General features: G+C 47.3%; 9 protein-coding genes across 17 annotated transcripts; 7 read left to right on the top strand and 2 right to left on the bottom strand.

Annotated features, from left to right (window-relative positions):
* Positions 1-4098: 4098 nt before the first annotated feature.
* Positions 4099-12627, bottom strand: OVOL2 (ovo like zinc finger 2). Its single transcript, XM_061367145.1, has 5 exons — positions 12455-12627; positions 12085-12289; positions 11277-11467; positions 8976-9165; positions 4099-4883 (listed from the first exon to the last, which is right to left on the bottom strand). The coding sequence occupies exons 2-5, from the start codon at positions 12182-12184 to the stop codon at positions 4573-4575; spliced, it is 792 nt and encodes a 263-aa protein (XP_061223129.1). The 5' UTR covers positions 12185-12289; positions 12455-12627; the 3' UTR covers positions 4099-4572.
* A 9708-nt stretch (positions 12628-22335) lies between these two features.
* Positions 22336-24064, top strand: LOC133219642 (protein PET117 homolog, mitochondrial). The gene is made up of 2 exons (XM_061367093.1): positions 22336-22506; positions 23915-24064. The coding sequence occupies exons 1-2, from the start codon at positions 22411-22413 to the stop codon at positions 24062-24064; spliced, it is 246 nt and encodes an 81-aa protein (XP_061223077.1). The 5' UTR covers positions 22336-22410.
* Positions 24065-24335: 271 nt separating this feature from the next.
* On the top strand, positions 24336-42338 carry KAT14 (lysine acetyltransferase 14). Of its 2 annotated transcripts, none has more exons than XM_061367081.1 (10): positions 24336-24591; positions 27254-27372; positions 29432-29553; positions 31518-31699; positions 32532-32948; positions 33878-34449; positions 34974-35110; positions 35615-35790; positions 38720-38910; positions 41863-42338. In XM_061367081.1, exons 1-10 carry the CDS (start codon positions 24336-24338, stop codon positions 42034-42036), a joined length of 2346 nt encoding a protein of 781 aa, XP_061223065.1. In that variant the 3' UTR covers positions 42037-42338. The 2 variants fall into 2 exon arrangements, with proteins under 2 accessions (XP_061223065.1, XP_061223064.1); XM_061367080.1 differs by having other exon boundaries at positions 32529-32948.
* Positions 42339-44090: 1752 nt separating this feature from the next.
* Positions 44091-48131, top strand: LOC133219731 (baculoviral IAP repeat-containing protein 3-like). The gene is made up of 5 exons (XM_061367246.1): positions 44091-44231; positions 46412-46750; positions 46851-46960; positions 47114-47231; positions 47925-48131. The coding sequence occupies exons 1-5, from the start codon at positions 44091-44093 to the stop codon at positions 48006-48008; spliced, it is 792 nt and encodes a 263-aa protein (XP_061223230.1). The 3' UTR covers positions 48009-48131.
* A 2625-nt stretch (positions 48132-50756) lies between these two features.
* Positions 50757-71028, bottom strand: DZANK1 (double zinc ribbon and ankyrin repeat domains 1). Of its 6 annotated transcripts, XM_061367084.1 has the most exons (19): positions 70972-71028; positions 69901-70025; positions 69117-69270; positions 68194-68311; positions 67702-67798; positions 66806-66930; positions 66174-66259; positions 65396-65513; positions 63904-64017; positions 62756-62848; positions 61078-61197; positions 60114-60278; positions 59246-59474; positions 58072-58175; positions 55935-56009; positions 54931-55027; positions 52916-53004; positions 51613-51693; positions 50757-50915 (listed from the first exon to the last, which is right to left on the bottom strand). In XM_061367084.1, the coding sequence occupies exons 2-19, from the start codon at positions 70007-70009 to the stop codon at positions 50784-50786; spliced, it is 2106 nt and encodes a 701-aa protein (XP_061223068.1). In that variant the 5' UTR covers positions 70010-70025; positions 70972-71028; the 3' UTR covers positions 50757-50783. The 6 variants fall into 6 exon arrangements, with proteins under 6 accessions (XP_061223068.1, XP_061223072.1, XP_061223070.1 ...); XM_061367086.1 differs by lacking the exon at positions 52916-53004 and having other exon boundaries at positions 50814-50915; XM_061367088.1 differs by lacking the exons at positions 51613-51693; positions 52916-53004 and having other exon boundaries at positions 50789-50915.
* A 1021-nt stretch (positions 71029-72049) lies between these two features.
* POLR3F (RNA polymerase III subunit F) lies at positions 72050-81126 on the top strand. 2 transcript variants are annotated; one of them, XM_061367090.1, is made up of 9 exons: positions 72050-72132; positions 72999-73116; positions 73610-73677; positions 74647-74714; positions 75793-75905; positions 77886-78029; positions 78769-78876; positions 79618-79809; positions 80453-81126. In XM_061367090.1, exons 1-9 carry the CDS (start codon positions 72077-72079, stop codon positions 80528-80530), a joined length of 945 nt encoding a protein of 314 aa, XP_061223074.1. In that variant the 5' UTR covers positions 72050-72076; the 3' UTR covers positions 80531-81126. The 2 variants fall into 2 exon arrangements, with proteins under 2 accessions (XP_061223074.1, XP_061223076.1); XM_061367092.1 differs by lacking the exon at positions 74647-74714.
* A 3811-nt stretch (positions 81127-84937) lies between these two features.
* Positions 84938-101899, top strand: SEC23B (SEC23 homolog B, COPII coat complex component). Its single transcript, XM_061367083.1, has 20 exons — positions 84938-85226; positions 86128-86363; positions 87843-87900; positions 88516-88602; positions 88812-89048; positions 89351-89436; positions 90206-90350; positions 90843-91001; positions 92053-92168; positions 93320-93443; positions 93542-93622; positions 93950-94039; positions 94859-94965; positions 95150-95303; positions 96658-96735; positions 97012-97173; positions 98607-98693; positions 99606-99761; positions 100563-100628; positions 101424-101899. The coding sequence occupies exons 2-20, from the start codon at positions 86143-86145 to the stop codon at positions 101511-101513; spliced, it is 2304 nt and encodes a 767-aa protein (XP_061223067.1). The 5' UTR covers positions 84938-85226; positions 86128-86142; the 3' UTR covers positions 101514-101899.
* A 216-nt stretch (positions 101900-102115) lies between these two features.
* LOC133219737 (small integral membrane protein 26-like) lies at positions 102116-103744 on the top strand. 2 transcript variants are annotated; one of them, XM_061367249.1, is made up of 2 exons: positions 102116-102283; positions 103369-103744. In XM_061367249.1, exons 1-2 carry the CDS (start codon positions 102145-102147, stop codon positions 103551-103553), a joined length of 324 nt encoding a protein of 107 aa, XP_061223233.1. In that variant the 5' UTR covers positions 102116-102144; the 3' UTR covers positions 103554-103744. The 2 variants fall into 2 exon arrangements, 1 of the variants encoding a protein (XP_061223233.1); XR_009727504.1 differs by lacking the exon at positions 102116-102283 and adding an exon at positions 102843-103143 and having other exon boundaries at positions 103369-103468.
* Positions 103745-104712: 968 nt separating this feature from the next.
* DTD1 (D-aminoacyl-tRNA deacylase 1) lies at positions 104713-114444 on the top strand. Its single transcript, XM_061367079.1, has 6 exons — positions 104713-104868; positions 106367-106457; positions 108867-109102; positions 110620-110717; positions 111883-112059; positions 113837-114444. The coding sequence occupies exons 1-5, from the start codon at positions 104826-104828 to the stop codon at positions 112036-112038; spliced, it is 624 nt and encodes a 207-aa protein (XP_061223063.1). The 5' UTR covers positions 104713-104825; the 3' UTR covers positions 112039-112059; positions 113837-114444.
* The last annotated feature ends 2012 nt before the right edge of the window (positions 114445-116456 follow it).

Here is a 116456-nt window from a genome sequence, read left to right as displayed (position 1 = left end):
GCTTACAATGGCTCCTTCTGCAGAACTGTCAGAGAGTAGACAGGCTTTGTACATCAGGATGTGAGGCTTTGTGCAGGCCAAGGCTGCAACTGCCTTGAGTTCTCCTGACATCACTGTGGATCTGAGCTGACGAGGGACCCACCGGTGTGGAACGATCTCCAGTGTGAAGTTACAGTGTTTGCTACTGTGACTAAGCTCCTTTATAAAAGCGGGCTGATGACTTTGAAGCTGGGCCTTTTGAGGAACCAGCTGCTGCTGGTTGGGTTTTGGGGGGTTGTGTTTTTGAGGCTTTTGTGTTGGTTGGGGTTTTTCTCCAAATAAGTTTTTGAATAAGTGTTCTGGAAACAGAAGTCTCTTTTGAAGCTTGTTTCATAAAATCGAATCTCTAAGACACAGATTAAGCCTTGGTAATGTCAGGCAGTACTGCTTTGTGTGCTGCACACCTGGAAAGTTTTTTCCTCCTTCTTTTTATTTTCTCTGAATGCTGTGTGTGAGTTTTCACCACTGCAGATTACAAATAATATGACCAACCCATCAGCTTCAAGGAAATCAGCCAAAACCATATCTGAAAACCTCAGTGGCCAGGCTTGCTGCTGAAGAAATACAGATCTCCATAGTGCTTAAACCGCTGCTGCTCCAGAGTAATGAACTATGGAAACCTATGGAATGAAACTTACTGGTGCTTGCTTATTCAAACCCAGTCTGGTGATGTTATGATTACTCTGAGCTTAATTAGATTTCTGTCTAAAAAGACTAGCCATGGAGACTGAGACACTGGGTTCGGAGGTGACTAACCACAGCAATGCTGCGTTGCATGCTGAGTTCTACCTGTTCTGCAAGTCTCTTCCCACATCACAGAATTGTAGCGAGTGGGTGTTTCAACATCACTGAACATGGTCAATTTTCTGTGAGAGACAGCTCCATGGATGCAAAGAGTGTGGACATAAGCAAGAGGTGAGATGGCCTGTGCAGAAGCAGGAGGTAATAAAACATGCTGTATTCCCTGGGTTGATTGGGATTGGATAAGTGGAGGGGAGAGTGTGGAACAGTTGGGCAATATTTGGGTGGGGGTTACCTTCAGCATCAGTGCGTTGTTTACTCTGCAGAAATGAAGGCTCAGGGGGGACCTTATCACTCTACAACTACCTGAAAAAGAGGATGGAGCTGGTCGGTAGGTGGCTGGGCCCTTCTCCCAAGGAACATGGAACACAACAAGAGTAAACAGCCTCAAGCTGCACCAGGGGAGGTTTAGACTCGATATTAGGAACAATTCCTTCCCCAAAGGGTAGTCAGGCATTGGAACAGGCTGCCCAGGGCAGTGCTGGATTCACTGTCCCTGGAAGTGTTCACAAACCGTGTAGACAAGGCCCCAGTGACATCTTGTAGTGGTGGCCTTGGCAGTGCTGGGGGCGGTTGGACTGAATGATCTTGAGGGTCTTTTTCCAACCTAGTTGATTCTGTGAGCATACAGCCATTAGGTGTCTCTGATCCACACAAGATTTCAGCCTCATCCTGCCTCCTAGGAAAGAAGGACAAGTCTGGAGCCTGGGTAGTGTGGATTCCTGTAGGTTTCACCTGTGTTAATTTGTTTAACAAAAGCCTTGTCTGAGGAAGGCTTCCAGCTTCACTGGCAATGTCACCCTGTAAACCTGTCTTTAAGTCCTGGATGAGTCTGTACCATCAGAGAGCCTAGAGAAGGCAGACAGGCTTCAAAGACACCAGTGGATGTTACTTAGGTCTGGCACTTCTGAAAGTGTCTGCCTTGGGCGTCCCTGTGTGAGCTCTGGAGCATCTCTCTGGAGTCACACGCTTGTGCCAGTTTTGCCCCATAACAGCACTGGCAGATGGCTGTCGCCAGCATCATGCAAAACCAAACCACTTTGTGACCAGTTTAAACTAACTTGCCAGACTGTTAAATTGACATGCCCAAGGCATCTGCTACAGGCAGTAACTGTCTTCTGCAGAAAAAAACAGCCCATCAGGGCAGTTAGTCCAGCTACAGCACCCTGCTTGTCAGAGCTCTGCTCTCTATCTAGTGTGGCTTTAATTCTGTGTGCTTTTACCTGCTGCTTTCTCTGCTGCTGTGAATGTTTCCTTTGGCTGAGATCACATAGATGGGCCACCTCATGGTGGCTGTAGTTCTTTTAGCAGGGACATGCTTTGGCAGTGACACTGGAGGGAAATCAGAAGCAATGTCTGCTACAGGAGGAAAAAACCACACACGCATATAAATGCATCTCCAGTTAGACAGGGAGGGCTTCAGCTGCACCTCCACTGCTCCAGTGAAAAAGCTGAGGTTTCAGCAGAGCTAAGTACATGCATCCTTTGCAGTCAGGTGAATCATAGAATCCCAGACTGGTTTGGGTTGGAAGGGACCTTAAAGCTCATCCAGCTCCAACCCCCTGCCACGCGCAGGGACACCTTCCACTAGACCAGGTTGCTCCAAGCCCCGTCTAACCTGGCCTTGAACACTGCCAGGGATGGGGCAGCCACAGCTTCTCTGGGCACCCTGTGCCAGGGCCTCAGCACACTCACAGAGAAGAATTTCTCCCTAATGTCTCATCTCAGTCTCCCCTCTGTCAGGTTAAAGCCATTCCCCCTTGTCCTGTCCCTACAGGCCCTTGTCAAAAGCCCCTCTCCAGATTTCTTGTTCACCCTTTTAGGCACTGGAAGCTGCTCTAAGGTCTCCCCAGAGCCTTCTCTTCTCCAGGCTGAACAATTTAGCTCAGATGCTTTTTTAACATGGACTTCCCATTTATTAAAATAGCCTGCTGATTTTCCCATGACACAGGATGACAAGTTTGTTTGTTACAAAGTAGCATTACTTTACCATCCTAGCTTTCAAGGTCCCAAGCACCAGCAGTTGTGCTGGATAAAATACTGGTATCATTAGAAATGCTTTAAAAACACTAGACACTTTGTCCCCACAAAACCCCAAGCAGATGCCTGTACAAAACTGAGGCAGTTGAGAGATCTTTATGGTTCTTGCAGAGATGTTCATAATCATTTTAGTAGCAAGGACTACAAAGGTCCTGGCTATGACTCTTGTTTTAGGTGGGTTGCTTTTTAGCTCTTGTTTCAACATCTATAGAATACAGCATATCCTCTCCCAATGTACAGCTTTATTTTGAGCACAAAATGGATTTGAGGACTTTACAAATGAAATTCATTCATTGATAGGCATTTAAATTGATGTAAAACGTTTTTAGCAGCTGTGTCCATTAAGAGACAGATGCATAATGTGCTTGGACCAGAGAACCCTGTGGTGGGTTCACCCAAGTGCTCAGTAAAGGCTGCAGCAGCTTCTGAAGAGCTTTAAAGTGTCAGGCAACATAAGGTATACGGACATCCCTCTCCTCTGTTTTTAAATCCATAATTTCACACTTGATAGTCCCTATAGGCTACCTGCTTGGTTGTCCTGGAGCAGCTGGGGCAGGACCATAGGGGAACTCTAAAAGCGCAGAGATATAATACAGGTCCCTCATCACCCCCACCATCTCCATCCCTTGTAGCATCCACCTCTCTAGGAGCCTTCTAAACTGGTGGTGGTTACAGGTGAGAGGCCAGATTCCTGCCTACAGCTGATCTTATGAGGCAGAGACAGGCCAAGCTGCCCTTTTCACTACATTGCACTGCTCCTGTTAGTGAACAGGCACTTGGTCAGAGAAAAGACACACACACATGCACATATACACCATAAAATACACGCAAAACTGCGTTTCATCCCAACAGAAAATACAAATATTCAAGTCATTAAAACGTTCTCTTTGGGTTTCTGGGTAGTATTGATGTATGTTAAAAGGATGTGGGAATAGCCCCCCAGAGTGAGCGTGAGAAGTCCAGGAACATCAGAGTTATGGTTACACTTAAATCTAAACATGATAAAAGTAAGTTCACAGCTTCAGGTACCTAAAGCATGACCGTAAGTCTGCCCTAGGATAATGTCATTTGCCAGTGGAGAAAGTTTGGGAGGAAAAAGCTCTGCATCCTTTCAAAGAAGTTTCAGCTTACCTTGGATCACCCATTCCATAAATCATTAGTGTTCTGCACAGGGCAGCGTTATGGTTATTTGCACATTTTAACTATTTACCCATACAATGCACTCCTTAAGACCATTTTAATTAACTTTGCATAGAACAATGCATGAGTAGCTGCACTTACACGGCACTTTTCACTCAAAACTCAGAAGTCATTTGCACAGGAGGTAATGGTTATTATCTTTACAAAATACACTGGGTAAAGGCAAATTATTTGTCAGTGGCCTCTTGGATGTGTGGTAGAGTCGAAACAGAAGACAGGTTGCCTGGTTCAGTTCAGAAAATACTCCATCCAAGAGGTGACAACCTCTTCCAAGCTTTCCATTTCCTTTGGCCAGATAAAAACGTCCGATGCTCGCATTGTATAGGAGAGTATTTCTTTCAAGTTGAGGTTCTACCAACATCAAGAGAGCCCCGTTAGCAAAAGCATCCCTTTCATCTCAGGGGTTCCTTTCCAAATTGCTTTAAAAAAATAATATATATATAAAGTCCTACATGTAAACTTCATTCCTTTAGACCACTGTAATCCATTGTGTTACTCATCTTTGTCATCATCTTTGGAGTTCCTCTGCAAGACGGGGCTCAGTTTGTTTTGCAACACGGCCGCCAGTTTTTTTGAGGTCTTTTTCAGGAAGGCGCTTCCAGGATGCACGTTGCTAACGTGCAGGTACAGGTCCTCCTGCGTGGGGCCCGTGTAGCCGCAGTCTTCACACACATAAAGTTTATCTCGCCTCTGTTTGTAGGCATATTGCTGCTGCACGCCGTGGATCTTCTTCAGGTGGGACTCCAGGGAGCAGCGCTGGGTGAAGGCTTTGTTGCAAACCTCACACTTGTAAGGACGAATCCCTGCAATGTTAAGAGACAGAGGTTAGCATTCTGATTTATGTTTCTTAAAACCAAGTGAGCAACCAGCTGAGAGCAAGGCTCTGGCATTGAACCAATTGAACTCAATACTCATTGAACCTATTGGCTCACTCACCATATTGAGCCAATATTTACTCTCTACAACTACCTGAAAGGACAATGGAGCCAGGAGGTGACTGGTCTCTTCTCCCAAGGAACGAGGGATAGGACAAGAGGAAACAGCCTCAAGCTGCACCAGGGGAGGTTTAGACTCGATATGAGGATATTAGAAACAATTTCTTCCCCAAAAGGGCAGTCAAGCATCGGAGCAGGCTGCCCAGGGCAGTGGTGGAATCACTGTCCATAGAAGCATTCACAAACCGTGTAGATGAGCCCCTTAGTGACACGGTTTAGTGGTGGCCTTGGCAGTGCTGAGGAATGCTTGATCTTAAAGGTCTTTCTAACCTTGATTCTATGATATTGAGCAAATACCTACCAGCAGGGAGCTACTAGCCTGAGGAACTCTGTCCAAATAAAATATGTTACTTTCAGGCTAAAACTGTAAGGAATGGGTTGATGTGTTTAGGCACAGGAAACCTCAAGAAGTTTGGAGCAGGTATAGGCAAACACTGAGGACAGCAGGTGCCCATCAGCACTTGCTCCTAAAGAAGAAATTGTTATCAACTTCTGCAAAACTGGCTCCTTTAGACTCGACTTTTTGAAGTCATCAGGTAAAACCATCGGTTTCAGCCAGCCTTTGTTTGGCTTTTATAATGAACACAGTATCTCAGTCAGATGTTTATCTTCCTCTTTTAGTGACCAAGCCTCAGTGAAGGGCAGCCCAACGCGAACACACAGCAATCTTAGTACTTAAAATGAGTGAGAGTGTTTTCGTAACGTATGGATTTGATGACTGAGATGACAAGCTCGAGTTCCAGATGAGAAGTGCATTGAGACAGAAGTACATGTCTGTTTCCAGAAGAGAGAGAAGGGGCTGGCTTGCAGTTTGAGTGTCCAAGGAGTTTTGCTGAGTACAGACAACCAACATTACAAAAAGACTTAGCAGTACCCATTTACCACCAACCAACATGACTTAAGAGCAACCCCCAGTACTTGAATGACAAACAACTGAGGGCTTAGCAATGCTTTAAAAAACAAAACCAGTTGTGATTTGACTTACTGGACTAGCCCAGTGAGTTTTCAAGCTAAGGCCAGCCTTAAAACTGATGCAAGGAGTTACCTGAACTCTTTTCTCAATAAAAGGTGAGACGAGCATGTGGAAGATCAGCCCTACAATGAGCCAGGCAAGAAAGGGCAAAGCACACACACCCATGCTGACAGATGTAACGTTCTAATCACACTGTGTTAAGGTCACCACTCTGTCGTTGAGCTTCCAACCAGAAATCCAAACTAGAGGTTCCAACAAGCAGCATCTCAACTGCAGTTATCCCATTGCACCAGCTTAAAATATCAGGATTAAAGTTTTATAACGCTTACTGCTGTGAGACTGCTTCAGTCACAGCAAAATGCAGTTGGAAAGAAACTCCAAGTCTTCATTAGAATTCACACACAAAGATGCCTCTTTCACAAACAGTATTTTGGGAGCAGTTTCATGCTCATCCGAAGGCAAATTGAACCACTGTCCTTGGTTCCTGCTGCCAACAGAGCTCCACAGGCATGAATACAAGCACAAGAGGGCTGTGGGAACCTTGTCATTACTTTTATCATTTTGAACCTTTATTTTACTGTGTATATTAGTTAGTTCTTAATGTTTAAGTCTGCTTTTACCATCAGGCTAGACTGGGACGCTTGGCTTCCACTCTCTGATGCTGTTGCACAGTCTGGTTACAAACTGCATAATAATTTCCCCTGGAATTCAGCAGAGCACACGTAGATGAGCGCCTGTAGCTACAAAATAAAGCCTGCCCTACCACTTCCAGCCTGTCTGCTTTTTCATGTTCAAATACTGCCCAGCTTTCCTGAACAGCGATCAACTTTGAAATAAAAGGAGCCACACCACTTTAAGAGGTGCCATATTTCACCCTGGGAAAGATGCATCCAATCCATCACTGGTACTGCTGCAGTAGCCAAGCCTTTACCCCTCCATGACCCAACGAACCAGGCAAATTCTCTGGGATTCAGTTTCTGAATTGCAAAGGATGAGGGAACAGGTTGAAAACTCACTTTAGAAGCACCAACTCCACATTTCAAGTGTACCACAGCAGCAGCTCCCTGCTGCAACAGCAGCTTTCCTTTGGACATGACAGACTTGCAAACAAACCAAACCAGCACAAAACATGTGCTGCAGCCAGTGCTTTCCCATCGAAACCAGTGGCATTGTCTTCATGAGCTCTACTGCTAAGAATCAGTTCCTGCCAACCAACACAGGCCAAGCGTGTGATGGGCTGCATCCCCAGAGCGTGACCAGCAGGCCAAGGGTGGGGATTCTCCCCCTTTACTCCGCTCTGGTGAGACCTCCCCCTGCAGTCTTGTGTCCAGCTCCAGGGCCCCAACACAAGAGGGACATGGAGCTCTTGGAACAAGTCCAGAGGAGGCCCATGGAGATACTCTGAGGGCTGGAGCAGCTCTGCTCTGCAGACAGGCTGAGAGAGCTGGGCTGGTTCAGCCTGGGGAAGAGAAGGCTTCAGGGAGACCTTAGAGCAGCTTCCAGTGCCTAAAGAGGTCAACAAGAAATCTGGAGAGGGGCTTTTGACAAGGGCCTGTAGGGATGGGACAAGGGGGAATGGCTTTAACCTGACAGAGGGGAGATTGAGATGAGACATTAGGAAGAAATTCTTCCCTGTGAGGGTGCTGAGGCCCTGGCACAGGGTGCCCAGAGAAGCTGTGGCTGCCCCATCCCTGGCAGTGTTCAAGGCCAGGTTGGACACAGGGGCTTGGAGCAACCTGCTCTAGTGGAAGGTGTCCCTGCCCATGGCAATGGGATTGGAACTGGATGAGCTTTAAGGTCCCTTCCAACCCAAACCAGTCTGGGATTCTATGACAAAATACTTGTGTCATCTCCAGCAGTTTGCCTGGTTGATGGTGCCTAAGCCAAAATACAGGCATTGCAGAGCGAGCCCAAGTAACCAGCAGGTAACCACAGATCTGGCAAGTTGTAACCTGCCCAGGAAATGTGGTGGAGATGGTTTAGGCCAGTGGTCAAACAAACCTGGATGGCTAGATCTGCAGAGGGAAACAGCTCAGGGAAAGGACTGGAGGAGCTGTTAGCCCAAAGCATGGAGGATGCACAAGTCAGATGTGCCTGCTTGCCCTAAAGAAGCTGGAGGTACAGCATGAGCCACACTCCGGTTCCTTCAGCTGGTACCAAGATCAAGCCATAACCCCATCCCGGTGGCCAGCCAGCAGGGAAGCTTCCCAAGAGCAAAACCCCAAGAAACTGCTGCTCATTGCCTCTAGAGGGCAAAGCATTTTCATGCACCGCCCGCCTCTGCTCAGCGCTGCAGGCTGGACTTGCAGTAACACACGGTGAGTTAACCCAGTGGGTTATATCGGGAGGCTTAACCTGGTCTCGCTGACCAGCACAGCAGCAGCATACAGCTGCATCTACAGCATATCTGGATGGCAGCTCAGGCACCCACCCTGCCTCACATGGATTTCATGCATGGCTTTAAACTGACAGAAGGGAGATTGAGATGAGACATTAGGAAGAAATTCTTCCCTGTGAGGGTGCTGAGGCCCTGGCACAGGGTGCCCAGAGAAGCTGTGGCTGCCCCATCCCTGGCAGTGTTCAAGGCCAGGTTGGACACAGGGGCTCGGAGCAACCTGGTCTAGTGGAAGGTGTCCCTGCTTGTGGCAGGGAGTTAGAACTGGATGAGCTTTAAGGTCTCTTCCAACCCACATCAATCTGGGATTGTATGATTCAGAGAAGTCATCAGACTTTATTAGTCCCAGGACTTATATCTGTCCACACTCATATCTTTCCCTTTCCTCCACTACATCCCCTCTATTCTTTGCTAATGTATTTGTATTATTGTCTTGCTGGGTTACCCTCACCTTCTCCTCATCCCATCTCACCCTTCTCCCACCTCCCGCTACCCAGAGCCGCCCAGAACCCCCCCGGGAATGCGTTCTCACCAGTGTGGGTCCGGACATGTCTTTTCAGATCGAAGGTGTCGTTGAAGCCTTTCCCACAGAAGGTGCACAAGTGCCTCTTCACCTGGCTGTGACACTTGATGTGACGGTTGAGCATCCGCTGCAGGCGAAAGCCTTTGCCACACAGCTCGCAGCTATGCACCATAGCATCGTTACAGGTGCCGGTGGTGAACTAAGGAATGGGAGAGGACGGGGTGAGTGGGCATCGAGGTGGCAAAGACCAGCAGGCAACAAGCAAAACAAGGAGGGATGACTTATTGTGGCATTAAGATATTCTTGGGATGTATTCAGAATGAAAAGTGAAAGCATTTGGAGACTCTTGCTGGGTGAACCCTTCATGCTTCCCTTGAGGTCAAGTGGGTGACTTACAGTGCACGGTTTGGGACTAATGCTAAAGCTAAGACTATGTAGTGGCTACCTCCTAGGAGCAGGCACCCTTGTCCAACTGCATCCATAAGCTTTAAGGTCCCTTCCACCCCAAACCATTCCATGATTCGATGATTACCCTCCTCCCGTTGGTCTCATTGATTAACAGCAGTGTCATTAGGGGTTACTCTCCTCATTCCCGCTCCTGACACCAAAATACATTGCACATACACCATGACCTAACTTGACTAAGGGAGACACTGATGATTCAGCTCTTGGGAAGAGCGTTCCTCAGAGGGAAGGCTTAATGTCTCCACGATGCAAATACTTGGCTATTAGTCTAATTACTCGAGGAGGAGCAGACACGCTCAGGACATGGGCAGCCACCAGAGCACAGCATCATGCACACGCACCCATTGGCCCTCGTGGTGTGTTTGGGGAGTTTCTGTGGCACGCTGAGAAAACCCAACTCTGCCAAAAGGAGGTTTCGCTGTGACAGTTAATAGCCCAGGTTAAATTATAGGTTAAGGCTCTTCCCAAAGGAATACGTTTGGGGTTTCTGTTTCCTGAAGAGCCAGTTATTTTTCCTGATCCTCCTCCTCCGCTTACTACCAAAGCAACACTACTTGAAGTTGTAGAGGTTAGAGAAAGAAGCCAGCCATGAAACCACCAGGTGTGAAACCAGAGGGGGAGCAGCTGGGAAGTATCTGTTAGGCAACAGGTAGGGCTCCATCTCAAGTGGCCACATACAACTAGGGTGAAAACCTAGTTTTAACCATTAGATTAATAACAGGGTGGCTATGGGGCTGTCATCCCAGCAGAGACAGTGGGAGTTTTTGCAGCTCCATCCAGCAAAGCAACAGCCAGGGTTTTAACGAGGTGTTAACTAGCCACAGGTAAACATGTCTCCTTCCCAGCACAGGGGTGGCCTCTGCTGAGGATGTTCAAGAGAAGGACAGTGGTCCTTCCACCCTACCTGCATCACTACCGCGCTTTGGGAGCTCGGTCTTGGGTATCAGGAGGGATTTGAGTCTGGAGAGGGGCTTTTGACAAGGGCCTGTAGGGACAGGACAAGGGGGAATGGCTTTAACCTGACAGAGGGGAGATTGAGATGAGACATTAGGAAGAAATTCTTCCCTGTGAGGGTGCTGAGGCCCTGGCACAGGGTGCCCAGAGAAGCTGTGGCTGCCCCATCCCTGGCAGTGTTCAAGGCCAGGTTGGGCACAGGGGCTTGGAGCAACCTGGTCTAGTGGAAGGTGTCCCTGCCCGTGGCAGGTGGTTGGAACTGGATGAGCTGTAAGGTCCCTTCAACCCAAACCAGGTTATGATTTGCCTTCCCAGCCTGGGAAGGGAAATCACCGCTCTGCTGGCTGTGCCCAGGGGACCCCCAGACAGCAAGAACTCCTGCCCATGCAGTAGGGAGGTTCTGCAGCAGTTAATGGACAGCTAATTGCTTCAATTCACCCAGCCTGTGGGCCCACCTCAAGGTGGCAATGGCCTTTCCCAGCTCCAGGGCAGGACCTTTTCCTAGCTGCTATCTTGACAAGCCAAGAGGGTAGGGGGGCAGCGGGAAGATTAAGGCCTGACTACAACCTCGCAGGCGGCCGTTTAAGGAGGCCCCACTTGAAGGAGTGCAATCCACCCAGGCGCCGTGGGGCAGGACTCCCAGCTGCCAGGGCTGGTCCTTCCTGGATGGGTTCAGAGCTCCTGCGGGACCCAAGCCAAGCAGGTCAGGGGCAACATGTCCCAGGCAGGGATATAAGGAAAGGCAAAGGGCACTGGAAGATGACGGTACATCGCTTATGAGGCTTGTGTGTGGGATGGGTGCTGTCACCTCTAGAGCAGAGGGACCCCAAGGGACTGTTGCCACGCAGCGTCCCCAGCCCTTGAAGCGGGGAGGAGATGGTGCCTGGTTACCTTGATTTTCGACCTGGCCACGGGGCGCTTGACGGCCAGGTCCAGCAGCATCCCCCCGGCCGTGCCCAGGTCGCCGGGGACGGGCTGTGGCGTCGGGGGATCGCTGGGCTCCGCGTCCCGGGTGCCGCTGCTCCCGCTGCTCTCCAGGCTGCAGCTGTCCTCGTAGCCCAGCAGCACGCAGCCGATCCCGCCTGCAGCGGGGGGATGCGGTGAGGACATGGGGGGGGGAGACGGGGGGGGGGACGGGACCACGGAGCCGCCGGGCACCGGTGTTTAACCTGCGGGCGGGCCCGGGCGGCGGGGGAGGATCCCCGGCTCCCGCTGCAATCGGAAACTCAAACACGAACGGTCCCAAAGTTCAAACAAGCCAGCTCCGCCGCCTTCCCGTTATACCCCAGGCAAGGGCAAGAGGAGGAGGAGAAGGAGGAGGGGGAAACCATCACCCCCCTACACCAGGACCTTTCTTCTGCTCCTCTCCCCCCGCCACCTTTCTCATGCAAACGAGGTTTCCCACCTTCCCGGACACACACAGACACCCCCAATGCCCGGGGGGCTCCCCGGGTGGGAGATGATAGCGGGAATGGAGCCGGCCCCCGTCACCCATCACCCCTGCGCCTGGGCACGGAGGGTCCCCCCGGACCTTCCCCACAACCCCCCTCGGGGCTCCCCCAGCCCCTTCCCACCCCGCAGGGGAGCGGGGCTAGGGCTGGGGTCTGGCGGGGACCCCCCCATCCCTCCCCTCCGTGTGTTCCGTCCCCCCATCCTCCAGGCGGTGCGGTGCCGGCTCCGGGCCCCTCCGGTGCCGTACCTGGGATGTAGGTGTCGGCTCTCTCCTCGTCGGGCAGCCCATCCCAACTGCGCACCGCCGGCTGCGGGCTCCGGCGCTTCACCAGGAAGGCTCTGGGCATGGCGAGGGCAGGGGGGGGGGTCGGCTCGGAGCGGAACGGAGCGGAGCGGCTCCCACCGCCCGCCCGTCCGCGGGGAGCGGGACCGCACGCACCGGGGCAGAGCCGCTGAGGAGCGGGGAGGGGAAGGGGAGGGGAAGGGGGAAGAGAAAGGGGGGGTGAAGGAGGGGGGGGGGGGGGCAAGTTTCATAAGGTGGAATAGAAAAATGCACCAGGAAACTTGGGCAGGAGCATGCGTGCTGCCAACATAACGGTGTCAACAAGTCTGCTTACCTGTCGGACCGGTTGGAGCAGCTGAGCTTTGTTCCAGCCCTTCCTAAGGCATGAATGTTTGCAGAAGAATTCAACGTCTGGAAATTAAAAAGAGGGAAGCGAGGAGGGCAGCGCCGCTGCTGCCGGGGTGCACCGGGGGACCCCCCCCCCCCCCAGCACGGGAAAGGATCCCCGAGGCACATGGGAGAAGACGAAGCTGTCGGGCAGAGAAAGTTGGTCGATTCATGACAAGGCTTTCTGCTGTTAGAAACCCAGCGCTTTATTCTGCTTCGGTCATTGGTTTGAAATGAAAACCGTGCCTCAGCCATCACCACCCCCAATCCCCCCCCCCCCCTTTTTTTGTCCTTCTAATTTGCTTCTTGTCCTCTCCCCTCTTCCCCAAGTGGAAATGAAACAAAAGACGAGAGGATGGACGGGGTGGAGGGGAAGGAAGCAAGAGAAACAGAAGAAAACCCACAAAAGTGCACTGCAAGCCTCTGAGCACAGCACATGGCGCGTCCCCACGGCTTAAACAGCACCCGAGGTCCATTCTCCTGTCTCACACCTACTCTTCTGTCTGCTTTTATCACTAAATGCAGTGGAAATGCGCTCAGTGCCTTCATCCCCAGCACATCCTCACTGTAGCAGCTGTGCACAGCGCTGGGACTGAGCACCAAGAGCTGTCACCCCACATGAAAGGGTTGTAAGGCGCAGGGGAGACCTTATGACAGTCTTCAGTGCTTAAAGGGGCTACAAGAAACCTGGAGAGGGGCTTTTGACAATGGCCTGTAGGGACAGGACAAGGGGGAATGGCTTTAACCTGACAGAGGGGAGATTGAGGTGAGACATTAGGGAGAAATTCTTCACCATGAAGGTGCTCAGGCACTGGCACAGGGTGCCCAGAGAAGCTGTGGCTGCCCCATCCCGGACTGGTTTGGGTTGGAAGGGACTTTAAAGCTCATCCAGTTCGAACCCCTTCCACAGGCAGGGACACCTTCCACTAGAGCAGGTTGCTCCAAGCCCCTGTGTCCAACCTGGCCTTGAACACTGCCAGGGATGGGGCAGCCACAGCTTCTCTGGGCAGCCTCTCATCAGGTACCAGGTGAGAAGCCACCTCAGCTGCCTCTGGGCAATACCTCAGCAGTATCACACGTAAAACCTTCTCTGTCTTTCTCCCTTTTTAAGGCTATGCAATTTCTCTGTTATGTCTGAGATTTTGCTCCAGGTCAAAATGCAGCTACATGGGGTTTAATTGATTCCTTTTTTTTTTGCAATGCTTTCAACTTGAGGTTTCTTTCATTTTAACCACTCCTTGTCTTTTAAGCCAAAAGAGGTAGCAAACGACATCAATCACAACTCTCCTGAACCCAGAGCTTGCTGTGACCACTTTAATGTCGTCTGGGCTTTTGCAAACCCTGCTTTGAGGTTCCCATTTAGCGAGGTCCTGGAGCACACACTTCACTCTGAGTGCTCCAACCCAGACATGCACTTACAAGCACGGCTGAATCAGGAACTAGATGATCACTGTTATTATCACCTCTGAGCCTTGACACGAGTGGTCAGGGCTGTGGTGTGCCCAGCGCCATCAGAGGCACAGCGTGGAGAGCAAGACCCGAAGCACCCCCAGCAGCATGAAGTAGAGCATCCCATCGGCAGCGGGCTGCCTTCCCCTTGAGCTAGAGGGTGGAAATGCAGACCAGTGACCAGGTCTTGCTGTTGCTTCACCATAGCCCAGGAGAAAACCATAACACCTCACCTAAGAGTACCACTCCTTGGTGTTTGCAACCAGGAAGAGCATGCTCACAGCATGGCCCCACATGCAGCACCTCGTCGTCTTCAGCCCATGGACACATCACTGGGGCAGCCGTCAGCCTTCTCCATACACCCACAGAGCCTGAGCACCATCATTGCTCAATAAATAACAACACTAAGGAGATAATAGCACCCGACCTTGCTGTAGGATCTTGTTTAATTCTCAGCATTAGTTGGGTGTGGGAGAGCATCCCAGTACGTTTTGGGTGTAAATCAAATTAAATGTACAAAATGCCCTGTAGGGTCAGAGCACAATGGGACCCACCCTTACAGATTGGGCTACTAAAATGTGTTTCATTTGACTCGAATCATTTGGGAATGAGGAGGGAGAGATTGGATCAAACAATGAATCAGCCATGTGTTGCTGTCGCAATCGCACCCAGCTCCTTCCCAAAACTAACCCCGCAGGGGAGCAGATCGATGGGGCCGGGGGGACTTGTCCCTTTGGGAGGGAGGACACTCTCTCACTGCCAGCCTCTTCCTGGTCCATATAGCACATAGAAGGTGCTTAGGGGCAAGGACATGGGTGTAGGGATGAGGAAAGGAACTGGAGAAGAGGGAAGATTAGAGGAGAGGAGGGGAGAAGAGAGAAGAAGAGAAAGAGAAGAGAAGAGAAGAGAAGAGAGAGAAGAGAAGAGAAGAGAAGAGAAGAGAAGAGAAGAGAAGAGAAGAGAAGAGAAGAGAAGAGAAGAGAAGAGAAGAGAAGAGAAGAGGAGAACAGAGCCTGTGTAGACAAGGCCTTCAGTGACCTGGTTTAGTGGCGCCTTTGGCAGTGCTGGGGAACAGTTGGACCAGATGATCCTAAAGGTCTTTTCCAACCTCACTGATTCTACGGTTCTGTGGTTCCTTCACCCTGCCCTGTGCCCCATCGCACACCTGAAGCACTGTGTGTTGCTGGAAGGGGTGCCGTTGCCTCCGAGGCCAGATTCCCACTGGAAGCATGGCATCTCCAGTGGCAATGTTTGGGTGAACACTGGCCCACGGTGCTACAGAGATCGGGGGAGTGGGTAGGTGAGCATCACTGGGGTGGCAGAGCTACTGCCCTGCTCACTCCTGCAACACCCCCCTGTGCGATCAGCTATGGGGTCAAGCCCGGCCACCAGAGAGCTCTGCTTCAAGCCAGGTTTTGGCAGCTCGCAGGTCCGATGAGGAACTACCTGAGTGCAGCGGATGCAGCCAGCGTGGCTCCACGCCAGCTTTATCCCATCAGGAGCGAGCAGCGGCTCCGCAAGCAGCCCTGGTGAGGAGCGCGGTCCTGCTTTCCTCGGCCGCGCAGGGGAGGAGGGATGGAGAAGGTGCCGGTCGGGGGACGACGAGGGCTCCGCAGGCTGCGGCAGAACCTGCCCTGCCTGTGCTTCACAGCACCCACCGCGCTGACTCACCGGGCTCTGTCTCCCTGCCTCCCACGGCCCCTGCCACTCCCAGCGTCTCCCTGTCTTTCCCCACCGATACCTCCGCTCCCCCCCCGGCTCCGCTCCGCTCCGCTCCGCCGGCTCGGCGCTGTCTCTGCAGCCACCCACTCGCTGCGGCTCCGCTCCCTCGGGGCGCCCGGCGTCACCCCGGGGCTGCCCGGCCGCTCCCCATGGAAAGGGCTCCCAGGCACCCCCATGGAGCCCGTGCCGCGTGTCTGAGCCCAGCAGCATCCCCAAAGCATCCCTCTCGGTGGCACCCGCAGCCCTGAGGCTTGGGGGAAGAGGCTGCCCAAGGACCTGTGCACCCCACGCCCACCGCACATGGGCGTACAGGGTGATCCCTTTGGAGAGGGGTCCTGTCCTCCCTCATGAGGTGTCAGCAGAGCCCTGGACTCGCAGAGTCTGCCATAGAAACGCAACCACAAGAGCACTTGGCTCTGGGGGCCACTGGAGCCCTTTCCATAGCTCTGCCTGCACCGCCCAGCTTTTCCGTGTCACTCGGTTTCCCGTGATCCCGTTGTCTGCCCCAGTGATTCCTCCCTGGGAAGTTGGGTGTGTTCCTGCCAAGCCTGATACAGCAGCAGAGGTTGCAAAGGTGGTGAAATCCTAGGGTTTTCCTGCAAATCAGCAGCTAAATAGAAGACAGAAAGCTACTCCCTCTTAATGCTCCTGCTGTGCTTAAAAATACACCATGCACACAACCTTTATTAGGCACCGGTAAATCCACGTAGGCTCTGACGGCAGATCCGAAATCATGGAATGATAGGGTGGTTTGGGTTGGAAAAAGCTCACCCAGTTCCAGCCCCCTGCCACAGGCAGGGACACCTTCCACTGGACCAGGTTGCTCCAAGCCCCTGTATCCATCCTGGCCTTGAGCACTGCCAGGGATGGGGCAGCCACAGCTTCTCTGGGCACCCTGTGCCAGGGCCTCAGCACCCTCACAGGGCAGAAAAAGCCACATCGCCTCCAGCAGCCACTCACTGGCGGTGGTCCTGGGTCCCCAGGGTTCCTCTGATGTTATCCCAAGGGACACCTCTCTCCGCACCAAACCCAGCAGCTGTGTGGGCAGTGAAGGAACAGGACAGGAGCCACTCGCCCTTTTTGACCGGTGGTTTGGATCTGAGGCTCTCTCTGGCAGGAACTCATGGAAGGCTTTGGCCAGGCAGGTGCTGATACCTGTGAAGATGAGCACCTTCCCTGTCTGAGCCCGACTCCATCTCCCAAGAGGGCCCCAGGTACTGCTGGGATGCAGTGGGAAGGCCAGAACCTCATGCCCTATTTCATCCCTGAGAGGTGTCTGCCCTCTATGTCATGATGCTCTGCTTCCAGCATCGTGTTCCCATTTCACTGCCCAGCTGGTGCCTGCTTCAGTGGCACAATCCATGCAAACAGAGCCCTGGAAAAGGCACATTTTCCTTGCCATCATGATGCACTGCATGTCAGGATGTGCTGCCATTAGGATGCATTGCAATTGGGGTGCACTGCTATCAGGGTGCATTGCTGTCAGGAGGCACTGTGCTGCCATCAGGATGCACTGCCGCCGAGATGCACTGCTTTCAGGATGCACACTGCCCATCAGGATGCATTGCTATTGGGATGTGCTGCACGTAAGGATGCGCTGCCATTGGGATGCCCCGCAACCGGGATGCGCTGCACATCAGGACGCACCGCTATTGGGATGTGCCGCTGTCAGGATGCACATCACATCAGGGTGTGCTGCACATGCTCACAGAGGCTGGGAGCTCAAGCAGGGAATGGGAAGCCTGGCTGCTGTCCTGTTAGCTGGGACCACAGCCTTGTGCTGGGGGAAAGCTCTCCCTGGCAAGGCAGGCACCGCTGCTGTGTGTGAGCCTCAGCTGGGCCCTGACCCAGGCACTCACTTCCCAGGCTCCTAAAAATAACGAGGGTGCTTTCGAAACGCCTTTAAACCCCCCTGCACCGCAGCTGGCAGAGGCTGATAAGGCACCGGGGGCTGCGCTCCCCCTGCCACAAGCCCCACCAGCCCTGACACCCCCCCCTCCAAGCTCCAGCTTTGGTGGTAGAAAGTCCTTTGTCCCCTCCCCAAGGACCTGTGGGGCCCTCCAGGCTTCCTCATTCCTGGCAGATGACTGCTGCCATAAACCCATTGTATGCAGAAGGGGTTCATGCATTTCTTTACCATTTCAAAAACCTCCCGGCTGGGTGGTGGGTGCTGTCCCGGCCATCCCTCTCCTCTCTGGGGGATTAACAGCCTGATGGAGCAGTGATAAGGCATAGAGGATCAGTGATGAGCTAGAGGAAGGAATAACTGTCTTGGGTTGGGTGCTTGGGGATGGTCCCACCACTGCCACCCGTGGCCAAGCAGCCTTGGAGCGGGGTTCCATGGGGATTTTGGCAACAGTAAAAAGGGAAGGTGAGGTCCATCTGGATCCCTCACAGCTCCTGTCCAACAGAGAGGACCACCAGGACAGCCTTGGCCATAGGCACCAACCTGAGCACAAGCCTGCTCCAAGCCAGGCCAGGGGATGGGTCAGGATGTCCTGGCCCCTGTTCAAACACTGCTGTGTTAAAGATGGACCTTTCCTGCTGCCCATCCTGATGCCACGGGTGCATGAGGGCAGGCTCCCAGTGGGATCCAGTGCTGCTGCCTGTCCCTGCTGTGCTACGGCACACCATGTGCTCCAACATGCCCCAGGGTGAGTTAAGCATCAGGATACGCGCCCGCTGCCTATGGAACTGCCCAGGGAGCTCAGTGGTGCCGCTTCCAGACAGGATCCTTTCCCTACAGCTCCGGATTGACAGCTGGGGGGGGCTCAGTGTCTGCTGCAGCACCCATGGGTGCCTCTGCCCGCTCCACACCCCCCCAGCTGAACCCTGCTCCCTCTTTCCCCTGAACTCTTGCAGCACAGCAATCCCAGACTGGTTTGGGTTGGAAGGGACCTTAAAGCTCATCCAGTTCCAACCCCCTGCCACAGGCAGGGACACCTTCCACTGGACCAGGCTGCTCCCAGCCCCTGTGTCCAACCTGGCCTTGAACACTGCCAGGGATGGGGCAGCCACAGCTTCTCTGGGCACCCTCTACCACAGCCTCAGCACCCAGACTCCCTCCTCCTCCCCAGGGAGCCCTAGGAATGTGGGAGCCAGGGGTGCACCCCACGGGGCTCACCCCACTTTGTGGCTGGGAACCCACGCACATCCTTGCAGGCACCGGGGCAGGGTTACCCTTGCCATGCAAGCTGCAGGGACCCTGCTTGCAGAGTTACTTGGCCAGTGTTCTGGGGGGTGCTCAGCACACAGGTTTTTATCTCCCAGTGCCTTTTACAATGTTTGCCAGAGGAAAAGAAACACCCGCCCCATGTGAGCACTCCTGCCCTCCACTCCTGCTCTGCGGGCAAGGGTCTGTGCGATTGCCGTCAATATAATGATCAAGGGCTGCGTGCATGTCCTGTGCTCACCGCGTGCAGGTAGACTTTGGCCTCCACCTGCCTTTCAACCGCCCATCCCTGCTTGGGTGACAGCAAGGGCAGCAGGGCTGCAGCTCCCTGCATTGGGAACCCGCTGTAGCACCCCGAAAGAAAGGGCACGGACAAGGGAACAGTGGGGTGAGACGTCGGAAGCGGAGGCAGCATCTAGATGTCCCGCCTCACTTCCCACCATCCCGGGGTGCTGGGGAAGGATCCCAATCCTCCATTCGGGGTGAAACGAGGCCACAGCAGAGCCCACACCTTGGTTTATTCACCTGGAGGTGACTCGCTGGTGTGGGGCTGGCTGAGCTGTAACCACACATCACCCTGCTGTAAAACCAGCAGCTCTCATGTAGCGGCTGCCTCCGGGTTCTGCACCCTCCCCGCTGGAAGGAGGAAATGCAGATCCAAACTAACTGTTTTGCTGGCTGCCCTGCCAAAGAGAAGGGAAGTTTCCCTTTTCCCTTGCTTGCAAGGGAATAAAAGGTCTCTCCCTCCAGGTTTTCTCTTTGCTCCATCTCAGGATGATGCTGCCCTCCAGTCAAAAGAGGGCATTTGTAACACATATATTTCATTAATCACATTATTTTTTGAGTCCCTGCACACAAGGAAGCCCCCAGTGACCCTACCTTGTAATTATACAGGAGGCATACAGAAACTTTAACTCATTTTCCATTTTTCTCTCTGCATTTTCCAATGTTTTGAATACCAATAACATGACACACACCCTCTGCCACCAAATCTGATAGAGACGTTCACTGCGGGGCCAGGGCAGCTGCATCAGGATGACCAGTGCCTGCACTGCCAAAACCAGCTCTGCCACTGTGGGACTCACCATGAGCTGGCAGCTGGAGGGAAGAACTTCCAAACGTCTCATCTCTATCAGCTTAAACCCATTCCCCTTTGTCCTGTCCCTACAGGCCCTTGTCAAAAGCCCCTCTGCAGATTTCTCATCACCCCTTTAGGCACTGGAAGCTGCTCTAAGGTTTCCCTGGAGCCTTCTCCAGGCTGAACCAGCCCAGCACTCTCAGCCTGGCTCCAGAGCAGCCCTTGGAGCATCTCCATGGCCTCCTCCAGACTTGCTCCAAGAGTTTAATGTCCCTCCTGTGCTGAGGGTGCTTCAGCAAGACCTAACCCTCGTGAGGGAAGGGGGACGAGTGGGAGCACCTCAACTCCCATGGGAAAAACTGCAGAGTGTGGAAGCACAGCATGAATGTTCCACAGAGGAGCTTTTAGTCCTTCAGTGATTGATGCCAGGCTTGGGTAGAGGCTCTCAGCTTCCAGCCGGGGGGAGCTGCGCCCTTCCACGGAGCCACGGGGGCTGCGCTGGCTCACATCTGCCTGCCTCCGGCTCAACTCTGTTCTTGGCACTCCGGTAGCCTTGGATGTGTTACAAGCACTTATGCAGAAGTCTTAATAACAGTAAACACACCGATGTGAGCGGAACTATTAGACGCAATTGAAATACTATCATTCCCACTAATTTTGCCTTTCATTTTAATCACGTTTATTCAGCAGGAAGATGAAAAAGATTACAATGAGGAGGGACAAGCTTTACACGATTGGTTTTCCTCTTCCAGTCGGGGCTGGGGACACAAACCCCACCATCCCCTCGACAGCACCCACTGCTCTGTAACTCCTCTGGAAACATCCAAGCCTGGTTTTGAGACAGGGTCTGTGGTTGAGGCTCCTCGTGCCCCACCATCCTGCCTAGCAGCAAGCTGTGGCAGATGCTTGGAGGGAAAAAACGTATAGGAAGGTATCAGGAACCAGCCTACCCCTTTCACAGTAAACCTTCCACCTCATCTTCACTTGTGGTTTGAGGAGCTCATGAGACACGAGCAGCATCCCAACATCCAGGGCGCTCCAGGAATCTGAGCAGCTCCCTTCTGTATCCGCAGGTTACATTCAGCTTCTGTAGCACCAGGGGCAAGGACTTCTACAAACCCACTCCAGACTGTGGGAAATGGAGAATGAGTCTTGCCTGACCTCCTTCAAGGCTTTACAGACCTCGTGGCACATCCCACTGCCCCAGCAGCCATCCTTTTGTCTGATCCATTCACAAGAGTCGCTCTCCTGCACCGCTGATGTGCTCATTCGGGTGGTACAGAGCACAGCGACTGCTGACAAGCTCCCTGCTTCTCGGGAGCGTGACCCGAGCCTCTGTCACAGTAGCCAAGGGGAAGTTTGATGTGTTAGAGGGTAAGAGCGCTCTGAAAGGCTGAAGTCCTGCATCCAAGGCCTGAAGCGCATCTGCACATGGTGGATCAAAGTCATTCACGATAGCCATCTGTTGCCCTCACACAGGAGCACAAGGAACATAAATCCTCTCTGTCTGTGAAGCACTCGGATGCTTCAGTGAGGAGGTGCCAGGGAACGGCCCCCGGGGACAGGAATAATTCTGTCTTCAGAGCACGAAAAACTGCCAAGCACGAGGCCTAAGGCCACACACTGAACAATGCGCAGAAACCAGACAATTGAAGAGCTGCTTTCTCCAGCTGCTTCGCCTGTGCAATGCGGGTTTTCTGGGCAAGGAAAGTGCAGAACTGGAGGTCTCCGCTCAATTAAAGCGAAGAAAACAAATAACCGGAATCTTTCTTGAACTCAGAAGAAATCTTTCCCCTTTTGTTTGGTTTTCGGATCTGCAGCCGCGCTGGAAATGCAAGCGCACGCCGGCAGGAAGCTCCACAAACACCCCCTGAGGAAAGGCACCGGGAGCCGCCGCCGCTCTCCTCCCTCCCTCATGCCCTCGGGGGCTCTTCCCCCTAGCAGTGTCGATGGGGCAAAGGCCCGGTGAGGAGGGTACCGGCCTCTGCCGGGACCCGACCCGCCCGCAGCGCAGGGGTCCGTCAGTGAGGGCTGGGTGTGCTTACACCACAGAGCCACGGGCTGGTTTGGGTTGGAAGCGCTCTTCCAAGCCCATCCAGATCCAACCCCTGCTATGAGCAGGCACATCTCCAACGATGGACCCCCGACCCGGAGCCACCTCAGCCCTACGGCAGCAGGCCGCGACCTGCTTCCACCATGGGCCTGGGGGTGGCCAGCGACAGCCCCACAGCCCCAACCGGGAGGCCGCGGACCGCAGGGCCCTCTCCACGTGCGACGCAACCGCTCGGTTCTGCCACCTCCCACCAACCCCGCCCCGGGGCGCGGCTCCGGCGCCCCCGCCCGTCCCAGCCGCTCAGCGGCGGTCGATTGCTCTGGCCTGGCTCGGCGCTCGGCTGGGGCGCCTCCTCTCACCCCCCCTCAGTGCTCCGCGCCGGGCCTTCCCGCCGCGGCGAGTAGCAGGCAGCGGGGCGGTTCGCCCGCGATGTCGCGGAGGTCCCGAGCGGTGCTGGCCGTCTCCGTGCTGCTCTCCGCCGGCACCGTGGTGGCCGTGCACATCCAGCAGCGGCGGGAGCAGGAGGTGAGTGCGCGGCCCGGTGGGGGGGGGGGACAAGAAGCGGGGACACCTCCGCGTCCACCCGCAGGCCAGGCCACGCCCCTTTGGGGCTAACCACGCCCCCTCACCTGGCACCCGGACCTGAGGTGTGTGACGGAGCCACGCCCCATTGCGCAAGCCACGCCTCCTTCTGCGTTAAGCCACGCCCCGGCCCCTCACGTGCATGTGCCCCTGCTCGCGCCTGAACGCGGTGGGGGTTAGGCCCTTCCTGAGGCGCTGCTCACACTGGGACCTGCTCGGCCTTTACCTCAGCGCGGGGCCCTGCCGGAGCTCGCCCCCGGCGTTTCGCTGTCCACGAACTGCTCCTTCCCCGCCATTTCCTGCGTTGGCATTTGCCCTTTCCACGCTCTCTCGTTGTGGCAAGCGGTCCCTTGGGAGGTTGGGAACGCCAGGGTGAGGCTGATGGGCTTGGTGGGGCGGCTTCATAGAACCATAGACTGGTTTAGGAGGGACCTTAAAGCTCATCCAGTTCCAGCCCCTTACCACAGGCAGGGACATCTTCCACTGGACCAGCTTGCTCCAAGCCCCATCCAACCTGGCCTTGAACACTGCCAGGGATGGGGCAGCCACATCTTCTCTGGGCACCCTGTGGATAAAGCAAAGAGCAGCTGGGATTTTAGAGCTTTCAACACTCATTGGGGCGCTTACCCACTGGTTTGAATATTGATGGTCTGTATTGCACAGGTCATTTTTAATCAGCACTTTGGGTAAAGGGGATATTTTTTTATTGCAGTGCTTTGTTTTCTCACGAGCTTGGCGTAAGCAGGTTGTGGGACTTTTATCAGCCGTGCAGCAAGAGTTTACGAGGCATTTGGAAGGTACTGGGGGTTGGAACTTGATGATGTTAAGGTCCCTTCCAACCCTAACTATTCTGTGCTTTTGTTAAGACTGAGGCATGTGCAGGAAGAAGCAGATGAAGCCACATGGCAGTTTTTCTTAAGGTAGTTTCCACTTTGCCACAGAATCGTCTCCAGGCAGAGGAGAAGCTCTGAGGAGATCAGCTTGAGTTGGTGAAGATTTAGGGCAGAGGTAACAGGGGTTTATAGAACATGTCCATCCTGCATGGCATGGGGATTACAGGTGCATAGCATCTATTTACTCGATAGCTTTACCACTTGGTATACCCACCCATCTGAAATGAGGACAATAAAGCACTCTTTGGTCTAATACCATTAGCTGATAGGTATTGGGTATCGCCTCCTGTAGTTTCACATTCAAACACTGTTAAGTGGCTGTGGCTACAGGTGGTGGCAGAGGACTTGCAAAGGCAGTATAGCATGGTGAACCTGAAGGAGGGGTTAGAGCCTGCGTGGGGGTTAATCGCATTCAGCATCCAACAGGCTGTGATAAACCCTGTCCCTTGTGTTTGCAGAGGCTGCACCGCGGAGTTCTCCAAGATCTTGAGCGTCAACACCAGAAAAAGGAGAATATTCGCCTCCTAGAAGAGCAGATTGCTTTGACAAAGCAGCTTATGGAAGAAAGAGACAAGGCCCTGGTTGAAAAAGGGTCCCGGCAGTCATAGGCGCAGCCCTGAGTCCTTAGGGGTTTGATTAAAGATGTTTGGGGATCACTGCAATATAAGTACTTGCAAGTATTTCAGCAAGGAGAGGTAATCTGTGGAAGACTGGGTTTTTTTGTATAGGTTATAATTTACTCCCAGAAGCTATAGTGTGGTCACAGAACTTTTCCTTTGTCATTGGCACTTTGACTGTGGAGACTGCTGGCGCATCCAGTGTGGGTGTACTTGTCAACGCATAACAAGAAGTTATTCCTCCCCACAAACACCATCTAGGATGGCTAATAATGTCCACATGAGTGGGCTGCTGAGCCGTCATGATGATGAAGCCACCAGGACCTCCACCTCAGAGGGCCTGGAGGAAGGTGAGGTGGAAGGGGAGACTCTCCTGATTGTTGAGTCTGAGGACCAGGCCTCAGTGGATTTATCACACGACCAGAGTGGGGATTCCTTGAACAGCGATGAAGGTGACACGTCCTGGATGGAGGAGATGTCCTATTACTGTGAGAAGTGCCAGAAGTGGATACCAGCAAGTAAGCTTGCCCATTGTTTTGTGTCGCGTTGCTTTCATTGCTGTGTTGGTTGTTTGCACGGTGTCCTGCATACCTGTTTTATGGGGCATCCTTTGTTTAGCTGTATTTCATCTGATGTTGAAGGAAAACAGTGTTCTGCAGTGTACCCTTGCAGCCCAGAAACCAACCGTATCCTGGGCTGCATCTGGAGAGCATGACCAGCAGGTTAAGGGAGGGGGTTCTCCCCCTGTGCTCTGCTCTGGTGAGACCTCCCCTGCTGTCCTGTGTCCAGCTCTGGGGCAACAACACAAGAGGGATGTGGAGCTGATGAAGCAAATCCAGAGGAGGCCATGGAGATGCTCTGAGGGCTGGAGCACCTCTGCTCTGCAGACAGGCTGAGAGAGCTGGGCTGGTTCAGCCTGGAAAAGGGAAGGCTCCAGGGACACCTTACAGCAGCTTTCAGTGCCTAAAGGGGGCAACAAGACAGCTATTATTCTGAGAAAGGCTCTCTTGGCATTGCATGGAGCCCTTCCAGCCTGATGCCAGCCAAGCCATGTGTGTTAGGCACTTCAACCCATTAACTGCATGCATGTCAAGAGCTGGCATTCCATGTAAAGAAATGGGATTGTCTTTAATTACTAAAGAACAAGTGTAGGGCTTCAGAAACATGCACGCCCTCCACAGACTTCCCAATGGTGTGTTTAGGGAACTTTAGCCCAGGAACTTGGCCTCTGCTTACTCAGATAGTGAGCCCTGCTGTGAAGCTCTGTAGGGGAAAAGGGCTTTAAAAGGGCTTTGGGATGGGGTTAGTTGTTTTTTGTTTGTTTGCTTGTTTGTTTTGTATGCTTTTTCTGGTCAGTTTGTCACATCTGTGGAGCATATGGCTAAATCTCAACCTTAACGGTTTCCTGATATTGTGAATTTAAGCTAGCTTTCACAGAAGTGTGTCCAGCCTGTAGCAGGTCACTCTGGGAGGCACTTGGAGCAAACTGCAGAACTTGATCCCTCTGCTGCTGCTGCTTGACATAAGATACATGCTGTTAGGAACTAGGAACGTGACAGACCTGACTTGACTTTGTAAATTCTGGATTATCAGGTCTATTATTAGCTGCAAAAGTGGGATATGGGTATGTGCTGGCTGGGGTTTGTGGTGGTTTGGGGTTGGTTTCATTGTTTTTTGGTTGTTGGTTGGCTTATTTGTGGCTAGAAATAGCAAACTCTTCAGGAGGTACCTGCCTTGCAGTTAAGTCAGAGCTGTCCTGTTTGTCACCTTAGAGTTTGCCAACAGTCACAGTTGTAAAAGTCTCCTCTCAAGGGGTGTTAGTGAATGTTTAGAAGTTAATGTAGTGAAACCAGCATTGTACTATTAAGATAGTATGCAGTTAAAGGGAGATACTAACTTGAAATGTATTAATAAAAGGAGCATTAAAAGTGGCATTGGAGCACTTGATTTGACACTCATTTTGTTTTATTTTGCAAAAGCGTTCCTCTCTCTTGTTGCTGTGGAACAAATCCAAAGAGCAGAAAATGCCAATCGCAGAGCAGGGGTAACTAGATACAAATGTGCCAAGTAAAGGAGCTGGAGAAGGGAAATACTGTTCTCTTTGCTAATTGTTCAGGTGTCAGTTGTCACTTGTGAGCATCACCACCATGCTCAGACAAATAATCGCTTTTATGTTTAATTGCCATGTGGAACTTTTGTTAATCTACTCAGTGAGGGCTTCCCCCCACCCCCCCCATCAGACATAGGCGCAACTCTGGTTGTCAGGTTCTGCAATTCACTATGAAAGCAGAGCATCTGTGTATTACAAATGCTCTGTCTGATGCCGTTGTACAGTAAAGGAGTTTTTCATCCTGTTAGAGAAAGTCCTGATTGAGATGGTGGTTTTTGCTCTACTGCAGAAACACTGAATTAATACCTGTACCTTTGGGTGTGTGGGGTTGGCAGGGTTAGCTTTACACAGCAAGGCATGTGCTGAAGTTCTCTGCTGATTTGGGATCTCACATATCAACTGCAGTAAAGAGAAAATGTTTCCTGATAAAGTTGGGCTGTTCTTTTGGCTCTCAGTCTGAGAGAGCTGTGAAGACGCATAGCAGTGACTGGAAAGATGACATGGAAGATAATGCTTGTATGTTCTGATAGCCTTTGTGCTCACATACTGTTTTTAACAGGTCAGCTTTTATTTTTTTTAAAGCAAAGGGGAAAAACAGTTATTTATTGACATATGTAGAATCATAGAATGGTTTGTGTTGGAAGGGACCTTCAAAACTCCTCTAGTCCAGCCCCCCTGCAATGACCAGGGACATCTTCAACTAGATCAGGTTGCTCAGAAACACATCCAGCCTGCCCTTCAATGTCTTCAGGGATGGCACATCTAGGCTATCTTGGGGAAGCAGGAAAAAGAAATGCATCAGAAACAAGGAGATCCTTGGCTTTGTACCTGCATTGAGATGTTAAGTAGAATGCCCCTTTTTTGATGCCTGTGTTTTTCAGTTGGTTGCTGCTGGCTGCTGTGGCTGTGAAATGAATCCATCATAGTGAGTTCTGATGCTTCCTGTGAACAGTCTGGGTCTCTGGAAGAAAAAAGTTCTTTTCTGCCTGATGTAGGCAATCCAGATCTCCTTTGGAGCACTTCTTTCTGTAAAAGGGCCGAGAAACTGATTTTTTGCCTGTTCATTTTAGGTCAACTGAGAGAACAGCTCAGCTACCTCAAAGGAGATAACTTTTTCAGATTCACTTGCTCCGATTGCTCAGAAGATGGGAAGGAGCAATTTGAACGGCTGAGGTTAACGTGGCAACAAGTGAGTAAAACATTTGTGCCGGCAGAACAACCACAGGACATTGTAAAATTGATGTTTGTTGTGTATGTGCTACCTAGAAAAAGAGGCTCCAGGTATAGGTAATAGTGAGACATGTGAATGAACTTCAGCAATGAATTAGCTAAGGATTGTCTGCGTATTAGAACTTGGGCATTTGGCAGGTAAATGGCAGGATAATCATACAAGCCGCATGCCTTGTTCTTATTTTCCTTCCTCCTTATGTTATTCATGAATTCATGGCTTCAGGCAGGTTTGGGAAAGCAAAGTGAATGCAGTTTGGCTGCAGGGCATGAACAGCTTTTTGTGTATATGAGCAAATGTAAAACTAGTGAGGTAGCAATGTACAAACAGAAAGCTTGCCAGCTCCCTCAACACAAATCCCCAACTGGGCTGCTTACTAGCAACAGTCCTCACTGAAATTTGGTGTTTCAGTCACTTAAATACCTGAGCAATCAAATTTGCATTATCAGCAGCCGCCCTTTGGGTACGCTGATGCAGGTCATGGGGCTCTAAGCAGGGCACTGGAGGAGCAGTCTCTTTGGAGTGGCATGGGGAGGAAGGGTTGGACAAAATCAAAATGGGTGAAGAAGAACATTGACTAGTGAAGCAACTGTCTCTTTAGGCTTCCAGCAGCCAGAGCTGCTGCTGCTTCCAAGTATGTTAAATTGAGGGAAGTCACCAAATCAATTTACCTGAAGTAATGGGGACAGTGATTTCTGGATTTATTTGGTTTTCATAGTATGTGGCCTCTACAGAACCTTATTTTTGGCCATTTGGAGAGAGTGGTTTGTGAAGTCCTTAGAACGTGTCCCACCTGAATTAAGAAGAAAAAACAAAAAAGAAACTCCAAAATCCTAGGTAAACAGTTATCAAACTAAAAGGGGTTACAAGGCAGAACTAGAGTACAGGGGACATTAAAGCTGTCTGTATTTCCTCATTTTGGCATCTTCAGCAATGCATTCCAGAAGGCTATGGCCCACTGTGGGAAAACCCATTTCCTTGAGAAAACACATTCAGGCTTCTTTGACAGCGAGGATTAAGTCCCTGCTGGAAAAAGTGTCCACTATAGCTGTGTAATGGTTGAAAGACCATATAATCCCAGACTGGTTTGGGTTGAAAGGGACCTTAGAGCTCATCCAATTCCAACCCCCTGCCACAGGCAGGGACACCTTCCACTAGACCTGGTTGCTCCAAGCCCCTGTGTCCAACCCAGCCTTGAACACTGCCAGGGATGGGGCAGCCACAGCTTCTCTGGGCACCCTGTGCCAGGGCCTCAGCACCCTCACAGGGAAGAATTTCTTCCTAATGTCTCATCTAAACCTCCCCTCTGTCAGCTTAAATCCTAGCTGATTTTATTTGTATTCAAATAAATTGGGTAAGTTGGGTAATTTTAAATTGGCCCTCATGAATTTACGTAAAAAGATGTGATACTTTTTAGACCTGCCCTGTAGTTTAGGTGTTCAATAGTTCTGGCTAAATTTGGTTGTGAAGCACACGAACTGAGGTGTAAATGGATTGTGTTCAATGAAGATCACCTGGAGACAAACCAAATTCTTTCAATACCCTGAAAAATAAGCAGATATGTAATTTTACAGAGAGTTTAAAGTCTGTCCAGTTTGAAATGTAATAGTTAGTATCTAGAGAGAGCACTGTCACTGTGTTCCTGATGGATTAGGTAGTGGGATTACTTGTGACCCTTTTTTGGAAGGACTTTTCCGTACAGGCCCCAGTTGTGATATAATTCATTTATACAACCACTGCAAAAGCTTGGATCTCAGTATAAACCTGCATAACTGGGCAGCTTGTTATTCCCTTGGGATGCAGAAATCTCGGGGGGGAATGTGCATCTAACAATAGAAAGACGAGAATGGGCAACATGAAAGCGGGAGGAAGATGAATTGCAGGAGTTGCTTGTGAGATGTTGCAAAAGTCATTTATAAATGAGGGAGCAGAGATCTGTGTGTGTGTGGCGGCTCCGGGGGGCCATTCAGAATGCAAAGCAGGGACGATTTTCACTTGTGTCCAACGCTTTCTGTTCCAGGTTGTCATGCTGGCGATGTACAATCTGTCACTGGAAGGAACGGGCCGTCAGGGGTACTTCAGATGGAAAGAAGATATTTGTGCTTTTATTGAGAAACACTGGACTTTCTTACTAGGGAACAGGTAAAGATGTGGTGTTTCCTGAAGGTCTGGTTGGTGAGCCAAAGGAATTAAAACATGTTATGCAGATAGACAAGTATCGTGGTGAATTTGGTGATGTCTCTGTTGAGCCTCACTGGTGGGGAGACTGGAGGATTTAACACTGAGAACCTGAATGTAGGCATAAGGGGTACTCTTGAGAAAGAATAAGCATAGTGTAGTGAGGCAAAACAACACCAAGAATGTCATATAAAAACAATGTAAGTACATATATTCTTATCTTCATTCAGGTAGCTTATGGGGAATGGCTTTAACCTGCCACAGGGGAGATTTAGATGAGACATTAGGCGGAAATTCTTCCCTGTGAGGGTGCTGAGGCCCTGGCACAGGGTGCCCAGAGAAGCTGTGGCTGCCCCATCCCTGGCAGTGTTCAAGGCCAGGTTGGATGGGTCTTGGAGCAGCCTGGTCTAGCGGAAGGTGTACCTGGCTGTGGCACGGGGTTGGAATCGGATGAACTAGTGGTCTGTGACTGACTTCACAGCTTCTTTTCCTCCCCAGGGATTTCTCTTTTGTAAGTTCTGGCCTTTGTCCTTAACTGGATTGGCTCATTGGCTTGCTTTCATTGCTTGTCTGTGCCTCCTTGCTCTGTTCTCATAAATGTTAGTACTTGTCCCTGCTGGAAGCCAGGGGGACCCTGGCAGGAAGGCAGCTGAAGGCCCCTTGTCCCTCACCTAGGGAGTTATCCCCTCGCAGGGTTTGCTGCAGCCTTTTGAGACCTGCCCTGGTGACTGAGCACTCCTTGCTCTGATTAAAGTTCAGACGAAGCGATTATTGGCCTCAGCCATAGTTTTCCCACTTTCCTGGACAAGCCACTGGTGGAACAGGGACAGCTGAACCATGTGTAGAGGTTCGAGGCATTCAATGCTTCGCTTTTTTGGCATGTTTAACACATGCTTATCCAGAACAGCTTATCCAGACTTACTGGAACAGTTCAGACAGTTATCTGGGGCACCTGAGTTTAATCTCCCACATTTTAAGGTTGGTACCCCAAGATGTGTAATTGCAATGCTCACAGCAGTGAATACTTGCTCAGCTCAGCCTAGCCTGGTACTGATGGTTTCCCCAGTGGTGATGTGCAAAGACAAGAAGGAATCCCAAGACCCTATGCAAATATGGGTTTAGACTGTACACCATGAACGCAGCTCTCCAGTATCTGAGAGGTTACCTCTGTTATTGGCTATAGGGGCAATTTTTTAATGTTTCTTTTCACTTCCTCCCTAAACAACATCTTCGTCAGCACTTAGAGGAACAAAAGGTGCTCAGATACCCAGTAGAGTATGTGGTCCTGCAGAGTGAAAGGCTTAGAAAGCTGGGCTTGTTCAGCCTGGGGAAGAGAAGGCTCTGAGGACACCTTAAAGCAGCTTCCAGTGCCTAAAGGGGCTGGTAAGAAATCTGGAGAGGGGTTTTTGACAAGGGCCTGTAGGGACAGGACAAGGGGGAATGGGTTTAACCTGACAGAGGGGAGACTGAGATGAGACATCAGGAATAAGATCTCCCCTGTGAGGGTGGTGAGACCCTGGCACAGGTTGCACAAACTGTGGCTGCCAGTCACATAGATTGTTTATAGGATGGTTTGGGTTGGAAGGGACCTTAAAGCTCATCCAGTTCCAATCCCCTGCCATGGGCAAGGACACCTTCCACTAGACCAGGTTGCTCCAAGTCCCATCCAACCTGGCCTTGAACACTGCCAGGGATGTGTCCCACCAACCACAGGGTTTTTTTTGGGAGGGATAAGTGAGGGTGTAATCAGCTTTGGCTGCTGGGGCTCTGGTGGCAGCGTGGATCTCTCTTCTGTAGGCTTGGCGCATGGCAGCTCATTCACAAAACAATAATTGCACTGTTACCATCTTGGTGAAGGAGGAGGCTTCAGGATGAAAGCAGAGTGACAAGTGGGGACCTAACGCTTGTTTTCCTCTCTCCCACCATAGGAAAAAGACCTCAACATGGTGGAGCACAGTTGCTGGCTGTCTCTCTGTTGGGAGCCCCTTGTTTTTCCGCTCAGGGGCACAGGAATTTGGAGAACCTGGATGGTGGAAACTGGTTCATAATAAACCCCCGACAATGAAACCTGAAGGAGAGAAGCTGTCTGCATCTGCGCTGAAGGCAAAAGGTAACATCTTGCCCTGATGGTGTGTAGGGTCCTGTCTGAGCCAGAGCTGACAGAGCTGGAAGGCATGAGAAAAGCTTACTTAAACCCATGTGTCTGTGTGCATGGTCAGTTTCTTAATTTCACTGTGCTCTAACAGTAGACTTAAGGAGACTATGGTGCATATACTGTAGTGTGAGAAGGCTGTTAAATTTGATTAGCCTTCTGCATTGTAATAGGTGATTTACAGGGTTTGGAGATCTGTGCAGGGTTTTTGTTTTAGAATCATAGAATCATAGAATAGGAAAGGACCTCAAGATCATCAAGCTCCAACCCCCCTGCCATGGGCAGGGACACCTCGCTCTGAACCATATCACCCAAGGCCTCGTCCAACCTGGCCTCGAACACTGCCAGGGATGAAGCATTCACAGCTTCCTTGGGCAACACATTCCAGTGCCTCACCACCCTAACAGGAAAGAATTTCCTCCTTATATCCAATCTAAACTTCCCCTGTTTAAGTTTGAACCCATTACCCCTTGTCCTGTCACTACAGTCCCTAGTGAAGAGGTTTAGCTGACATCTCCAACTTCTCTGCTCCCCTTTACCTGGGGAGGGTTTTTTATCTTAGTCACTAGGTGCAAATCCCCTTCTGTGCAGAGGAGCAAGATGGGGGCTTTAATGAGGCTTTAGTGGTGCATTGGTTTTATCTTGTGTGTCCCAGAGCGAATTTCTTGGATACACTGAAAATGCATCCTCTAAGATTTGTAGTGATTGTGTTTTTCTGACCGTGTAGAATGCATGCAGTGGCTTCAGGAGCTCAGTGTCTGCTATAATAAGCAAACTACTTCTTTAGCAGCTTCCAAGCCACCTCTGGATCCCATCATTACGGTGGAAGGACTCAGGAAGCGGGTAAGCCGCAATCCAGTTGAGTCAGCCATGGAGCTGAAGGAGAAGAGATCCCGCACTCAGGAAGCCAAGGAAATTCGGAGAGCCCAGAAGGAGGCAGCTGGCTTCTTGGACCGGAGTACCTCTTCCACTCCGGTTAAATTCTCTAGTAGAGGCCGTCGTCCCGATATCGTCCTGGAGAAAGGAGAAGTGATTGACTTCTCCTCCTTGAGCTCCTCTGATCGCACTCCTCTGACAAGCCCTTCTCCTTCCCCATCTCTGGACTTCTCTGCTCCTGGCACCCCGGCCTCACATTCAGCAACTCCCAGCCTTCTCTCGGAAGCAGATCTGATCCCAGATGTCATGCCACCACAGGCTCTGTTTCACGGTAAGAGATGCCTTGGGTTTAGTTTAATAATCACAGAATCCCAGACTGGTTTGGATTGGAAGGGACCTTAAAGCTCACCCAGTTCCAATCCCCTGACACAAGCAGGGACACCTTCCACTAGACCAGGTTGCTCCAAGCCCCTGTGTCCAACCTGGCCTTGAACGCTGCCAGGGATGGGGCAGCCACAGCTTCTCTGGGCAAGCTGCCTCCCTGTCCATCCCTGCTGTGACTGTTATTCTCATGGCAGTAGTTCCAGTAATGTTATAAGTTCGAGCATCCCAATTAACAGATGTTGGATTCTAGATGGGTTGCAAAGCAGTGATGCAGGCTGAATGCTGTTTGCTCCTTAAGGATCCAGACCTCAATCCAGTTGGTAGAGAATAAAGCACTTCTTTGTGGAAGTGATGGATGGAAGGATGAATGGAAGGAAGAATAGTCAGGCTCTGTAGTGGGACAAATCCTGTGCTTCAGTAGCTTTGGATTGTTCCTTCAGATTAAGCAGAACTTGTCCAGGTTATGCTTGCTGAAGATACATCTCACCAGCTGGACCATTTGATCCCCAGTCTTCAGGAATTGTCAACAGGTCAATGTTTGTCTGAGAGCCTTGCCTTGCAGCTCAGAAGTGCTGTTTTCAGATGCCAAACTGCAAGACACCTTAGGAGGAGGTGACCTGAAATCGGCCTCCCAGTGGTGTCTCCTGTCCAAAATCAGGAGGGCCAGAAGTCTGTAGACCACCATATACTTGTACATACACTACTACATATGGAGTGTGTTGTGTAAACCTGCATTGTTTCTCCTTAGTAGAGAGGAAATAGATGCTCTTTAAGGTCCAGCCCTAACCATTCCGTGGAATGTCTTGTAACAGCCTTTTTGAAATGGGGCTTTGATATTTACATTTTTAACCTGGGTTGTTTTTCTCTGTTGAACAGATGATGAGGAGATGGAAGGAGATGGGGTCATAGACCCAGGAATAGAGTACGTGCCCCCTCCCAGTGGGACAGGCGGCGCTGGCACTGTGCTAGCAAGTAGGAAAAAAGTGAAGACAGTTGAACAAATCAAGCAAGAGGTGGAGAGTGAGGAAGAGAAAACAGAGAGGATGGAAGGCGACAGTGAAGATCCTGAAGAGTCAAACTCATCGCTGCAGGTGAGGGGACGAGACAAGAGGAAGCCGCAGCTGGAGAAGGATGCTAAACCCAGAGCTCCCAAGCATACCTCTGTTAGCATCTATGAGGAAAAGCTGCTGCTGAAGAGACTGGAAGCCTGCCCCAATGCCATGAGCATGACCCCGGAGGCCCGGAGACTGAGGCGCAAGCTGTTAGTCAGGCAGGCCAAGAGGGAAAGAGGGCTGCCACTCTTTGACTTGGACCAGGTTGTGAATGCTGCGTTGCTCTTGGTTGACGGGATTTATGGAGCCAAAGAAGGAGGTCTTTCCAGGTCCCCAGTAGGGCAAGCAACGTACAGAACTACTAGCCAGGACTTCAGGATCTTGGACAGATACCAGGTGAGCTTTTCCAAATCTAAGTGAGCTTTTGGCACTGACAGGTAACAGTGTCGCCTTGAGGTTATCTGACTCCCAAAGTGAAAAGGGTTATGAACAAGACTCATTTTGACCTGAGGCTGTGTCCCCACCAATGCTGTCACAAGCCCTTTTCTTCTTGGGACATGCTCGTACAGCACAACCGTCTGTCAGTGTCAGCACCACAAATGTCTATGTCTTTGTACTCCAGCCCTGCCCAAACACTGATGGTGGAGGCCTGGAAGCACTCAAAGAAGCAGTTGATCTTTCATGTGATACAGGAGGAAGATCACTTGCAGTGCCTTTCTGAGTGATGTGTGTGGCTCATAGGTTTGGGTGCTGAATCCAAGAGTACCAAGCGTAATCTTCTGAGGTGGGACCATCATGCTGTGGCTCCAGTCCATCCGGTCACATTGAGAGGCCCTTATACCCCCTCTGTTGATGTGTCTCCTATGTTAAGTCATTGACTGATGTTCCTGAGATGTTCTGCATTGTTTTTGTACATACAGACAATGCTGCCTGCCATGAAGGGCTATCGACAGCAGACCACAAAGTTCCTGTATCGACTGGTAGGCTCGGAGGACCTGCTGACAGACCACAGCATCGTCAGTCCTTACACATCCCGTGTGCTGAAACCTTACATCAGGTACAGGTGGTCAGAGGTTGAGTCTGAATTTGCTCTTGGCTTGTGAACCAGCAGCCCACAGAGGGGGACACCTTGGCCAGTGCTCCTTGCTCATCCATATACAGCCAGTCATAACCCTGAAGGGGCAGTGGTTGGTTTAGCTGAGGATTCGAGCTGGCTCTGCACTGGGAAGGGGAATCTCCAAAAGAGAACAGATGCAGGGCAGAGAGGGAGTCACAGAAGTCTTGCAGTGCAAGTTGCACCTGCTTTTGGGTCAGAACCACGATTTCCTTGCTCCTGCCTGTTAGGGGAGGCTGGCTTGGCTTGCTGCAATCCAAAACATGTCCTGGCCTCTGACACAAGGGTGGTTTTGCTGAGCTGGGTGCTGTTTTCCCAGTTGAACGAAGAATCTATTCTTTTGTTCCTAGTTGAGCGTGTCAGGAAGTATTTCATGGGCAGAACCCATTCAACGGCAGTTTCTGTTGCTCACTCATGTTTTGTGTTTGCTTTTCATGTTACTGGCAGGCGTGATTATGAGACAAAGCCCCCAAAACTCCGGCTGCTGGCAGAAATCCGGGCGTATCCGCACAGGAATGATCTCAACTGGAAGGCTGAGCCAGAAGCACCCGTGGATTACTGCTACGTTCGCCCTAATCACATCCCCACTATAAACTCCATGTGCCATGAATTCTTCTGGCCTGGTAAGATTCCTTCAGTGCTTGGCTTTCAAAGAAGGAAGTGGTTTTTTTCCCAAAAGAAGTATTCTTGGGCTCCTTTTTGCTTCAGTTGGTGTCTGGCTCCGTTCTTAGAAAACCATTATCTGATGTCCTAGGAATGCAGCCGAGATGGAGACATGGGCTTGGTGTCTTTGTCTTTTGAGATCGTTTAGAACTGGGCAATTAGGCCCGAATTAGCAGAGCACTTGAAGAAATAGGTTGTTTTGGGTAACACTGTTGATGGCTACAGGAGTAGTCAGTTAGGAAAACTAGACATCCAGTGAAACAATTGGGGCTGAAGTAACCAGTTTTATACCAGAGATCTACTGCTCATTAGCTTCATGAGAAAGTTTCTTCCTAGCAACCATAAGCTGGATATGTTGGAATGAAATTTAGGAATTGCACTTCAAACTGCAGGCTTTATTGTGGTGTCCTTTATTTCTTCAAGCCTCAGTACTTGCAAGGTAAGGGAAAGCTTGGGTATCGATTTTTTGTGTGTCATTTCTTGAACTTAGGCTCTTTGGGGACAGTGTCTGCCCTTTATGGGGGCAGTTATGAGGCTGCAGTCTTTACTCCTGAAATAATAATGGTGATGTTCATGTACTGCATGGATCAGCTTCTGATCAGCAAACAGCACGGCAGACTAATTAGGAAAGCCGGGTACAAACAGCACACACCTTTCTTCCAAGTAACTGTTTGCTTTGTGTTTTGATTCAGCAGATAGTGATTCAACAGGGCTTGTAGTTCAGCAGTGCTCCTGCTGCAGTCAGGATGGGCGCTCTTTGTGCTACTCACTGTCCAAATTGTACCATTGTGGGGGAGATAAGGAGGAGTCCCTTCCCTTCCACAAGCTTTTAGGAGCTCGCTTGCAGTCCCAATGGAGGCTGAACCCCTTTGTCATAGTCTCTCCTCTCCTGATAATGCATTTGAAGTTCTGGCCAAGTTGGGTTGCACCTTCATTAAGCTCTTCAGGACTCACCCTGTTTTATTTCGTGTAAGAAGCGTGGGTGTGTTCCACCTGACTGTGAACTGTTCATCATTAAATCAGAAGCTGGCACTCCCATCAGCCTTCAAACGGGAATCGGGATCTCTTCCATGGTGTACGTTCTCTGAGGCTGGGATTACATGATTTATTGCACCTTGGTTGTGTTTTAGCAGGAGAGGTGAGTGAGGAGGTTGATACTTCAGGAGATAAAGCACAGTGCCTTTGTGGATACAAAGGGTTTAGCTCCACAAGGGGCTGGTACAAATGAGGGGGGTGGGATATGCAGCAAGCACTGTTCAGAGAAATAGCTGTAATTCCACCTAAGTTTAGGCATGCAAAGCATGTGTGCTTGGGGATGCTGTGGTCAGTAAATGACTCCTTAGGTGCGCTCAGTTGCCTTCTAAAAGTGATGCTGTAATGGACCGAATTCTTAAGTTTTGGGTGCTTCACCAGGTGTGGTGAGCCCAGGCCTCAGTCCTTCCGCCTGCCCTAATCCTTCCTGTCAGAGCTGCTCTTGTTTCTCACAAGGCAGAAACAAGTTTGCAGGTAGTTACTGCAAATGAGCTGATGTGAAGCAAGATTCCCCCTTGTCTCTCACGGTATCTTGTGCCTTCATGCCCTAACGGGAACCATCTCCCCAGCAGATGAGTGGTAAACCATACTGAGCTAAGCATCTTCCGACAGGAATAACCGCGTGCTGAGGGGACGGCACCATTCCATAGACGCCATTGTGCTCAGGGCAATGCAGTGTTCCTGTTCAGACATGCTGTGAGGCACTTCACAGTCAATTGCAGCCTTGAGATAATTAACACGGCTCCTTATTGCCAATCGATTCCTCCCACTCACTTCTCCCAGCTTACTCCCTTGTTTGTGCCTGGTGCCTTATGGAGCCTTGCCTCTCATCAGGAGTGATAATAAACATTACTGGAAAACACACTGTGCTGCTTTGTTATCCCAAATAGATCTGTGATGGCCAATTTGAGGCTGAAACTAACATTCTTGGAGCAGCTCATTTAGGGCCTGTCCACACAAATTACAGAGCAGTCTTCTGTGCCTTGAACTGCACTGCTTGGCCTTGACATGCTGTGTGAGTGCTGCCAGGCTGCTATCTCTTCTGATAGCATAGAAAGCTGTGGTCAGGTTCACAGTGCAGCTCCACAAACAGCTGAGTGTGCACAACAGGAGGCAGCAAAAGATCAAGGCCAGGTTACCTTAGGCGGTTGTGCTACCAAAGCTGAAGCCCAGTTTCACATCTGCTGCATCTGGAGGGAGTTTGCAGGAGGAACAGGATGGTTCACCCAGTGCATCAGGCTGATGCACTCTAAACCAGCCCCCTTTGCTTGTCTGCAGGCAGGTCCTCGGCAGCTGGCACAGGAGTCGTGTACATCAACCTGGTGCTGACCCAGCCCAGGTGAAATGGAGAACCAAACCCCTATCATTAATCTTACTGCAGCCTTTAAGAGCCCCAGGCAAGAGGCACAAGCTTGCTAGGACCCAATCCAGCAAACATTTGCACATGCGAGTACCTTTATCCAGGTGCATATTTGGAACCGGGTCCTTAGCAGAGCCTGCTGATACAGCTCACAATACAAAGCCAGGAAGATGAGCTGGATGCTGCGATCGTGTGATCTTTGTTTTAAGCCATACTGCTTGAGAGAAGGTGCTTTTGAGTTTTTAGTTTCATCCTCGAGTTGTTTGGGAGGAAAATCAGCTCTGTTTAGTTTCTCTGTGCAAGAATCCCCACTAGTAAGCAGGTCTCATTTTGCCCGTGTGTTTTGCTGAAGCATCTCTCAATATCAGAGCTTTGAAATTAAGGTGAAAGGAAGGGATCAAGTGAGTGTTTCTAAAAGGCCTTACACTCCTGAATTTCCATGCGAGTGTGACACTTTTGGTTTGCAGTGCTTCCACCTGCTGTTTCTCTCTCCATAGGAATCGATTTGTCAGAATGCCTGCAGTACCCAGACTTCAGTGTTGTCGTCCTTTACAAGAAAGTGATCATTGCCTTTGGCTTTATGGTGCCAGATGTGAAATACAACGAAGCTTACATCTCTTTTCTGTTTGTTCACCCTGAGTGGAGAAGAGCTGGGATTGCAACCTTCATGATTTACCATCTTATTCAGGTAATGAAAAAGTCCCATGTTTCTGCTAGAGAACTGGCTCTCCCTCCTTCCTTGTGTGCACACATGCAAATATTAGAGTAGGTAGTGTTGTGTTCTTCCCTTCTGGCTCTTCCCCTTGCCCTTCCTCTGCTTACATTGCACACATTGTCAGCAGCCCATGTCCTGTGGGGAGAAATCACTTCAAAATAGAAACTACAGTGTATTTAATAGAGTAACCATACTGGTCAGGTCCTGGGAGCTAGTGAGATGCTGTAGGCTTTGACTGTTGGGGTTAGCTTTGTGTTCTTCAGTGCTCAACAGTTCTCATAACAGTAATACCATAAATTTGGGGCTTAAAGGAGAAAATGAGATCATAGGGGGAGGTTCAGTTAGAAGCTATTGCAGCTTTCTTGGCTGCACCTGGATGTTTATTCCATGACCAGGGCCGTTGCATTAAATCACTTACTGATCTTAATCATTCTCTTTCGTTTTCAATATCCTGGTTCAAATCCAGCTCCATTGAAGATAAAGAATAAGTGTTTGCAACCTCATTCAAATTTGTTCAAACTGGCTTGTACTGGGCTTTGTTCCATTGGGATACTTGGGAAAATTAGTCGGAGCTCACTGAACAGGTGGAATTAAAGTAGTTAAACTTCATTAAATCTCTGTGTGAATACTGTTATTCAGGTGGCCTTAATTCCAGTCACTTTCTTGAATTAAATAGCAGGAAATCCAGCTTAATTCTCAGTAAGGATGCAGACATATGTCCTGTTTGCAGCCAAACTGTGCCTCTTCAGGACCCACAGCTTCACCACTCCCTGAACAGTCTTGGCAGAGCTGCCGATACGAAACATTTCTTAACTTGTTTTACTCCAGATGAGCTGCACTAGCATTAACTCGCCATTCAAACTGTTTTTCCTCAGACTCATTTGGCTGGAGAGAGGTAGGGAGTGCTGGCAAAGCCTTGGGAACAGTGATCTGTACCTTGGAAAAGCAGATTCCACTGCAGGTGGCTCTTCTGGCCCACTCCTATACATCTCTCTGCAGTGTCCACCTCTCTTTGCTCTATGTGCTGATGCAGCGCATGAACCAATCTGCTTTAAATTCAGCCCTTAAGTTTCCCAAGCATCCCTGTGTAAAGTGTTTAAGTAAATCTCCCTCAACTGTCGTCTGTTGATGTGAGGTGTCAACACCTAGTGAGAACAGGCACAAGCAACGTGCCAAGGTTTGCAGGGATCCAGCAGCTGGATCATGCCTCTCCAGCAGAGTTGGGATGTGCTGGCAAGCGAGCTACAGAAAATCATCACAGCTTTTTGTAGGGCATATCACAGCCAATGAACCTGATTCTGCTTGCAGGTACATAGCATAAAGTTACCAGGGGGGTTGGAACTGGATGATCTTCAGGTCCTTTCCAGCCCTAACTATTCTATGTTGAGGAGAGGGCCAGGCAGGTTTGAGGCTGATGAGGCTCACTCGCAATGACAGGTCACACTAGGTTTATTTTTCCATTGTCAACTGTTTGTCAGTGGTAGAAGGCTTTTAGTCATGGAGGAGAAGAAATGGTTCTTCTGACCATTTGTTCCTTGACCTGCAGATTGCAGGTGATGCTTCGCAGCCTGCTTGGGCTAACACTGGGGTCTGCCCTCTGTAGCAAGAGTCACTGTCATACACTGTTGGGATACTCTGAATACCTGAAAGGAGGTTGTAGTGAGGTGGGGGTCAGTCTCCTCTCCCAAGGAACAAGGGACACAAGAAGAGGAAACGGCCTCCAGCTGCACCAGGGGAGGTTTAGGCTGGATATTGGGAACAATTCCTTCCCCAAAGGGCAGTCAGGCATTGGAACAGGCTGCCCAGGGCAGTGCTGGAATCACCATTCCTAGAAGGGTTCACAAACCGTGTAGAGGAGGCCCTTAGTGCCATGGGTTAGTGGTGGCCTTGGCAGTGCTGGGGAGCAGTTGAGCTGGATGATCTTGAAGGTCTTATCTAACCTAAAAGTTTTCTATGACTGTGATTGTCTTTTTGGATCAGTGTGCTGAGTTTGGGGATGAATTCTTAGGAGCAGCATAATCTAACAGAAAATGTGTTGTTGCAAATGGTGCCTTGATGATGAGTTTGTTGTAAGAAGTTATCCTCTAATGCATCTGGCCCAGAGAACCAGACTGCATCTTAATGATCTCGTTCCAACTTCCCTTCCCCAAAATGGCCTCCTGATTATATTCCCCCCATTAAATCCCTATGAGAGCCCTCCCTTTAAATGATCTGCCTTGGAAATTTCCTAAGGGGTGGTGCTGTTCCCACGTAGGCTTATAATAGTGTACATAGAATGCTATTAAAACACTAGATGAAAGCAGGAAAGCTTTATTATACCGGCATCTTTATCAGAGAGCTGCTGGTTAGAGTAATCTGGGATCTTGTAGGTAACTTTAGCTGTGCCATTTGCCGTCTGAACTGAGTTCCCTGCCTTCTCAGGACTGCTGTGCCCTGAAGGATGGGAGAGGAGCTGGGTGGGATAGACAGGAATTCCAGCGTGACAGCCCAGAGGTGTGCTGGTCCCAGAGCTCGGCTCTGCTGACGGGGAGGAGTGGGGCGCCTGATCCTCTGGCATGTGTTGCCTTTTCTGCAGGCCATTGTTAATAAGTATTAGAGACCTTTGCTGTGCTCTGAGGTTGCTTTTAATTAACAATTACTTAGCAATTGACAATGGAAAGCTGACAAATTATAATCCAAATGCCTGCTTTCATCGTCGGGGATTCCACACTTCCCAGAAACAAAGGAGCGGAGGAACAGCAGCGCTCCCTCTGCTGTTGCTATGTGTGGTAACTTCTGTGTTGGGGCCTGCAGTTTTCTCACGTTTCCTCAGTAACCTGAATACCTGAACTGATGAATCTCTTCACCTCCGCATTCCCCCAGAGGCTGTCTCATTCTGTTGCTGTGATACTTCTTTCTTTTCTCCCCCTTCTCCTCCCTTGGCAGACCTGCATGGGCAAAGACGTAACCCTTCACGTCTCTGCAAGCAACCCTGCTATGCTGCTCTACCAGAAGTTTGGATTTAAGACCGAAGAGTACATTTTGGACTTTTATGACAAATACTACCCCTTGGACAGCAAGGAGTGCAAGCACGCCTTCTTCCTCAGGCTGCGGCGCTGATCCATGTTGGGGGGGCTCTGGAAAGGCCAGTCTGTCAAGCAAAGAACTACCACGGCTTTCAGTGGAGGATGCTGGCTGCCATGTGAGAGCTGGAGCTCACTGCTGCCTTTATCCCTAGGACGTTGAGTGTCAACAGTGTTGTGTGATAAAACTGCAAAAAGAGGATCTGTTCCTATTGCTCCGAGGGGAGAGGCCTGGAAATGCCAACCGGGACCTGCTGAAACCACTGGAAGACTGAAATTCTTTATGGGGAGTTTTTGTGCCACTGTTTTGGAAAGCCTCGTTGGCAAACAGAAACCCCCCCAACGAAAAATGGTTGTCGCTTCAGAGGGTGTCACATTTTGAAACCTGCCCCAAAAATAGCCACAGGTTTTTTGGGTTTGTTTATGGGAAATGAACATCTGAACTTAACTCCTCCGGTGTTTCTGTGATTTGATTGCTTTGTTAGGAACCCTGTCTTGAATCCGTGAAGGGAAACAAGTTCCTGGTGCCCCTAGCTGGAAGCGCTCTTTAGGAAAGCTCTGCACTTGCCAGAACAGCAGTGCTGGAGCCATGCTTTAGGAATAATGAAGAGCGTGTGAAGTCCTGTTCTTCCCCCGTGCGAGGCTCTGTGAGGTGTGTGTCCCCCGCTCCTTCACGCCTGCCTTCCTTTTCCCTCGTTGGCCCTGTGCTCACTGTGAAGTTTTTGTAGTGCCAGTGTTTGGTGTTCAGAACAAGATGTCAAGCGGGTTTTGCTGCACATCAGCCCCTTGGGCACAGCTCTAACCACAGAGCCAGCCTTGCAGCTCAGCGCCCACCTCCTCCTGCTACAGATGCTCTGGCTAGAAGAAAACCAGCACAGAAGTCAGTGGTGATGGCTGAAATGCAGGCTCTGGTTTGTAGAAGCAATCTGCAGCTTGGAGGGAGGGAAGGGTAGAGGTAGGCCAGTTCCAGTCTCTGGAAGCATCTTGGCTGGGATTTCATGGCTGTAAGTATAAGAGAAGAGCAAAGAATAAATAGGAATAAGCAAGAATTAAAAGAGCACAAACCCCAGACAGTTTCTCTGGTAGTGGGGATTGGTCCTTTTACAGTTTAGCAGCTTCTCTCTCTCCCTGACTTTTATTGCAGATGAACAGCAAGCAGGCAGTGTGCTGCCTGACCAAAGGCCAGCCTGTGCGTTTTCAATACGAGTCACATTCACTGTTCTGTTCCTTCCACATCAAGCCTTATAGAGATCTGCACAAGAAATGTGACTTCTTTATTCTTAATCCATTGTGTATACCTGCCTGTAGTAGTAGTTGCCTTAATGAAGTCTTCATTTTGGTAACAGCAGAGACAGACACACGAAGTGTGTCTTTGTGTAGCCTATGTACATCATCACCAAAACAAAACCAGTGTTAGTGGGAGGGGAAAGGAACCCATCCAAGTGCACATTTCTGCCTGCTATATGACTGTGTGAAGTTCAGTGTTACTGATGTTATGAGTTAGCTGTGCTTGGAAGGAAAAAATACCTGTCTTTATGAATGGAATTAAAGCCCTTCCCGTGGAAAATCCTACCTGTAGTCATGCTGTTTGTTAAGCTGTGTCTCCATCAGCTTATTTCACTGAAGTCTGGCAAACTTGAGGGTGCAAAGCCTGTGTATGGGCAGCAGATAGCAGGAAACCCCTTATTCCTTTACTGGGCACCCACATAGAAGTCACACACGTGCAGGCCCCAGCAGGGCGTTTCCTTGCTAGCCAGGAGGAGGAGATAAAAGAAAGTGTGAAGAAGATGAGATGAACGTGATGTTCTGCATCGTGTTCTTAAAGGTGGCCATGAAGATTTTGAGGAGCTTCTTGTTCTATGCTAATACCTCCATGGCTTTGTCTCTCAGAGGGGAAAATGCCAAGTAGAGAAGGTAGAAGAACAGCACTGGGATTCCTGCTAATTCGCTTGTATTTCTTGGAAAATTGGCCAGTTAACGGCTGTACCTGTTATATCCCACACTCCTGGGGCTGTAGGCTTAAGTTTTGATCCCTTAGTGTTTTTGTGTACTCCACACCCTGTTCCTTAGTGCTGCCTGTGAAAATGGGACATGCCTTTGAATTGCTTACTGCGAGATCCTTCCCTGGTCTGGGTGAAGCTGAATAGCTGTGACCCAAGAAGACTTCCTGACTTGCAAAGGGATCCCAGCAAACCAGGACTGAAGGGCACTGGTGAAGCCTACCTCACTGATGTAGGACACTGATGTGGTATCTGTGCGTTACCTCCTCTCAGCAACTCACCCTGTCTGTAAAAGGGGATTTCTTCTGCTCTGCTGGCTGTATGGGTGAGCACAGAGGTGCTACTCAGCAAGCAGGAATTCAGCCCCTGCTTCCAACAGGAGTCTCCTGAGGACAGGAGGTTGAGGCCGGGCTGGTAACTGGCAGCGTGTGAAGTCAGGTGTGCGATCTGATAGGAGCTGGCAGCCCTGGGGGAACGCCCAGCCTTGCCAGGGAGCAATGCCTGCCCTCATGAGGTTGGCACCAGGATTAGGCAGCCTTTGGAGTAGCTGTAAAATAGCTGCTGCAGCTGCAGAGCTCGTCTGTGGCTGCACAAGGACCACTTCCAGCCTCCTCTCAGGAGAACATTTCTTCCCCAGAATGCTGACTAATGAATAATGCTTAGCAGCTTAAGGCCACGCTGCTTGAACAGCCACGTGCAGCTGGTTTTCAATGCAATGGATGAGGTTCTTCCAAGGCACGTGGTGAAACAAACTGTGTGCTCATAGCCCTCTGCTTCCCTCCGTGTCACGCCGTGGAGATGAGTTATGTTAGCTGTGATTGAGAAGCCAGCATCCACCCCGCTTCATGACACAATTACTCCATGCTTCCCTGAGCTGCACAGCGAGGGTAGCAGCGATCCCAGTTGCCAAGCACATCCCGGTTTAGCAGAACAAAGTTTTCCTGCAGAATAAAGGTGGGACCTCACCCTGTCCTAGTAAGGCAGCAAAGCCTGAACCTTTCCACGTGCTTGTGTGAGCTTTGATGCTTCACAACCAGGAAGGTGCCTACTGTGGTCAGCTTCATCATGCTTGTTGATCTACAGTGTCCGAGCTGGGTAAATACTGGGATCATGCTGCATAGTTGTCAGTGATTTTGTAGGAGTCATACTTTGCAGTTTACTTTGAAAGAGAAGTCGCTTCCCAGGGAGTCCTGAGGCTGCTGCCATAGGTGCCGAATGCTTCTTTTCAGGTTAGATTCAGTCTGGGGGAAGAAGCAGGAGTTTGGTCTGTTTGTTGCCACCTATAGTGTAAGGATGTGCTTCTTCACAGCCCCACCTGCTTGTGAGGATGAGCAGCTGAGCTGAGATGTCTTTATCCCTCATCTCTGCCTCCTGTCCTCACATCAGCCTGCTGCAGAGGTAACCTGGGAGGAGATAATCTAGAGGAGATATCTCTGCGCAAACACTCCCTGCCATGTCGGACAGCGCAGGAAACCCAGCCCCTGCTGCTGTGATGGATGAGTAGCTGCTTCTCCCCCGCAGAACCAGCTGCCTCTTGCCCCCGTGGCTGTGAGCCAGATTGCCAGGTCCCGCTTCCTTCCCCAGGCAGAGGCAGTGAGCTCAGCCGCTCCTGCTGCCCGCGGGAGGGGAAGAGCCGCGCTCTGTGCCAGCAACAGGCGGTCACCGCCACGGAGGAGTGGGAGCAGCGCTGTGCCTAGCAGGACCCTTCCTGCTGTGCTGCTCTGCCAGCTCTGTCAGTGGGGGAACCCAGGGCAACTTCTTATGGAATGGAAAAAACAGGAAAAAAAGGTCAAACTGGCAAATTTGCCCTCTTCCCTGATGGACTTGTGCTGGAGGCTTTAGAGCATCCTTTTTCCAACTGGCTCACACTATATCATAGAATCCCAGACTGATTTGGGCTAGGAGGGACCTTAAAGCTCATCCAGTTGTGGGACACCTTCCACTAGACCAGGTTGCTGCAAGCCCCTGTGTCCAACCTGGCCTTGAACACTGCCAGGGATGGGGCAGCCACAGCTTCTCTGGGCACCCTGTGCCAGCGCCTCAGCACCCTCACAGGGAAGAATTTCTTCCTAATGTCTCATCTCAATCTCCCCTCTGTCAGGTTAAAGCCATTCCCCCTTGTCCTGTCCCTACACGTCCGTGTCAAAAGCCCCTCTCCAGGTTTCTTGTCACCCCTTTAGGCACTGGAAGCTGCTCTAAGGTCTCTCCTTAAGGAGCCTTCTCTTCTCGAGGCTGACCCAGCCCAGCTCTCTCAGCCTGGCTCCAGAGCAGAGCTGCTCCAGCCCTCAGAGCATCTCCATGGCCTTCTCTGGACTCGCTCCAACAGCTCCATGTCCCTCTTAAACGCTGGTGCCTCACACCTCAGGCTCCTCGGGAATTACAAGGGTGCTTCTTGCCTGCCCTTGCCGGCAGCGCTGTGTGCGGCGGGGCTCACTCCTCCGCCCGGGCGGAAGGGCAGTGCTGGGGAGCAGGGCTCGCACCTCAGGGTGGTTCACGGGGGCCCTCAGCCAGCAGGGCAGGGCGGACCCGCGGCCGCCACCTCAGCCCCGGGACTACAGCTCCCGGCCTGCCCCGCGCCCAACAGCCGCTCCCGGCCTGCCCCGCGCGCCTGCCCGCCGCCATTTGAACGGAGCGATGGTGGCCGAGGAGCTGCAGACGGTTGAGGAATGGCGCTCGTATCTGGTCTGCACCCGCGCCGCCACCTTCCGCAACTGGCCCTTCCTTGAGGGCTGTGCGTGCACGCCCGAGCGGGTGAGCCCGGCGGGGGAGCGGGGCGAGCTGGGCGCGGCGGGGCTCGGCGGTGGGCGCTGATGGCTCCTCCCGCCCTGCCTCTGATCTGCTCTGCTCGCAGATGGCGGCGGCAGGGTTCGTGCACTGCCCCAGCGAGAACGGCCCCGACGTGGTGCAGTGCTTCTTTTGCTTCAAGGAGCTGGAGGGCTGGGAGCCCGACGATGACCCGCTGTGAGTGCCGCGGGTGTCCGCGTCCCCTTCCCCCGCTGGGTAGAATTGGGCCTCCCCGGTGCCGGGGGGTGTGTGTGGGGGGAATGGTGGCGTGCGCTCTGTTGTGAGCTGCTGCCCTTTGGTTTTGCCTGGTTTTCTCTTTGCTCCTTTCAGCGAGGAGCACAAAAAGCACTCTCCGCGCTGCGCCTTCATCTCCCTTCAGAAAGATCTGTCTAAGCTGACGCTGCAGGAGTTCTTGAAGCTGGATAGAGAGCGAGTGAAGAACGCAATTGTATGTACATGTCGGCACTGTGATGTTTGCCGCACCCCCGCGATGCTGGAAAAGTCATTTTTACAAGTTTCTAGTCTTGTAATCTTTTCCTTGGCCTCTTGGTTCCTTGCCTCAGTGTTTCCTGACTGGTTCTGTCTCCTTTCCCAGTTCTCAACCTTTACCTCATGGGAGATGTAGAATCCCAGACTGGTCTGGGTTGGAAGGGACCTTAAAGCTCATCCAGTTCCAACCATCTGCCATGGGCAGGGACACCTTCCACTAGAGCAGGTTGCTCCAGCCTGGCCTTGAACACTGCCAGGGATGTGGCAGCCACAGCTTCTCTGGGCACCCTGTGCCAGGGCCTCAGCACCCTCACAGGGAAGAATTTCTGCCTAAGAGCTCATCTCAGTCTCCCCTCTGTCAGGTTAAAGCCATTCCCTTTCTCCTATCCCTGCAGGCCCTTGTCAAAAGCCCCTCTTCAGATTTCTTGTCACCCCTTCAGGCACTGGAAGCTGCTCTAAGGTTTCCCTGGAGCCTTCTCTTCTCCAGGCTGAACCAGCCCAGCTCTCTCAGCCTGGCTCCAGAGCAGAGCTGCTCCAGCCCTTGGGGCATTCTTGTCTTCTGGACAAGGCTTTAGTATAGCCTGCTTTCCCATCAAAGCTGAATGATGCTAAATTGAGTGGTGGACAGTAATGTTATTTTTGTTCTCTGCAGAAAAGAGGGATTTCTCTGAAGGTGAATGATGTTCAAGATGAAGCCAAGACCGTGCGTCGGGCAATAACGAGTTTCGTTTCCTAAGCTCCTGTGGCTTCTTGCTCACCGGTAACACCCTCTGATGTGTGCTCTGGCACTGCTGCTCTGATGGATGGCTGTTTCCTGGACTGCTTTCAGAATGGCCAGCCTTGTCAGAAGCAGACTTGAGGATCTGATGCGCTACATACATCATATTTCTTTTTAATGCAGGGGTTCTCCTGTCCTTCCTGTTAAGGATTACTACTTGTCGCTTTATTTCTTATTTTCTATTTTTTAAACTCAGCTGTTTCTCCTTTAGAGATCCAAAGCCTTGTGTTTCTTGCAAGGGTTGGAAGGCACTTCCATTTTTATCCTGAAACTACCAATGCTTTCAGATGCATTTGGCAACAAAGAGGGGAGGGAATTTTAAAAGTCCTTTGGGGTTTGGGATTATGGCTAATAATGTCTATCATGCCAAATCTTAGTGTGTCTGGTACCCTTGTAAACCTCTGTTTGTAGCTGTTTCTGACTCATGTTGATGCTTTTAGAAATTAAAGTTGAAGGTAAAAGAGCAAAGTTATTTTTACTCTGTTTTCTGGTGGACAATTTAGTGCAATGTGATGAGCTGCACGAAACGCACTGTGAAGTTCACATTGGGAAACAAGCTAATGAGAGTACAGCTTGCAGTGCTACTCATCTTTCTTGTGTACCCTTTAGGCACTGGAAGCTGCTTTAAGGTCTCCCCTTAAGGAGCCTTCTCTTCTCCAGGCTGAACCAGCCCAGCTCTCTCAGCCACCTACTGCTCAAGTGGATTGTCAGACCTCCTTATAATGACCTTGTGTGTTGGAAGGGTTGGTTGGTGCTGCTTCTTGCACAAGCTTGGAAAGAAACCTTGCAGAACAGACACCAGTTGGTGAAGAATTGTGTTGTGAACTGCTGGGGAGGAATAGGAGGGATCCTGTAGAAAATACATGGCTGTCAGAAGGCCTGAGTTGTTTGTACAGGGCTGGTAAGTCTGTAGACGGAACAGGATGTGTGCTAAGATGCTCCCATTATTGAAGAAGCTCAATCTTGGGGGAAGTCAATCACACACTGACACAACCAGTGTTTCTGGGTTTCACAGGTTAGTCCACTGTTCCTTGTCTAAGCTTACTTGTGAACAATGAAATCACTTCATTATTTCCAGCTGTAACAGCTAAATCATATGCTGATTGCCTGCCTGTGTTCTTATTCATGCTTGCATTGCAGCTGTAAATAAAGCAGATAGGGTTTAGCTACTTAAATTCATTCCAACTGTCCTGGTTCAGCTGTAGCAGTTACTTTTCTCCTTCCTAGTAGCTGGTGCAGTGCTGTGTTTTGGCTTTAATCTGGGAACAGTGCTGATAAAACCTATGTTTTTAGTTTTTCTAAGTATTGCTTACTCTGATCAAGGACTCTTTCAGTCTCATGCTCTGCCAGCAAGGAGGGCCACAGGAAGCAGCAGGATGAAGCAGAGACAGGACACCTGACCCCAACTAGTCAGAGGGGTATTCCATACCACAGCACATAATGCATGTGTTCATTGTTTTCCTTTTCCCCTTTTAGTTTTATATTCTCTCCCTTTGTTATTTCCCTTATCATTATTATTACTGGTGGCAGTAGTAGTTTTGTATTATACCTTAAGTTACTGGACTGTGTTATCTTAACCTATGGGATTTACGTTCTTTTCATTTTCTTCCCCATCCCTCCAGGAAGGGGTGGGGGCAAAGAAAAGGGGGAAAGTGAGGGAGTGGATGCATGGTTCTGAGTTACCAGCTGGGCTTAAACCATGACAATAAGGTACTGGAGTTAGTGAAGGAACATGTAGGACTGCATCAACAGGAGCATGGCTAGCAGGTCAAAGGAAGGGATTCTCCCCCTCTTCTCTGCTCTGGTGAGACCCCCCCCTTGCAATCCTGTGTCCAGCTCCGGGGACAACAATATAAGAGGGACATGGAGCTGTTAGAGTGAGTCCAGAGAGGCCATGGAGATGCTCAGGTTGCCCAGAGAAACTGTGGCTGCCCCATCCCTGGCAGTGTTCAAGGCCAGGTTGGACGGGGCTTGAAGCAACCTGGGCTAGTGGAAAGTGGCCCTGCCTGTGTCAGGGGTTTGGAACTGGATGAACTTTAAGGTCCCTTCCCACCCATTCTGTAATTCAGTGATAAATGTTGATGCAGGGTATGTTCAGGATTCCTGGATGCCTGTTGCAGGGACACATCTGTGAGAGATGACTGCTGGGCCTCAGGCAGCCTCTGGCTGTTGAGCATTCCCAGGGAGGTCTCTGCAAGCAGACTGCGGGTACCCTGCAGCCAAGCTAGAGGGTCAGCCTCAGCACTTACCCTAAGAGAACTTGGACACACTCTTCTTCCGATCCAAGCAGAACTGCCTCATGGAGAGCAGTGTTGTTGTGCCTGTGTAGGTGCAAGAGCAGCATACCCATTACCTAGGGAAGCTGTGCTGGTACACGGAAAGTGGTCTAGCAGATTAAACTAAATAAATGAATAGGAGGATATAGAATACATTAGGAGTCATGATGATTTAGGTTATTTTGGTAGGCTTTAGTGTGGTTTATTGTATTAAGTTGAAGTGGATTGGGCAAGGAGTTGAATAGAACAGCAGCTTTCCTAAGAGAAATTACGAGCAATCTTCAAAGCTGGCAGATGCAGGGCCTGTGAGTACTATTTTCTTTGCTCATTTGCAGGTTATTTTCAGATTTGGCTTTGAAAGGAGCTACAGATGTGTGGAGGAGGGTTAATCCTCTCTAAAATTGGAGTACAAGTGCTTTTTTTGGGAACACATCCAAAGACCAGAATGAGTGCTTGCTTACAGTCCTGACTGCTGGTTGGTGTCAGCGCCTTTCTGCGCCAGAAGGGAGATGGCTTCAGCATGCTTGTTAAGGACAGCAACAGTGAGAGCAGGTTGGTCCTCATCGCTGGTGCAGTTTGGGTCAGCTCCCTAGCACACACAGGAGAGGGAAGGTGAGCTGTTAAAAGCCATTAAGTTTCTTCAGCTTCAATCTTGCTTTAATCATAGAATCCCATACTGGTTTGGGTTGGAAGGGACCTTAAAGCTCATCCAGTTCCTACCCCTGCCACAGGCAGGGACACCTTCCACTGGAGCAGGTTGCTCCAAGTCCCATCCAACCTGGCCTTTAATGTTATGCCGGTTGAAGTTGGCAAATGGACTTTCATGCTCAGGACAGAGAAATATTCAAATTGTATGGTATTGTTTCTTTGTGTTTCTTCTGAAGATATTTCTGGTCTTCTAGCTCAAAGCCAGAGTAAATGTATATAATAAGTGTGTCAAACTAGATCCTGCAGTCAGGATGCACCTTACCATACAGTGAAGAGGTAGAGGTTTGCTTGCTTCTGCTATACAGAGGGCTTGACCCTAAACTATAAAATTAATTTATCTTTCATTCTGTATGCCGATGAGGAGCATGCCTTACACACTGTCCAAGTAGGAATTTGCAGAAAACATATACAAATGTAAAATAGGCTGTTTCTTCTCTAAAATGCTCTTTTAATCTGAAAACAGTCAGCTGTATTGCAAGGATGTTGCCTCCTAAGCATGAAGTTGTTAACCAGGCTAACATTCATGCAGTAAATGGCCAAAGAGTTGGAAAAGGTAACTGCAGCAAGCAGTGACTTACTTCACAAAGTAGTTGTTCTACCAAGGGGATTCTTCCTTTTCCATTTGGACCCAGTTTGTCCAGTAGCTGTCTGGACTCTGGCTGTGGAAACACAGAAAACAGCCAGTAGCATTTCACACAGTGAAAATACAACGAGGTGGGTCCTACTCTGCATTTGAGTAGAGGTGGAAAATGCACACAATGGCATGAATGCAGTGTAGCTGATCCTCAGTAATACTAATCCACGTCCTTTCTTTGGGAATGTCTTTCCAAATCTGAGGAAGTGTTGGGTAACCCAGGCTAGCATCTCACTGTTGAGCTCTTGATTCAGTAAACATATCTGCAAATGCTCAGCTTTACATCAGTGCAGATCTCAGAGCTGTACAAAGATCTGATAGCCATAGTAAATTCAACTTGGGCACAAGTTCTCTGCTGGAGGATTAAAGTTTGAGGCTTCCAGAACTTGTGGAAGTATTTTATTTAAAAAACGGGTATGTTTTGCCTCACAGAAGTTCATTTGCTAAATCCTAAACCAGCAAAAACCCAACAAAACCTAAGAGCTTTTCCTTGTATTTCTTCCCAGCCTTCCACCTCATTCTTTTCCCCTTTCGAAAGCCCAGTCACTTGACTGAGCATTTTTATCTCTGTACTCACACCACAAAGCTCTATAACTTCCTCCACCTGTTGAGTTGGCAAACTGATCCAAGCTTAGATTAAAGTACATTTCCCTTTTGAAATGCTTCATGCCATTGCTGGCATAGTAGTAGGGAGTACTTCCAAGACATAGGGTCTCTAGTGGAAGTAAAGCCTTGCTTCTTGCAATAGACTAGCCCTCAGCTGTGCTGACACCTCAGCTTGATGATAAACCTGAGCTGCCTTCAAAGCTTGTTGATTAGATCATCTTCTGCCTCGGTCACAGTCTGTGTGCACAGCAGTTCCAGCACAGCCAAGGGTATGTCCTATGGAGCCAAGCTAAGTAGTACAGTCAGAGGAAGACAATAATGCCTCCACTTGATTTTGCTTCTGAGGTAAAACCTGTAACAAAATCACTCTGCAACAGCCTTTAGGCCTAGGGTCAGTAAATCAGAATGGGTTCAAAAACAAGGGAGTACCAATGTAATTAAGCTTCTAGTAGAAAACAGTTATTTCCAGTTCTGTAATAAATGCCAGTTACCAATGTTCAGGTTTTACATTAAATTGGACTTTTGTCCACTTCCCCCACCCCCTTGTCAGTGTTAAAACCTTTGTATTTTTACCCTTGGCTGCCCTCCATGTTCATGCTGCTCTATAGGGAGGTTTTCCTGTACTGGCAGAAGATACGTACGGGGAGATTATCTTCTTTTTCTATAGGTGTTCTTGACTTTGTTCTCTGTATTTTGTCTCTTGAATGGAAAAGATTATGATCAACTTTGCCTACCAGAAAGGGAAACAAGCATTAGTTCAAAGCAAAGTCAGTATCCTAACAAGAACTTGGGGGAGAGATCTGGAAATAATTTATCCACAAAAATACTTAATTTTGTGTTGAAATCAAAGCAATATTTATCAGTTTTCTACAAGAGAAAGTGATGAAATATCTGTTGCAGATCAGACTGGTTTTAACAAAAGGTTTACACTTCAAGCACTCATAAAAACTTGCTATTTTGAAATGAAGATTCAATGAGATGCAGAGTTTGAGGAGGTTTAGTCTTTCTTTTCTTCTTTCTTTAACTAGCTGCAGCTATTCAACAGGCTTGACTTGGAGTCATGAATTGTTTTGACCAAATACCTTATGATTTTTCAGTGCAGTCTGGCTCCCAGATACTCAAGACCAGTGGACCTAGAGTAGAACTGTTCATCTGTTACTTTAAATTAGAGACATAACCTACCAACATGCAGGAGGGTTGGTAAGGAAATTAGGCAGCATGTATGGACCCTTTGAGCTGGTGCTACCTCGGTGTCTGGAGTCACAGTCACTATTGACACTCCCCAAAACCCCAGCTCCTAGTGCCCTGGCTGCCTCTTGCAAATCCTTAGACTGAAAGCACAAAGCGGATGGATCTTCCATGTGGATTGAAGTATGTCAAATGTCACCATAGGAATTTCTGAATTCTAATCCTGACTTCACAGCTAGTTGATTGAATGAAAGCTTAAGTCTAATATGAGATTCAGAAGCCACTGAGCTCTTAATGCTAATAGAAATGCAAGTTGAGCTTCTCTGAAAACTAGGTCTAGAATGAACATATTTCATCATTTCTTAAGTTTTCCAAATGTGCCAAAGCTGAAGTTCCTGGCACAGCTCAAAAGCAGAGATAATACTGACATCCCTGGCAGTGTTCAAGGCCAGGTCGGATGAGGCTTGGAGCAACCTGGTCTTGTGGAAGCTGTCCCTGCCTGTGACAGGGGGTTGGAACTGGATGAGCTTTAAGGTGCCTTCCAACCCAAACCAGTCTGGGATTCTGTTATTTATGCCTCCTACTGTAAAAGAATATGCAAAGCATCTAAAGTTTTATAACTATAACAAAACCACTGCTATCAGCTGTGACTGCATTCACTAGCCTCCTCAGCTGTCTTTCAGTGAGGAAACATTTCTATGAGTTTTTCATGGGTCCATACATTGCTTAAATCTCAACTCAGCTATTTTGAGACTTAAAGATCAACTTAAGTAGGCTCAGAATGTGCCAGTGCTTTAGTTTGGATGTTTCAGTGTCTGACCTTCAGAAAGCTACTTGTGTATTCTTGACTACTGTATTTAACATAACTGTGACCGTAAAAGCTGGTTGGAGTAACTCTCTAAGACTCGATCTGGAGTTTTGGAAAGCAGGCATTCTTTAGTGCAGAGCTGTGAGCACACGTTAACAGTTTCACACAGGTGATCGTGCCCGTTACTTGCTGACAGTTGCTCTATATTTAGCATATTCATGCATATTCATAGTTTCACCATTAGGTAATTATAATATTTGCATCCTAATTAGACATGCCCTTTCATGCTGAGGGGGGATCCCCGGTGGTTGCCGATAGTCTTCCTCACTGTAGTTACTGAATGACCTCAGTGCTTGCACATGCTTGCAAGGTCCTGGTGCTGAGTTAGCAGTGGTATGTCCTTGCTTCTGTTCTGTTCCAGTCTCACTCCACGCTGGGTGCTGCTCTGCTATCATGAAGGCTAGCATCTTTGATCTTATTTACTGTCTCCTTAGTTATCAGTCCTGTGATTTTCTTTCCCCTGTCAGCCAAACATTCCTTTCTCTCTATGTTAGCAAGTTAGAACAGTTTGCTGCATTCTACTGTGTTAAAGACACACGCTATTGTTAGTTTAAACCTACAATTTAAGCCTACATAAAGATGGGGGAAGAACAAACTCACCCAAACTAGTCTGACTGCCATCCTGTCCATCTGTGACTTCTGTTGCAGCACTCAGGTAACGATTGCTGAACTTCACTGGCTTATTAGTATGAATATTCTGTAGAATTATCAAATGGAGGTAGTTAGTAAGGTTATCACCTAAGGTTGTTATAATTTTAGTAACACAAAACAGTGGTGTGGCAGATGAAAAAAATGTATAGGCTTTTAACATCAGTGTCAAATTAGCACAAGACAAATTGTTATATGTAACTGAACTCTGTTTTGAGGCAAAATAATGTAGCATTTTTTCTAACCTTGTGGTAGTATTTGGTTTGATTTAGAAAAACCAAGTGACACAACTTCACCTAATGAAATGAAGATTCTCATCCAAATGAACATATTCTACCCCTTGAGAGATCTGATTAACTCCTAACTTGTGAAATGATGTGATACACCTTTTCAGGCACCACACAGCAAGGTAAGCTTGTTCAGAGTCTAAACAAGAAATAAGATTTGAATTTTGGATCTTTCAAATGGAGGATTCTCATCTTTGAAAAGTTGGGAATAAATATCTGAGTGGGTTTTAGAACATGGTAATTCTGGAGCTAGGGATTCCAAGTGTTTGATACAGTTAACAGGAATTACAGTAAATGTTATCTCCAAACTATTGAAAAGTACTGGGCTTGTTATGTAAGAACGCAATTTGCACACTGAAGACAAGGAGCATCTCAGCTCAAGGTGCTAGGATCGTCAAAAAACATCAGCTGTAAAACAGAATGTTAATAATAGCAAACTAATGAAATGCAAGATGATAGCAACACAACCATGGAGCTTGGCTTAATCAGGTAAAGATATCTGTTCAGCCATTAGAAAGATTCCTTTCTCTGAAGTGGTAAGTTATACCTTCTCAACAAAAGAATTTATGGTTTTGACCTGAATTTAAAATACACAGGTGTTACACTCACTGGTCCAGTGACAGCTTTACACCAGCTGCCTAACAATGGGCCTAACCCCCCCAAACTAACCTTGTTAATAGCAAGAGCATAATTCAGTGTAATAGTGACTTCACAGTCATCCTCACAGATGGTAGCAGAATTAATCTAGAGGGAAAAAGCCATTGTTAGTATCTAATACAAACAGTACACAGAAACAGTTTTAGGAATAAGTCTTGCTTTTGCTTATGATGTTTGTTTATTATGGAGCCAATACATCAAATCACACATGTGGCCTCTGCCTACTTGTGATGTTGTACCAACACTTCCCACCTCACTGAGGAAGGGGCAGGTGGTATTTTGAGTAACTGGAAATATCAAAATGACTGACATGCCAAATGAATGCAAAAGATTTAATAATGCTATGCTTCATGCAAGCTCAATCATTCTCTACCCAGGTTTTGCAGCTGTGTGACAGGCTGTGTTGCTCTTAGGATTCCCTGCTCCAGGAGAACTGGTTGCTGCTTTAGTTGTAGTAGCCTGTAGAGGAGCAGTCTGTAGTAAAACTTGCATAACTTTCTATATGCTTAAGTGGGTCCAGAGAAGAGCAGCAGAGCTGTTGAAGGGTCTGGGCACAAGTGTGATGAGGAATGGCTGAGAGAACTTGGGCTGTTTAATCTGGAGAAGAGAAGGCTCAGGGGGGACCTCATCACTCTCTACAACTACCTCAAAGGAGGATGGAGCCAGGAGGGGACTGGGCGATGCTCCCAAGGAACAAGGAACACAGCAAGAGGAAACAGCCTCAAGCTGCAACAGGGGAGATTTACACTGGATATTGGGAACAATTTCTTCCCCAAAGGGCAGTCAGGCATTGGTACAGGCTGCCCAGGGCAGTGCTGGAATCACTGTCCCTGGAAGTGTTCACAGACCGTGTAGATGAGGCCCCAGTGCCATGGGTTAGTGGTGGCCTTGGCAGTGCTGGGGAACGGTTGGACTGGATGAGCTTGAGGGTCTTTTCCCACCCAGCTGATTCTATGATTCTTTGATTTTATATCAGTTCACTGAGACAGTACCTCTGGCAAGAAGACTATTGAAGTTATACAAAAATGAGTGCATGGTGGATTATAAAGAAGTGGAATGAAGTTGATGAGGTTTATATTACAGCAAGGAGAGGTTTTTGAGATAAGGTTGATTATATTTCTAATTCACATGACAAAAACAGCGTTAAACACACATAGCTGGCATCTACTTTGAATCACTTCTGTTACTTTTTCTGCTACATTTGTACTAGCACTAATGGCCTATTCTCCCTCTAGAGCTGTTTTTAGCCTGGGTCAGTCCCTGATCCAGTCCACAGGACATTGCCCCATGTGCTGGCAGCACCTAGGAATCAGTGTGAGGGGATTCAATTCCTTAACCCAGCAGGACTGCCAAAGCAAGCAATACAGTGCGGTACTGAACAGCAAGGATAATTGAGCACAGAAATGGACTGCCTGGGGCAGTTGTGAAATTCCATTGTTGGTGAGTTTGAAAAGCTTCAAGGCAAACATCTGTCAGGAACTGTTTAGGCAGAGTTGATCCTCCCTCAGGACAGGGACCAAATGATCTCTCAGTCATCCCAGCCCTATCTCCTAGGACTACAATCTCTAGTTTCCACCTTCTTGGTATCACTCCTTTAATCATTTTAATGCAGTTTAGTGACATTCCCCTTTAATCATTTTAATGCAGTTTAGTGACATTCTGAAGACTACATTTCCAGTAGGAACAAAAATACCCCGTTTCTGTAAGACTGGTATCATTTACACTAGAAGTAGACTATAGCCAAAGAGAATTGATGCTATCTGCTGGTATCATCCAGCCCTGAGCAGAGGCAAGCATATAATCTAAATCCTATTTCTAGCAGAGCTTATTAAACTGACCAACTAGTGATCTCTTTTTCTTGATTGCCTGCTGTGGGATACTGTAAAAGCAGCTGAGTAAGGGCTTTCTCGCTTCCATGACTTCTCATACAGCTTTGAGGTGAAAGAAGAGAAACTGCCATTGGAAAGAAAGCAGAAAAAAAACCTTCAGTAAAAGACTGAGCAGAAAATGGAAAACAAAACAAGACAAACTACACAAACAGGTCAAGGTCTAGAGAAAAGGGAGGCATTTATTTTTCCAGTGTTTATGTAGCAGCCACAGCAATTTTCTCATGACAATCCATAGGAAGATATTACATGCTCCTTCTTACCTTTCCCATTCGAGGTTCTCCAATCAGTGCTCTGAAGTCAAGGTTGTTCTGAGCATAGCTTCTAAGGTGAGCACAGACATGATCCAGCTGTTTTCTCCAATAACCTGATCAGAGAGAGTTAAGCAGGAGAAAAAAAATCCTAAAATTATGCTTAACATTTCTTCTCATACAATAGATGGTTTAAAAGGACTTATTTTCCCTAAAAAAAAGGTTAAATACTGTCTTGTCCATAGCTTATAATTAATTCTTAGGGTAGCTCTATTCGTAACAAAACCATGCCTTGGAATTGTTACTGGGAATCAAAACTGGCCGTGTGTGAAGGGAAACCTCACACTATTCCACAAGATTAAAAACCAAACAAACCCCCATATTACAGCTAAACAGTTGTGTATTGTTGAACTGATTTGCAGTCGGTTTGAGATCACTGACAGGTAACAATAAGCCAGATCTGAAAACTGCAGGCATAGAAACTTACCCTATACAGCATTCTGGCCTGTGTAAATTATTCCCCAGATAAATGCCTTTTAAGTATATCATAAAATCACAGAATGGTTTGGATTGGAAGGGACTTTGAAAACTGAAAACTGAAGTTGAAATTTTGCCAGGATAGTAAAACTAAAATCTCTAAAAATTGCAAACTTTTCAATGACAGCAAAGTGATTCCATAAAGAACCAATTGACCAAACCAGGGACTGAAACAAAATTGTCTGCAGTACTGATACAGGAGCCCGTGCATGGACAGGCTCTGCAGTGAGTGATGTAGATGTACTGATACCTTTGCAGGCCTTGAAGATGGGGGCCTACAAGATGCCCCAAGGTTTCTACCAACCCTGGGTTTTGTAATCCTCTTTAAGAATCCCTTTCTCTAGTTTACTTCCCTTTACTTCCAAAACTTCCACAATTCATTGCATAACAGGACCCCAAACAAATTCTTCAGATACAAAAGCCTCATATTTTTTAAGAGCTGTGATCTATTGCTGTTGTAGCTGTTGATGGAGATCAGTGGCTGAATTCTAAGGCACTGCATTTACAAGTGACTAGTGGGAAGACAGACTTGTAAAGATGTAAATCAGCGTCCTACTGATGGCACATTCCAGGATTATAAGATCTTTCAGAAAAAGCAAGGTCATACATTGCATCTTTGTATAGAACACATAAAATCAAAACTCCTAACCTTTTCCAGGACTAATAGCTGTCAGGAGAGGCTTATGATCACTCATCTTTTCCAGTTTTTCTTTTTGTGAAATCAGCTCAAGCTCCTTCTTTTCCAACAGTTTGCTTGATGGGTAAAAAAGTCCAATGGTTTGAGTTCCTTTATCTTCCCTTTCTTTTAGTTCTGCCCCTGATTTGGGCAAGGAAATAGGAAGAGGCTGCCAGGCAACTTGAGCTTGAAATCGTTTAGGCTGTGTGTGGGGTGGAGGGGAAGGAAAAGTGTATGTAATATAATTAGATAGATTGAGATGGCTTATAAGCAAACATTGCGTAGAACAGTACACAGAATTGTCCAGGAATGAAAAAGCTAGCAGGAAGGATCATTAACAATTCCTGATTTTAGTTACCAGTCTGTAACAATGATGCAAGTGGACACTAATATTCAAGCAAAAGCAAAACTCTCCACCACTGCCAGCAGTATGTATGCTTTTGCAGGACAAAAGCTGGCCTTGGCTAAGTATTGTGTTCTTTCTCAAAGCAGAGTTTTAAGAACAGTGTTAAATGTGCATGAAAGAATACCCTGTACTAGCAGGACACAAATAATTCACAGGTAGTAAGGTAAAAGTACTTAAAGAAGTAAGACTTTGAAAAGGTGATTGTTTCTCACTTTGCTATTTAGAATAAGGCTGGATTAAGGCCTTTGGCTAAAGCTACTATTTGGCAGAAACCAGTTCTCAGTAGAAACTTATCCTCGTTTTTGCCCTCAGCAAGCTCATAGGCCACAGCCTTGTCTCAAAGAGGAAATGAATGAGGTTGTGCTGATCTCCACCTGCAGTGGACTAGGCTTTTAGCTGTCTTCAAACCCGGCTTTGTAATACTGTGTGTCTTACCTCAGAAACCCCTAGTGAGTCCCCAGCATCCATGAGACTGCTGTTGGGAGAACTCACCCTTGATGGGGGCTCTATGTAAACACCACAGGACCCACAGAAGCGAGCGTACGGATGATTGTTTGTGCCACACTTGAAACAAGAAAAGTAGGATGGAGGAGGTCCAGGCTGGAAAGTCCAATGAAACACTTGTCACTACAGCAACATCTGATGAGTGGTTCAGGGATGATAAAAGCAGTGGCATGAATTAAAAGGAAGTAAGTAGCACTCTCAGAAGCTATTAGGTAAGTAATATTAGGCAGCATAACAGGTTGCTAACACACTGGTAGATGCAAGACAGCAACTTTTCAGATATCTCAGCATTATGCTATGGGGGCGAACATATTTCAGACAGATCTACCACTATGGTATGTTATTTAAACTGAAAAAAAAAATACTGATTTTCTTTGGCAAAGTCCTGTCATTACTAGTCTGGTGCACTGATGCTGAATATTGACTGCTATTCTTTCCAGTTCAATTCTACCACCACCTCCCCAGAGCACCCACAGTACAGCAGAGGACCACTGGTTACGTAGGCAGAGGTGAGTGTTTCAACTTTAATGCAGACTCAGCTCATAGAGAAAAAGAGTAGCTATGGGAGAACTTGCATTAGGTCAGTTTATACATTGACCTTTGGTGGATCAGTTACTTCGGCATAACACACAGCTATTGCCTCTCAGGTGAGCTGATGCTTATTGACTCACGGTAATTTGTTTACATACCTAAAACCTTAAGTCACCTACTGATGTGGGGTCTAGATGTCATCTAAGCCTTTCATTTTTCTTACGGAATCCTATGTGCTTGAAGTACTTTGATAGTAAAAAGCTGTATACTAACTGACAGAGTTTTGCAAAGAGGAGTTTGAAAATGCTGCAGGTCACAGATGAGTAGAAAGAGATTTGTCAGCACAAAGATGGATAGCACGTGCCTTGGCTCCACACCAGTCACAGAAACGGGCATCACTTTGGTTAACACGATGGCATTTTGAGCATGAAACTGTCTTGCTTTGCTGGCTGTGGTAAGGTGGGGGGGTGTCCCCGAACATGGGCTAATTAAAACAAAACAAGAATTAGAGAGAAAATACTTCTTATGAGAAAAGGATCACAAGCCAAATAAGAGGGAAAGCAAGCTACTTTGATAACATGAAGTAATAGCCAACCTAAAAGAATTATTTCATAGAAGCACCACAGAATCCCAGACTGGTTTGGGTGGCAAGGGACTCATCCAGTTCCAGCCCCCTGCCACAGGCAGGGAAAACGTTCCACTACAGCAGGTTGCTCACCTGAGAATAAGCATCAGACTGACTTGGCTCTGACCTGTAATTTGTTATTATTTTTTCATTACAAACCCACAGTAAAACGTGGCATTTATTAATTTTAAAATATTTTTAGTAGAACTAAAGAAAGAAAACCCAACCTTATCAATCAGTGTCCTTTACACTGTTCACTAATATGGCCCCAAGTAGACTCAGCATTAAGATGGAGGTTTCCCTGTTGATAAACACAAAACACAACCCAAAACACAACAGGTATTTTCCTTTGTACCTTTCTTGGTAGTAGTATGGCAGGGAGAGTGTGTTCAGACAATGAGTTTTCTCTCACTTTGGTATTTGCTACCTAAGGTTGGTTTGGGGTTTTTCATTTTGCACTTTTTTACCTCATACAAGTTATATATTCCCTAGCTTCTACTACATTTAACTTACGTGGGTATGCAAAAGAAAACAGATTTTTTCAGCTGAAACTTCTAGAGGTAGATTATAGAACCTAGTTAGCACAAAGAGGTCTTAAAAACAGTTTGTTAGGTTTTGCCTCAGGTCTTATGCTGTTTATTTTCTCTGCAAATCAGGAGTATGGATAAGGAACAGACCCCAGGAAAACTATTCTGATTGCAGACACCACAATAGCAAATAAGCAAACAGGCAATAGCCCTATTTTCATCTGCGGCCTCAACTCCAATTTGATGTGATTTTGGGGTTCACTTGGAAGGTAATATTTACAGGATCACAAGTCTAAATATGCTCCAAATCTAAGTTATTTAATAGCCATTAATAGTAATATCAGATTTGTTGCTCATAATTAATTATTCAGGAATTACTATTGGTTATTGCTATTTAACCATTTTTAGTAGTCAAATTTCTGATTACTATTAATAATTCTTTGTAAACATTTAACTTTCTCCCCTAGCTACTACAGGTCTCACCGTTCAAGGCATATGCCTAACTACATATGCAGCTACGTCTTGATATCTACAAGCAGTGAAGCACTAAGCATATGTTTATTTTAGGTAAGTACAACTTCCTACTGAAATTCACTGTGAAATAACACCTCAGTGGTTGTACAAGAGACCTTTGCCTCTAGCTACTAACAGTTTAAGAACTTGGGATGTTTGTGTTATAATCACATTCTTAACTGGCAGGTACACTTATGGTTAGCTGGACATTTGTGATGGAGCATCTGTGGGAGCACTGAGCTTGAATATCCCAAGGGGGAGGGAATCTCTGGTTTTGTAACATAGGGACACAGGGATATGGCTTCAGTTTTCCAAAGGAAAAGAATGCTGTGCTTTGGTTTGATTAAGCCTAGTGTGATAGATGGAAGAAGACTTACCATTTGTATTTCAGGCAGCCTGCTTTCACAAGTCACACAGTGTTTATGGTGAAGAGGATTTCCTGTGCCACACACCTGACAAATTACTTTGCCCTTTTAAAGAGAGAAAGAATACATTTTACTCAGTATTTGACTTGATTGTACAAAGTGCTGTGGTTATTCAGCCCTGCAGGGATAAGAGATCCTGAAAGTCTGTGTGTGAGCTTCACGTTTTAGTTAGGCCATATTGCCTGCTCATCACACATCTATGGTTCCTAATGACAATTTAAACTATGGTACAGTTCCCTCAGGAGATCCAACATCAATACCTCTAGATCTTTGCATGTACTAGTTTACTTAGTCATTGCGTTCACATCACCAGAAAGTCCAGTATCTGCAAGGAAAATCATTATTATCCCCCTGAGGGTGCCCTAGCACAGGAACTATTAACAGCGAGTTTCCAGCAGAACTGAGAATAATGAGTCTACTATTTTGATTGTTGCCACCAAACAGTTCAAGTGTGTCTTTGTACCTACATCAGGGCTGCCATAAAACATCAGCTATGGGGCAATGTCTATAATCTACCAATTGTGGACATGCAGTATCAGTTCTTTCCTCCTCACACCCTTTTCCCTGACCAGAGGGGTTGAGGAGGACCCCTACATGCATCCACGTACCTGATAGGGAGTATTTTGTAGGGCACATTTTGTCTATGTGAGACCACCAGCACTTTTGGATTACTAAGATTGTGCTTGAACATTTTGGGCATCTACCCAGTGCCGTAGTCCTGCCAGCTCGCCTCTGCTAAGCACTTACAGTCAAATAAGGTAAGCAGAGTAATGAGGATATATTTAACAAACTTAAAATGCTTAGTAATGCTAAGGCCAGAAATTATAGAATCATGGAATATCTCTTCCTGAACACAAGTGCATGTGTTCCTGTCATTCACACTGCTACATCATGTGCTCTTCCATATGCCTTCCTGAGCTTATGTGGTTTATCTTTAATGATTATTTCTATTCAAGGTGGTTTTAATCCTAACTCTTAAAACTGTCATAATGAAATTATACAAAACCAAGCTGGTGCACAATAGTTGTAATGAAGTCATCTGTTAGAAAAACGCATGCCAGGAGGTAAACTGCTCTTTTGTTAGGTTTATTCTTAATTACCTTTACGCACATGTTGGTTTGGGGCTGCAGCTGTGGAGCTATTGGTGACTCACATACAATGCAAGAGGGTGTATTCATTGGCACAAGATGTCTGCATTCAAGACATGGCGCCATCTGAAGAAAAAGAAGCATCACAGCATGTCATAAGGGTCATCATGAGATTTTCAGTGTTTTCCTGGTTAGAGTTTACATCAGCAGCAAAGTCACTGGAAACACAGCAACTGAGAGCCACAGATGCTGATACTGATCCTTAAAGATAAAAGGCTATTGAGAAAATATGAAGACAACTGGAAAGAGTGACTTTACTGACAACTAAAATATGCCAGAAAGATACTAAGTTAATTTTCAATAGAATTAAATAGCTACTGTAAAATGTAGTAGTTGAAATCATCTTAATTATGAACCTAATCTAAAGAGGTGGTGAATATTCTCAGTCATCACTTGAAACTACAGCATTAATCCAGACATTTTTCTGATGATACAGGAAAAAAGAATTACACCACTGACTTGTTAGATCAAGTTATTATCTCTTGGGAAGAGCTTAGAGAAGACAGTTACAGGCATCACCAAAAACTTGGTGCTCTTACATATATGCCCACACATGCCACCATGTAAGGTTTCAGGCGTATTAGATGGATCTTCCACAGCAATGACATAAGCTCTAGTTAGCACTGGAGTAAGATACACGTGCAGGTCCTGAAGATGCAGTGGTGGTTCTTGAAGGATGAGAGGAACCTGAATTTGGTAATGTTTCCTAACACTGGCAAATAAAATACAGTTTACTTTTTCATTGTTTCACTTATTAAAATATATGGCGCTTGAAGGAATTTATGGTTAGTTTTGCCCATTGTTTAAGAATTACATTGGATCCAGTGATACAGGTATTGAACAAAATCATAAAATCACAGATTAGTTTGGGTTGGAAGTGATCTTAAAGCTCATTCAGTTCCACTCCCCTGCCACAGGCAGGGACACCTTCCACTAGACCAGGTTGATCCAAGACCCTGTGTCCAACCTGGCCTTGAACACTGCCAGGGATGGGGCAGCCACAGCTTCTCTGGGCACCCTGTGCCAGGGCCTCAGCACCCTCACAGGGAAGAATTTCTTCCCAATGTCTCATCTCAGTCTCCCCTCTGTCAGGTTAAAGCCATTCCCCCTTGCTCTGTCCCTGTAGGCCCTTATCAGAAGCCCCTCTCCAGATTTCTTGTTGGCCCCTTTGGGCACTGGGAGCTGCTGTAAGGTGTCTGCAGAGCCTTCTCCTCTCCAGGCTTAACAAGCTCAGCTCTCTCACGTCTATCTCAAGAGCAGGTGTGCTTCAGCCCTTGGAGCATCTTTGTGACCTCCTCTGGACTTGCTCCAACAGCTCCACATCCCTCTTATGTTGGGACCATGAAGGAGTGACTAATGGAACTGCCAGCATTGCAGGTGTAATTTGCTGAAGAATTTGTTTTCTCCAGAGGTAAACTGTTGATTGTTATGGTGTTTTGCTGACCTGTGATCCTTCAGGGGCTGGAAAGCAGCGTACTGGCACAGGTGGGATAGGACATCCACATGCCTGACAGAAGTGAGCCAAGGGGTCAGACAGGCGAGGTGCAGAGCAGCATGCACATCTGAAAGTAAGAACAAACTGGCTGTACTTGTTTTGGTATTGCACTGCTGCATAATAATGAATAATCTGGAACTTGCTGTGACAGGGCTTAGGCCACTGATTTCTCAGTTGCTGTTTCCAGGCTGTGGTGTCCATCAGACTATGCCCCAGCATTCATGACAGGAGGTTCTGAACTATAAACAGCTTTGCAAGGTAGAAAGCTCTCTGGCTGCTATGGAGGTAAAGTCTGCTGACATACAATCTGTATCATGCCTCGCTGCTGCACCATGGGGAACCACTGATGTAGATCACAGAAGCCTTCTAATACTGACAAACGCTAAAGTTCTGTGAGACTACTCCCATGAGCAGTTTTTACTTACAGCAGTGAGGGCTGTACTTCAGTTTGAAAAGACAGCTTTTCCTCTGATCCTACAGGTGCTAGGAGTATTCTTTTAAAGGCTGATAAGATAGTAGATAACTGTCTATGGTGAAGTGTAAATAAAACTATATGTAAGAGAAAGACTTCCTGAAGCCCTGCCTAGATCATACTACTCAGTTATGACCCAGAGTCTGTCTTTGCTTTCCTCATTTCCACAGAGCCCCACAACATTATCAACTTAGTTGCAAAAGGCAATTGATCAGTTACTTTCCAAGGACAAACATGTTACCAGAAGTCACTTACTTGAGGAAATCTGTCTCTCTCTGGATCCTTGACAGCTGTGTGCTTGCTAAGCTTCTCCTGCTAGTCGCTGCAGCAGAACTAGCAAACTGAAATAGAAGTTATTCTTTAGCCTGAATAAGCAAATATTTGCAAAATATATGTAACAGGAGAAAATCAGCTAAAGAAGTTATTTGAGGCAAACTGCACTGAAACACATTGCTTTAAGGAATACCTACTACCCTTGATTTCTCGTTAGCTGCATTAAAGATCCACAGCTTCTTCCAATAAAAATAAATCGCTATTTACTTCCAAGACACCTTTACTGAATATTAAATATCAACTTGCCAACATATAGCAATAAGTATTTGCTAATTGCAGATTCAGTAAGGAAACAGAAGAAAATTAGTAGGAATCTAAGTATTGTTAGTTTGTTTTGCCTGGTTTTGTCCTTACTGATAATTGTTTTGCTTTGGGCCTTCCTATTCTAGCATGTCATTACCAGCAAATTTAAATGAGTACTGTATAATATAGCCCAAAGCATTAATTTCTGAGAGATTATATGAGTATGATCACACCTCTTCATATCTGTATTGTTTTGGAGCTCAGTTTTGATGACAGCCTTTTACAGTTTTCCTCAACTCCTACTTGCTTACCTGTAATGACTCTAGAGGTGGTGCTGAGATGGATTCCTCGCTGTACTCTGCTGTTTCCGAATGGCTGGCAAGGAGCTGTGGTCCTTGCAGGGACCTGTGAGTAGTCTTTCTTCCTGCTTCCAAGTCTAAAATTACAACAGTGTTATTCCACTATCATTAACTTCATGCAGTTAACATACATGAATAATAAGTTAAATAACATGAATATTACATGCCCTTGTCTTTTTAAATTAAAATAGCTGAGCATATTTAAAAGTGTATTTGGCATCCAGATTATGGGTTCAAATAAACTGCGTGGAATTACAGGATATTAATCTAGAAGAAACCTCATGCCTCTCTGAAAGAGCTTACTTTTGTGTTTTTCTCTATTTATAGTGTACTTCCTGCCTGCTCAAAAAGAAACCCATCTCCTAAGAGAAATTAATGAGTAAACATTAACACAACTCCTTACTCTTAAAGAACCCCATTGCTGTTACCATGGAACAGGCATTATCTATAGAGAAAATACGGGTCAAGCTTTCATTTCTGCTTTGTACATTTATTTTGGAATCTTACTGCAAGCAACTCCCAGTAAAAAACTCTACAAAGGATTTGCAATCCTGTCACTTTAACAGCATTTCTGTCACAGAAGGAAATATTGACTGGGCCTTATCATGATGCTGAGAAATGAATGACATTTAAGTATGGTTTTAGGAAGTAATGTGGAACATATGGAAGGTAATCTTTGTTCTCTATTTGCAGCATTGTGCAATCTAAATTGGAACTCCCAGAGGATGTTCTGTCTTCTGAGATGGTTTTAAAATTACCCATGTTTTACCAGTGATACAAGAGGAAAACATTACACTATTTTCAGCTAAGACAGAAGCCTGTTTCAGCTTTATGAAGCAATACTACACCTTGAAAATCTTGGGGTGCTTCAATCCAGGCAGGCTTGATTTCCACATTGACTCCATTCTTCTTTGGTTTTGTAATAAATACACCACCTTTCTTCTCCTAAAAAGTAATTCCATTTGAATACTAAATGAAATTTTGGTTTTGCTCTAATCCCCCCTTGCTATATTTATTTGTGATGATTTTCAAAGTACATGGTTAAGGTTTTTATTCTGATGCAAGCATTTGAAAAGCTTAAATTCTAAGTGCATTTTTAAGATAGTTAACCTGAACTGGTCATAAAAGACCAGTGACAAAAAAAAAAAAAAAAAGGAAACAAAAAAATAACGTGTCCTCTTAAAATTTAAATATTACAAAAAGGACCAATACAGCAAAGATGGGCAAAGAGAGAAAATAAAATGTATTAAAAGTATATGCAGTCAAGGTTTAATCTCTAAGTTGTATCATACGTACAACATCTTACATTCATACAAAGGGTTACAATTTCTAAAACATACCTGAGTGGTGATATCTTGTAGGAGATTCTTGTCATCCTCTTCAACAGAGGAAAGGGCATTTGGTTGTTTGAACTCTACCAGAAACACCTTTGTTACAACTGTACTCTCCCTGCAGTCCCTGAAAATAGGTTTTCACAAAGCTATAGACATCTCACAAATCCATGTGCAGCAGCAAGTAAATCACTGATGGACATGGCTCATTTGCTGGAACAGCCCTTCCAAGCTTACAAGTTGGTAAGTATAATCCTGGGCAACACTCTCATGAACTGCTCCTTTGTTTTGTTTTGTTTTCAGTTTAGAACATACATGATACAAGGTTATCAATAAAACATACAGATACTTTAATCCCTCAACATCTTTTACACATAAAACTCTTGATATTCCTGTGTCTGCTTTCTGGAGCGGTAGTATTTGCCAGTGCTGCTGAAAATAGAAGAGAGCAAGATTTTTTTTTCCCCTTGCATAATACCTGCCATGACAGAACAAGGGGGAATGGCTTTAACCTGACAGGAGATTTAGATTAGACATTAGGCAGTTCTTCCCTGTGAGGGTGTTGAGGCCCTGGCACAGGGTGCCCAGAAAAGCTGTGGCTGCCCCATCCCTGGCAGTGTTCAAGGCCAGGTTGGACAGGGCTTGGAGCAACCTGCTCTAGTGGAAGGGGGTTGGAACTGGATGTGCTTTAAGGTCCCTTCCACCCCAAACCATTCAATGATTCTATGATAATCCAACTGCACAAGCACATAATGGATAAAGCGAATAAGAAAGTGAAGTCAGTGCAACCCATGCAAATCACTTTGATTGCAGACTGGCTGGGGAAAGAGGCGTTTGCAAGGTATGGAATGCTTTAAACAACACAAATCGAGGCCATGACTAAGATGTCTGTCCCTTGCCAAAATACAACTGGAATAAAACAGGACACATACTTTGTAACTGCAAGTGCTTTGACCATTATTTTCCCAGCTGGTAACATGATAGGACCCTTATATTTAAAAGTGTTATGCTCTCCACAGCCAGGTTTTCTAAAGAGTTCTGGCTTACTCCCATCTAAAGTGTAATAAATAGAGACCTCAGGTGTATCTGAAAGACACAGAAAAAGTAATTAAACTATATTCAACCTGTGAAAAACAAGCTCTACACTTCACAGTACTCACTTCTGGGCATGATTTTTCTCACATAAAAAAATAAACAACTTCCATAAATGTCTGAATGCTTGGGACCAAAACTGTTTATCCCATGAAAAATGAGTTACTCAACAAATATTTCTCTTCACAAAGTAGCTGTGCAATGGCTTTGCATGAAAACAGTGCAACAACTTGTCTGTTCTAATGACAGAAGAGGTATTTGCTCCCATGGTAAAAGGTGACATTTCAAATATTGGAAGGAAAACCTTTCGGGTAAGCCTGGCACGTGAGACTTCCACACACTGTTTTTGCAGTCAAAGCAAAATGCAACAGCTCAAGAGCCTGATCTTGGAATCAATTAAGACTGCTAACGTATATGAAATAACTCGTATGTCAATAACAGTTTGAATGCATAAAATTAAGTTTATTTGGTGTATCAAAACATGTTGGTTAATTTTGTAAGTTCCTTAATGAAATGCTCTCTCATAAAAATAATCCTTAAATGCAAACAAAAATATAGAGGCTAAAAGTTTCAAATGAACACATAAGAAAAGCTTTCACCTGGAGTCAGAGCTTTTATTCATACCTGATTTTATTTCTACAAGAGTATTTGTGTCTATTTCATGTTTAGCCTTCCCTGGAAGAGGGATTCGAAGTGGTATGACCTGAGGAACCGAGACAGAGCCAGCCGTCATTTTTCTCCACAGTGATCTTTGAGAAGAAAAAACAGAAAGGCAGACCATAATTTTTCTAAACAGAAGAATCCTTTGAGAGATACTTTGAATGTGATTCCTGTCTTCATTTGTTTCTTTTAAAAGAGAGAACACTGGATTCTTTAAACTGTTATTTCTTATTAATACTTGCATGATCTTCACATTGAAAAGGAGAAAGGTCCTAACGACCACCCCAATTCTAATTTATTCTCCTGTTTTAGAACGGTGAACAAAGCTTGAGATGAGCACTGTTGCATTCATTTCACTTTAAACTTCCTTGTCCGAGCCTGATTTCTATGTATTCCAGTGGAACAGCTTTATCATCATACATCAATGATACATGGTACAACCGAGTAACAGGGAAGTATCTCCACCCTAATGGCAGATTGGAGCCAGCCTCTTGTTTCATTGCAGCCATCTGAATATATACAAGATGTCTTGAAAAGGGATAAAGCAAGACAGCTACTGCTTAAGCTTATCTCAGCTATTGTGTGCACTAAGAATATACCCATAAAACAGGTGCCAAACATGATTTATCATAATTTACATAGTCATTATCATGTCACACAATTCAAGAATGAAAAATTGCATTTGGATACGATAACATTTCACAGTACAAAAAGATGTACTCTAGATCTTGGGAACTGATACTTAGGGCCAGGAAACATGCCTACACTAGAAGCGTTTTGTTCTGTAATCACCTCTTTAATCCACCAGAAACATCTCTTACGCTATCCATCAATGCAGACAGTAATGATTCAGCACGGGAGGAGTTTGTTAGTCCATGCTCTGACTGGGGCTATGCTGAGGTAAGCCACAATGCTGCCCGTGGGTGCCCATCTCTTTTGCTGGCTTGCCTGAAACAGTGGTTAAGGACTGTGGCAGTTCTCAGTCAGACTTTCTTGGACTGCATGCAGTAGCGGGGAGACACGATGGGTTTTTACCTGATGCAAGAGGGCAGAGAGTATCTTTCCTCAAGGACCTGCCTGCTCTTGGAACATCTGGACCAAAAGCACAGGACCTCATTTCAGCCTTCTGGGAGCCCACTACTGGTGGGATACAATGGTCCTGCCGCCATCCCCAGCATGCCCAGCCCCTGCCCTGGCCTGGGCTCCATCCCTGCCTGCTGGGTCAGGCCCTACTTCCTGTACCCCCACACAGCCCACCCCACCTTACCCCACTCCGTCCTGGGCCACCCCACTCCATCCTGTCCTACAGCCCTGAGCACCCCACTTGATCCCATAGAATCATAGAATACTTAGGGTTGGAAAGGACCTTAAGATCATTCAGTTCCAGCCCCCCTGCCATGGGCAGGGACACCTCACACTAAACCGTGTCACCCAAGGCTCTGTCCAACCTGGCCTTGAACACTGCCAGGGATGGAGCATTCATAGCTTTCTTGGGCAACCCATTCCAGTGCCTCACCACCCTTACAGTAAATAACTTCCTCCTTATATCCAATCTAAACTTCCCCTGTTTAAGTTTTAATCCATTACCCCTTGTCCTATCACTACAGTCCCTAATGAAGAGTCCCTCCCCAGCATCTCTATAGGCCCCCTTCAGATACCGTAAGGCTGCTATGAGGTCTCCACGCAGCCTTCTCTTCTCCATCCCACAACCTTGACCACGCCACTTGACGCCTGCTACCAAGCCCCTGCTCAATCCTGGCCACAGCCTTGCCCACCCCAATTGATCCCACTCCACCCCAGACTTCTTGATCCCTGCTATTGAGCCCCTTGTCGATCCCATCCCCCAGCCCTGTCCACCCCATTCTATCCCGCCCCACAGCCCTGTCCATCCCGCTCGATGCCGCCCCACAGCCACCCTCACCCCACGGGATCCTCGACCCCCGCTCCGCTCCCCGTTACCACAGACGCCGCTCGCTTGGCCCCTCCCCTGGCGCCGCCGGCGCGGCCGCCCATTGGTTCGCGTCCCGTTCCTCAGCAACCAGTCCCTGCCCGCTCTTCTTTCCGTCGCGCCGGCTCTGACGCTCACTTCCGGGCCGCCCGGTGGGGCTCTCGCGGCTGCACGGCCCGGCCCGGCTGAGCCATGGCGGAGGTGAAGGTGAAGCCGGAGGTGCCCGACCCCATGGATATCGAGAGCAGGTGCGGGGGGACGCGCTGGGGGTGTGTGGAGGCTGGCAGGGAGGTGATGGGGGGGAGGCCAGGAAACAGGTCTGAAGGGGAGACGCGGTGCTGTTGGGGCAGCGTGTGTTTTGTGTCAGGGCAGAGAGGTGCTTAGGTGGCAGTGGGGGGTGGTTCTAGTTACTTACAGCTGCTCTGGAGGTTTTCTGTTCTGGGAAGGGGATTGTGGCCTTTCTGCGTTCTTCCACAAGGTGTTTCATCAGTATTTGCTTCTCTTATGCTAGTATAGTACTTCCTATCAGAGCCTTTTGTATAGAGAAACTGTAGAGGGATCTCGAAACCTGTCGTGTTAATAATGAGACCAACGTCAAAGTGGAGCACCCTTTTCAGTGTTGTTACAGAGGAAAGGCAGTTTGTCCAGCAGGTGCAGCAGCATGCTTGTCAGCATGGCAAATAGATGCCAAGTACCCTCAGTAGATGTGACTAGGAATGTAGTCATAGGACAGGGAACGGTTTTAAACTGACAGAGGGAGATTTAGATGAGACATTAGGAAGAAATTCTTCCCTGTGAGGGTGCTGAGGCCCTGGCACAGGGTGCCCAGAGAAGCTGTGGCTGCCCCATCCCTGGCAGTGTTCAAGGCCAGGTTGGACACAGGGGCTTGGAGTAACCTGGTCTAGTGGAAGGTGTCCCTGCCTGTGGCAGGGGGTTGGAACTGGATGAGCTTTAAGGTCCCTTCCAACCCAAACCAGTCTGGAATTCTAAGAAGTGATTCATGAGTGCTTTTTCTCTAAGTTGTTCTTTTTCCTGTCTTCTATTCTGACTGCAGCACCATTTGGATTTGGATGCAATAGAACATGATTTTAAACTTGCTTTTCTCCTTCCTTAGGATTATTGAGCTGTGCCATCAGTTCCCTCACGGTATCACAGACCAGGTGATTCAAAATGATATGCCTCACATGGAAGCCCAGCAGCGAGCCATGGCAATCAACAGGCTGCTCTCGATGGTAGGGGGATCTCACCTTCCTTGTGTTATTTCAGCCAACCCAGAGCACTCTTCATACACACAGTCTGCTTAGTAGCAGCCTATTGGGCAGGGCTAGCAAATGAATTCCTTTGGATTTAGCGTCATTTGCCATAATACACAGTTTACTATACCTTACTTTTGGTTACCATAAGCACTTATCATTGCCAAAGCAAATTAGAACTTATCTCAGCTTACAAAATTAACATGAACATGTATATCCATGTGGATTTCTAGGTGAGGAAGTTACTATTCAGAAGTACATTTGCTTGTTTGGGGTTTTTTTTCCTGGTTATTTATTGCGGGGGGGGAAATATTCTCAAGGGTATTATTGTTTCCAGCATTAGAAATGTTAGTTCTCCCTTTACTCAACTGACATGAAATCAGATTTTTATTTTAGAAGTTTAGAAGATTCTTGCCAGGTTCTGAAACAAGCTATTTGAAGGAAAATAAATGCATGTGCCCACCTCTCCTAGGGGCAACTGGATCTTCTCAGAAGCAATGCAGGTCTCCTGTACAGAATCAAAGACTCTCAAAATGCAAGGTAAGCCTCTTATTTGCTGGATAAATATATTTGGGACACAGTTCTGCAAGTCATGTGCAGCCTTGCTAAGGGGACGCAGCAGCGTAATATGGATGTTATGAGGCCTAACTGCTTGTTTCAGGAGGTACATTTAAATCCCCTGAGCTGATCCTGACAATTGTTTTGTGCGTAGTGGTTTCTATTGAACAGAGCTCTAACTTCCTAGCAGAGTTCCTGGTCCAGATGACTACAAAGTGACTGTGCAAATGTATGTATATACTCAGGTGAAAGCCAGCTGAAGCCTGACCAAACCATCCAGAGTCTGGGGTTCTGTGGTCTTCCTCACTGCTCATGTTTCAGGATCAGCAATCACCTTTACAGCTGTTCCAGGGGGGCATATGATCGCTTTGGTTTACTGAAGTGTGCCTCCAAATCATGTTTTGTGATGCCTGTGTAAGTCTGAGTAAGAGATGCAGAGGCATACGTCTGAAAAGAAACGTCCTTTCAAATTATCCTCAGTGCAGGCATCTCATCTTTTTTAGATGCTTTAGGAGAAGACTGTCAACTTCAGGCTTTCTCAGACAAGTGAAAAGACATGTTTGAGAGTTGGGAGCATGCTACTATTCTTTTGAAGATGCTCTGTCTAGAGACACATTATCTTCAATTATGCTCTGTGCTGTGTTTGGCCTTCCCCAGCTGCTTTAGTATGTGACCCCAAATTCCCTATTGTTATGACACATTGAATAACTCCCTCTGCAGCTTTTCCTTCATACTGTGCTCTTTTCTCTTTATTGTGGCTTCTCACTGGCAAGCTTGACTGATCCAGAGAGGTTTAATGTCATGTATTATATTGGCCAATGGCTGGCTTATTGTGTAGAGGTTCTATTTTGTGTGTTGGTTCTTTTCATAGTACTTGTTTGCAGTTTAAAACAAATTCAACTTTTGAATTTTGGGCCTTTCAAAAACCCTGATATCTGTCTTATTTTACAGTAAAATGAAAGGCTCTGACAATCAAGAGAAGCTGGTTTACCAAATTATAGAAGATGCAGGGAATAAAGGTACTTTAATTGCGAATGTTTACTTATGGAACCATTCCTGCCCAGACTTTCGAATGCTTGTGCAGATAATACAAATATGAAATCTGGAGTCCCCAACCCGGGTCTGGAGGTTATGTTCCATGTGTCTGCATTTTAAAAACAAATCAGAAGATGACCTATTTCTCTATTAAAATACCAACTTATCCTGGTTGACTTTTTTGGGGGGGCTCTTCCAGAATACCTAGAATATCTTTCTCCCTCTCTGCTCTAGTGAAACAACCCCCTACGCCACCCTCCCTGCAGTTCTTTGACTAGCTCTGGGGCCCCCAACACAAGAGGGATGTGAAGCTGTTGGAGTGAGTCCAGAGGAGGCCGTGAAGTACTCCAAGGGCTGGAGCACTGCTGCTCTGCAGACAGGCTGAGGAAGCTGGGCTTGTTCAGCCTGGAGAAGAGAAGGCTTCTGGAAGACCTTAGAGCAGCTTCCAGTGCCTAGAGGGGCTGTGACAAGAAAGCTGGAGAGGGACTTTTGACAAGGGCAGGTAGGGACAGAACAAGTGGTTTTAACCTCACAGAGGGGAGTTTTAGATGAGACATTAGGAAGAAATTCTTCCCTGTGAGGGTGGTGAAGCCCTGGCACAGGGTGCCCAGAGAAGCTGTGGCTGCCCCATCCCTGGCAGTGTTCAAGGCCAGGTTGGACGCAGGGGCTTGGAGCAACCTGGTCTAGTGGAAGGTGTCCCTGCCTGTGGCAGGGGCTTGGAACTGAATGAACTTTAAGGTCCCTTCCAACCCAAACTATTCTATGATTCAGTGTATTCACGTTGGCAATAAAGCAGGGTCCACTTGTAAGAGCCCTCAGAGCAAAGCGCAGAATGACAGCATGGTGATTGCGGTATGTTTCTTGGTTTTGTTAGTTGTTTGTTTTGTTCTGTCCCCTTCTGCCCCTTTTCTCCCTTTTGCTGGGAGTGGTAGGATTGAGGATACACCCTGTGGCTGGCAATCAAGTCAAGCAGTCCTGTGATGTGACTTTTGGTTTGTGAGTATGTACAGAAGCAAATGGTTTCTGTCATTAATTTCTGTTCCTTTCTCTGTTTTTAAACAGGTATTTGGAGCAGGGACATTAGATACAAAAGTAATTTGCCTTTAACGGAGATCAACAAGATACTGAAAAACTTGGAAAGCAAGAAACTAATTAAAGCAGTTAAATCTGTGGCAGTGAGTATCTGTGACTGCTTTTTTGGGGTGTTTTGTTTCTTTATTTTAACAATTTCCAGCATTTGCTGTATGTAGATATGAATGGGATTGTGAGCGGAGAAACCTCATTCATTCTGCCTCCAACTTCCATTGGCTGTACATCAGTGTTTGACTGTCTGCTTTAGTATACAGGTTTGGGGTGCAGTGATACAAGAGGCCATAATGTTTATTAACTAATCAATACACCACTAACAAACTGATTTAACTAATAAACACATGACTAGTAATATATGGTCCTATCAGTCTTCCCAGCATTACTGGTTACGTGGTTACACATGGTTACTAACAAATTGCAGTTCTAGATCTCTTAACTCTTTATTCCACACAACTGTTGTTACAGTTCTGCTACCCTTCACAAAACCCTCTCTCTGCTTGCTGCTGATCTCCAGTTATGGCACCCTTTTCTCTGCACTTCCATACCTGGTCTTTAAGACTTAAATATAGGGAAGGTTTTGGTGTGTTCTCCCCAGCATACTGTGGGCTTGGATTCACAGACCTGTTTCTCTGCTGTCTGTACACATCCATTCTCCTGCTGGCTGCAGATCCTGCCCTCTATTGCTCTCTATTTTTATACCTTATTCTCCTTTTCTGTTTCTTAACTGTTTTTCTACCACTCATTTCTCCATGCAATGTCCACGCAAATAAGCAACCTGTCTGTAATTCCTTTTTCTCCATTGGTCCCAATGTTGCTGTACCACAGTTTGGTATTTCTGATACTGAAACAACCTCAGCCTTTTACACGGGACAAGTGATAAGGTTACCTAGCTGCAAGTGGCCATGCAAGGTTCCTGTCTCCTGGAGATCCTGAAACTCCCTTCAGTTATCTGGTTCATACCAAATTTGTATTATTTACCTTAAACAATTTCTAAGACATATGATTCTGTTTTGCCTTGGTTCCTCTACTTTGTTCCAGTTGCTCAAGTACTTTATGCGCAGTTTGCGTATTAGAGGAGGGCTTATCCTTTTCCATGCTTTTTCCTCATGCTCTTATAATGCTCATGCAGCATCTGTTCTCCTTACCTGCTTCATTACAAATCATTAGTATTAGCATGTTCTTTGGACCCTTTCCTGGTTTTCAGCAGAGGTTCTGTCTTGTTGCAGGGCCTGGTAAACCAGGGAGTCTACTTGTTTGTGAACTTGAAAGTTTTATGTTGTGTGCTTTTATTGTGTGCCAGCCTCATCTGCACTGTAGAGACAATACCTTGTCTTGTGTGTGTGCATTTGTCAGGGGGGAGTGAGTGACTTCCTGAAAAGAAGTGGAGATACAGAAGTTTGACACAGAAAAGCAGTAGCTTTTTCATGTTCTTGTGAGAGATGCTGGCTTCATCTAGTTATACACAGGGGATGTAATGCTGCTAAAATAGCTTCAGGGGTTGCCGAGTTAGTCCTTTGGATGACCATTGTCCTTTAACTAACTGACTACTACTATCAGGACTGAAGCAGCATTCCCATTCACCCTAATTGTGGCAGTAAGGAGTGGGCTTGCAAGGGCTGACTAGCTGTAGGGTTTAATCATGTAGAGGGTGTCCTATCATCATTGTACAGGTTGAACCCTGCAGAAACAGTTGCAAGCTTCTCCATTGTCTTTGCTGTCTTCTGGAGACACTTTCCTGTCATCTTTCAACTGTGGAGGGGAATTAGAGTCAATATGCTACGTTTAAGTTCTGAGACCTCCTTCAGTGAGGTTTGTATTGTGTGCATGTTGCTGGTATTCTGGACTCTCCTAACACTATGTTATAAAGTAATTAGGAATCTAGATATATTGATCTTTATCTCCATGCTGTCTGAGGGTCAAACATGTTAAGGATAGCTCGAGTCAGCTGGATGGCTCTGCCCTGAGTTTTAGGAGTAATGAACCATCTCTTTGGCAGATATAATCTTAAATCTTCCTTTCTTAAGGAAGACTTTGTGATGTTAAGAGCTGCATGTTTTCTCCACCAGGCATCCAAGAAGAAGGTGTATATGCTATATAACCTACAGCCTGACCGCTCGGTGACTGGTGGGGCTTGGTACAGTGACCAAGACTTCGAGTCGGAGTTTGTGGAGGTGTTAAATCAACAGTGTTTTAAATTTCTGCAGAGTAAGGTGAGTGCCACTGCTGAAGTCAACTTCCATTTGTTTTGTGCAGGTAATTATTCTCTTTATAAAACCAGCGACAGGCAAGGCTTAAGTTTTCCATAGTGTTTCCCATAAATGTTGACTGTTGTTAGAACCAGATTGGCAAATCTGGACTAGTTTATTTTCGTCACAGCAAGTGGGATGGTGTTGCGTTTTAATAATGGGTATTTTCACACCCTGTGCAGGCAGTGAAGCCTTCTGTCTCCAAGATCCATTGACAAGCTAGGCAGCACCAACAAATCCAGCAAAAATCACTCTTCCCTGCAGAGCTCTTAATTTCTGAGAGGTTATAGGGCGCTTAGATAACAATTGTCCCTACTTTACCTGCAGGAGAAGCCTGCTCTTGCTTAAATAAATCCTGTGCAGATTGCTTCATTTCTCTATTCCATTAAAATATATTTTAACAGAAAATAGGTACTGCAGGGACTTTTCTTTCTTTGCCAACAAAATGCCAACTGCTGCTATTCCTTCACAGTAACCTAAATCACTCTGTACATTTTGTCATATTGCATGTAAAATGCTGTTTGGTTGTGCACTGCATCGTCTCACAGTTTCAAGGACATAGCTTTAAATGTTAAAGAAAAAACATGTGCCAGAAATAGTGTGCAAATCAACTTTTGTATTTCGGTCTGCCTGAAACCGAGCCATGAAGGAAGCTCTTGGCAGTGGGTACTGACTGTAACTCCTCTTTGCTTTTCTTCCTCAGGCAGAGGCTGCTCGAGACAGCAAACAGAATCCCATGATACAGAGGAACAGCTCATTTGCCTCATCCCATGAGGTGTGGAAATACATCTGTGAACTGGGCATCAGTAAGGTCAGAATAGATTCATTTTACTACAGTCAAAATTGTCAGTGCATGACTAGTGCAGCTAGGAGTTGTTTGGGTCCTGCAAATTTGGTGAGGGTTCAGTAGCTGCTTTAGTACCCTATGGTTGCTGCACTGGAGGTGGGATTTGCTGCTTGATTGCTTTGGAAGAGGGTCATTGATGCTGCATCGGACTCCAGGATAGATTGCACCTGTGGGTTTTCAAAGAGTTACACAAGAATTAGCATTCGTATCCTTGTGGATGAAGTAAAACTGAGTTCAAAGTAAATGCTCCTTTAACAGTCTCAACCAGTTTATAATTTCTCTCAAGTTTGCCTATGCACTTCAAGCAGTTCTAGGGGTAAGGGGAAAAAAAGGAGAGGAAAAAACCCTTGCAAGTATCCATTATTAGGTGTATCTTCAGCAGGCTTGTCTTTTTACAATAGTTTTCCTCTAAAACTGGAAGTGTGTCGTGTTTGGATGATATAGACACCTGAGGTGCATAGGGAAGCTTTTTGGTAAGCCAAGGCTAGTGTAACCCAGGAGTGCTTGGGAGACAGGAAGTATTGGTCTGTGCTTTTCTTTTTGTATCTGCATAGCCTCATAAAGTGCCCAGCATCAGCAGTGCCTTTATCTGGGCTAGGTTAGAACCCCTAAGGATTTGTTACTCAAGGTGTTGACTCATTTCCTTCTTGCAGGAGTTGCTGGCATATATCTTTACTAGTATTTATTGTCTAAATTATTTCTTAGGTAGAGTTGTCGATGGAAGACATAGAAACCATTTTAAATACGCTCATATATGATGGAAAAGTGGAGATGACTATTATTGCTGCAAAGGAAGGGACGGTAGGCAGTGTGGATGGACAGATGAAGTTGTACAGAGCCGTTAGTCCTCTCATACAGCCCACTGGATTAGTCAGGACACCCTGTGGACTCTGCCCTGTAAGTAATTAATTCTGTGTATGAATAGGTAGGTGCATCCAGATTTTCAATACGGTTGTGCAAATGGCCAGCAGGTGCAATCTGAGGTTATGCCCACGAGTGGTCCTTGTGGCTTTCTAAGTCATCTGTGCTTAGGAGTGTTATCCATGATGCTTTAGCTATGGTGCAACAGTCAGGTTTTTCAGTTTAAACCAGGATGCTTCCCACTTATATCTGTCTCTTCCCTGGACTGTATACGAAAAGGTACTCTCAAGCATAGCCCTTTCCAAATTACATTTTCTGATCCCAAGTCCCCTCTGAGCCTTCTCTTCTCCAGACTAAACCCCCCCAGGTTCCTCAGCTGTTCCCCATCACACTTGTGTCCAGACCCTGCACCAGCTCCATTGCCCTTCTCTGGACCCTCTCCAGCATCTCAACGTCTTGCTTGTTGTGAGGGGCCCTGAACTGAACACAGTGTTTGAGGTGTGGCCTCATCAGTGCCAAATGCGGGGGATGATCCCTGCCCTGGCCTTTCTGGCCACACTGTTGCTGATATAGGCTCTGTTAGACTACCGCTTATCTATTGGCGAAGGAGCATGTTATTCCTGTTGGATCCTGCTTGCTGTATATAATTTCTCTGCTGACACGGGGCTTTCTTTTGTAGGTTTTTGATGATTGCCATGAAGGTGGTGAGATTTCTCCATCAAACTGTATTTATATGACAGAGTGGCTGGAGTTTTAAAGTGAAACTGTAAACTGGACTCATGCTTCACGGCCAAGGTGACCAAGCGGCTTGCTTTTTAAAAAGTGGACTTCCTAAACGTGTGAGCAGCTTCAGGACACTGGGTGACTTTGCTTTTAATGAAACATAAAGCAGCAAGACATCAGTTGTCCAAGCAGTCCTGTGAGGGGACTGGAAATCGAGTCAGCACTGAAGATCAAGGCTGAAGTGGAAATGTAGACCCTTTCTTGTACCAAAAATTGGTTGTGGGACTTGACAAGTGTCATAAAACAGCTGGGTGGTGATGTACCACTTCAAGGGTTGTGTTGAGTACTCCACAGATGCTTATTCTGAATGACAAAATAAGTCATCAGCTGATCAGAAAGCTTCCTGATGAGTGTTGCCAAGAAGGAGATCCCAAACTTTGCTTTCAGACTGATGCTGCTGGTGGGTGCTTGAGTCCTAAAGCTGACACTTGTCTCCCATGACAGCTACAATCTAATTGAAGACAAAGTATCTTATGTGGGAAAGACCTGAATACATCAAACAGAACTCAGTCTTTATTATCTTTCTTACCCGCTAATTTATCATTAACCCCCTGATTCTTTTCTCATGTATAGTTGTGTTTCATTTCTTCCATTGCCTGGTGATGCATCTGTTGTATTTATCCCTTCATCTGACAGCTACGAGAGCATCATCATATCTGTGCTGGTGTGATGTATTCTGGGAAGATGCATTTTCCAGAAGAGGAAAGAAAGAGTGTGATGGTACAGGGGAAATTTTTATAGATGATCTGAATACCCTCAGGGTTGGAAAAGATGTCGGTGACACTTGTTGGTACATAAATATGACCTCTGGCCTTGGTTTGTGATCTGAGAAAGGTGTGATACCGGCATATCAAAAAGCACAGCCTTCTCAATGTGATGTGGAACCAGTTTCTGTGTATCTTGTGTGACCTCTCTGGCTCCTGTGCGTGACTGGAATGATGAATGGGCAATTGTGTGTTACAGTCTGTATGTTACAGACTGTGGTGTTGTCATAAGCCTCTCGAGAGAGAGCTGTCTCTAGATTCCGCTGGTTACTGATGTCCATCTGGCAATTGTAGAGGGGTCGTGCTGTCTTTGGAAAAAGGAGGTTTCGGATCCTGATCTGAAAATGCAAGTTCAGATCAGGGAAGTAAACAGATTTTTGTACCAGCTATGTTATGCTCTAATTAGTGACTCCACCTCTTCCTTAACCTATAGTCAAGCAACCTCTAGGGAAAACCAGACAGCTTCTTTCTCATAAGTGAGAATGTTGTACATGTAGTGTACAGCCAGTTCCAGAGTAACAGAGACTGAGTGATGTACTAGCAGCAGTGCACTGTGCACTCTTCTCCCAGTACAAGTTGCTACCTGTGGCTTTGTCTTGCTTCATTAAGGCTGGATCTCCACTCATCCTCTTCACAAACAGCCTCCCAGCACTGGGCAACAATGAGTGGGCCAAGCATAATGCTGGACCTGTTGCATCTAGCTCTTTTCAAGATTCCCTGTCTGAAAATAAGCCTTCCTGGGCACTGTATTGAGGGGGTAATAGTCAAGCACTTCTACAACAATTGAATTATCAGCTTGCCAGGTAATTGGACCACAAGTAGTAAGCAGTTGGGCTGCCATTTGGAAGACAGTCTACCTAATAAGGGTAGGAGTCTTTACATTAGCTATTTCAAAACTGTCCAGGAGTTCGCACCTTCTAAAAGTAGACTGGATCACATATAGAAATGTTCAAATTTTCCTTGGCCCCCACCTTCCTACTTACATCGTGGGTTGTGGACAGAAGGTAAGTGTTGAACAAAGAATAAAACGAAAACATGGTTTCTGTCCTATTCAGTGAGGGTGTAGATAAGAGGCAAAGGCTCCTTGTCTGTGGGCGGCTGGGCACGCTGTCTCCAGCAAACAACTAGTACTGATAAGCTGAATGTGATTGTTTACCTCGTGTGAGCACCCACAGCCAGCTCGCTCTTTTGTTGCAGAGGTGACAGGGATGCATTATCTCTGCAGAGGCAGAAGAGCTCTTACAGAAAGAGTACTGGGATTTAAATGATGAGATGTTTATTCTTTCTCTGCCACTTTAACCACTCAGCACACTTAAGCCTGAGGAAAATGCTGCTTCAGATACCTGTTATATGGCCAAAGGTAATTTCCTTGAGGTGTGGGGCTGGGGCTGCCTTTTGTCTTCTTGTGTTCAAAGAGGACCTAACACAATGGCATTCTGAATCCTGCTGGCAGAGATAACACATTGTTTGTGCTCTGCTGCAGCTAAAAGATAGCTTTCAGGGAAACAACATGTCTTTATTATGCAGGTATGTCACATCATGCAGTAAAACCATATTCCCTGGCAATAGGAAAATGCTGAGCTTGTCTGTGAATAGCTTAAGGAAGCAGAGAACTGGTCTATTAAGCTCTCTAAATTCTGGTTCATTTGTATAGGGTTTACCTGGTTTAGATGACCGCTGTGGTCTCTGAAGCTTCCTGGTGCTGCAGCTCTAACAAAGCTTCTCGAATTTGGAAAAACACATTTATGCCTATAGAGAAAAGTAAAGCAATTTCACTTGCCTATCTGCAAAACAGGAATCTGACCTACTTATAAATGAATTGGAGGAATGATCTTTCTGTCACTCTGGTTTGTCACAAACCTGGCTTATCTGTCAGCCTCTAATTCTTCCTTAAAAAGGGAGTAAATGCTAAAAGGTAACAGTATAGTGGGTTTTCTTTCTGCCTGAGTTGCCATGTAGAAGACTGAAGAAAAGCTGTCCCTTTTAGAAACTGGTACGAGATGGAACCTTTTGAGGAAGCTACAGTACTAGCTCCAGTACTGAATGTGAGTGAAGACACTCAGCCGTAGGAAGCTGTGAGCTAAAGTTAACCCTCAAAAGATGGATGACTGCTTGGAAGCATGACCCGCGCATATCTTTATGCAAGCCTCCTAGGAGAGGCTCCAGTTGGGCAGGACCACGGGTACCTCCTGGGTTGGAGAGCTGGCCCTGCTGTGAACCTACCAAGCTGCTCGGAGCTGTTTCCTCACCAGTGGTACCCAACTGTCCAAAGGCAAGTGGAGGGTTGTCACACCCCAATGCCATCTCCACATGGGATCAAGTGCCAGACTGCTTTTCAATTCCCGAGAGAAACACTAACTTCAGTCCCAGGCTGTATTGTGAACTGACGGAGAACAGCTAAGCAGGAACTGCCTGACGTGTCTAGCCTTTACAGTCCGAAGGCTAAAACATCAACGTTAATGGCAAGCGTGTGATAGTGAAACCATTCACCCCATGGCCCAATGGCTGCTCCGTTTCTCCTGCTTTAGTTCACTCTGTTGAGTTGGAGGCGTTTAAAGCGATGGCTGTTCATGTGGTGCTGTTCGAGTGCCACCTTCTGGCTCCTCCTGGTATGGCTTCCATGGGGCACAGAAAGGGAAGAGAAAGCTCTAGTTTCCTGTTTTCCCTCTATGTTTAGGGCGCTTTTGGGGAATAAACAGTCCCCAGTGGGGACAGCTGGGTTTCCTATCGCTGCCGAACACTTTCTGCTTTGAAACAGGGCAGAGACACCTTAAACAGGGCTCTCCACCACACACAGACTGCCTTCCCGCTCCTCCGGAGATCCTGGAGCGAGTGAGGAAGAGGGGAAGCAGAGCTCAAAGCGTTCTCTTTCAGTTGTTAAGCACAAAACGAGTGGGGCTTATACAGGCAGCTGGTGGTTCCCCCCCTACCCTTCTCTCACTTTTTGAGCAAGCTTGTTTCTTCCAAGAAAACAGAAGGGGAAAGCTTTTATGTTAGTTATTTGGTCTAGAAACACTAAGCAGAAGAGGCCTTGACTCTGTGTGAGCGCTGCTCAGCGCAACGAAAACATAGTTGTGTTATCATTCCATGCTAAATCCAAAACACAGCACTGCACCAGCTACTAGGAAGAAAATGGAGTTTATCCCAGCTGAAACCAGGACACAGGCTCGCAGCAGCTGCTCAATGGTTTAACCTAATGCTAGCAGGGTGTGTGCAGCGTGGTCTTGGAGCCCTGGGTCCCAGTTACGGTGCTGGGCTTTGCTCTGGAGACATGGCGATGTGAGGAAGCTGTAAAATGAAGGATAAGCAAGCAACTGCAGAGGAGCAGATTTGCTTTGCCTCTTACTGATAGTGCTTGGAAAGCAAGTCCTGGGTCTGAGGACATTAACAATAGTAGTAACGTGAATATTATATACTTCAGCTTTTAAGCATAGGTGGCTTTCTTCTATGATGAGTGATGAACCCCTGTGGCCTCAAACCAGCCCTGAGGGTAAAGCTGTCACGAACACGACAGCACCATCTATAGCTGCCGAGCACCCTGACAGAGGCGATGCTCCCCTCACCCTGTCGGGCCGCCAGCGCCGGAAGGCGACGCCTCCCCCGCCATCTTTAGTAGGGGCACCCCGTTTGTCTCCATTCCAGCGTTGCACCTGGCACCCTTAGTAAAGATGGCGGCCCGACGCCGCTGCCTCGCCATGTTTGATAGGGTCGCGCCTCTCCCCTCCTTCAGACCGGCGCGCAGCGTGCCCGTAGCCAAGATGTCGGCCGAGCCTCGCCGGGGCCGGGTGGGGCGTGCCGGTGCCGCCATCTTGCCTACGGGCACGCCGTACCGCTGAGCTGGCCTTGCCGGGTGCGCGGGGCCTGCCGGGAGATCAGCGGCGGTGGGGAGCGGCGCGGAGCGGGCAGGTGGGCGCTGTGGGGACGGGGTGTCCGTGCTGTCCCCTGTAGGAGAGCTGTGGGGGTGTCAGTGGTGTCCCCTATGGGAGGGGCTGGGGGCATTCAGTGATGTATCCTATGGGAGAGGATGGAGGGGTCGGTGGTGTTCCCTATGGGAGGTGCTGGGTGTTCAGCAGTGGAGGGGGTTAGGGCTTTTCCCTGTGGAATTACCGTAGGGGTCGGAGGTGGTCCCTGTGGTTTTGCTGGGGATCCGCAGTGTCCCCTATAGCTGTGCCGCGAGGAAGGAGCGGGGGTGAGCAGTGTTCCCTGTAGTAGATCCCGTGTGGATGCTGGAAGACTACTGCCACTCATCTGCTGAGGCTTTGGAGGTGTGTGTCCTCTCCCCACCTGGAGCACTGCATCCAGCTCTGGGGACAGCAACACAAGGGGAACATGGAGCTGTTGGAGTGAGGCCGAAGGTCTTTTCTGACCTTTTTGTGATGTGCTCTTTTCCATCTGTAAGCAGGTCAGGCTGGCAGCCCGGTGACATTTGTGATGAGTGCTTTGGCCTTCTTTCCCCCGCCGAGGTTTCAGCTGAAGGCTTCAGGTTATGTTGGAAACCTGTTTTTCCCTTACCTGAGTCAGGCAGGATTGCCTTGAGGCCAGTATGAGGCTGAGCGGGTACTGAGTGGGTTAAATGTGGGTCAGAAGGGAAAAACCCCTCACATCTAGCTTACAGTGTCTGATTGCCTTGTTTCTTCTTTGGATTTGGTGGTGTTTTAATTGCCTGGGATGTCTGGAAAGCACCGGACGGAAGAGGTTAACACAGTCACACTGTCCATTTGATAATGGGATTAACTCATTATAGTGTATTGGCTTTGTCCTGCAGTAACTTGTGTCTACATGCAGTGTGTTGCTTACGTCCTTTCAGAGCTTCTGCAGTCCCATGGCGACGTACCTGGAGTTCATCCAGCAAAATGAGGAGCGTGATGGTGTGCGTTTCAGCTGGAACGTGTGGCCCTCCAGCAGGCTGGAGGCCACCAGGATGGTTGTGCCCCTGGCCTGTCTTCTGACCCCGCTGAAAGAGCGTCCTGACCTGCCTCCTGCGCAGTATGAGCCGGTGCTTTGTAGCAGGCCGACTTGCAAAGCAGTGCTCAACCCACTCTGGTATGAATTTCTGGGCTGGGGATGGTAATAGAGGATGGATAGTACCTAGTTTTTATCTGAGCTTTGCTGCTTCCTTATACCTCTTTTTCTCTGTCTAGTGCTTGGTGGCCTCTTTCAGTTAGATGCCGTGGGTTTGTTGAAGTCATACAATGATAGAATCCCAGAGTGGTTTGGGTTGGAAGCGACCTTAAAGCTCATCCAGTTCCAATCCCCTGCCACAGGCAGGGACACCTTCCACTAGACCAGGTTGCTCCAAGCCCCTGTGTCCAACCTGGCCTTGAGCACTGCCAGGGATGGGGCAGCCACAGCTTCTCTGGGCACCCTGTGCCAGGGCCTCAGCACCCTCACAGGGAAGAATTTCTTCCTAATGTCTCATCTCAATCTCCCCTCTGTCAGGTTAAAACCACTTTGTCCTACACTACCTGCCTTTATCAAAAGCCCTTCTCCAGATTTCTTGTCGCCTCCTTTAGGCACTGGAGCTGCTCTAAGGTCTCCCCTTAAGGAGCCTTCTCTTCTCCAGGCTGACCCAGCCCAGCTCTCTCAGCCTGGCTCCAGAGCAGAGGTGCTCCAGCCCTTGGAGCATCTCTGTGGCCTTCTCTGGACTCACTCAAGCAGTTCCACATCCCTAAAATCCATGCATGCATGATGTTGAATGCCAGCCTGTAACTAGAGCTGCTAGAGCCAGAAGAGAGAGGTGTGCCTTTGGGGAGGTTATTAAGGCAGAGATGATAGGAAAATGGCCAAGGAGTTTGTGATGAATGATGAAACTTATCTGCACTGTGACGTTCAGTTGGTTTCCTGCTGCTTGTAGGTCAGCTCCCCTGTGAGGATCACAGTTGTCTTTGAAGTTTTGCTGACAATTCAAGAGGAACAATCTTGGTCCCAAAATCATGTGATGATCACACATACTGAGAGATTAGTGTTGGGCTGAGAAAAAGCAGGGAAGGCCAGTAAGAGGAAGCAAAAAGAGATCAAGCCCATAAACCAAGAGTATGGCCAGGCTTTACTGCATTTTCCTGCGTTTTCCAGGATGTTCTAATGAGCTAAGTAAACTCTTTGGGGCAGGGAGCAGCCTGTTTGTTCAGTGTTTGTGCAGGATCTGGGTGAGTGGCTCCTGCTGCTCTGTGACTGGAGTACTTGCGTGCTACAGCTGTGCAAACAATAAGATGACTGAAATAAGTCCAAGTATAGTGAAAGAATGATTAGACCTGAGTCTTTGTCTACCCAACCTATGCTCCAGAGAGCTGTCAGTGGTCTGTCATGATGACAAGCCTGGAACTCCAGGGCTGGGTCAGCTGATGGACTTTCTAGCAACAGAACAGGAGTCTGAATCCCTAAACCTCTTGTCATTCAAGTTGAGTGTATGGTATTCTGTTTCTTCCTCAGTGCTGTGAACCAGCATGGACAATTGTGAAGCTGTGCTGTAAAATCAGTCCTGTGTCCATCGTTCCATACTAATGCTTCATCTTTCCCTTGCAGCCAGGTTGACTATCGGGCCAAGCTCTGGGCTTGTAACTTCTGTTTTCAGAGAAATCAGGTAAGTTGGAAAAAGCATCAGCCCTTTCCTCTTTTCAGGGAACAATCTTATTGAACATCCCTGGCAAAGGATATTCAGCTTTTCCACCTTTCTAGATTCCTCCCCTTGGCCTTTTCCCCTGATGAACTCAGAACAGAGTACTTGGTAGTGGGTCTGTTTTACCTGACATCTTGTCAGCTTGAGTTCAGTTTTGCCAGCATGCAGAGCTTAGGAAGGAGATAATAATGCTATCTTTGTCCCATGTGTTCCCAATGTGTTTTTTGCACTTGATGTTTACTGTTCTTGTCGAGTATGAAATCCATTAGATTTGAGTAGACTTTTGCCATCATAACTGTCATGTGGCTAAGTGAATTCCAGCTAACGCATAGTCACTGGTTTAGTCCTGCCTTTTATTTACACTGGATTGAGCAGCTGTCCATACTGCTGGGAACTTGTTTGTGCTTTGGAAAACAGCACTGTGGGTCTCTTGGCATGAGTTAATCAGGTTGATGCAGTGGCAGTAAATAAGGAGTCGAATAACCACATCATGAGCAGGGCAGCCTCTGTACTGCAGAGGAGGGCCTACATTTCTGTCCTGCAACTTCCTTGTCCTGATCTTTTTGTTCTCTTTTTCAGTTCCCTCCAGCATATGCAGGCATATCTGAAGTCAATCAACCAGCAGAGCTTATGCCTCAGTTTTCAACAATCGAATATATCGTGCAGGTAAGTGAATCATAGGCAAGTTTGAAACCCCCCAGAACTGTCTTATTTGTGACAGATTATGTGTATTAGATTTCTTTAAGATAATGCAAATAAATAACATTTCTGCAATGTGCTTAAGGTAGGGCTCATTTTATTCCTTGCCTGGAGGCATTATGAAATGTCACCTGGCATATGCACACACCCAGTAAATGCATCTCTTTCCACATCAGCGAGGTCCACAGACACCATTGATCTTCCTGTATGTTGTCGACACATGTTTGGAAGAGGAGGACTTGCAGGCACTGAAGGAGTCCCTCCAGATGTCCCTGAGCCTGCTGCCTTCTGATGCTCTGGTGGGGCTTATCACTTTTGGCAGAATGATCCAGGTTCATGAGCTGAGCTGTGAAGGGATTTCCAAGAGCTACGTGTTCAGGGGCACAAAGGACCTGACAGCGAAGCAAATACAGGTATGTTCTGCCATGTCTTAGGCCGCTGACTTGTTCCTGTTGGCTCTGCTGACACCACTGCTGGTCTTTCAAGCACTGGGCTCCTGTCCTTTCTTCTTGCCACTGACTGAAGCTTGTCCAAAATACAGCTAGTATATCCCACATATGGGCTCAGTGATCCATTTCTAACGGGAGTACAAAGATTACAAATTGCACAAATTTTAATGTATTTAATGTTACAGTTTTGCAGCCTCAGGGTTTGACAGCAAGTAATGTTTAGTGCTTAAACAGTACATCTCTGCCTCCTCTTTACTGTTCTCCAGGATATGCTTGGGCTTTCAAGGCCAGCTGTGCCTGTTCAACAGGGAAGACCTCTTCAGACTCCAGAGCAACCTGTTATTTCAAGCAGGTAAGCTGCACCAGCACAGCAGAAGAGCAGGACAGATGTTTTATGTCCCTTTGGTGTCATGCTTATAAACCTGGGTTTCCCAAGAAGAATCTTTGTAAGAAGATGTAACTAGCATTCTCTTGTCACAGCTATATCTCTGTTTCAGGTGACAGGTATGATGGGATTTACCAGAGCTGCTGGCAGTGTATCAGACTTACTGTAGTGTCTTGGGTTTGCAGTTGCAAGAACACGATTGACATTCAGCCTGGGTTTCTACTTGAAAAACAGAGTAGCTGTCTTTGGAAATCACACTGCTCAGGAGTTGTTTAGGGCAGGGGCTTGTCTTTTTCATTGAACAGCCAGTGGTGGGGCTTGTCTTAACAATCCTGCATACCATCTCCTACCCCTGGCCTAGAAAAGTCCAAAAAGTGATTGACAGGCAAAAGTGATCCCTGAGCTGTAAAGCTGTATCTGCCTCTGCTGAATATAGTTTCTTTCTTTATTGGCTTCTATCTTTCAGTGGCAGCTTTTGTGCATTTTGGTAGACTAAACCACCACTGCAGTTCTTTCCTATGCGTGATGTGATTTGGCTCGTTGTCAGTTCCTGATGTCTTGCTTTGATCGATTCTTGTATTTTGCAAAGGCCTTGGGAAGTGTGGACATAAGAAGGGCACATGCCATTGACTTTTTAATTCTGATAACTCAGTGCAATTTAAGTGTGCCAGGAACAGAGAGGCACTTTCTTCTCTAAATTTCTGAGCAGGAAAACATTTTATTTGGGTTTTTGCAGGTTTTTGCAGCCAGTACATAAGGTTGACATGAATTTAACAGATCTGCTTGGAGAACTGCAAAGGGATCCATGGCCAGTGACCCAGGGAAAGAGGCCTTTACGTTCCACTGGAGTAGCTCTTTCGATTGCAGTTGGTTTACTGGAGGTACTTTTCTTCATGCTGCTGTTTGAGATGAGGTGGTCAAAGTAAGCACGTGTGAGTCTTTGTGGAGAGGTGTGCAGGTGTCAGTCCACCTTGGTTTGTGGCCCAGGTACATTGGCTGTAGAGGTGCAGTTTGTCTCTACGACATTTGACATGTGGGCTGGGGGTTTCCATCTAAATGATAAAATACACAGGTGTTTCAAGGTCTCTGATTCCTGTGTGCGTCACCACGTGGAGGTGATAGGATGCACTGGTTTTATCTGACTGTCATCTAAGATGTAAGTAAAAGGAACAGAAACTGTCTGTTTCCTGTTACAAAGACATGAAGCTTGACGTAGCTTGAGTCTAGACATGAGAGTGCTGTGACTGTCAGGAAACGCATTGCTATTTAGTGAGGTGGACTCTAGCAGAGACAGGTCCCTAAAGCATTGGTTGCCATTTAATAATATTCTCCCTCCTCTTCCCCCTTAACATAAGTCTCTATTTTTATTTTAGGGCACATTTCCAAACACAGGGGCCAGAATAATGCTGTTTACAGGTGGGCCACCAACACAAGGACCAGGCATGGTGGTAGGAGATGAGCTGAAAACACCCATCCGTTCTTGGCATGACATAGAGAAGGACAATGCAAGGTTCATGAAGAAGGCCACCAAAGTAGGTGCTAGTGCCTGCTGGGAATGTTTAAAACCAAAACCTGAATGTTGTGTCAGAACACTAAATGAGGGGAAAGTACATAACACAAACCTACACTGCTATTTTGACAGCTACTCAGTGTCCTTCCCTACGGAACAAACATATTCCATTCTCTGGATGTGGGAACTGTATGTCCAGATATTTGCATGGTTGTCCTTGAAGTGTCTGAGCTTTTTGTGTATGTTAAATTATGACAGTGGTCAAAGGAAGGGTAAAAACCACTTCCTTCCCATTACCTCTCCAGTACGGTCTTGTGCCTTCTCAGAGAAAGAAGTATTGCAGTATGGTTTCTTAGCTGATGGTGGGTAGAGAGTTTGTTCATCAGCATCATTGTATCTCTTTCTGGGGAGGAGAAAAGCTGTTTTCCAAGAATTGGTCTCTCCCTGAAAGCATCCTTTGTCTTCTTGACCTATGACTTCCAATACATAAAGGAGGCTTGCAAGAAATCTGAAGAGGGACTTTTTACAAGGGCAGGTAATGACAGGACAAGGGGCAATGGCTTTAAACTGACAAAGGGGAGATTTAGATCACATAGTAGGAAAAAGTCCTTGCTGAGGCCCTGGCAGAGGTTGCCCAGAGAAGCTGTGGTTGCCCCATCCCTGGCAGTGTTCAAGGCCAGGTTGGATGGGGCTTGGAGCAACCTGGTCTAGAGGAAGGTGTCCCTGCCTGTTGCAGGGGGTTGGAACTGGATGAGCTTTAAGGTCCCTTCCAATCCAAAGCAGTCTGGGATTCTATGGAAAAAACCCAGTTAAAATGGTAAAAATGTCAGACATGAATGTGCCTGTCAGCTTACAGAAAAGTAGTATGGCACCTCTGACATGCAACTCAAGCTCATCCAAACACAAACTTCCTTTGAGGGAGAAGTGTGCTCCAGCAATAAGAGCAGAACTGTTTAGCTACCAGAGCACTGGTAATCACATCATTTGAACCTTGTGTTTCATGGGTAAGCCTCAGCTGGGAGCAGTATTAAAACTGCCCATTGCAGCATCCTGACCACCACGTGTTTCCCCAGCACTATGAGACCCTGGCTAATCGCGCTGCAGCCAATGGGCATTGCATTGACATCTATGCCTGCGCCTTGGATCAGACTGGACTGCTGGAGATGAAGTGTTGTGCAAACCTCACCGGGTATGTTCACAACCGGAGAGCACAAAGGTGGCACCTGTGCTTTATTTTGTTGTTGTTTTGGATGGGGCCAACAGTTCAGAAAGCAGTTAAGTTTGCAAAAAGGTGAGATTTTTACCAGTCTTTTCTAAACTGTGGTTTGAATTTGCCAGGAGTTATATGGCAAACCTCACCTGATCCCAAGTCCTCATTTCTGAAGTCTCAAAACAGCATGTGAATTAGCACTGCTGGTAGAAAACTCCATGTCCTGCTTTGAGAAAGGTATTCTAAAGCATGGTGTAACATGTCCTTTGCAAACGCTTCCTGCCTCTTTGGGAGATAGCAAGTATCCTTTCCAGAATTTATGGGATAGATCTGCCGTGCTTTGTGATGTTGCATGACTGAAGTGCCAGCAGAAGAGCAGACTGTCAGGCGCTGTGGTTAGAAGCTTTCTTTGTCTGGGCCAAATTCTCTCCACTTAACAGCTCACTTGTGCTTTCTCCAGGGATTCTTGGCTTCCCCGGGTCTAGTTTTAAGTGACATCTCTAAGGGGTACATGTCTTGTGTTCTGTATCACTGAAACCAGTTAGGATCTCTGTGAGGATGGCTGTGTGCTAAACCAGGCCTTTTGGGTGCTCAGCATGTCTTATCAGCCATTATGTCTAAAGAGTCAAAGGAGGGTTTGAGCAAGGTGTTTGCAAGTAATCGTAGTGTACAGTAAGCAGCAGTTGTTTGACCTGTTGGTTGTGTTCCTAAGCTCCATCTGATCAGGCCTGGGTTTACCGAGGCACAACACAGGCCCATGCACCTGCAGGCATCCTGTCTGTAATGTGGCTGGTTCCAGCCCTGATCCAGGAAAGCAGGCTGAATGAAGCTCTGTCCTCAGCTGAAGTATTTCTGACTGGTGAAACATGAGCAGTTTTAAGACAGCTAAAGGGATGGGCAAGAAATGTAGCTGAGAAAGCAAGCTGGCCAAGATGGAGCATTAACACGTCTGGCTTTGGAGGAGGCATCCATGTATCTGCACTCCCTGATGTGAATTCTGCCTATGCGAAGGCATGCTTTAAAACAGTTCTGCATGTGTTTGCATGCATAAGAGCTGGAGAGACATATTCTTTGTGATTTACTTCCAGTTCCCAGTTGCTTCAGTTCCTTTACGTATTGTTCTTTCCCAGAGGACACATGGTGATGGGAGACTCCTTCAACACTTCCCTCTTCAAGCAGACCTTCCAGCGGGTATTTAACAAAGGATTCAACGGGGAATTTCGGATGGCTTTTGGTGCATGTTTGGACGTAAAGGTTAGAGATTAGTTTCACTGGATGACATTAATTGGGAAAGAAAAGTGCTGGTGATTTTAAAAACCCAAACCAAACAACTTTTATTTACTTTGTTCCAGACCTCTAGGGAGCTGAAAATTGCAGGAGCTATTGGACCATGCATATCCCTGAATGCTAAAGGGCCGTGTGTCTCTGAAAGCGTAAGTTTCTGCCATGGAAAAACCTTTAACAAAGAAGTAAATGAACAGTGCAAAGTTTCTGTCTAGACCTACAGCTTAGCTAGAATGTCAGAGTTTTCAAGGAGAACAGTTTGGAAACATCCCTAGGAATAGACAGTCTTTCCTAGATGGAATTCTTGCCCCATAAGGCTTTCTTTTAACTGTGGCCTTCAGTAACTTCATTCACACCTAAAAGATAACAGATCCAGAATGCCTGCTATTACTTGTACCTCTGCTCAAAGTATGACGTAAGTTTCCCTTACCTGCTGCTAGAGATAAAAATGCTGTTTTCCTTTTGATCCTGTGCAGGAGCTTGGAATTGGAGGAACATCTCAATGGAAAATCTGTAGCCTGGATCCCAGCACAACTCTGGCCATTTACTTTGAAGTGGTAAATCAGGTCAGTCCTGGCTTCTCTAGGTTTTTGGTCTTTTTTTGTTTCACACACCAAACTCTGTGTTTCAGGGCCAGAAAGTGCAATGACATCCCCTGTGGGGCAAATGGGTGGCTGCAAAGCAACCAAGTGTTTTGTGCTAAAGAAATAGTCTCTGAAGTTGTTTTTATATGCCTAAATTGTCTAATTTTTTTGTTCTGTACAACAAAACCTGAATTCTTTCCTGTCTTCTTCCTATAGTAGTTATTTAACAGAGCAAAAATTGTCTTTTTTTGCCAGTAGGTGCTGTGGGGAATATAAATGTAAATACTATGGAGAATGAAATTATACTTTTAAATAGCAATGGAGACTTGGTCCTCCAAGTTGCAATAACTTGATGGCTCAGAAGTAACTTCTGGCTGGAGAAGCTTCTGAGCACGTGGCAGCTAGAAGCTAGGAAAGCTACCCCAAAGGAATTCTGTTCCATGTCTGTCTCTTTGTCTTCTCTGCTGTGTGAATTTGTTACTGTTTGGAATAGGATGGTATTTCTTGCAGTACCTTTGCTTAGACCTTCTACTGCCATTCTTAAATAGAGATGACAAGTGGCTGCTGTCGTTTAAGGGACAAGCTGAGTCAGTGTCACACCCAATATTAAATGGGCCCAACATCCTTTGATTCTAAGGGCTGCTGGAAAACACAATGCTAATAGACGTGTCTCTCTTCTCTGGTCCATCTCTTCCTTGTACTTTGTGACTGCTCAAATGATTCCCTGCAGTGCAGTTCTATGTAGTTTAGTGTTACGGAAAAGCCTCCCTGTTTTGAAGGCTTACCTTGTTTTATTTGCAGCACAACGCACCGATACCTCAGGGAGGCCGAGGGGCAGTGCAGTTTGTCACTCAGTATCAACACTCCAGTACGCAGAAACGCATTCGTGTCACCACCATAGCCAGAAAGTGAGTGTCTCCTGTCAGTCCTTTGGCAGAATGGCAGAAACTTAACATGCAGTTTGTGCTGGAATTTGTCTAGCGTTTTGTTGCATGCATTGGCTATGGAGTGTTTGGCACCCGGAGGTTGAATCTGGTTTGAGTTTTGCTGGAGGTGAATGCATGTAGCACTAACCCTTCACTAACCCTATAGTTGGGCAGATGCACAGAGTCAGCTCCAGCACATAGAAGCTGCATTTGACCAAGAAGCAGCCGCTGTGCTGATGGCACGACTGGGAGTGTACAGAGCTGAATCTGAGGAGGGACCCGATGTTCTGCGGTGGCTGGACAGACAGCTGATCAGACTGGTAAGACCCAAAGACTGCAGTTGGGTGCATTCTTGATTCTAGTAAACATGGTCTCTGGAAACGAGAACACGATTCTCTTTCCAGATTGACTTGCTTCTTTTGTGCTCTGATTATGGTCATACAGTTGTAGTACACAATAGCTCAGTAGCCAGTATGATCAGTGAATTTTGGGATGGGGTAGGTAAGCATCCCATCATCCTGAAAGGGTTAAAGAGAGATTACAGAAGTGACAGTGAAACACAGAATACTGCAGGTGGGAAGGAACCTCCAGAGGTCTCTGGTTCAGTCCCTCTGCTCAGAGTAGGGCTAGCTTTGAAGTTAGAACAAGCAGCTCCAGCTCTTGTTCAGCTGAGTTTTGAAGATCCCCAAGGACAGAGTTTCTCTTGACAACCTGTTCCAATGTTTGATCGCTGTGATTCCCATCCCCTCCCTTTCCCCCATCAGAATCTCCACTTGTCCAGCTACCAGACAGCAACATGACTCCCTAATCCCATTCTTCATTAGGCTGAACAAACCCACCTTCTTCAGCCTCTCTTTCTGCATGAGGTACTACAGCCCCTGACCAGCTTCGTGGCCTCTGCTAAACTCACTCCAGTGCATCCATGTCTGTCTTGCACTGGGGAGCCCAATGGCCAGAGCATTCAGGTGTGGGATCACTGGTGCCAAGTTCAGGGTAGTAATTACTTCTGCAGCTTCATACTGTCTTTTGCTTTGAATTGTACAAGCCTGATTGCCTAAATTAGTTCTGGCCTTGTCCAAACACCCACGTGGAGTTGATACTAACAGATCAGATACTAAAAAAAAACAGGGCCAGTATCAAATAAAAATCTGAGTGTCAAAACACACATGGGTATGATGCATGCTGAAATGATTGTGGAGTCATGTATGGTTAAATTCCTCAAACCATTTGATGCTGCTTATTTTCAGTGAAGCAGCTGGTGAAATGCAGCTGCTGTGGCTCTAGAAGGAAGTAGAGTTGCTGCAGAAGTGTTCCATAGTGTACAAAGCAGCTTAGGTATGAGATAGTATGCCTGATGTAATGGAAAAAAAGCAATGGGTAGTACTAGAAGTACTATTTCTTTCATTCTCAGATAATTTCAAATCTCCATTTAATATATGTAAATAGATAAATAGATCAAATCCTCATTCTTGTTCCAGGAAGACACAGAAACCACTGACTTAAAGAAAGATAGGCTGTAAATTTTATCTTACTCGCTGTTGTCATGTTCATGCCTTGGTTGCTCTGTTTAAAAACAAACAAAAGAACACCTTTCAAAAAAAATAGTGTAAATTCTAAAAAAGAAATAAAATAAAAAACCAGAAATAACCAAAGTATCCATTTTGCGTCCAACAGTGCCAGAAATTTGGACAATATAACAAAGATGATCCCAACTCCTTCAGATTGTCAGAATCCTTTTCTTTGTATCCCCAGGTAAGAACGTCACTTCCCACAGTATGGGAAAAGTATGCCAGGGTGGGTGGGAGGGATGATAAAAGATCTTGTATCATTTATCAGCTTCAAGATGGGATGCACAGATGCTGTTTTAATTTGGTGGGCTGCTCCTGCAGTTCAGTGCTACAAGTGACTGATAAGAAAAGAACTCTGAGGAGTTAATAAAGGGATCTGCAGTTCAGAAAGAGGGGAATTGGGTGCAGGCGTTTTGACAACCTGCTGAAATGTCTCCCCTCACTCATCTTTCTGGTGCAGTTCATGTTCCATCTGCGACGCTCCCCATTCCTGCAGGTCTTCAATAACAGCCCAGATGAATCTTCTTACTACCGTCACCACTTTGCTAGGCAAGATCTGACCCAGTCTCTCATTATGATCCAGCCCATCCTTTATGCTTATTCTTTCCATGGCCCTCCTGAGGTGAGTCCCTGTTTAACAGGAAGAGGTGGATCAATCCAAAATAATGAGTATTCAGTCAGAGTAACAGTATTTCAGTAAAAAGGCCCTTATATATTTTTTAATCAAGGTAATTATTAAAGGATGGGATGGGGCAATGTGGAATATGAATTGTGTTTTCAGTAAGCTTACAGCCTGGATTAAATTAATATCCCAAAACACACACAAAATCCCCAAACCTGTTCCCCTTCTACTTGCCGAGCCACTGCTCCTGCCCCCCAACATCCACTGAATGTTTTACTCTGTTTCCATACACTTTTGCTTCGTCCACTTTGTAAGTCAGCAAGCCTCAGCCCTTCCAGATCATAATCTCTCACCAGCTGCTTGTTTTCAGTTGTTTAACTATTCAGTGAACAAACAAGGATTTCCTTAAGCTGACAGCTTTCCCATCAGACACATTGGAAGGAATGTGTCTGGTGGGAAACAAATGCAGGAGCTGCTGAAGTAACTTGAAGCTTCCTTGGCAGCATTTGTCAGAGGTCACACGTTATTTCTTCTCATTTTTGAGATACTTTTGTACAAGATAATTTGAAATTAAACATGGATAGCCATAGGAATCACTCTCTTGCATCCTGCACTTCAGAGAGCAGCTTATAACTCACTCCATGCAGGGATGCTCCAGGAGGCTGACTGCGATCTACAAGGTGTTTGCATGGACTGAGTAGCCTTTGGTGGAGTTATGTCTATACGGGCTGGGCCAAGCAAGCTGTTTGGCCAACTGTGAGGGTTAATACAGTTCTGAGGGCTTAGTGGCACCTTCAGAGTGCCCCTGCAGCCAAGAAGACCAACAGTTTCCTGGCCGGTATCAGCACAGCGTGGCCATCAGGGCCAGGGGAGAGATCATACCCCTGTACTGGGCACTGGTGAGGCTGCACCTTGAATCCTGTGTTCAGTTTTGGGCCCCTCACTACAAGAAAGACATTGAGTTGCTGGAGCAGGGCCAAAGAAAGGTAATAGAGCTGGTGAAGGGCCTGCAGCCCAACTGTGAGGGAGAATGACTGAAGAACCTGGGGGGGGTTCAGTCTGGAGAAGAGAAGGCTCAGGGGGGACCTTATTGCTCTCTACAACTGCCTGAAAGGAGGATGGAGCCGGGAGGGGGCTGGGCTCTGCTCGCAAGGAACAAGGGATGGGACAAGAGGAAACAGCCTCAAGCTGCACCAGGGGAGGTTTAGGCTGGATATTGGGAACAATTCCTTCCCCAAAGGGCAGTCAGGCATTGGAACAGGGCAGTGCTGGAGTCACCGTCCCTGGAAGTGTTCATAAACCGTGTAGAGGAGGCCCTCAGTGACATGGGTTAGTGGTGGCCTTGGCAGCCCTCGGGGAACATTTGGACTTGATGATCTTGAGGGTGTTTTCCAGCCTGGCTGATTCTATGATTTTGACTTTCCTTTCCCCAGCCAGTGCTTTTGGACAGCAGCAGTATTCTCCCTGACAGAATCCTACTGATGGATACTTTCTTCCAGATAGTTATCTACCTTGGTGAGGTATGTTGAAACACATTCTTTCTCTGTTTGCACACCTTTGCTCCTGCCAGGCATGCAGACAGCATCACTGCGAGTACCAAATAAGCTGCTTGCAAAGTCCACACTAACATAATGACATTGCATGTGTGCTGCTGGTTTTAATACAATTTCCCTCCCCAGTGTCCTAACAAAAAGTCCAACTGCAATTGCTAAGGATGTGTTGTTCACTGAGGTACAGCTCTCATGCTAGTTTGGTGTCCTGTTTTGTGATGGGGTAGAGTTAATTTTCTACCTACTTCCAAGTATCCATTACCAGGACACTTGGTAATGAAGGTGGTGCCTACCATACCTGGTAAAGGTCAGAAAAGCTTGGAAGCAAGCAGGGCAGAGAGCTGCAGTTTGCTATGTAGATACAGTTTGATTTTCAGCTAAGTGGTGTACTTGGTTACTGGGTTTTGACACTTAAATACTGCTGCTCTTAAAGAAATGGGTTATGGATTTTTCCAGGTTTTGCTTTTAAACACTGGGAAGCATTTTAACTCTTCCCTTTGTTTTTGAACTGAGCTAATTCACTCATATTTAACAATTGTTATTAGGATACTTGAAGTTGGGCATGCTAGTTTGTGGCAGCTCCATTATTAGCTCCTGACTTCATTCCATATGGGATTCGTTCCCTTTGAGAGGTGTGCAGGGATACCTGATTGACATGAAAGGGAGTTGAACACTTGAGTCAACAATGACAAAGAGTTACCTTAAAGAGTTTCTACACATTGTTGGAGAGCAAGACACTCAGCAAATGACAGACACTAAATAATGTCATTGCCAGAGGTAGTGAAAAGTGTGCGTTCTGCTGCCTTAAAGCATGCAGGTTAAAAAGGGGAGGCTTGCAGACATCTCTACTAGTTTTATACCCCCTCCCTGTCCTGTCAACAGACTATTGCACAGTGGCAGAAAGCTGGTTACCAAGAGATGCCTGAATATGAAAACTTCAAGCACTTATTACAAGCCCCACTGGATGATGCCCAGGAAATCTTGCAGACCAGATTCCCAATGCCACGTTACATCCACACGGAACATGGGGGCAGTCAGGTAAGGAAGTTTATTGAGAAGCTCTTTCTGTTGTTGAATAGAGCAAGTAGATGTCTTTCTGCTTTACTTTAGAAGGATGGTTAAGTTAAATACAGTGGTAATTTAGCTCTTTGAAGTACAGAGCTTGCATATTTTCTGATGAGCTTTTACTACAACTTCGTCCTTTAATAGGACAATCACTTGCTGGATATGCTTTTGAAGTATGAGGATGGAAAAAAAAACCCAAAACCCCCAAAAGCCAGGTTAAATATCTTTTTATTCTGCAAAGAGATGGGAAAGAAATGCTTTGGGTATGTATCTAAACTTACCCAAGACAGGAGTGCAGTTAGCTTTCAAGGACAGTGTGACCATCTGTTCCTTTAGTCTCCAATGCCAAGTGCAGATATAAAATACTTCCTATTTTTACTCTTCCTGGAATTACAGTTGTGCTGTGCTTGTGTGTGCCTGGTTTGTTTGTAGCAGTGAAGAGACAGGGAATGATGCTCTGAAACAAAGATCTGGTATTCACTTTTGATGTGACCTTGTTACGCTGTTCCCACACTGACCTCTTTGCTGAAGAGCAGACGGGGGCACGTGAGGGACAGTGCTGGTGACATGCCTGTGTCACAAGTGAGTGCCCCTTGGAGACAAGTTGTCTGTGGAGCAGGGCTGTTTCTGGACTTAAACCCCACTTATGTTAAATTAGTCCTTTGCTTGCAAAAGCAGAGGGGCATCACTAGTCATGGACCTAAGGCAGTAAGAAGTCTTGAGTGCTGTCAATTTACATCTTACATTTACCTCTCTAACATTTTGTCTTAATAGGCCCGGTTCCTCTTGTCTAAAGTGAACCCTTCTCAGACCCACAATAACCTCTATGCATGGGGACAGGTAAGCAATGGAAGAGCTTCTCATGTTTAGAACACTGTAAAATAATGTACATTTACAGATATGTCTACATAGCCAACCCAATTCACCACATGGCACAAACCACGAGCAGGTTACATCTGTTCTCTAGTTCTTACCTAAGAGCTTTTGCTGAAACCTGACTGGATCTGAAGATTTTACAGGGCTTTGCAGTGCAAAGAAACAAGGTTATTTCTGCGTGCTAAAGGATCTGTAATGGAGTAACCAGCTTAGGAGGTTAGATTTTTATGCAACTGGCAAGGTAAACAGTGGCAGGAGAAGAGTGGTGTCCACAAAGAGTGCTCTGCCCCTTTGGTATCCCTGTATCCCAGCTACATGTGGGTCACAGGCAGACCAGGAGCATTTTCTGTGGTGGCTGCTATTGAAGTGAGCTTCTAATTTGATGTACAGTATGTTCTTAGAGGTTTCAGATGACCTGATGAAAAAATCTACCTGTACACTTCCCCTATGACTTAAAACTCTTAGGTCACACTGTATTTAGCATTCTGGAGAGAGTACCTTGAATACAGATACATACAGGTGTATTTTACCTGAGAATACTAGATTTTATATCCTCTTTACCTTGTTTTGGGCAGCAAAATTCCTAATGCTTTAGAAAGAGAAGACTTCCTTTTGGGGATTGCACTAGAGGACAGTGTCAGAACTGCTGCCAAAGAGCAGCATCTTCCCTCTTGCCATCTGTCCTTTGCAGGGAATTACTTCAGAGTGCTGACATCTGATTTGCTTTCAGTTAGTCATTCTTTCTTTATGTGTCTGCAGGAATCGGGATCTCCAATCCTGACGGATGATGTGAGTCTCCAGGTATTCATGGACCACCTCAAAAAGCTGGCAGTTTCCAGCGCAGCGTGACTTTGGTCAAACCCAGAAGCAAGAGCAGAAGTTACATAGATCATGTGGATAACGGAAATGGAGCGATTCGTTTTACATTTCCTTTTATCTCTCTTTTAAAGGTTTTTAAGTATTAAATGAAACTAATATGCAGGGAGAGTTTTTTACTTGGCCCTTCTAGATATTAATTTATTTGTATTCCTTTTTGTCTCTATTCACTCCACATTTTTCATCCACTGTAATTACAGATAGATGACGCTTTATCCAGTACATATTTTAACAGTCTTTATCTTGATTTGTAACCGTGCGCATTCTTAGGTGTCTTTTTAGCAGCCAGGGCCTGTATTAATTAAAAATAAAACCGGGTGAGAGCATTACTGTTTAGTGCGCCCCCCAGTTCAGCTGTATGCTTGGCCTATCTCCTTTCTGTTTGTGAACACGTTAACTGGGGTACGTTTGTCCTGCTGGAAACAAGGAGCGCAGATCTCCACCCTCGCTATCCCCCTGCCGCCATCTTGCTGTCTCCCCACCCGCCATCTTGGGACCGCTCCCGCCTTGCAGCCCGGGCGCATGCGCGCACCGGCGCTCTCCGCCCCGCCGTGCCTGCCGCCCCATTGGCGGCAGGGCCCGACCAGTGAGGGAGGGTGTTGCTATGGCCGGGAGTAAGTTGCGGCTGGCGGTGTGGAACGCGCGCGCGGCGCTGCTGTACTCCCTGGGCGGCTGGACCATGCTGGGAGGCATCCTGCACTACACCAAGAACCGCGACGCCGGCCAGAGCGGGGACGCCTCCGGTACGGGCGAGCCCAGCACCGAGTCCGGGGACCCCGGCTAGGGTCACTTCGGCGGGGCGTGGGGCGGTTGCGGTGCGTGAGGTGGCCGAGGGTGGGCCTAGCAGAGGGGCGGGGCTTGGAGGAGGGGGCAGCGATTGGCTGAGGGAGTTGGCCGGGGACGGGGATTGGCTGAGGGAGTCGGCTGGGGGCGGGTCTCGGGCACCCTCCGTGACCCTGGGTAAGACACTGCAGGCAGGGGGGCCTGCCAGTCCTCGTTTCGGCTGTTCCAGGGGCAGAGGCCGGTCGGGTGCTGCCCGCCCGGCTCTTGGAGAGATGTGGTTGCCGGGTGCGAGGGCTGTGCCTGGGGCGATTGAGCTGTCAGGGCCCAGCAGGGTGCCCGGTGTGAGCCCAACGGTTCCTGGCATGCCGAGGAGGATCGACCTGAGGGAAGCGAAGTCTCGCGTTGAGGGGAAAAGCGTGTGCTTCGTCGCTTTATTTGCAGTGTGGCAATGGTTCAAAGCTGCACCTGGGGACGTTCAGACGGGGCATCAGAAAACATTTATTTATAGAGAGGGTGGTCGAACTCTGGAACAGGCTTCCTGGAGAGGTGGTCGATGCCCCGGATCTGTCAGCGTTTATTTGGGCAATGCCTTTAATGACATGCTTTGACATTTGGTCAGCCCTGAACTGCTCAGGCAGTTGGACTAGGTGATCATTCCCTTCCAACTGAAATAGTCTTTCCTTTCTCATCCTTCCCTTGCGCATCCTTTCCCATCCTATCAGCTCTGTGTTGCTCAGCATTCTGCTCCTTATTAAGGTGTAGTAGCATGGAGGTAGCTGTAATGTGGATAAGCTGGAGGCTGTTTGCAATTCCTGCTACTGTAGTACCGATGTTAGTCCAGCACCAGTGCAGCAGTGTAACTTACCCTAGTGAATCCTTTTTTCTATCCATACAGTCAGCAGATCCTTGCTGTCTATTTCTCACACGTTGATAATAAGCGAAGAGAAGCCCATATGGCTGCTGTTTGCAATGATGAAGGGATAAAATGTTTTAATTGCTATGATCTTTTTTATTATTTTTTTTTTCTTCTCCTCTTATTCCTTAGAGAATAAAAGTGATCCTCAGGCAAAACCAGCACTCAGGCAGGAAATATACACAAGAGAAACAGCTTTAGGATTTACAGTGACAACAGTAGTAACACACAGGGAAGTTGAACCTCCCATTACTCAACTGCTCAGGCGTGTGAAGTCATACTTTTATCCTGACGACAGCCCTCCTCCCGAAAACTGAGCAGTCTGCAAGCTCAGGACTTTGTGCTGGTACCTCTGAGAGTCACCCTGGCACCAGCCCGTCAGTGGAAGACTCTTCTGCATGGCTGATACGACAGCTCCATCTGGGACACAGCTCGACAGGACTTGTAGGCTTTGCTCGGATCATCACAGGCCTTTGCACGTGTACCGAAGTTGCTAACCGTGAACTGTGCCGGGAGGTGTGGATGAGGCTGGTTGTCACCTCAGTGTGCTGTGGCCAGCGGTCTGACCAGGTGGCCCTGGTGGCTTTGCTTGTGAAGTTGATTTGTGTGCAGGATGTACCTGTACCCAGGATGGCTCCTCTGATCACCTCTGAAATGGATGATTGAAAGATTAGTAAATGGGAAGGAACGTGGTTTAATCTTTCTGGTCCGAGAGTTGTTAATCATCCTTCAAATAAAAACTTCCAGGAGATGAATTACAAGTGCAGAAATACTGATGTAAGCTGAAAACTTGCCATGTTTTCTGCTCCAGGCCCTTTTTTCTGTAGGGGTTTCACTGATCCTTATGCATGCTGCCTCCCCTTGGTAGGGTACTGCTGCCCAACACTGTGGCTGTAACTCACTCCCATTCTACAGGGTTAGATCCTTATGGACATTGCCTCCTTCCCTTTAGGAATCTGCTCCTGGCTGCTGTTTCCTGCTGGTGTTTTTCCCAGCTTCTCCTGCTGCTGACCCTTGTTGCTACAGGGGCTCCCTGTAGGGGCTTCTACCACCTATAGGGGCTGCCCCCAGCCCCTGCTCTCCACAGGGGCTCGCACCCGTCCCTATGGACATGGAATCCCTTTTGAGGAGGCTGACCCAAGGCTCTGCACACACACGGCTTCCTTTCTTAGGGGCTTTCCCCTTCAGACACCTCTTTGTTTCTGTGGGGGCTGTACAGCCACTTCTGAGTCTGTCTGTCAGGTCTACCCGCAGCCTTGCAGATGTCACTGCATGGGAAGTTGTGAGCACCTCTGCCCGTACCCCCACCTTCTGTGGGAGCTTCTGTCCCTGGCACAGCCACCATCTTTTCCAGAAGGCACTATCAGATTCCTGTGTGCCCCCCTCCTGTTCCTATAGGCATCCCTATAGAGGACACCGCTCCCTACGGCAAGCAGCGAGGGGATGCTGCAACAGCACCTCCCAGCCGACAGGGGGCACTGTGAGCGGCGCGGTCCGGCCCGGCAGGGAGCGGCCGCCGTTGCCTGGCACCGCCGCCTTTTCCCCGCACCGGTAGGGGCGCCGGGCCTGCGCTTCGCGGCCGCGCCGCCATGAAGGCCATCGTGCAGCGGGTGGCCCAGGCCAGCGTCACAGGTCAGTGTGCCGGCACCGGGGGGACAGCGGCGGAGGGCGGAGGTTGGGGGGGGGTCGCGGGTGGGCCTCCTTCCGCTGCCGCGACGCCCCAGCGCCGTCCGCTCCTGGCCCGTCTCCCGCTGCCTCCCACGCCGGCCTCACAGGCGGGCTCCCTGCCCACACGCAGCCGCCCTCCCCCAGCGCGGCTCGGCTTGCTCGTTGTCCCCGGTGTGTGCCGGCAGTGTGGCGCTTGTGTCGCCGAACCTGTGTAAGGAGAGCTGGCTCCTTGCGTGGCGTGTGCGGGAGCAGTCGCCGACTTGTGTGGCTTTACACGCGTTGACGCTACGGTCGCAGGCGTCTTGCGGTCCTTGCATGTGTTTGCAGCGCAGTTGTAGCCAGCTTCTGTGGCTTGCACGTGTCGGGCGCTGTAATTTACCTCTTTGCATTTATTCCGTGTGTCGCCGGTGTCATACCATTGCCAGGGATGTGGTTTGCAGGCCTTGGCACTAGTTGCTTTCTTGCATTGCTGTCGTGTGCTGGTACTTCAGTCGCAGTCGTCTTGTATTGCTTGTGTGTGCTTTTGCCTTTGCCCATGGTTTGCCTTTATAATGACAGTTTCTTCCTTGCATGGCTTGCGTGCACTGCTGTATGGCTTGCATGTCCCTCCTATTGCACTGGTTGGAGCGTGTGTTCAAGATGCTTAATATTCCCCAAGATGTTTACGTGGGAGTCCTGCATCTGCTTTCAGGAGTAGGAAAGTGATCATCCCCCTGTACTGGGCACTGGTGAGGCTGCACCTTGACTCCTGTGCTCAGTTCTGTGCCCCTCACTACAAGAGAGACATTGAGGTGCTGGAGCAGGGCCAGAGAAGGGCAATGGAGCTGGTGCAGGGCCTGGAGCACAAGTGTGATGGGGAACGGCTGAGGGGTTGGGGGGGGGTTTAGTGTGGAGAAGAGAAGGCTCAGGGGGGACCTGATTGCTCTCTACAACTGCCTGAAAGGAGGATGGAGCCAGGAGGGGGCTGGGCTCTGCTCCCAGGGAACAAGGGATGGGACAAGAGGAAATGGCCTCAATCTGCACCAGGGGAGGTTTAGACTGGATATTGGGAACAATTCCTTTCCAAAGGGCAGTCAGGCATTGGAACAGGCTGCCCAGGGCAGTGCTGGAGTTACTGTCCCTGGAAGTGTTCACAAGCAATGTAGAGGAGGCCCTCAGTGCCATGGGTTAGTGGTGGCCTTGGCAGTGCTGGGTGCATTTTATGTGGGTGGATTTTATGATCTTGAAGGTCTTTTCCCACCCAGCCGACTTTATGTTTCTATGAAATAACTCACGACATCAGGAAGACTTGAAAGGGGGCTTCTCTACGATCTCCTCTAAAAATCTTAAGACAGAGAAGAAGGGTTTAGAATAATGTTTTCTCTGGTGATTGTACAGTTGCCAGCTGACACCAGTATCTAATCTGTGTCATAACCCAAGACAGTGCATTTAGCCTCACTCTTCTTCCCCTCCCCTTCCCCAGTGGGTGGTGAACAAATAAGTTCGATAGGACGAGGCCTCTGTGTGCTGCTGGGCATTTCCTTGGAGGATACGCAAAGAGAGCTGGAGCACATGTAAGTCATGTTTCCTTTTACCTTGAACTCTTTTATTTGTGTATTTCTCACACTGAATCAGTGATACCTGTGCAGTAGCCGAATAAATGGGGTGCCTGTTGGGAAACTCAGGTTTGCCTGTTAGTCCCTCTTCATATTTTACCTTGAATACTGGTTTCTTTCTGTGTTCCATTGAGAAAAATCTGTTTCATTCCCTGTTTATGTGTTTTACTTTATTGGGAACAGGCTCAAAAAGGAAGAATCAACATATTTGGCTTTTCTAATCTCCCTTTTTAAAATGTCTTTCCTCTTTACTGTACAAATTTACCCAGAGGGAGTAAATCCATTTCTCAAGGATGGGCTGTATCAGGAAGATCAACTCTCATTTTAGCTTGCACATAGGAAGTTCTGTTCTTCCTAAAGGCTGGGTAGTCTTCTCAGTTTCATTTCTGTAAAAGTGCATCAATTTTGGCAGGCTGGAGGACTGGCTCTGGCCATCTGTTCCATGGCCACAGAATATGGTGATTCAGCCAGCAAACACATGCAAGAGAGAGTTCTCCTGGGGCTGCTTCTGCCTCCTTCAGACATTGTTCTAGGGCTGACCTCAGTTCTTATGAAGGCAAAGAAGAAACGGGTAATAGAGCTGACTGATGTCAAGAAGAGGAAAGGCTCAGGCAATGAAGAGAGAAGAATGTGAGGGTGAAAACAACCCTTGGCAGATGTGGAAGAGAGAATGGGGATGTGCTGAAGGTGTATATGTTATGACATGCTCCATTGGCTTGCCTTACTGTGAGCTTCTGTCATCGTTTCTCATTCCCACTTTGGTGAATGTGAAAGGTGCTTCTGAATGTTGCAAGCGGGTGACCAGTAGCAGCTGTACTCTCAGCACCAGGTTGATTGGATGACTGACACAGGAAAGGCAGGAAGCCAGCAGCTGAAACAGGAATGAGAGGAATCAGCTTAACTTTTCAAGTCCTATTAAAGGAAATATCAGTAATCCTGTAAATGAAACACAAACATCTTTATCATTAGAACACAGCAGTGCCCATGATCTAAGCCTGTGCACTGGGGCCTGCCTTCCAAGGCTTTTAACCATTCACTTCATGCAGGAGTTAATTCGTTTGTTGCTGACACACACCGATTGACAAGGCTGGTTTTTGTGAGTGTGCCTTACAAAGCCCTGAAGCTACACCATAACGAAGTCTTAGTTTTATTTTATACTGTCTCCCTGCTGGTGCAGCCTAAAATGTCTGGCTAACAACTGCAGTTGAAATGCTTTGCACTTCCTGTGCTCCCTTTGTAGTTACTGCAGATGTGGACAAGCTACAAGAAGAAACAAAGACAGGAGAGCAGCAGGCATGCAGGGTTATTATCAGTCAAAGTCTAACCGTAGACTGTGTTGCAAGTCTGCTTGCTGCTTTGCAAGTTCTATTTATGAAAGTCCTCTTATTCTCTGAGTGTTCAAGCCACTGAGCCCTACCTCCACAAATCAGCCCTAATACAATTTCATAGGACAAGTCCCAGTCATAACTTTGCTGCACCTGTGGTTCTGTGCTGCTCCCTGCCTTCCTCCTCTCTTTGTGATGAAGAAGTACTGTCCTCACATGGCTTGTGGGCCTGGTTTGGAGAGAGTGCTAGGAGGTAGCAAAGCTGAAGGAGTACACGTGAACATATTTGGAGACAACCCTGGTTTAGGATGATCTCATTTCATACTGACTGTGGTTTCCCAGCCTGGTGGGAGGGTTAAAATTCTCAAAGATATTTGCATGTTCAATAATGTTGTGGCACACAAACTCAGGTAGCAAAGAGTGAGCTTTCCTACTTCCTATGGCGTCTTTATGTTATGCTGTAACTTGCAATTATTCTGTCCTGATCTCATGCCCTATGGTCTGACAGTAATGGTCTGACAAATGTGTTGTCTGTAAGGACCTTCTTGGTTATGGCTCTGCTGCTGGGGAGGGACTCTTCATTAGGGACTGTAGTGATAGGACCAAGGGGTAACAGGTTCAAACTTAAACAGGGGAAGTTTAGATTGGATATAAGGAGGAAATTCTTTCCTGTTAGGGTGGTGAGGCACTGGAATGGGTTGCCCAGGGAGGTTGTGAATGCTCCATCCCTGGCAGTGTTCAAGGCCAGGTTGGACAAGGCCTTGGGTAATATGGTTTAGAGCAAGGTGTCCGTGCCCATGGCAGGGGGCTAGAACTGGATGATCTTAAGGTCCTTTCCAACCCTAACTGTTCTGTGATTCTGTGATTCTAATGTGACGAGATTCCTGTGATTTAGAAAGGGAGGGACAAAGGGATATGTTGTGTGGAGGCAAAACGAGTATACATCTGTGTTCTCCTTTATCTCATGCTGTGTGATAGGCATGAACTTGTACCTGTTGATCCTATATGAGACAATTTATAAAGTATCATTTTCTCCATTTAGGGTTCGAAAGATCTTGAACTTGCGAGTATTTGAAGATGAAAGCGGGAAGCACTGGTCCAAAAGCGTGATGGACAAACAGTATGAAGTGTTGTGTGTGAGCCAATTTACTCTCCAGTGCATCCTGAAAGGAAACAAGCCTGACTACCACATGGCAATGCCCACAGAGCAGGCAGAGTGTTTTTATAACAACTTCCTAGAGCAGCTAAGAAAAGCCTACAAGCCAGAGCTTATTAAAGGTAAGGGAAAGAGGTTGGTGAGGGCCTTGGTGTGACCAGTGGACCTTGTTTGTGTGCGCTCTTCCCTGATCATTACTTTCTTTATTCTGTGATTTTCTGTTTACCTTGCAGAGGAGCTGCCTTTATCTGGCAGTAGATGAGGGGATGTTATGGCATCTTTACTAAGCAGCCCAGCAGGGTGTTCATTCCTGTCTTCCTCTAGCCAAGCTGCTTCCTGACACACAGATGTTCTTATATTGTCATTGGCTGTACAATGTGGCCTGGGTTCAGCAGTAGCAGTCATTTTTCTCTTTCCTAGTAGCTGCTGCAGTGCTGTGGTTTTGACTTTCAGCCTGGGAGCAGCGATGATAACACCGATGTTTTTAGTTGCTGCTCAGTAATGTTTACTCTGACCAAGGACTTTCTGAGTCTCATGCTCTGCCAGGGAGGAGGGGAGGCCAGGAGGAAGCAGAGACAGGACACCTGATCCAAACTAACTAAAGGGGTATTCCATACCACAGCACATCATACCCAGTATATAAACTGGGGGCAGTTACCTGGAAGGGCTAGATCACTGCTTGGGTTGTGCTGGGTATTGGTCGGTGCGTGGTGAGCGGCTGTGTTCTCTTCCCTTGTTATTCCCTGTATTATTATCATTGGTGGCAGCAGCAGTGATTTGTGTTATACCTTAGTTACTGGACTGCTCTTATCTCAACCCGTGGGAGTTACATTCTTTTCATCCTCCTCCCCATCCCTCCCGGAGCCTGGCAAGGAAGAAGTTGGGGGGGGGAATGGGTGAGCATCTGCCTGGTTCTGAATTACCAGCTGGGCTTAAAGCACGGCACAACATGACACAGAGAGGCTGCAGCCATGAGAATAAGCTCTGTGCCTCTCAGGTGGTGTGCTAATAAATGCCATTGATAACAAATGACAGACGTTTCTGATTCAGCAATGTACTCCTGTGAAGTAGGCAGGATTGGGGCAGTAGGTGATGTCTGTCTTTCCACCCTTTTGGCTAGACTCTCTCAAAGAATGATCTGGGTTGCAAACAGGAAAGAAGAAGGAGCTGTAGCATGTTGGGGCTGAGCTGCACACCCTGCTTAAGAGTATTCAATGTCAAATGCTCCAGAGAAGGCTTCAGGTCATTTTATCTTCTGCCAATATATAAGATTTCCTCAAAGCATCAACTGGTTAGCTGGACTGGATCGCTGGGCTTAGCTGTTACCTCCTTTAATATACCATCTCCTGCCTGCAAGAACTGTCCTGCCTATCCTGAACTGTGAGAACCTTCATTATCTGGAGACTTGGTTTGTTTTGTTGACATTTCAGTACCTAGGATTTATGATCTCAGTGTCAGACCACACAGCTACGTGCATGTACACTGGTATTTTTCTTTGTAGGTTTCTGCAGTTTGTTAGTTGGATGTGCTTTTGTGCATGTTTTTTTTTTGGTTCTTTTTAGTAGCACACGTGGTAAAGATTTTGGTATGTGTTACCCTTCCAAGAGCCATAAGCACTTCTTGTATCTTCCCTTTGCAGATGGCAAGTTTGGGGCCTACATGCAGGTCCACATCCAGAATGATGGTCCTGTAACAATAGAATTGGAGTCCCCAGCTGCTACTGTTGACCCTAAACAGGTAAGTGAGTGTGTCCAGAGGAGGCCACAGAGGTGCTGGAGAGGCTGGAGCACCTCTGCTCTGGAGCCAGGCTGAGAGAGCTGAGCTTGTTCAGCGTTGAGAAGAGAAGGCTCTGGGGACACCCTAGAGCACCTTGAGTGCCTAAAGGGGTGATAAGAAATCTGGAGAGGGGCTTTTGACAAGGGCCTGTAGGGACAGGACAAGGGGGAATGGCTTTAAACTGACAGAGGGGAGACTGAGATGAGACATTAGGAAGAAATTCTTCCCTGTGAGGGTGCTGAGGCGCTGGCACAGGGTGCCCAGAGAAGCTGTGGCTGCCCCATCCCTGGCAGTGTTCAAGGCCAGGTTGGACACAGGGGCTTGGAGCAACCTGCTCTAGTGGAAAGTGTCCCTGCTTGTGGCAGGGGGTTGGAACTGGATGAGCTTTAGGGTCCCTTCCAACCCAGACCAGTCTGGGACTGTATGATTCAATGATGTAATGTCCCCCAAACTTACTGCAACCTGTTTCTCTAGAAAATGAAAAACACATGACAGCTGTTGCAACTTAATTTGACTCGTAGTAGCACAGAAAAGCGTTACTTCTGCGAGGTTGCAAAGCAGTGTTAGCTGAGGGCTTTGTCCAAGCTGATTTGAAATGGTTATTCTGTATCCTAGGTGATGCTAAGGGTCATATGTCTATTTTTCTTTGGATAAAGACTAAAATAAGTTTATTCTTGTGTGCTGGATGACTGAACTTGGGATACATCTGTTGTTAACAACTTTGAAACTACAAAACTGCCGCGTAAGGCCCAAAACAGAAGAGAAGCTTGGTGGAATCCAGCTTTCCCTTTTGGTCCTTGTGTTTTATTCTTTCTCACATTTGCAGACTGTGTTGGGTGAAGGAATCCTGGAAAGCAGAGGGTAGTCCTTTGAATATGGGCACTTCTGCCTTATACTCAGGGGTGATCGTGTTGGCAGATGATGATAATTCACTGTGTTATCCAGATTTCTGAAAATGTAAGCCTTGAGCTTTTTGGGTTTTAGTTTTTCCTTTCTGTTTTCTCGATGTCAGTGTGAATCTGAGTCACAAGTTGCGTACAAATGCTCACATTTGCGAGCTTTTAGAAATAGTCTTCTGAAAGAATTTTATTTCATGAAGTGTTTTCTTGCTCTCTTTCGTGAATAGCTGACGAAACTTGAAAAACAGCAACAAAGAAAAGAGAAGACCAGAACCAAGGTGCCCTCTGAGTCAAGTAGAGAAAGAAATGTTCCCCGGAACAAGGATGATCCCAGTGCAAGCAGCGGAGCAGAAGGAGATGTGTCTTCGGAAAGGGAGCCTTAGCTCATCCAAAGCAGGCCTCAGGTTTGGCTTTTCCACTTCTTCAGATAGCTGTGTCCTACTGCTTGGCAGTCTCTAACCCTGGGTGCTTTACTGAAGCAGCACATGCAGAGAATTGCATTAGGAATACTGAAAGGTGAAATGCGGTAATCTTGCTGGTGGCTAACCTCTGCTTCTGCAGTTGGCACACCAGAATGTAGAAGGGGGTGGAAACCTTTTCCCATCTATGTGCTTGCTTGAAGGTGTGTATCTGTGAGCCTGGCCCAGCCACCACTGTCTCCAGGTTGACTCAGGAAATCTAAAATTGTGGTCTGATAGCACAGCAGTGGCTTAACTCTAAATCCTGCTTTGTGTTCTTCATGGTTGTGTTTCTTTCTCAGTCTTTACGTATCAAGCAGGTTATTCTGGAACAGTCCCCATTTATAATTATCATTTGTAAGGCCCAAGTAACACATAATGGAAATGGAAAATATGGCAGAAATTTGAGACAGGCCAGAACTGCAACTTCATATCCTGGTTCCTACCCCTCCTTAGTTTGTTCTTTCCCAGGGTGACCGAGAACAGGCTGTTTCATATACCTTCACCATCTGAGGAGCACATTAGACCAGGCATTGAGAGCCAGACTTTCTGCTTGAATTCAGTATGAGAACTGGGATTTTCTCTCCTTTCAGGCACTTGACCTGCAGGACATGCCTGGAGATCAGTGAATAGAATTAGATCGAATCCTGTCATGAATTATGTAGATATGTAGATATGTATTTACCATACTCTTCCAGTCAGTTTTAAGTCTTCAGGACAGAGCTTTCATTACTTTCCTTCTCCCCTCCTCAGCTATATTGCTGAGTTTGATCTTTCAAACATGTCCAAGCTCTCAGGAAAGTATTATTTCCCTCATCTGCACAACTGAAGCCCTGAGTTGGCTATGCAGTTTACTTACTAACACCTTTGCAAGGTTAAGGTCTAACCTTTCTTTCCTTTTCCTGCCCCTAGAGTTCAGTCTGGCCTGTGATTTGTACCATTCAGTATCTTGCATTGCTCAGAAAGTTGCTTTAAAAAAAAGAGAATCCATCAATTTCCCTGGTGGTCAGACACTGGGGGCTGATTTCTGTTTTGTAGGAATTCATGTTACCTGTATGGTACTAATGTAAATGAGTTTGTATAAGGCATTGAATAGATTCCATGACATTTGGTTTGGATTGACCTGGAAAAGGCATCGAAGAGACTTTCAAATCCACAGGCTTCTCTCTCTGGCCTCTTGAAGAGCAGCTTCAAGACTGGAGTGAAACGGTTCCATTTATTAACTGGGTTGTTGCAGTTAAAAGTGGATTGTTGTATCAAACAGCAGCTGGAATCACAAGTTCTGCTCTCTTTGGCTTTATGCTGGGCACACCTGGCTGTGTGCTCACTGGACGTGAGCAGGCATATAGGGAAGAAGAACATGTTATTAGGAAGTGAAGCAAGGATGTGCTCTTTCTCAGCAACTGTTGGCCTTGCTGCTGTGCTATAGGAACATGAGGTTCCTCCCCCGCACACACACCTCATTTCTATGTTGTGTATTGAAATAAGAACATTGTGGAGAGCAGGAGTTTGCAGAGTTGGTGTCCTTCAGTCATTATGACCTTTCCAATAGCATTTAAAATTCTGGAGAGCTGAACAGATCAAAAATATGATACTGATAGCCTAGCGTTCATATGCATGCTGTGGCAATAAGTAAAGATACTTTCCTCCATAGGATTTGGAGGAATCCGATTCTCTTTCTACTCTACTTATAGTAATGTTCCCGTTTGTTTGCCTTCCACAGTTTCTCATACAAAACCTACACTGGATTCTTGAAGAGACCCAACCTTCACCTCAGCACCACTCTTCAATGACTTTGGAAAAGAATGGAGAACGGGAAAACAGAACTAAGACATTAGAAACCTGTATCATTCTGTATTGAAACAACCAAAGCAATGCTCTCAGATCCAGTTGTTAACGTGTAGTATCAGTAGTAAAAAGGACTTGTAACATTTTTGTGTATGTGTTTTCACATGACCGCTGAGTAAGGGATGACTATAGGCAGCTTGTAGCAGAACATTTACTCTCAGTACATAAGCTCCATTTCAAAAAGAAATCAGGGTTTTTCCTTAAACTTACACTTGAATTCTGAAGATTATCCAGGCAGGCTTGTATATTGCTTCTCACTCCGTGGTGTCATGTGCGACCTGTTTTCATGGCAGCCTGTAAATCTGTGTATATTTTGTATGTTGTCCAGCTGCTACGTAACACCAGGGTAGGCAGTCCAGTCTTTCTGCATGGATTAAGTTATTAAGAGGAGAGATCAGCTGCTACTTGTTTATTCTGTGGAGCACATCTGTCTTGTAAACTTTTTCTAAGAACAGAAAAGACTTTATTAAACAAATGATGCTAGATGTGTGCCTGTTGGTGTTTGTGTATTGCGTTCCCTCAGATAGAGCCATGTGTGTAACAGTGTGTGACACGAAGCAAAGGTTACAAGCCAAGAAACACCTACTGATGTAACACATCCATATCTCCTTTGGAAGTCAGGTTGCTGACCTGAAATCTTTGCTTTTTCCAATACGTCTGAGTCCTTTAGTTCTTTATGGTGGCCATCAAAATGCTCCACATATAGCTGCATGATGTGCTGCTGGCATTTCTCTCAGATCCATCAGAGGCAGAGCTGCATTTGGAAGCTGCCAGCAAGCAACAAGATCTGAGAAGCAACTACTAAAGTGCTTTCCTGTGGGCGTGAAAGGAAGTTTCAGGAGAAATGGAAGACTGCAGATCCTCACACCTTTGATTTCTTTCAGTATAAAGGATGGTGGTACCCTTTATACTAGCTATTCTCCAGGCCTGACTTGCCCTTAACAGTCTTCACTAGCCCTCTGCTGTGGCCATCAGGAGAGCCAGGATGCTTACTGCACAAATAGGGTTATAGGGCTAACTGATGATGGATGTTCTTCATCCAAATGCATATTGTATTTACAGTCATAGAACCTCACACTGGTTTGGCTTGGAAGAGACCTTAAAGCTCATCCAGTTCCAACCCCCTGCCTTGGGCAGTGGCACCTTCTACTACACCAAGTTGCTCCAGTCTCTGTCCAGCATAGCCTTGAACACTGCCAGGTATGGGGAATGCTGCAGGCTGCGTTATCACTGTGACTTCTTCTTGTGTGTTCTTTTTAAGCTTTTATCTTGTAGGCTGCTTGTTCAGTGAAGTATCAGTGAAACCAAGACAGGGTTATCTGCAATTTAGTTTGCCTCCAGCCTTATGGTGTTTCACCTCCAGGTACATGGGTTGTATCTTGCCCCTTCAGAATTTCACTTACCTGGCATTACAGCCTTATAAGTTTGTTGCCAGATTAGTGCTTAATTGGCTGCAAGGGGCAAATTCAGTCCCACTTCTCAGGTGCTGAGGGGGCTGTTGACCCACCAACCCTCAGACCTATTTCATGCAGCTGAACTGTTCTGCTTGCTCCAGAATCTATGAAATCTTGTCTTCCACTTTGCAGCTTGTCCTTAAGAAGATAAGGAAGTACCACAGCCTCTGCACCCTGAAAGGTAAGTGGATGGAACCCCAAAGAATAATAAAGATTGAAAAGAAGTATCATACATATGTCTCAGGGGAGGCAGGAGGTGGTACAGGAAATGTTACAAGGGAGACCTTGTAACAGTCTTCCAATACCTAAAGGTACTGGCCTATGAAAAGGGCCTACATGAAATCTGGAGAGGGTCTTTTGACAAGGGCCTGTAGGGACAGGACAAGGGGGAATGGCTTTAACCTGACAGAGGGGAGACTGAGATGAGACATTAGGAAGAAAATCTTCCCTGTGAGGGTGCTGAGGCCCTGGCACAGGGTGCCCAGAGAAGCTGTGGCTGCCCCATCCCTGGCAGTGTTCAAGGCCAGGTTGGACACAGGGGCTTGGAGCAACCTGCTCTAGTGGAAGATGTCCCTGCCTGTAGCAGGGGTTGGAACTGGATAAGGTTTAAGGTCCCTTCCATCCCAAACCACTCTATGATTCTATCAAATATTGTATATTATAATAATAAGTATATTCTAACACTGGTGTACAGGGAATGTGGCTCAGTTACGATGTAAGGAGAGGAGATGTAGTCTTTGGGTTGGATGGTACTTAGCTATCGATGCCTATTAGGTTTTTTCCTTCTTGTGTTACTTGGGGCACGTTAACCAGTGCCAGCTGAGGTATGCTGACAAACTTTTCTTTCCTGCTAAGAACTGGGATTCATTTTGTTTGGCTGATTGATAAGGAGAAAATATGTATCTTTTTATTACTCCTTTTTCACTAACACAAGTGTATGCAAAAGTGTAAATAGTTCACGTGTCACTATGTCGAGGCTGAACCTGTGGAAGGATTCCACGGCAGCTCTTCTAAAACATTGAATATATTGGCTTGCAGTAA

The sequence above is a fragment of the Neopsephotus bourkii genome, unplaced genomic scaffold (assembly GCF_033783945.1).
Source record: "Neopsephotus bourkii isolate Nb327-2 ecotype Australia unplaced genomic scaffold, CSIRO-AGI_Nbou_v1 NB_1373, whole genome shotgun sequence".
In the NCBI taxonomy this organism is placed as follows: Eukaryota; Metazoa; Chordata; class Aves; order Psittaciformes; family Psittacidae; genus Neopsephotus; species Neopsephotus bourkii.
This window is presented reverse-complemented; position numbering and strand designations above follow the sequence as displayed.

Coding starts and splice junctions, on each gene's coding strand:
- OVOL2 (XM_061367145.1), bottom strand. CDS start 12,184: ATGCCCAGAGCCTTCCTGGTGAAGCGCCGGAGCCCGCAGCCGGCGGTG. Junction 11,468..12,084: donor AGCCGACACCTACATCCCAG/GTACGGCACCGG, acceptor CCCCCGCTGCAG/GCGGGATCGGCTGCGTGCTG. Junction 9,166..11,276: donor TGGCCAGGTCGAAAATCAAG/GTAACCAGGCAC, acceptor CCCATTCCTTAG/TTCACCACCGGCACCTGTAA.
- LOC133219642 (XM_061367093.1), top strand. CDS start 22,411: ATGTCGCGGAGGTCCCGAGCGGTGCTGGCCGTCTCCGTGCTGCTCTCC. Junction 22,507..23,914: donor AGCAGCGGCGGGAGCAGGAG/GTGAGTGCGCGG, acceptor TTGTGTTTGCAG/AGGCTGCACCGCGGAGTTCT.
- KAT14 (XM_061367080.1), top strand. CDS start 24,336: ATGGCTAATAATGTCCACATGAGTGGGCTGCTGAGCCGTCATGATGAT. Junction 24,592..27,253: donor CCAGAAGTGGATACCAGCAA/GTAAGCTTGCCC, acceptor TGTTCATTTTAG/GTCAACTGAGAGAACAGCTC. Junction 35,111..35,614: donor GTGCTGAAACCTTACATCAG/GTACAGGTGGTC, acceptor TGTTACTGGCAG/GCGTGATTATGAGACAAAGC.
- LOC133219731 (XM_061367246.1), top strand. CDS start 44,091: ATGCCTTTGAATTGCTTACTGCGAGATCCTTCCCTGGTCTGGGTGAAG. Junction 46,961..47,113: donor GAGCCCGACGATGACCCGCT/GTGAGTGCCGCG, acceptor TGCTCCTTTCAG/CGAGGAGCACAAAAAGCACT. Junction 47,232..47,924: donor AGCGAGTGAAGAACGCAATT/GTATGTACATGT, acceptor TGTTCTCTGCAG/AAAAGAGGGATTTCTCTGAA.
- DZANK1 (XM_061367084.1), bottom strand. CDS start 70,009: ATGACGGCTGGCTCTGTCTCGGTTCCTCAGGTCATACCACTTCGAATC. Junction 68,312..69,116: donor AAAGCACTTGCAGTTACAAA/GTATGTGTCCTG, acceptor ACCTATTTTCAG/GGACTGCAGGGAGAGTACAG. Junction 67,799..68,193: donor TACAAGATATCACCACTCAG/GTATGTTTTAGA, acceptor ATTACTTTTTAG/GAGAAGAAAGGTGGTGTATT.
- POLR3F (XM_061367090.1), top strand. CDS start 72,077: ATGGCGGAGGTGAAGGTGAAGCCGGAGGTGCCCGACCCCATGGATATC. Junction 72,133..72,998: donor CCCATGGATATCGAGAGCAG/GTGCGGGGGGAC, acceptor CTCCTTCCTTAG/GATTATTGAGCTGTGCCATC. Junction 73,678..74,646: donor AAAGACTCTCAAAATGCAAG/GTAAGCCTCTTA, acceptor CTTATTTTACAG/TAAAATGAAAGGCTCTGACA.
- SEC23B (XM_061367083.1), top strand. CDS start 86,143: ATGGCGACGTACCTGGAGTTCATCCAGCAAAATGAGGAGCGTGATGGT. Junction 89,437..90,205: donor CAACCTGTTATTTCAAGCAG/GTAAGCTGCACC, acceptor GGGTTTTTGCAG/GTTTTTGCAGCCAGTACATA. Junction 93,444..93,541: donor GTGCATGTTTGGACGTAAAG/GTTAGAGATTAG, acceptor ACTTTGTTCCAG/ACCTCTAGGGAGCTGAAAAT.
- LOC133219737 (XM_061367249.1), top strand. CDS start 102,145: ATGGCCGGGAGTAAGTTGCGGCTGGCGGTGTGGAACGCGCGCGCGGCG. Junction 102,284..103,368: donor CCAGAGCGGGGACGCCTCCG/GTACGGGCGAGC, acceptor CTTATTCCTTAG/AGAATAAAAGTGATCCTCAG.
- DTD1 (XM_061367079.1), top strand. CDS start 104,826: ATGAAGGCCATCGTGCAGCGGGTGGCCCAGGCCAGCGTCACAG. Junction 104,869..106,366: donor GGCCCAGGCCAGCGTCACAG/GTCAGTGTGCCG, acceptor CCCCTTCCCCAG/TGGGTGGTGAACAAATAAGT. Junction 110,718..111,882: donor CTACTGTTGACCCTAAACAG/GTAAGTGAGTGT, acceptor TTTCGTGAATAG/CTGACGAAACTTGAAAAACA.